At 47.5% G+C, this 121,896-nt stretch overlaps 5 protein-coding genes across 12 annotated transcripts in view; 2 read left to right on the top strand and 3 right to left on the bottom strand.

Moving 5' to 3' along the window:
- Window positions 1-8,471, bottom strand: part of LOC105858041 (uncharacterized) — a 9,148-nt gene extending 677 nt beyond the window's left edge. The window contains exons 1-4 of the mRNA XM_075996224.1: window positions 8,434-8,471; window positions 3,436-3,562; window positions 3,068-3,194; window positions 1-1,881 (exon numbers count right to left, since the gene is read on the bottom strand). The exon at window positions 1-1,881 is cut by the window's left edge and continues 677 nt beyond it. Of these exons, the coding sequence (XP_075852339.1) occupies window positions 351-1,881; window positions 3,068-3,194; window positions 3,436-3,562; window positions 8,434-8,448 (1,800 nt within the window). The 5' untranslated portion in view covers window positions 8,449-8,471 and the 3' untranslated portion in view covers window positions 1-350. The remainder of the gene's footprint in view (window positions 1,882-3,067; window positions 3,195-3,435; window positions 3,563-8,433) is intronic.
- A 7,013-nt stretch (window positions 8,472-15,484) lies between these two features.
- Window positions 15,485-17,023, bottom strand: LOC105858022 (uncharacterized). The gene has a single exon (XM_020283642.2). It carries the CDS (start codon window positions 16,944-16,946, stop codon window positions 15,639-15,641), a length of 1,308 nt encoding a protein of 435 aa, XP_020139231.2. The 5' UTR covers window positions 16,947-17,023; the 3' UTR covers window positions 15,485-15,638.
- Window positions 17,024-23,364: 6,341 nt separating this feature from the next.
- Window positions 23,365-37,616, top strand: LOC105858042 (uncharacterized). Of its 4 annotated transcripts, XM_075996227.1 has the most exons (6): window positions 23,365-23,479; window positions 24,932-25,074; window positions 25,433-25,477; window positions 26,257-26,383; window positions 27,031-27,126; window positions 35,547-37,616. In XM_075996227.1, the coding sequence occupies exons 3-6, from the start codon at window positions 25,463-25,465 to the stop codon at window positions 36,458-36,460; spliced, it is 1,152 nt and encodes a 383-aa protein (XP_075852342.1). In that variant the 5' UTR covers window positions 23,365-23,479; window positions 24,932-25,074; window positions 25,433-25,462; the 3' UTR covers window positions 36,461-37,616. The 4 variants fall into 4 exon arrangements, with proteins under 4 accessions (XP_075852342.1, XP_075852340.1, XP_075852343.1 ...); XM_075996225.1 differs by having other exon boundaries at window positions 25,433-26,383; XM_075996228.1 differs by lacking the exons at window positions 23,365-23,479; window positions 24,932-25,074 and having other exon boundaries at window positions 25,085-25,477.
- Window positions 37,617-58,739: 21,123 nt separating this feature from the next.
- GPX3 (glutathione peroxidase 3) lies at window positions 58,740-67,104 on the top strand. Its single transcript, XM_012740872.2, has 5 exons — window positions 58,740-58,922; window positions 63,521-63,674; window positions 65,078-65,195; window positions 65,601-65,700; window positions 66,082-67,104. The coding sequence occupies exons 1-5, from the start codon at window positions 58,836-58,838 to the stop codon at window positions 66,292-66,294; spliced, it is 672 nt and encodes a 223-aa protein (XP_012596326.1). The 5' UTR covers window positions 58,740-58,835; the 3' UTR covers window positions 66,295-67,104.
- Window positions 67,105-67,648: 544 nt separating this feature from the next.
- Window positions 67,649-118,409, bottom strand: TNIP1 (TNFAIP3 interacting protein 1). Of its 5 annotated transcripts, none has more exons than XM_012740868.3 (18): window positions 118,311-118,399; window positions 96,382-96,553; window positions 95,038-95,172; window positions 93,124-93,209; window positions 91,317-91,397; window positions 88,311-88,502; window positions 85,484-85,578; window positions 84,457-84,580; window positions 80,244-80,333; window positions 79,065-79,130; window positions 78,766-78,897; window positions 76,248-76,376; window positions 74,635-74,766; window positions 73,039-73,164; window positions 72,445-72,510; window positions 71,907-72,098; window positions 70,340-70,430; window positions 67,649-68,453 (listed from the first exon to the last, which is right to left on the bottom strand). In XM_012740868.3, the coding sequence occupies exons 2-18, from the start codon at window positions 96,515-96,517 to the stop codon at window positions 68,419-68,421; spliced, it is 1,908 nt and encodes a 635-aa protein (XP_012596322.1). In that variant the 5' UTR covers window positions 96,518-96,553; window positions 118,311-118,399; the 3' UTR covers window positions 67,649-68,418. The 5 variants fall into 5 exon arrangements, with proteins under 5 accessions (XP_012596322.1, XP_012596323.1, XP_012596321.1 ...); XM_012740869.2 differs by lacking the exon at window positions 118,311-118,399 and adding an exon at window positions 111,466-111,607 and having other exon boundaries at window positions 70,340-70,441; XM_012740867.2 differs by lacking the exon at window positions 118,311-118,399 and adding an exon at window positions 111,466-111,606.
- Between the last annotated feature and the right edge of the window lie 3,487 nt (window positions 118,410-121,896).

The raw sequence follows: 121,896 nt of genomic DNA on the forward strand, positions 1-121,896 counted from the left end.
ATTCCTTTATGTCCATAATTATGTCAAGCTAATATTAGTAACTTCACATCTGATTGTTATGTAGTATAATAATATGTAACTTGACAATATTCTGTATACATAACTTGTTCTACTAATCATTCAATTCATAATTTTAAAAGCTTTACATGTCATGTTAAAATGCCTTTCACTTACATAATTATTTTCCATCATCATTTCTGAAAAAGTTAGGCAGTACCACACCAGAAACATAAACTCCTTTGCTAAATTTGATCTGTAGAGCAGTTTTTCCCAAGTTTACCAAATTAATTAGGTTTCTGGTAATTATTAAGGCTCGAGCTAATACTGAAAGATTTTCTGTGGTAAGTTCATTACAATTTTACCACTGTATGAATTCTCTGGTGTACAGTGAGTTGTGACTTCTGGATGAAGGCTTTCCCACATACAGCACACTGATAGGGTCTTTCCCCAGTATGAATTCTGTGGTGTAAAACAAGGTCTGACTTCTGGGAAAAGGCCTTTCCACATTCAAGACATATATAAGGTTTCTCTCCTGTATGAATTCGCTGGTGTCCTGGGAGGTGGGACTTCTGAGAGAAGGCTTTCCCACATTCAGAACATACATAAGGTTTTTCTCCTGTGTGAATTCTCTGATGTCCAATGAGATGTGATTTCTGACAGAAGGCTTTTCCACATTCATTGCATTTATAGGGTTTCTCTCCAGTGTGTGTTCTCTGATGTATAATGAGCTGTGACTTCCGGGAAAATGTCTTCCCACATTCAGTACATTCATAAGGCTTCTCCCCAGTATGAATTAACTGATGTGTAATGAGTTCTGTCTTCCTACTGAAGGCTTCCTCACACTGAGCACATTTGTAGGGTTTCTCACCAGTGTGAATTCTTTTATGTATGATGAGGTGGGACTTCTCACAGAAAGCTTTCCCACATTCAGTACACTCATATGGCTTCTCTCCAGTATGAGCTCTATGATGTATAATAAGTTGTGACTTCTGAGAGAAGGCCTTCCCACACTCTCTACATTCATAGGGTTTTTCCCCAGTGTGTATTCTCTGATGTATAATGAGAGGTGATTTCTGAGAGAAGGCTTTCCCACATTCACTACATTCATATGGTTTTTCACCAGTGTGAACTCTCTGATGTATAATGAGGGATGATTTCTGAGAGAAGGCTTTTCCACATTCAGAACAATCATAAGGTTTCTCCCCGGTATGAGTTCTCTGATGTACAACAAGATGAAACTTCTCACTGAAGGCTTTTCCACATGCACCACAATCATATGGTTTCTTTCCAGTATGAATTCTTTGATGCACAATAAGCTGTGACTTCTTAGCAAAGGCTTTTCCACATGTACTACACACACAGGTTTTCTCCCTAGTTTCAACATTCTGATATTGAATAAGGGATTGTTTACTTTTAAAAATGTTTCCACACTGATAATCATTACAGGGTATTAATCCATTGTGAATTTTCTCAAGATTAGAATTGGATTCACTGTGGGTAGATGATTTTCCACATCCAAAACTGTGATCAAGGTTTTTTCTTAAATTGTTCTTATTATAAGTAGGCAAGTCAATATTTGGTTTTAAGTTCTTTTTAAAAGCATCATATTTATGCAGTCTTTGTCTTGATGTATCTGGCTCTGTTTTTTCCAATGCAATATACTTATGTCCTGATGCCTCAGTTACTGTTTTGCTGCTGACAAATGTGACTTGCCTGAAAAGTTTGTCTTGATTTTCCTTACATTTCTGAAGCTGGCCATCACCTTGACAGACTTTTAAAATCGAGTAAAATGAACCATCCTTTGTGACTCCTTTCAATATTTTATTATGGAAGGAAACAGCACCCAAAATATATGACTGGGAGTTGTGAAGGTTACTCTTCCTACCTAAAAGGAGAAAAGATAAAAATCAAAAGAGTCATCATAAGAGTCAATTAACAGAGGGAAGAGAAGTGGAACAAATGGATGATCCAACATAGTTGAAAAACTCAGAAAACAGGGATAGAAACAGGACATCTCAAAAGACAGTAAAACATACTGTTGAATAGGTAGACAAGGATGTGAAACAAATAGTCATGTAAAGATTAAACCTGAAGGAGATAGAAAAGTGTCTGAGCTCTTATCATTCTAATCTTGAATTATTCCCAGAATCTTCCATTTCTCCTACTTTCTAAATAGAAATCTTTTTCACCTTATGAATTCACTTATCTTATAAAATATTTGCTATATATACTTAACTACTATCCTGCCCCCACTCCAAAGAAATAAGACCTGTTCTGTACTCAAAATACTTTCACTCTTCTCACTCTATTTTCCTAATTAACAACTAACATAAATAACATAAAAATCCAAAATCCTGCTATGGATTCAGTATCAGAATCACACCAAGAATACACGCTTAAATTCCATTACCCTCAATAAACTACCTTCTACATGTGTCAGTAAAACCAGCAAAGTTCTCCCAGAAAAGCCATATCTTCCTGACTCTATGGTTTTGTTTATATACTCTCTCTCTCATACTGTTTGCTTGACTTCACCCTCTTCCTTCAGCCTTACCAGCACTTATGTCATTCAGAGCAGCTATAGCTGCATGCTCTGAAAAATGCCTTCTCAATTTCTGCCACATTTCTTTAGACTCTATTTTCTGTGAGCTCCTAAAACAGTAACTGTATTTGACATTTAATTCTATACAGACATGTATATGGGCAACTTACTTCCTAAAATAAAAACTATGTTCTTGGAAGGACTTTGCCTTCTATTGCCTTTAAAACCCTTTCATTAAAAAAAAACACCTAAATATATACGTTTGTAAGAGAGAGAGAGAGAGAGAGAGAGAGAGAGAGAGAGAGAGAGAGAAAGAGAATCAACAAAAAACAATACTCCTCTGAAAAAGCTCACAATTATTTTCAATTATTTGTTGAATGCCTACTAAATGCCTGTGACAATTATTTGTTGAATACCTACTAAATTCTCAGTACAGAAGCAGATAATAGATTTCAATAAGGATAAAAACATGAGCCTCAGGCTCCAGTCAACTAAAAAAACAAAACACACAAACTGATATTTCACTTCCCTTGTCTCCCATCTGCCTGATTTTCATCTGGATACATCCAATTTGATATGTCTCTCTTTATGATACATGGATCTTCTCCTTGTTCCAACTTGGAGATGATGTCTGGTTTGGAAACTGGATACCCTATTAAATGGAATCACAGAGAAATTGGGATTGACTGTACTGAAGGAATAAGTGAAAGTGCAGTTTCAGGTGGTATACAATGAAGTTGTCCATTTAGCCCTTGGCAAAGTGATGACCTCCATTTGGGAAGGTACAAAAGTCATAAAGTCATTACATATGTCGAGAACCACCCACTCATAGCAACTGATAAGGAAAGGCACTTGCCTGGACAACTCCGAGTTATGTGGGAAATGATTCTTACCCATTGAGACCAAGTGGTTGTAGTTTTCCAGCATCACATCCTTGTACAGGGTCCTCTGAGCAGGGTCCAGTTGCTGCCACTCCTCCTGGGTGAAGTCCACAGCCACATCCTTGAATGATACTAACCCCTGTAACAGTACATTCCTATTCAATTTGAAGTGATCATTCTCATCATTTCTACTATCATATGCAAAACTATACCCACATCTAGTTTTGTATCATAGTTTTTGGGAAAAACAATGTAGTAAAATCCTGTCTTTGGCAAGAAGAGCCAAACAGACAAGAAGAGGTAAACCATAAAATGCCTACATAATACACATGGTAATTTTATAAATTATAAAGGCAGCACACAAATAACTGGAAGGAAGATGAATTATTGATGAATAACATTGAAACAGTTGGATACTCAACAGGAAAGGAATAATACTGAAGCCACATGTCATGGGTTGAATTATATCTCCTAAAAATTTATATAAGTCCTAACCTCCCATACCTTAGAATGTGATACAACTTGGAAACAGGGTCATTGCAGATATACTAGTTATGTGAGGTTGTTAGGGTAGACCCTAATCCAATATGATTGGTATCCTTATCAAAAGGGGAAATTTGAACACAGACATAGACACTCATAGAGGGAAAATGATATGAAGAGACTTAAGAAGAAAATGGCTATCAACAAGCCAAGGAGAGAGGTCTGGAACAGATCTCTCCCTCACAGCCCTCAGAAAGACCCAACCCTATAGATACCTCGATTATGAACCTCTAGCCCCCAAAAGTTGAAACAATAAATTTATGTTGTTTAAGCCACCCAGTTTGTAGTAATTTTTATGGCAGCCCTAGCAAATCAAAACACTATACATTATACCTCAGAAGAAAGAATAAATAAATTCTGATGGAACAAAAATTTAAATTCTAAAAAGGATTAGAGATTATAAGAGTAACAAAATAAAACATAAGAGAATTTTTATTAAAATTATAGAGCAGAGAAGGCCTTTTAAAATATATTTTAAAATATTTTCTTAAAAAAGAAAAACCACATTAAGAGAATCACAGAATGCCAGAGTTCTTGAAGATTATTAATCTAATATCCTCATTTCATAGGAAAAAAAATCTTAGCTTCCCTTAAACTTAATAGCAATTTTATATATGTGCAATAGCTAGTCATATAATGAAATATACCAACTACAGTAGAAATAAAAAATTAAAAAATCCCAGATAATACATTTAATAAGAAATGTGCAGGAAACATTCATGAAGAAAAGCACAACAAATTAGTGATATGGCATCAATAAAGAACTTGGGTAAGAATAGAGCTATTAAAATGTCTTTGGACGGAAAATTGACTATTTTACTTATGTCACAATTACTTTCACAATAATTGTCATCTACCAGCAGAAACTAATCTAATAGTGGAGTGATTAAAATTAAACACTTTTTCAGGTTTTTTCCTAAATGTTCCATTATTACCAAACGTTGTCTTCAGAATGAAAGCAAATTATTGTTTCAAATATCAACAGTGCCCACTTAAAACACTCCTTTGTCTTCCTCCTTGCATATACAGTCTCACCCAGTCATCTCAATTCCAGTTCCAGAAACACATCATCTAGCTATTAATATTTCGTTTGTCCATGACAGCCCTATTAATTTTCCTATTTTATGTATGAGAAAACTGAGGAGTACAGTGGTTAAGTAACTAATTACCAAAGGTTAAACAATCATCTGACTGATTAACTCTCAGATTTGCAAGATTTACTTTTACTCCATAGCCTAGGTTCTTGATTACGGTACCCCAAATTGCCTCCTTGTAAACATTCATGATCTTTTTTATTTTATCACTTCAATACCACCCTTAGTCAACCTTTCTATAAAGCACTCTCCACTTTTGTTTTCCTAAAATTCTGAGCCTTTCTAAAAATCACTCTGCTCTTTCTAATTGTACAAATGCTGCTTCCCATCCTCACCCTACTTTCATCCTGAGCCAAAGTTTAAGCCTATTCCTTACTTCCTTTTCCCCTGTCTGCTGTAACAGTACCTTCTCCCTTATGTGCTATAGAGCTTTTATGTGCCATTGTTGGTTTCTACATCTCTTTGCCCCTTTGTTCTCTGCAGTCCTCCTAGAAGAAAACTATGCAAACCATGCCTACGTCCTCTTGAGATATTCAACAGTTAGCCGGTGCACATGACATGTGTTGGGTACTCAACACACATCTGCTAAAAAGGAATGGATGAAGATTATAGAGAATAAAATAAATTAAAACTCAGGTTTAGTTAGGAATAGTTTAGTGTATTTGTCAATTATATTCCTTTGATCTGAAGAACAGTAACATAAGGAAAATAACAAATGTGAAATTTAGAGGAAATCCATTCTGAGAGGAAAATTTATAGATGTTGTAATACTAACATTCTAATATTGCTTTATTAATGATACTCAAATGTATTAAATAGGTATAAATTTGTTTTGAGTATATTTGGCTTCACTATATTAAATAGGTATAAATTTTGTTAATTTTAAGAAAATATAGTACATAATCAATGAAAATTATATTTTTATAAACTATAAACAATTTTTATAGCTTGGTTAGTTGGAGGAATAGAAGTGCCATTAAAAGATGAAAGAAAAGGAAGTGGAGTAGGTGTCAGAGGGATAAAGGAAGGATATGTGTGAAAATTATGACTTCACTTCTAGATGGTATAGAAAAACCATAAAGCCCTCTTACTGAAGGAATAAGCATTTAATCAGTTAATTAACCATGGTAGTTGGATTTATTGGGCTAATAAAAAAGATCTATTTTTATTCTCTAAAGCAGTGCTGTCTGACAGAAATATAAAGCTAACCAGACAGGTAATTTTAAATTTTCTAGGAGCCACATTCAAAAAATTATTTTCAATAATATATATGTATGTCAATATGTTACTCAAAATATCATTTCAACATGTAATCAATACTTAAAAACTATTAGTGAGTCATTTACAACTATATCTTCAAAGTCCAGTATGTACTTAACACTTACAACATATTTCAATCCAGACCATGCAATTTCAAGTGGCCTGGCTATTATATTGGACAGCATAGCTCTAAAACTACTGATATGTAAAAAGAAAAAAAAAGAAAAAAAAACTATCTTTTTTTGCAATAGAACTCAGTTGTTAAGCTCCACTATAAAATATACATAAGACTCCTAATGTAAAAGCTGATTTCAAAATTTGACAATGACAATGATAATGATAAAGTAATTATAGTTCTAAGCACAACTTTTATTTACTTAATTCTCACAAGAACCCTATGAGGATTAGAATTTCCATTTTACAGATGAAGACACAATCCCAGGCCACCAGGACACAAGGAAATATTATGCATCTCATGAAATAATAAAGGAGAATCCTATATACTGATATGGGAAGATATTCAAACTGTATAAAAAAACATTTATATGCGACAGTAAGTTAAAAATCAGGTTGTGGAACCAAATGTTTACCATAACATTATTTTTCTAAAGGAATAGTACAAGAAAATAAGAGACATTCTCACATATCTGTACTTTCACATAAAACACTTAATTGCAATTCTACTTATATCGAAAAAGGTTTGGAAGGTTAGAAACAAACAGTTAACATTGATTATCCCAGGACGAGGGGAGGTTAAGTTAAAAGGTCTCTTTTAAAAATTTTTTTTATCTTTTTACATAGTTTTAAATCATGCATATAATGAATGTTGGTAGGGAGAAAAAATACGGATACGGCAGGCTTTTAAAAATAGTAGCACAAAAGAGAAACAGCCTTGAACTGGACAGTAATCCTAAAAATTCTGAAACCACAGCAAAGGATATGGAGCATCAGAGAGCTTGGCCCTCCAAAATTTTACCAGGTATATATAATTTAAGAACTTCTTTTTGAGAGAAATATATATTTTAGAAAACTATTCAAAATGTGCCTATCCTATATGATCTAGACTTTATCTCTAGATAAACCTAGACTATAGGAAGCATCTGTAATCATCTTGCTCCTCTAAAGAAGGGGTCAACAAAGTTTTTTGGTAAAGTATATATTTTCAGCATTGCAGGCCATATGGTCTCTGTCATAACTATGTCAACTCTGCCATGGTAGCTGAAAAATAGGTAAACAAATGGTACAGCTGTGCGCCAATAAAATGTTCTTTTTTTTTTTTTAGACAGAGTCTCGCTCTGTTGCCCAGGCTAGAGTGCCATGGCGTCAGCCTAGCTCACAGCAACCTCAAACTCCTGGGCTCAAGCGATCCTGCCTCGGCCTCCCAAGTAGCTGGGACTATAGGCATGCGCCACCATGCCCGGTTAATTTTTTCTATATATTTTTAGTTGGCCAATTAATTTCTTTCTATTTTTTAGTGGAGACGGGGTCTCGCTCTTGCTCAGGCTGGTTTCGAACTCCTGACCTTGAGCAATCCACTCACCTCGGCTTCCCAGAGTGCTAGGATTACAGGCATGAGCCACCGCACCTAGCCAAAATATTCTTTATAAAAACACTAGATTGGGTCCATGGGTAATAGTTTGTCAACCCCTGCCCCAAAGAATAATGTTCAAGGAGTCTGGTTATGACATTACGATACCTTCCCGCTAAAAAAGAAAAAATTAAGACAGAGCTACTAGAAATCTTCTGTGGCATTTAGCAAAGGAGTGTTGGTGAGGAAACCATGTACCCCATCTCCTAGGAAACTCCCCTTCAAAACATTTTTTTTTAAGTTTTATATGGCAAGAAACATTTTCTTACCATGGGAAATTTATCTTTCTCTTTAGGGGAATGAAAATCATGTAACTGATGATGTCTGTAAGAAAGATCAGAAAAATTGGTACATTAATTTATAAAACTGGTTTCAAGCCAGGTTTTCTAATATTATCTAGCAACTCTTTCTAGGTCTTGATCTTTATTCTTGCTACTTTCTCCCTAATCTGAATTTTAGCTATCTTTACTTTCTATTTGATTGTCCTGAAAACTAAGGGGGAAATTTTTTTAAAAAGCAACTCACCTGTGACTTCATCATATTCTGCTCTCTTCCAAAAGGGCAGATGCCTAGAAAAGCAAAACTGGTGATCAGAATGAAGTTTTCACAGCCCGAGCCAAGACTGTAGCTTCCACATTCACCAGTCCAAAAACAAGCACCACTGGAAGTCAGGTGGATAAAAACTACCCTGTGGGAGAAGGTTTAAGCCTCACAGGAGGACCAGCAAGCACCAAATGAAAGAGGCATTAACTTTTATTCCTCTTCTGCCTATGTGATCATATTGAGCTTGGACTGTTTTTTTAATTGGATAGATATGAAGATATGTTTCCAGCTGATTTACTAACTTATTTTTCCCCCCTAGAAACCAGAAATTCTATTTGTAGAACATTATAGCAAGGCAATAACCATGAACTGATACATAAAAAGAATTTAGCTGCAGATGTAGCTCCCTGGCAGTAAGAATGGGAATGACCAAAAGGAAAACTGAGGAATGCATTTTTTTATTTCCCAGAAAGAACTAGCAGCTGAATTCCAGTCACCTCCCAAAGGCCCTCTTAGATTTCTTCCCAACTCAGCAAACTCTCCAGCCAAAACAATATTCATGGACTAAAATATTAATTTTAAGGTGTTTTCTATTTAAATTGTTATTGCTGATTTTCAACAGTCCTACTGTCTACATACAGAAATGGAGATAGGTTTGAACCATTGATAAAAGAGAATACACCACCATGCAGGAAGGTACATACGGGTAAATTTTTCTCAGTCCCAGGATGAGTCTCGTGAACAGGGCTGAACCGGTTCAGAGGAAGCGGGGGCTCCCATGACAGGAAGACTGTTTTATATGGGGTACCCCCAGCTGTATCAAAACAGATCTGGAAGGAAACAAAAGAAATAGTCATATTCATCTTTGGAACCCCAGCAGATGCTCGATAAATGTTTCTTAAATAAAATATAAAATGATTTCAATAAACTTAGAAAGACAAGGACTAAAATCACACTTTTCAAAAGAATCCTATCTTTTGATTTGTTTGATTTTGTTGTAAAACGATCATTTCTGGGGTGGGCACCAGAAAAGACTGAGAAAAGATGAGAGAAGGCTGTTTGTTGACCTTAAGAACTCAACAATTGCCTAGGACCTGTGGAAATTTAATGTTCTCAGTAAGTAAAAGCCTTTCCCAGTAAATTGCGCCTGACCGTCATGACACACTGACCCCATTATTGTCTCCTCCAATGTTCGCAATCCTCGGGTCTGGCAACCACAATACCCTACCGAATTCCCCACGTCCATCACGGCACTGACCTCACGGACGGCCCCATCGTTGAGTCCACACCTCCTCAACCACCGCCAATCACTGATTCCCCAGAGCTCCCTAAATCGCTGACCCGAGTCATCCGCGTCAATCAGTCCACCTGCACTCCATTCCCGAGCCCACAGACACCCCATCATCTCAGCACTCCCTAGTTACCAATCACACAGCTCACTCCGCCCCTGATCCCAACACTGATCCCACATACATCCCCCACCAGTAACTTCATAAACCTTCCATCGCTGACCTCACAGACCCCTCCCCGGCCATGACCAATCCCGCGGACTCACTCATCACCGCACATATGCCCCTCCTCACCCCCAGCTCGACTTTCAGGTCCCGAAATGCCCATCACAGCTTAACGGGGACGGCTGTCACATCCATATTGGGGAAACCCCCCACTTCCTGTTGGCGAGCCAAGCGCCGGGCTCCCGAGGCTGCGCTGTTCCGTACCGGGCGGTTCTGCCCATTCCGCTGCTTGGACGGCTTTGTTCAGGAGGCAATATGGCTGCCCCCCTGGCGCGGTTTCTGTAGAGAGCCGCCATCTTGAAAACCCGCTCGATTCCGTACAGGAAGAAGGATGCCCCAGGTTCCGAGCCCCAGACTGGGCTGTACCACCGTGGCAGCGAAGGAAGGGGAAGATGGTGGGAAGGTGAACGCTTTTGCAGAGAGATTTTACAGGGGGATTGGAGAAGTTGCAGTGATATAGTCCTCTATTGGAAGGATGCATTTTGTTAAAGAGAAAGGATTTGAAATGGCACAATATTTTCATTAGTGATTCTACACCAATGTGTTTGTAAATGGTACAGCCCTATACCGGGAGTTTCGACTTGGTGAGAGCAGGTGAAAATGTGGAATGGTAGAGACATCTCCTTGGGGCTTCCAAGGGAGGGGGAAATATGAAGTTTATGCTAATAACAATGATAAGGAATTCTTTTAATGGAAATTGCAAATCCAGTAATAAACCGAAAGGGCAGACTGAAGGAAAAAGAAGAAAACTGAGAGACAAGGAGGAGTAGTACACTGAGGAACATAAAGCGGGACAGTAAGAAGCAGAGAATCAGAGGCTAAGAAAACAGGGATATGGGGGCAAAGGAGAGACCTTGAAGGAGCAGAGATGGGACACTGCCGGGCAAAACATGGGAGACATAGGAACAGAAGTGGGGAGCAAAGGGGCAGAGCGCGAGAGACAGAGATTGAGATACAGAGAGATTTAAAAACAGGGAACGGACTTTAAGGAAGAGATTGAGGTTAGAGTTCAGAAAGTTAAAGATGCAATCATGTGATTAAAATAAAAATAAGCAACCAAACAAAACACTTGCTGCAGAAAGAGAATATTAATACTATCTTAACCTTTAGACCTTATATTAAGCTTTTATACTATTGGGAAATAAATGCATATTAACAAACTCATGCTTCGTGTGTGTTTATGGATAAAATTTTGGAACCTTAATTTTCCCAAGGGCCATGATTTTTAATATTTTTCTATTTTTAGTAGAGATGGGGTCTCGCTCTTGCTCATGCTGGTCTCGAAGTCCTGAGCTCAAGTGATCCTCCTGCCTTGGCCTCCCAGAGTGCTAGGATTACCCGTGTGAGCCACTACACCCGGTCCCATGATTTTTGACATATAATTAAATAAGCAGCATTTTTCCATTTAGGAATTTTGTTTCTTGTGTCAAAACAAGTCCAGACTTAGATAAAGAGAGACTTTATTCAGAAAGACTATTGCAACAGGAAGAACACTCCAATCTCAGAAATCTGCAAGCATCTCAAAATGAAACAGAAAAAGGCTTTTTTATATGGAGGAGTAAGAAGAGTTAGTGGGAACTTTGTGGGGAAGGAGGACATGAAGTGGGGTGTGCAGGTGGGAAAACGAGAGCATATCCACGGGAATTGTTTCTGTGAGGTTCTGAGAATGAGGTGCTAAGCAGGGATGTCCTTCATCTTAGAGCTTTAGTGTAGTATTTCACCTTAGGGGCCAGAGAAAATTTAGGGGTCTGTGGGGAGGAAAGAAGCTTGACTAAAGTTTGGTCAAGACAAAACAGAGGGCAAAATAATGGCTGATTGTGAGCACTTGGCCACTCACATCTAACTTCTATACCGACTAAGTGAGGACATACAGAGAAAAAACACAAAACAGAAGCTACAGTCTTTTTATAACCTAAATTGGAAGTGACATACAATTACTTCTTCTATATTCTATTTGCTGAAAGTGAGTCACTAAAACCAGCCCACAATCAGAGGAATGGGAATTGAGCTTCCTTTAAGGGGAGGGTTTTCAAAGAATGTATGAACATATTCCTGAAACCATAATGCTACAGAGCTTCTATCCTATGATTCAGAAACCCCACTTGCAGAATATATCCCAAAGATATACCAGCAGAAAAAAAAAGACAAAAATCTTCAGTCAAAACATTATTTATTATAGGACTATTTTTAATACCAAAAGACAACCCAAACATGTGCTAACAGGGGCTGGTTGTGTAAACTATAGTATACACACAAAACACTACTACTAAGCTGTGTGTGGTGGGGATAAGGAAGTGAGGGAGGGAGGCAGAAATATCTTTATGTACTAACATGGCGAACTTCAGGATATAATATTATGTAAAAAGCACAAAGTGAGAAATTGAAAATAGTTCACAGTGTCTCATGCCTGTAATTCTAGCACTCTGGGAGGCTGAGGTGGGTGGATCCATTCGAGCTCAGGAGTTCAAGACCAGCCTGAGCAAGAACAAGACCCTGTCTCTACTAAAAATAGAAAGAAATTAGTTGGACAACTAAAAATATATATAGAAAATTAGCTGGGCATGGTGGAACATGCCTGTAGTCCTAGCTTACTCAGGAGACTGAAGTAGGAGGATCGCTTAAGCCCAGGAGTTTGAGGTTGCTGTGAGCTAGGCTGATGCCATGGCACTCTAGCCCAGACAACAGAGTAAGACTCTGTCTCAAAAAAAAAAAAAAAAAAAAAGCAATAGTGATATAACACCTCTTGTATTATCCTTGAAAGAGCTAGAACCCATTCTACTAAGTGAAGTATCCCAAGAATGGGAAAAGAAGCACCACATATACTCACCATCAAATTGGCATTAACTGATCAACACTTAAGTGCATATATAACAGTAACATTCATCTGGTGTCAGGCAGATGGGAGGGGGGAGAAGGGAGTATATAGACACCTAATGAATACGGTGTGGACTTTCTAGGGGATGGTCATGCTTGTAACTCTGACTTGGGTGGGGCAAAGGCAATATATGTAACTTAAACATTTGTATCCCTATAATGTGCTGAAATAAAAAAAAAAAAAAGAATACTGAAATCCAAAGTTAAGGTACAAACCATCACCTCCTCCCCTAGTTATTTCCCAGATCACTTCAGATCAATAACCACCCAGGAAGACTGGATGGGGAATGTGAGGCCATACTGTGAATGTTGATACCTGCATGTAAGTGTCCAGGTTTGAGGATGAGATATTGAGCAGAAGCAGCAGTCGTTGGGTGATTGCTGTCATGGGCACCAGTGTCAAAACAATGTATAGACATATTCCCTTCACTTCTCTTACAGGAAAAGTAAAATTTTCTCTCCTTCTCCAGTTAGGTTCTAAGAGGCTCCTTATATAGTAGCTGGTTATTGAGCCAAGTTTCACTAGCTCAATATAGTTTTATGCTATATTGCTCAATATAGTATATACTATACTAGCTCAATAACTACCTTCAGCTCAGTGTCCTGAATTCTTTAACTCTCTGCAGCTTGAACAAGGCTCTGAGAAGTACTACTATACGAGGGAACAAAGCCTATAGTTTCCCTTGGGGAGAGTCATTTTTCAGAAATATATTGTTTCCATGGTTTGAGATTCCTAGTCCTGAATACTGTGGGGGAGAATACATTTCCACCTGTAGTCCCAAATTCTTCTCAAATTAACAAGATTATTGTGATAATTATGTTACATGATGACTGTTAAGGGCTTTGCACACAGTTCCTTCCTTGCATATAGGAAATTCTCAATAAATGATAGTGATTACTACTATTGTTTTTCCTGTATCTTAGTTGGAAGAAGCATTATGTACCTCATGTACCTATGTGCCTCAATGCAAAAGTAATTGAAAATAAGAATTAAAAGTTGCAAGGAGGCTGTTATAGGTTAAATGTGTCCTCCAAAAAAGATATATTGAATTTCTAACACTTCGTACCTCAGAATGTGGCCTGATTTGGAAATAGGGAGTTAAAAATTTCTTAAGTTAAAATGAGGTCATTAAGGCCGGGCACGGTGGCTCACGCCTGTAATCCTAGCACTCTGGGAGGCCGAGGCGGATGGATTGCTCAAGGTCAGGAGTTCGAAACTAGCCTGAACAAGAGTGAGACCCCGTCTCTACTATAAATAGAAAGAAATTAATTGGCCAACTAATATATATAGAAAAAATTAGCCGGGCATGGTGGCACATGCCTGTAGTCCCAGCTACTCAGGAGGCTGAGGCAGGAGGATTGCTTGAGCCCAGGAGTTTGAGGTTGCTGTGAGCTAGGCTGATGCCATGGCACTCACTCTAGCCTGGGCAACAAAGTGAGACTCTGTCTCAAAAAAAAAAAAAATGAGGTCATTAGGATAACCCAATATGACTGATGTCATTGCAATAAGAAATAATTTGGACACACAGAAAGACACAGAGGGAAGATGATGTGAAGACATACAAGGATAAGGCTGGTCTCTATAAGCCAAGGAACACCTGAGACTTCTAGAAGCTAGGAAGAAGGCCTGGAAAAGATCCTTCCCTAGTGCCTTGAAAGGGAGCAGGCCCTGCTAACACCTTCATTTTAGACTTACAGAGTCCAGAACTGTGATACTTTTCTGTTGTCCTAAGCCACCTAGTTCATGGTACTTTGTTGCAGAATCCATAGGAAAGAAATACAGAGGGAAATTAAGGGACCCAAGATTAAAACCCATGGCCATCTGATTTTAGAACCAAAGTCTTTCCACTACACCAAGCTCCTAGTGTTTGGGGTAAACTGGAGAAATCACTAAGAATTCCAAGAACCTGCATCCATCCACAGAAAGGTCAATTTACATTCTTGAAATGGAAAAACACAAAAAGCCACAATTATTGAATTTAATCAATCCAACTTCCCATCTTTCTACAAGAAGAATTTTACATATAACTTTAGAAATACATGTTAAATCCCTCAAGTATATTTTCTAAATCTCAACATTTTCTAAGGTGGGCTTTCTTAACATCCTCTACAGGAAATAATTGCATGGCTAAAATTACGTTAGGCCAACATTAACAATATTGTATGTCTGATTCTTGTATGGGGTATAATCAGGTGCATGCAGCTTAAAAACAGACTATGTGGCCGGGTGCGGTGGCCCACGCCTGTAATCCTAGGACTCTGGGAGGCCGAGGCTGGTGGATTGCTCAAGTTCAGGAGTTCAAGGTTAGCCGGAGCAAGAGCAAGACCCCACCTCTAGTATAAACAGAAAGAAATTAATTGGCCAACTAATATATATAGAAAAAATTAGCTGGGCATGGTGGCTCATGCCTGTAGTCCTAGCTACTCAGGAGGCTGAGGCAGGAGGATTGCTTGAGCCCAGGAGTTTGAGGTTGCTGTGAGCTAGGCTGATGCCATGGCACTCACTCTAGCCTGGGCAACAAAGTGAGACTCTGTCTCAAAAAAAAAAAATGACTATATATGTCATTTGTTCTGTTAGGCTAATCATTTATTTCATAATTTTAAGATTTACATGCCATAGTGAAAATGCCCACCATTTATATATTAAGACTTTCCTATTATCTTTAATAAAAAATTAAATACTACATTAGAAACATGATTTTACCTGTAAAATTTTATCACAGAGATGTAGCCCCCAAACTCATCAAATCTATGATTTGTGCAGTATCTATTAAGGCTTGAACTGATATTGGACCATTCTTAGGATTTCACTACAGTATGAATTCTCTGGTGTACAGTGAGTTGTGACTTCTGGATGAAGGCTTTCCCACATACAGCACATTGATAGGGTTTCTCCCCAGTGTGAATTCTCTGATGTACCACAAGGTCTGACTTCTGGGAAAAGGCCTTTCCACATTTAGCACATATGTAAGGTTTCTCTCCTGTATGAATTCGCTGATGTCCTGGGAGGTGGGACTTCTGAGAGAAGGCTTTCACACATTCAGAACATACATAAGGTTTTTCTCCTGTGTGAATTCTCTGATGTCCAATGAGATGTAACTGCTGACAGAAGGCTTTTCCACATTCAATGCATTTATAGGGTTTCTCTCCAGTGTGTGTTCTCTGATGTATGATGAGCTGTGACTTCCGGGAAAATGTCTTCCCACATTCAGTACATTCACAGGGCTTCTCCCCAGTATGAATTATCTGATTTATAATGAGTTCTGACTTCCTGCTGAAGGCTTCCTCACACTGAGCACATTTGTAGGGTTTCTCACCAGTGTGAATTCTTTTATGTATGATGAGGTGGGACTTCTCACAGAATGCTTTCCCACATTCAGTACATTCATATGGCTTCTCTCCAGTATGAGCTCTATGATGTACAGTAAGCTGTGATTTCTGGGAAAAGGCCTTCGCACATTGATCACATTCATAGGGTTTTTCCCCAGTATGTATTCTCTGATGTATAATGAGGGGTGATTTCTGGGAGAAGGCTTTCCCACATTCACTACATTCATATGGTCTTTCACCAGTGTGAACTCTCTGATGTATAATGAGGGATGATTTCTGAGAGAAGGCTTTTCCACATTCAGAACAATCATAAGGTTTCTCCCCTGTATGAGTTCTCTGGTGTACAATGAGGTGTGACTTCTCGATGAAGGCTTTCCCACATGTACCGCAATCATAAGGTTTCTCTCCAGTATGAATTCTTTGATGTATAAAAAACTGTGACTTCTTGAGAAAGGAGTTTCCACATTCAATATATAAACAGGTTTTCTCCCCAGTTTCAACATTTTCATATTGAGCAAGAGATTGCTTATTGCTGAGAATCTTTCCACACTGAGTACCTCCACAGTGTTTCACTCCATTATGAATTTTCTCATGCTTAGAGTGGGAATAACTGTAGTTAACTGTTCTCCCACACCCAAAATTCTCATCAATGTTTTTTCTTACATAACTCCTGTGCCAAGTGAGTAGGTTCATATTAGGTTTCAACCTCTTTTCAAAAGAATCACACTTATCCAGTCTTTGTTTTGAGGTATTTAGCTCTCTGGAGTCATGAAGCATTTTTCCAAATGTATTATATGGGTGGCTTGAATCTTCAGTAATTGTTTTGTTGTTGATGACGGTGACTTGCCTGACAAATTTGTCTTGGTTTTTCTGATCTCTCTCCCACTGGTCCTCACCTTGCCAGACTTTTATAATAGAGTGCCATGAATGATCCACTGTGACACATTCCAGTATGTCCTTATGAAAGAAAACATCTCTAAATATATCCAGTTGAGGGATGCCATGTCTGCTCTCCCTATCTGAAAAATAAAGAGATAAAATAAAACAGATATTTAAAAAGGACTTAATAGAAGACACAAAATGTAGAACAAATGAATGATCTAGTATAGTCCAGGAAGACAATAAATTGGGAGGGGGGTCAGGTTATTGAAAACCTAATAAAACATGTAAGTTTATCAAGTGAATAAATAAAGATTAATGTTACTTCTAATATTCATGACATGAGGTCATCACAGAATTCTACTCCTTAGAAAACAAGTAGGAAAACTACAAGGCAGGCCACAAGTTAAAAAGTGTTTACTCATTAACTACTGTTATTTCATTGGGTAAGAAAGTGGAGTTTATTCTTTCCTAGGGTTTTCCCACTTCCCACTACTACTGGCATTAATACACAGAGGTGGAAAACTCAGTTTGACACTGATGGTAGAGCAGCTAAATATTTAAAAAGGAGAATTTGAAAGCAAAAAAGTCATAAAAGAACTGAGATAATAATAAATTCTATATGTCCCCACATGTATGCTAAAATGTTTGTGCAAGGAGGCCCTAGAGAGCCTAGCAATAATTGAAACCTTAGGGAAACTTCCAGACTTGCTTAAATCGTAACCGACACAAAACTTAGGCATCAATGTATGGGAGCTTTACTCACTTTAACCTCTGGCCAAATCATTACTTCACCTCTACTTTTTGCAGATGTAGGGAAGTTCCTTAGGGGCCAGGATTTAAAATATGAAATATATATATATCACAGATATCAGCAACTGCACACTATGGGAGAAAGAGATATCATGGTTTGACTGCAAGTAAATTAATTTTCTCTAAAATAAAAAAGAGCTACTGTCAGAAGAACAAGAAAAATCCAGAGGCACTACAACATACTATCTAAAGGTACAGTTTTCAACCAAAAATTACTATATATGTAAAGAAACAGGAAAATGTAACAAAATCAAATCAATCAATAGAAATGCTTCAAGTAGGTGCAGATGTTGGATTTAGCAAACAAAGTCTTCAAAGAAGCCACCGTAAACATATTAAAATAATTAAATAAAAATATGCTAAGGAATGAGTAAATAACGAGGCAATATCAAAAGAGAAAAAATAAAACAAAACAAAGAGGTGGTAAAGAAGAAATTTTGAGAGTAATGGAATTGTCCTATATCATGATTGTGAGAGTAGTTAAATGACTCTAAGCCATGGTCAAAATTTTAAAAAAGAGTAAACTTTATTCTATGTAAACTTCAATTTAAAAAAATAAAAGAACCAAATAGAAATTCTAAAGTTGAAATAAAAACTTATTTCACCAGACAGGCTCAGTAGTAGATTTGAAAGGGCAGAAGACAAAATCAGAATCAGTAAACTTGAAGATCTATCACCAGAAATCATCTAATCCAAAGAACAAAAAGAAAAAATATTTAAGAAAAATAAGCAAAACACCAGAGATCTGTGGAACAATATTAAGTATTCCAGCATATGTGTAATTGGAGTGTCAGAAAGATGTGAAAGGGGTAGAAAAGGTATTCAAAGAAATAATGTCTGAAATATTACCAAATTTGGTAGAAAACATTAATATACAGATCCAAGAACTTAACAAACTACAGGTAGTAGACACTGAAATACAACATAGTTAAGCTGCTGAAAAATAAAGACAAAGAAACTCTTGAAAGCATCAAGAGAAAAATAGAATTGGAGAATAATAGAATTGTCAGTTGACTTTTCAACAACAAAAAAATGGAGGCCAGGAAACATCAGAATAACATATTGTGTCAAAAGAAAATACTTGACCAAGAATTCTGCATTCAGTGAAACTTTCCCTTAAAAATGATGACAAAATGAAGACATTTCCACATAAACAAAAATATGTTGCTAGAAGAACAGACCTACCATCTGGCTAAAGATCAATCATAACTCAAATATACAGGCTATAATATTTTTTAAAGTATGTGAGTGCTATACTTTGAATGTCTTCCAAAGTTAATTGGAAGTTAATTGGATTAGTTATTGGAAACTTAATCCCCAATGCAACAGTGTTGAGAGGTGGAAACTTTAAGAGGTGATTAAGTCATTAGGGCTCTACCCTCATGAATGGATTAATGCTGTTATTGCATGAGTGGATTGGTTGTCATGAAGGGGGGGTTCCTGATAAAAGGATGAGTGTGGCCCCATCTCTTCCCTCTCTCTCATGCATTCTGTTGCTCTTCTGCCTTCTCCCATGGGATGATGCAGCATCATGGCCCTTGCCATATGCTAGATCAATGCTCTTGGACTTCCCAGCCTCCAGAATAGTGGGTCAAATAAATTTCTGTTCATTTATAAATTACCCAGTCTATTATAATGGCAGAAAATGAACTAAGATAGTGGGTAAATATCACATATTTGAATATGTATATTTATTCCTCTTCCCATGTAGTATCTTTAAGAGACTTTTTAAAGCATATATAATAACATCATATTACCAAATTTATGACAAATATATGTGACTACAAAAGAATAAAACAGCACAAGATGGTTGGAAAGGGTGGAAAATGGAGCTATGCTACTGTAAAGTTTCTATATTTTGCCGGGGGAGAAAAGCAGTATTAACCTGAAATAGGCTGTAGGAAGTTAATGATCATATTGTAATTCCTAAAGAAACATTCCCCTCTCTCTCTCTCACACACACACACAAAGGCAATTCCAGATAAACACATACAAAGAACAACAGTTAAAAAGTCAGCAGAATAATTAAAATGATATACTAAAAAATATTCTTATAACACAAAAGAGGATTCCATTTATATGAAATGTCCACCAGAACAAGCAAATCTACAGAGACAGAAAGCAGATTAGTGGCTGCTAAGGGTTGTGGGGAAAATGAAAAAAGGGGTGATAGCAAAAGGGTACAGGGTTTCTTCTTGAGGTGATGAAAATATTCTAAAATTGACTATGGTGATGGTTACACATATCTATGAACATACTAAAAACCTAGTAAACACTACATAGTGTTTACTCATATGGCATGTGAGTTATAGCTCAAAACTGTTAAAAAAAATAACAACAGAAAATGTCAGAGTATGGCTAATAAAACATTAACTGTCCGCATCCACACTGTGTATCGAAGCTTATCTTCCACTATCTCCCAATAATTATCTCTTACTGAAGTCAAGTGAGCCTAGCAAATTTCTGCTAGAAAAGCCACGTTGAGTCCCGCTTTCGGGTGCAATGTCTCTGCCTCTGCACGGACTCTACGCAGCTCCCCATCAGTCCCGGGGTCTGCAGTGGGGGAGGGAGCCCCCCTCACAGCTGGGGCCACAGCGCCTGCAGGGGAAGCGTGGAGCCCGCAGGCTCCATCCTCCTGACCTCCCCCGAGTGTGTATGCCTCCCCACAGAGCCCTTCCGTCTTGTGAATGAACCACCCCATCACCTTCTCCTTCACTCTGAATGTCCCCATCACTTCTCCAGAGTTTTACAATCTTCCTTCCAAGAGGAGTCATCTCTAGGTAACCATCCACCTGCGACTTTCGACCCTCTCCTTGAAAGCAGTGCACTCAGTCTGCTTCTAGTCTGCTATCTTCCCACAAGTTAGAGAAAAGGAACTCTTACACGCCGTGGGTGGGGGTGTAAGTTTGCCATTATAAATGGAGGTTTCTTGATCCAGCAATGCCACTACTGGTTATTTATCCAAAGGAAAGGAAATCAGTGTATCAAAGGGATACCTGCACCCCCATGTTTACTGCAGCACTATTCACAATACACAGATTTGGAATCGTCCTAAGTGTCCATCAAATGAGTAGATAAAGAAAATGTGGGGACCGTGTGGTGGCTCATGCCGGTAATCCTAGCACTCCGGGAGGTGGAGGCAGGAGGATTGCTTGAGCTCAGGAGTTCCACATCAGCCTCTGCAAGACCCCATCTCTACTAAAAATAGAAAGAAATTAGCCAGTCAACTAAAAACAGAAAAAAACTAGCCAGGCCTGGTGGTGCAAAGCTAGCCAGGCATGGTGGCATACGCCTGTAGTCCCAGTTACTCAGGAGGCTGAGGCAGAAGGACTGCTTGAGCCCAGGAGTTTGAGGTGCTGTGAGCTAGGCTGAAGCCACAGCACTCTAGCCTGGGCAACAGAGCGAGACTCTATCTCAAGAAAAAAAAGAAAGAAAGAAAATGTGGTATATATACATGGTGGAATACTATTCAGCCATAAAAAATGAAATCTTTTACAGCAACATGAATGGAACTGGAGGTCATTGTGTTAAGTGAAATAAGCCATGAATAGAAAGACAAATATCTCATGTTCTCACTCATATGTGGGAGCTAAAAAAGTCAGTTTCATGGAGGTAGAAAGTAGAATGATAGTCAACCAGACGCTGGGAAGGGTATGGGGAGGAATGAAGAGAGGTTGGTTAATGGGTACTAAGATACGTTAGATAGAAAAGAGTAAGTTCCAGTGTCCGATAGCACAGTAGGATGACTATAGTTAAAAGCAATATATTATATATTTCAAAATAGCTGGAAGAGAATATTTCAAATGTTTTCAATACAAAGAAATCATAAATTTTCAAGGTGATGGATATTCTAAATACCCTGATTCGGTCATTGCATATTGTATGCACGTATCAAAATATCAAATGTAGCCCATAAATATGTACACATGTTATGCATTGATTTAAAAAAATATTAAAGACCTGAGAAAGTCCTAAACTCTCAAAGCTTAGCTTTAAATATTTGATACATAACCTCTATATTGTTAAAAAATATTTTTATAATTTTACGTGTTCATTTTTATGCAGTACATCATAGAGATTAAGGGCATTTACTATAGAGCAGGAATTGGCAAACATTGCTTTTAGGAAAAGATCAGATAAAAATATTTGAGCTTTGCAGGCCATATAGCCTGTGTTCACAACAACTCAGCTCCACTGTCGTAGGGTAACCGCAGCCACAGACAATAGTAAATAAATGAGTGTGGCTGTGTTCTCATAACATTTTATTTTATATATACTGAAATTATAATTTCATATAAGCTTCATGTGTCAAGAGGTATTATTCTGTATCAATTATATTTTTTGTTTTCTATATGTTGTGATATTTTGAAATGTTGGGCAGGAGGCTTTGCTGGCTGGGAAAGACTGCCCCTCTCGGAGCTAGCTAACATGGTAACTTTCCGGAAAGCACTCCTCTCCTATGCAAACCAACCAATCCCAAATCCATGCCCCCAACCACTTCTTTTTATCTAACTCTCACACACCAAGCGAATATTTCCCCCCTTCCCTAAGTCAACCTCGGGCCACGTACCCGTCAACTAAAGACAACCCTATGCCCCAAAGCCCTTCTGAATTATTCAAATGAGCCAATCGTGACATGTTTACCCTGCCCACCTGGCCTTTCCCAAAGAAATCACAATAAACGCTGCGTCTTAAGCTTTCCCCTCCCTTCCTTCTGCCTCCTGACTGACAGGGTACACGGCACGCCCTGCCCCTGATTTCTATGGGAACGTTGAGCAACGTTAAGCATTTATTTCAATGGCATTGACCTCTCCATGCCAACAGTCACCTTTATAAATTAAGACCAGAGCACAAATCATATTCTTCTTTTAAATTTTTTTCCAGCCAGTTACAAATGTAAAAAACATTCTTAGGCCCTAGGCAGCCCAAAAACAGGCTGCTGGCTGATTTGGCCTGAGAGTGGCAGTTTACTAATCAAATCTGCCTTGCCCTCCCACTAAGTAGCTGTTTGTCCTCAGGCAAGTTGATCAATCCCTATGTGTCTTTATTTCCTATGTGTCAATGAGATTACTAACGGAACCAAGTTCATAGAGTTGTTACTATATTCGAAGCACCTAGAACAGTGCATGGTACGCAGTCACAATGACTTGTGACATCTCATAGGTGGAGTCGGGCCAGACTGCACAGGTTAAGAGCGAGTAGTGCTCCAGAAGACTGGCCCAGCGTGCCTGTGCGTCGCTCCTTCTGCGTCGTTTTCTGACAGGGGTGGGGCGCGCAGTGCGGCAATGAGGTGGACGGCGCCGGGGAGAGCCGCGCGCCCGCCCGTGGCCGCGCGTGTGCACCGCCGCCGCGCGGGCATCCTGGACGCCGCAGTTTGCGGTCCGAGGGCGCGCGCTCCGGCGAGCCCCGCAGGCGGAGCCCTCTTCTGCGCATGTGCGCAACCCCCCTCCCCCCCCACACACACCCCAGCCCCCTTCCCCCCGACTCCCCGCCAGCGGTCCTCACTGCGCTGCCCAGGGGCCGGGGTGAGTCCCGAGGGGCCGTGCCCTTCATCCCGCCGGCCTCGGTGCGCGCCGGGGATGCGGCAAGCGGAGGAAGAGGATGCGGGCTCGGAAGAGGTGGGGAAAGAACAACGGGGCTCAGCGGGACTTTGGGGTAGGCGGGGCCCGGCGTGTGTCAAAAGCGGTGGTTTCGGGGGTCTGCGTTCCTGCCAGCCTGGGGACGTGACGCAGCACGCTGGCACTGCAGGTGTCGCGCTCCGAAGCGCATCCAGCGGTCCTTGTGCGCACGCGTGGCGGGCGGAAAGGCGAGGCGCGCCCTCCCGGCTGCGGGGAGTGAACCAAGCTTTCCCGCAGCTCGGAGACGTACCTGCTTTTCCGGAGGTGTCTAACCCCAACAGCGACCTGTAAGTCAGTGTTTTTCTAACGGCGGAGCGGACTGCAACCCGTTAGTAGCATGGGCCGTGAAACCTAGTGAGTCAAGCTTTGTATCTTTATTTACCAGTGCCCCTGCTGAACATTAGAGTATGATTTACGTAGAATGAAATGCACAGAATTTACAGGGAATAAAAGTGTCATATCTGTTGTATACACCTGTGTGACTCCTGCCTCCATCAAAATATATAACATTTCAATCCCCCACAAAGTTCTACCCCTTTGGAATCAACGCCTCCCTACACCTAGCCAAGAAACAGTTTCTCAGTTTCTATCGCTATAGGTTACTCTTGCCATTCTAAAACATCATATAAATGGAATGTCATAGTGTGCACTCTTGTACGAGTGGCATTTCAAACACTTAAGTAAAATACTCTAAAATATCACCTAACAGCTAGGTATTCACCTAACAAGGATTGTTTTATTAAACTTACTGCAGCTATATATATATTTTTTTTTCAGTGACTATTTATTAAGCATCTATGAGCCAGGCACAGTTCCTGGTGCTGGGGCTAAAACCCTGAATCAGACAAAAATCCTATCCTCATGACATTTTTGTTTTAGTAAATACATACAGTCGATAAGCATAAGAAAGGAAGAAATTATGTAATATGTTAGAAGATAATCGTGTTACATACCAAAAAAAGTAGATCAGGGTAAGGGAGATGGGGGGGGTTAAATGTAAATTAAGTAGACAGAGGGAGGTCTCCTTGGTGACATTTGAGCAAAGATTTGAAATAGTGAAAGAATGTGCCGAACAGAGGGAACAGCCAGCATGGATCTACATACACACATAAATTAACACTGGGTAGTTTTGTAAAATAAACTTACCTTAATCCAAAAAATAAAAACTAAAAAGCTCTTGGTATGATACAGGTATTATTTCCAATTTTACTGAGGCTCAGAAAGATGAAGTGACTTGCTGCAGGTCAAACAGCCAGCAGGTAAATTCAAACCCAAATGCTTGTCCCCTGCTGGCTGTTAGTACCTGTCTGATTACGTCTCCCAACCTAAAACACAGCATTTACTCTTCTTCTCTTTAACTTAAAGCATAGGGACCTGTCCCTCATCTCCCCTGGGGAAGATTTCAGAGGCACTGTTGAATGACTCTCATCTTGTGAATGTTATGTTTTCCAGGGTCTGTTGGTGTCTCTGCCTAGTCCCTGGATCCTACTGAAAAACCAATCCTGGTACATCCTATCTTCAGACTCCAGCATGTCCCTGCCTGCTGTGGCCCTGGTTAAAGTCTACAGAAGGCATGACTGAAGGGTCAGAGAACAGTATGTACCCAACTACCCTTTACATAATGATAAATATTTAGCAATATTATATTTGATGACTGTAAGTTACTTTATCTTTGGGGCATATAATCATATTTGTTTAACCAGTTTTTAATTTGTTTCCAACTTTTCTGTATATTAAAAAGTGCTACAACAGATATCTTTGTAGCTAAAATCTTAGTACAACTCTATAATTTTCTTACAGTGAATTCTGGAAGGCCCAGGGGGCATTCCCCCTCAGGTTGGCTTTGTTGATTTACCTGCTGTGGGGAGCTTAGTTAGGCCAGTGATTCTGGGATCTTCTGCTCATACCTGGTCCCTCATGGCTCTCTCTCTTACCCTACCTCTGCCTTCATAGATATCTGCCTTTACTCAACTGCTACAGAAAATGACCAAGTACCTGGTGAGTTTGCATGTTTCACTATACACAGGTCCACTAGTGCAGGACTGTAAAAATAGCCATGCGAGCCGAAATTATACAAAGCAATCTCTGTCGTCAATGGTATTTTCCCACTGGTGACAATTGTTCTGTGACTTTAAAAATGTTTTGTTGAAACATTAAACACTTTCTTACTGTTGGTTATACATGTATAGGGAAATGAAAAAGAATAAAACAAATATTTCTTACACTGTGGTTAAAACATTAGAAACCTTAAGAATTAAAGTGTTTTCCTTGTTTAAAAAAAAAGGATCAATCAACAGTAGTTTAAACAGTGCCTTCTTCTCATTGTATAACTTTCAATACAGAGACAGCATCATTTCTGTGCCTTGGCAAATTGAATCAGCTTCCAAAATATTTGATCCTTTGCACTTAGGACAGTCAGGTCTGAACTTGTAGTGGATGCTCAGTAAATGTTTGTGTAATGACTTGATAAATGCATGGCCTGATGAATAAGTATAAAGTATGTCAAATATAGTTTTATATTAGCCACAAAATGGAACATAAAACTAGACAAATGAGCATTGTGTGTAATTTAGCAGAGCGCTAAAGAGGCAGAATGAGATCAACTTTTAGTGTAATGTCACCCAAAATAAAATGGAGCTAAATTTCAATGCCTACCCAACTACCATTTACATAATAATAAACATGCTTAGAATAAGTTGCCAGGAATGTTGGTTTTCTTTCCTTCCATTTTACGTGATACTAACCGCTTTAGTTGTAGAAGTAATATGTTGTTACAGGTACCAGTATCCTTCAAGGATGTGGCCGTGAATTTCACCCAGGAGGAGTGGCAGTGTTTGGACTCTCCCCAGAGGGACTTATACAAGGGCGTGATGCTGGAGAACTACTTCAACCTCATCTCAGTGGGTGAGGACCACTTCCCAGTGTTGACTGGATCGTGCCTGGTGGACTACTTTTCCTTTCTCATTTACACCAAATTGCCAACTCTTTGAAGTACTTTTACAAGTGCACATACTTGAGTTTCAGGACATTAAGATCGGCAATCTTTGGGAAGGTATGGCTTTTTGGAGAGTTTCTTTAAAGACCTCTATTTTTGGCTGGGCGCAGTGGCTCAAGCCTGTAATCCTAGCACTCTGGGAGGCCGAGGCGGGCGGATTGCTCGAGGTCAGGAGTTCAAAACCAGCCTGAGCAAGAGCAAGACCCCGTCTCTACTATAAATAGAAATTAATTGGTCAACTAATATATATATATATATATAAATTAGCCCGGCATGGTGGTGCATGCCTGTAGTCCCAGCTACTCGGGAGGCTGAGGCAGTAGGATTGCTTGAGCCCAGGAGTTTGAGGTTGGTGTGAGCTAGGCTGACGCCACGGCACTCACTCTAGCCTGGGCAACAAGCGAGACTCTGTCTCAAAAAAAAAAAAAAAAAAAAAAAAAGACCTCTATTTTCTAGGGCACCTTCATCAGACAGTCTCTGATGAAGTTCACTATTCAAAGGACTGAAGCCCAAGCATGATAGCTAGGCCCAAATCCCATATTACTTCCCATTACAGGATACAAAATCAACAAGCCAGCTGTGATCCACAAGTTGGAACAAGGAGAAGAACCATGGATAAGAGAGAGAAAAAGCCCAAGGCGGAGGTCTCCAGGTGAGTTAGGTAAAGAGTTGTGTGGATGGAAGTGAGTGAAAGTAAGATCACAGTTGGTCAGTGAAGGTTGGGATTTTTGAGAAGTATGCTACAGGCCTCTCTTAAAGGCCTTGGACCTTTGGAAATAACTGTGGACATCTGACATAAGCTTCATATCTATCTGAACACCATTTCCACGTGTCATCTCTCTGCATCAATTCTTGCGTGGCTTTTGGAGAGCAACATTTTCCCCTTCAGGTGTATTCTGCCCATGATTCCTATTAATTTCATTTAGGACTTTGACGGGATTCTTTTTTCTCTTTCATTCTTTTGTAATTGTGGCAAAATATATGTAACATAAACTTTACCATGTTAACCATTTGTAAGTGGCATTAAATGCATTCACGTCACATCACTGTACAGTCATTACCTCCATCCATCTCCAGAACTCTTTCATCATTACAAACTGAAACTCTGTACCCCTGAAACAATAACTCCCTATTCACCTCACCCCTAGCCACTGGTGACCACTATTCTGCTTTGTCTCCCTATGAATTTGACTATTGCAGATACCTCTTATAATTGGAATCAAAACAAATCATCATTTGTTTTTTTGTTTTTCCCTTATATCATTTAGCATAATGTCTTCAAGGCTCATCAATGTTGTAGGATGTAACAGAATTTCATTTTTTTATGGCTTGATAATATTCAGCTTTATGTATATGCCACATTTTATTTATTTGTTCACCCATTGATGGATACTTGAGTTGTTCCCACTCCTTGGCTATTGTGAATAATGCCGTTATAAATATTGGTGTACAAATATCTGTTTGAGTTGCTGCTTTCACTTCTTTAGGATATATAACTGGAAGTAAAATTGCTGGATCCTATGGTAATTCTATGTTTATGTTTTTGAGGAATCACCATATTGTCTTCCACAGCTACTGAATGATTTTACATTCCCACCAGCAATGCACAAGGGGTCCAGTTGCTCCACATCCTCACCAACACTTGTTATTTTCTGGGGTTTTTAAATAACAGCCATTCTAATGGCTGTGAAGTGATATCTCATTGTGGTTTTGATTTGCATTTCCCTGATGATTAGTGACATTGAGTATGTTTTCATGTGCTTATTGGCCATTTGCATATCTTCCTTGGAAAAATGTCTATCAACTTCTTTGCCCATTTTTAATTGCATTGTTTGTCTTTTTGCTGCTGAGCTGTAGGAGTTTAATATATCCTAGATATTAATCCCTTACAAAATACAGGCATACCTCATTTTATTTCAAGCACTTTGCTTTATTGCGTTCACAGACAATATGTTTTTTATTGAAGGTTTGTGGCACCCCTGCATTGAGCAAGTCTGTTGGTACCATTTTTCCTATAGCATGTGCTCACTTTGTTTCTCTGTGTCACGTTTTGGCAATTGTCACAATATTTCAAATTTTTTCATTTTTATATTTATTATGGTGATCTATGATTAGTGATCTTTGATATTAGTATCATAACATAATACTATAAGACAGTGAACTTAATTGATCAATGTTGTATGTGTTCTCACTTCTCCACTGACCTCTCTCCCTCTTCCTATAACCTGAGACACAGCGTTATTAAAATTAGGCCAATTAATAATCCTAAAATGACTCCTAAGTGTTCAAATGAAAAGAAGAGTTGCATGTCTTTCACTTTAACTCAAAAGCTAGAAATAAGGCCCGGCGTGGTGGCTCACGCCTGTAATCCTAGCACTCTGGGAGGCCGAGGCGGGCAGATCTCTCAAGGTCAGGAGTTTGAAGCCAGCCTGAGCAAGATCGAGACCCCCGTCTCTAATAAAAATAGAAAGAAATTAATTGCCCAACTAAAAATATGTAGAAAAAAATTAGCCGGGCATGGTGGCGCATGCCTGTATTCCCAGCTACTCGGGAGGCTGAGGCAGTAAGATTGCTTGAACCCAGGAGATTGAGGTTGCTGTGAGCTAGGCTGACGCCACGGCACTCTAGTCTGGGCAACAGAGTGAGACTCTGTCTCAAAAAAAAGAAGAAAAGCTAGAAATAATTAAGTTTAGTGGGGAAGGCATATCAAAAGCCAAGATAGGCCAAAAGCTAGACCTCTTACACTAAACAGCCAAGTTAAAAATGCAAAGGAAAAGTTCTTGAAGGAAATTGAAAGTGTTACTCCAGTGAACACACAGTGATAAGAAAGAGAAACAGCCTTACTGCTGATGCAGGAAAAGTTTGGTCTGGAGAGAAGATCAAACTAGACATAGACACAACATCCCCATAAGCCAAAGCCTCATGCAGAACAAGGTCCTAACTATATTCCATTCTGTGAAGCCTGGCAGAGGGGAGGAAGCTGCAGAAGAAAAATTTGAAGCTAGGAGAGGTTGGTTCATGAGGTTTAAGAAAAGAAGCTATCTCCATAACTTAAAAGTGCAAGGTGAGATGGAATCAACTCCTGGTGAAGATGCTGTGAACATTGTTGAAAAGAAAACAAAAGATTTAGAATATTATGTAAATTTAGTTGACAAAACAGCAGCAGGGCTTGAGAGGACTGACTCCAATTTTGAAAGAAGTTCTACTGTGGGTAAAATGCTACCAAATAGCATTGCATGCTACAGAGAAATCTTTGTTTGAAAGGAAAAGCCAATTAATGTGGCAGACTTCATCATTGTCTTATTTTAAGAAATTGCCACAGCCACCCCAAACTTCAGCAACCACCACCCTGATCAGTCAGCAGCCATCAACATTGAGGGCAAGACCCTCCATCAGCAAAAATGTCATGACTCCCTGAAGACTCAGATGATCTTTAGCAATTTTTAGCAATAAAGTACTTTTAAAATAAGGTATGTAAATTTTTTAGACATAATGCTAATGCACACTTAATAGACTATGATAAGGTATAAACATAATTTTTATGTACACTGGGAAACCAAAAAATTTATGTACTTACCTTATTGTGATACTTACTTTATTGCAGTGGTCTCAAACCAAACCTGCAGTTATCTCCAAGGTATGCCTGTCTATGATTTGTAAATATTTTCTACCATTCTGTGAGTTGCCTTTTCACTCTCTTGATGGTGTCTTCTGATGTAAAAATGATTTTCATTTTGATGAAGTCTAATTTATCTGTTTTTTTGTTTTGTTGCCTGTGCTTTTGGTATCATATCCAAAAAAAAAAAAAAAAATCATTGCCAAATCCAATGCCGTGAAGCTTCCCCCAGTGTTTTCTTTTAAGTGTTTTATAGTTTTAACTCTTATGTTTAGGAGTTTGATCCATTTTGAGTTAATTTTTGCATATGGTATAAGGTAAGGACCCAACTCCATTCTTTTGTATGTGGGTATGCACTTTCTCCAGTACCTTTTATTCAAACGACTCTCCTTTCCCCATTGAATAGTTTTGGCACCCTTGTCAAAAATCATTTGACTGTAGATATAAGAGTTTGTTTCTGGGCTCCCTATTCCATTCCATTGATTAGAAGTCTGTATTTATGCCAATATCACACCATTTTGATTAGAGTAGCTTTGTACTGAATTTTGAAATCGTGGAGTGTCAGTTCTCCCACTGTGTTATTCTTTTTTCAAGATTGTTTTGATGATTTGGGGTCCTTTGAGATTCCATTGAATTTGAGGATAGATTTTTCTGTTTCTTAAAAAAATGTGTTTAGGATTGGACTTAGAGTGTTTTTATCTTCATTTTTCTAGCATTGTAGCCTCACCACTACCACCCTTGCATTGTCACAGGGTCTTCTTGCTTTTTAACATTGTGATAGTTTCCTATGGCTGTCATAAAAGATTACCACAAACTGGGTGGCTCAAAACAATAGAAATATATTGTCTCCCTGTTCTGGAGTCCAGAAGTTCAAAAGCAAGGAGCTGACAGGGCCGGGCTTTCTAGGAAAGCTCTAAGGAAGAATCCTCTTTTCCTCTTCCAGCTTCTGGTGGCCCCAGGCATTCCTTAGCTTGTAGCTGCACAATTCCTGCCTCTGCCTCGGTCTGCTTATGGCCATCTTCTCTGTGTCTCTATGTCCTCCGTTCTTCTTAAAAGGACACCAGTCATTGGATTTAGGACCCATCCTAAATCCAGGATGATTTCATCTCAAAATCCTTTGCTAGTTACATCTGCAAAGACCCTGTTTTCTAACATCCTGAGGTTTTGAATGGACATGAATATTTGGGAGAGGTTATTCAGACTACTACAGACGTAGAGAATTTCAAACATATACCAAAGTCTATAAAGTAATATGACAAACCCAATGTACCCATTATCCCACTTCTACAATTATCAACCTAAGGCCAATATTTCATCTGTACTACATTCGCTCACCCTCTTGTCACATCATTTTGAAGCAAATTCCCAAGACCATATTTCATCAATAAATACTGGTTTATATCTCTAATAGGTAATGGTATTTTTTTTAAAAAAATAGAGTACTTATACCCAATAAATAACATCATTATTTAATAGATCTAAGTATACGATAAACATATTTCCAACTCTTAGACTCGTTTAATATTTATTGAAGCCTTTATCTTTTCATTCTAGTTAGTTATCCTCTATTTTATTTTATTTATTATAAAATGCTTCAGATCAGTAACTTCTCACAATCACATTTCCCATTCTCTCCTTCATCCCTGCAGAAAGGGTTCTGTCCTTCCCTCCGGTTCCCACTGATACTGACAAAAACAAGCCTCCACACACTTCTGAGTACTCACCCTCCTTCTGTGTGCTTTTCTGCTCATTAGACTAGTGTATTATGTAGTGGTTAAGAGCACAGACTAAACCAGACTGCCTGGTTGAAATCTCAGCTCCACTTCTTAATAGATACACGAATTTGTACAGGTTGCTAAACTTTTTACCCTAATTTCGTCATCTACAAAATGAGAATAATAACACTATCTAACTCATAAGGTTGTAATGAGATCTAAAAGAGTTCACATGTGTAAAATATTTATGCGCCTAACACATAATTAATACCATATAAGTATTAGCAATCATTATTACATTTTTTTTTTTTTTTTTTTTTTTTGAGACAGAGTCTCGCTTTGTTGCCCAGGCTAGAGTGAGTGCCGTGGCGTCAGCCTAGCTCACAGCAACCTCAAACTCCTGGGCTCAAGCGATCCTTCTGTCTCAGCCTCCCGAGTAGCTGGGACTACAGGCATGCGCCACCATGCCCGGCTAATTTTTTATATATATATCAGTTGGCCAATTAGTTTCTTTCTATTTATAGTAGAGACAGGGTCTCGCTCTTGCTCAGGCTGGTTTTGAACTCCTGACCTTGAGCAATCCGCCCGCCTCGGCCTCCCAGAGAGCTAGGATTACAGGCGTGAGCCACGGCGCCCGGCCCATTATTACATTTTTTTATAATCCTTCCCCAAATTTTCCCCCACCTGACTTTAGGCAACTTCACATTCACATGGTCTCATTTAATTACTTCATCAATTTATTATTTATTTTTTATTGTCTCATTTCCCTCTGAGAGTATTCTACTCTCTGATTTTTTTCAGTATTGAACAAGTCCCTCAAAAGGTTCATTCAGCAAGCTGCTTACAAGGGAGTTCTCAATAACATACCCTAGATATGACCATTGTTCACTTCTATATCTTCCACCTAGTCCAAGTCATCATAAACTCTTTTTTTTTTTTTTGAGACAGAGTCTCACTTTGTTGCTCAGGCTAGAGTGAGTGCCGTGGTGTCAGCCTAGCTCACAGCAACCTCAATCTCCTAGGCTCAAGTGATCCTATTGCCTCAGCCTCCCGAGCAGCTGGGACTACAGGCATGTGCCACCATGCCCGGCTGACTTTTTGTATATATATTTTTTAGTTGGTCAATTAGTTTCTTTCTATTTTTAGTAGAGGCAGGGTCTCGCTCAGGCTGGTTTCGAACTCCTGACCTTGAGCAATCCACCCGTCTCGGCCTCCCAGAGTGCTAGCATTACAGGCATCATAAACTCTTGTATGAATGAGTGCAACAGATTTCTAACAGGTCTCCTTGCTTCAAAACCTGTTCTTTAACAGTCTGTTTCCCACAAAGCAGCTAGAGGGATCCTGTCAAATTTTAAGTTAGGTCATGTCATTTCCCTAAGTAAAAGAAATTCTTAAAAATCTTCCAATGGCTTATTTCTTCCTAGTTTGTTCTTTCTTAACATTTGAAAAATGTCTTTTTCTCTGTTCCCACTGATATTAACCAAAGCCATGCCAACACTATCTCTTTCTTTCTTATTTCAGTTGGATTTATTGACTTGGTTTTTCAAATTGTCTTAAATGTTCCTGGAATTTATTTACCTAAAGTATACTGTTTATCCATAGCCTGACAAAACAAATCTTTAGTTGTTCTGTGTTTCCTAAAACATTTAAATTCTTGTTAAGTTCTCCAGCTATCTAACTTCTCTAATGTTATTTCTCTCTCTTCCCCAAACTTAGCTTTGCTGCTTTAGAAAATCAATTATTGTCCTAACTGGGACACAAGTTAGGTGATGAGGACTCTGGGGAACCAACATTGGATACAGAATGTAAATCTATTCATGTATTTTCTTTGCAGACTTGTGATTTAAATGTTATGAAATGGACTCGGAAGCTTGGTATAATTGTAGAATTCTGAACCAAGGAGTGACTTTATTGCTCTGGATGTAGGTGGTACAGTGTAACAGTAGTCAGGTACAGTCCCAGGTGAAAATAGAAAAAATTAGGGTTGATAGGAATTTAGATCCACATTAAGAAATCTGCTACTTAAGGCCTCCATGTTCATGGTATCCAGAGGTTTGGAAATCATGATATAAAGCAGAATTGAGCAAGTGGCAAGCACATAGATGTCTGAGGATCAGTAATAATATGTATAATAATAACACAACTTTATTGAAAACTTGTAATGTGCCAGGCAGTATTCTGAATGCTTTATATCTAACTGACTCATTCAATCCTCACAACACTACAAGGTAGGCACTGTTATTATCCTTTTTCATAGAAGAGAAAGTTGAGGCCCAAAGAGATCAAGCAGCTTGTGCCTGGCCACATATCTAATTAGTGACTGAGCTAGGATTCAAACTGTGCTAACCTGGATTCAGAGCCTGAGTACTTAATCACAATGCATCTTCCATATGTGCTAGGTAGGGAACAGGATGGGGCAGATTTTAATAGACAGGATTGATGTGGTATCCATGAACAAGTATAGAATGAGATGATAAACTCAAAGGTCAGAATTTAATAGTGAATCTAATCCTGATTTGGCTTATCCTGTGGCCTGTTTTCCTCTTGTTGGACATATGAATTCCTGGGCCTTCACAGTCATACAAGAACGAATATTATAATTTTAAAATTATAATTAAAATCAGTGCTTTTCGAAGCACTGGTTACATAGGTGTTCCTGTTTGCAAGTAGAACTGATGGTTTTATAAAATCAGTTTAATGTCAGTGGGTGAATAGAGAAGAACTGAGAGACACTAGAAGCAAAGAGACAAACCTAAACATTTGTATCCCTGTAATATGCTGAAATAAAAAAATAAAACTTACTAGAAAATAAAACTGTATACTGATTTAATCTTTACAAATTATATGAATATGTTAAATTATCACATGTCCCCAAACTATGTACATCTACTCTGCATCAATTAAAATAAATAAATAAAGTGCTGTACTTGTAAAAAAAAAAAAAAAAAAGAGAGAGAGAGAGACAGAGAGAGGCTTCAGCTAAGATCTCCCTGTTCTATATCCTATCTTTTCTTTATTTCCTCTAATTATCATTGCCACCCCAGCCACTTTTAATCTGCTAGATAAAGTCTCCCCATTGACCCTGTAGTAACAGCTTTCCTCCTTTATTCCTTTTTTTTTTTTCAATAGACAGAGTCTTGCTCTGTCACCCAGGCTGGTGTGTAGTGGCGCAATTACAGCTCACTGTAACCTCGAACTCCTGGCCCCAAGCAGTCCTTCTGCCTCAGCCTCCTGAGTAGCTAGGACCACAAGAACATGCCACCATGCCCAGCTAAGTTTGTTTTGTGTTTTGTTTTGTTTTTTTGTAGAGACAGAGTCTCTCCATGTTGCCCAGGCTGGTCTTGAACTCCTTTGCTCAAGCAATCCTTCTGTCTCAGCCTCCCAAAGCACTGGGATTATAGGTGTGAGCCACTGTGCTCAGCCCTTTGCTCCTTTTTACCAGTCCTCAGGATTATTCCAGTTTTTCTCCCTAGTTTTCAAAGTCCTATTTGTATATATTCAGATATATTCGTGTTGATTGTCATATTTTTTCTCTGTTTCTACATTTCAAAAAAAATTATGGTTTTCTGTCTTATGAAGCTCAGGGGAATAGATTCCATTTAGTCTTGCTATTTCTTTTAGGTATGGATATTAGGCCTGAAAGTAAAGATTTAATATCATAATACGGCAAAAATTTATGAGCCATAATTCATCAGGAGATGTATTCACCAGGATATGGTTTATTGTGCTTCTTTCCAGTAGAAGTCCAGCAAGCTGATGGCCACATGGAGAGGCACCAGGAGTGCCAAGAAACACTTTCAAGGCATGTTGAATGTGTTAATCAGAGAACTGTGACTGAGGAAAAGGGTCACAAGTGTGATGCACTTGAAAATATAGTTCATCTGAGCACAGACTTTGTTTCTTCAAAACAACGATTCCAAAAATGTGACTCTAATGGTAGGAATTTGAGCTATTTAGATTTATTCAGTGGCAACAGAAGATCTGCAAAAAAGAATGGATGTGGTGAATGTGGGAAAGCCTTCTTCCAGAAGTCAGACCTTGTTATGCATAACCGAATTCACACAGGGGAAAAGCCCTTTGTATGTACTGAATGTGGGAAAGCCTTCAGCAAGAGATCAAATCTCATTATACATCTGAGAGTCCATACTCAAGAGAAACCCTATGAGTGCACTGAATGTAGAAAAGGTTTCTCCCATAAGTCACACCTCAATGAACATCAGAGAATTCACACTGGGGAGAAACCGTATGAATGTAATGAATGTGGGAAAGCCTTTTTCCAGAAATCACACCTCAACATTCATCAGAGAACTCATACTGGGGAAAAACCCTATGCATGTGATGAATGTGGGAGAGCCTTCCGTGTGAGGTCACACCTCTTTGTACATCAGAGAATACACACAGGAGAGAAGCCTTATGTATGTACTGAGTGTGACAGAGCTTTCACTGAAGTGTCATGCCTTATTAGACACCAGAAAATCCATACTGGTGAGAAACCTTATGTATGTAGTGAGTGTAAAAAAGCCTTTTCTGAAAAGTCTGACCTCGTTATACATCACAGAACTCATACAGGGGAAAAACCCTATAAATGCAGTCAGTGTGGGAAAGCCTTCAGACATAGCTCAGGTCTCTGTCGACATAAGAGGATTCATAAATGAAAAATCGCTAAAAGAGAAATTAATGTGGATATACCTTAACTAGAATTTGTAGTTATAAAAAGCCTTCAATAGAAGTAAAACCTTATTATGTATCAAAAAACCTTACTAAGGATAAATCTATTGATTTATTTAGAAAAATATGTAGCTATGCTTCTATGTAAACCATATTCCAGATGTGATTCCAAAGTATTTCTAGAAGATATTACAGAAATTATACCTGCTTATTAAAGGACAGATGTTCACTGTGGACCACAAAGGCTTTAAAAATATTAATAAGTAGGGTAGTCAGAACAAAATTGGAAAACCATATGTGGATAATCAATAAGTTCTGAAAGCATTACTATAAGTGCTATTATTACTGTAAGTCCTGGTTACACTACATTATGTTATGCCCCATATAACATAAGTCATCTATATGCTGGAATTGCATATGTGAATCTATCATAATTGTGAATATAAAATATATATATAATGTCATCTACCAAGATTTTCCACATTAAATCATGCCATTTTTCTCCTATCTTCAGAAAATATGAATTATAAGCAAAACTACAGTGTTCAATAAGAATTCTAAAGTGTAATATAACAGTTTTTTTCCTGTTGCTTGCTGATATATATAAAAGACACCTGCTGCTTCTTGATTAGTGATATAGTATCTAAAGGTGTTATTTACATAAAATATATAAACATGAGATAGCTGTCATATGAGACAATGAGCAAAAGAAAATAGTCATGGCCTCTTATAAGACTCACTATAATTTAAAAAGTAGTTCTAGGTGGGTAGATTACCCCCTTCTTGCATATTGTTATGGGCTGAATTTTGCCTGCTCACCAGATTTATATGTTGAAGTCCTAACCCCCAGTACCTCAGAATGTGACTTTATTTGGACATAGATCCTCTAAAGAATAAGTTAAAATGAAGCTGTTAGAATGTGCCCTAATCCGGCGGGGCGCGGTGGCTCACGCCTGTAATCCTAGCTCTCTGGGAGGCCGAGGAGGGCGGATTGCTCGAGGTCAGGAGTTCGAAACCAGCCTGAGCAAGAGCGAGACCCCGTCTCTACTATAAATAGAAAGAAATTAATTGGCCAACTAATATATATACAAAAAATTAGCCCGGCATGGTGGCGAATGCCTGTAGTCCCAGCTACTTGGGAGGCTGAGGCAGGAGGATTGCTTGAGCCAGGAGTTTGAGGTTGCTGTGAGCTAGGCTGACGCCATGGCACTCACTCTAGCCTGGGCAACAAAGCGAGACTCTGTCTCAAAAAAAAAAAAAAAAAAAAAAGAATGTGCCCTAATCCAATCTGACTGGTGTCCTTGGAAAATTGAAGACTAGGACACACAAGGAGAAGACAGGATCAGATGTGCACAGAGGGACCACTGTGTGAAGAAGGAGCAAGAGGGTGGCCATCCACCAGCCAAGCAGAGAGTCCTCAGAAGAAACTGACCCTCCTGCACCTTGATCTTGGACTCCTAGCCTTCAGAACTGTGAGAAAATAAACTTCTGTTGTTTAAGCCACCCAATCTGTGGTATTTTGTTATTGCAGTACTAGCAGACAGATACACATACTACTGCTCTTTTTCACTAGAGTACTTCATCAGCTTGAGTATACAAATTATAAGTGCTACCTAAGCCAACAGTATGATAAAGGGCTTGCTATCCTACATACCAGTTCTATCTATTTGGCATTTGCTAATTAACCTTGTGACAGATTAGTAAGAGAAATACTTTCATAAGGATTTTACAATTCAGAAATGTCATTAGAGACTTTTTGCAAAGAGAATTGTTCACTAAAATAAATACCATTTAATGGGTAGGGGTGGTGATAGGTATTCTGTAAATTTCCATGTGAATATCCATACCATTTGAAATAAATTTTTCCTTATTTATGAATTAAAAGTGGAACCCCATTCTAAATGGACTGGATAAGAGGGTATAGATGCTTCTAAAGTGAGTTATGACAGAATTAGAGTTACAGGGAAGAAATGTACAAAAGATGGTACAAGAGTTCTCATTCTGGAGCTAGATAGATCCAGATACTGGATCTGCTTTCAGCTTCATTTTCTCCTTTGTGAAGAAGAGATAATAGCACCTAATTTGTGATATTATTTCAAGAAATTATGCAAGATAATGTATGGTGTTCATAAAATATTAGCTATTTTTATATTATTCAAGGATATAATTGGAGCTCCCATTCTAGTTAGGAAGACAAACAAGGAAACTGTTCACTCTCTTTAAGCCTGAACTAGAGAGAGATGGGGAGGACTGTAGGGGATCACAGGCATCACTCTGTTTCATTCTCACAATGATGTACATCTTTCTGACCCACGTGTAGACCTGGAACCACTGCCCTGCATGCCCTCTATATCTAGCCTCTAATTGTTTTCTCAGAACCAATGTCATATGCTGACACTCCAAACTCTTGTCATTAGCCCATCTACTGATGGGCTGGTGAGTGCTAATGTGTCAGACTCTTCCAGGTAGCTGTGAGTTTGAGAACACATTGTTACGTAGGGGGGTAGGATACGTTATCCTACCCCCTACCCTTATCCTATCCCCACACAGGCACCACATAGGCAAGAGGATCCGCTACCAAATCCCAGACCCTTGTCCCCTAACCTGGACCATGCAGGCGCATTTGTTTTCTAAAAGGCATTGTAACTTTACTTTGGGTGCCAAATTTGTTAAGCACTAGTGCAAGGCCAAGGCCTGAAAGATTTGACTGGCAAAGTGACAGTGAACCCCTTTCAGATTCAGAATTTATTACTTGCAAAGAGCAAGAGGAAAAGTAGCCAAAGGTGCCAGCTCCCCCTGGTCCTCGCACTATGTGATACCAAAAGTGGCTATATGACTGAAACACAAATGGTGGGACACCCTGTTGCTGAGGAGCCAAAATTCTAGTGAAGCTGTTTTATAGCCTGCAGCTGTACCCCAAGGGCAAAGCAGAAAGCCTCACACTTCATCAGAACCTGGGAGATAATAAGAAAATTGTCTCATGATAGCTACATTGGTAGATAGGGAAGCGAGAAGTAGATTTGTAGCAGCTCCTCACAAGATTAGCATGTGCTCATGTTCTGGGATGATCACAATTCTTCTGCCAAGACTCATACCAGTTGCCATTTAAGGTGGCCTGTAGGGATGTGTGCAAGGCCGCCAGTACTGGCATGGAGCTGTTCTCCTACAGCAAGTCTGCATAGCCTTGTGCATTCGTTCCTTTCTGCCTGTGAAGGTCCAGAGAGTAATAGTCCTGTTCTCTGGAGGCATGTCAATCCCTTTCCTCCTTTGAAAGGAAAGAGCATAATGGAAGGAAGAACCGGTGTGGGGAATTCTCTAGGGCAGTGGTTCTCAATGGGGAATGATTTTGTCTTCTAGGGTACATTTGGCAATGTCTGGGGACATTTTTAGTGTGACACTGGGGAGATGCTACTGGCATCTAGTGGACAGAGGGTATAGGCGCTGCAGTGCACCGCCTTGCCCCTCAACAAAGAATTATCTGGCCCAAAATGTCAGTAGTGCCAAGGTTGGAAAACCTTGCTCCTATGAAAGAAAGACTGAGACTGGTCTCGAAAAGAGCTCCATGTATGACTGAATTATTATTCGAATAGAAGCGAGACTGCGGGATCATATGGCCATTCTATGTTTAATATTTTGAGGAACCTCCATAATATTTTCCACAGTGTCTGATGACCTACAGTTTTAAGCTCATACTTTCTAATATAGCAAAAAGAAAGGAAAGAAAACAACTAGAAGCAGAACAGACCTGTCCCTCATTGAGCCAGATACGTTAATACATACCCTGATTAAAGACTGAAAACAATTATCATCCCCCTAACCACTGTGAGAGTATTTTTTATGATTTAAATTTTGCTTTAAGCAGTAATTAATAAAAACCTTAAAATGTACAGTCTTCATACACACTGGATGGCCCTTGGGTGCTACATCTTTGAGAAAGGCTGAGAAGACACTGAACACATGTGTATCCAACTTACTTGCCACCTCCTCCAAAGACATTCCCAACCCCCAGACCCAAGAGGTTCCTTCTGTCCCCTGAGCTCCAGTGGTGCCCCTAGCCTCCAACACTTACCCCATTTGGGCTCTTCACTCCCATGCCACTCTCCCAGTCTAGACTGCGAGCCCTGGATGGTAGAGACTGGTTTTCCCCATTCGGTTTTCCTGTTAGGCCTGTGATGGTCCTAGGATTATGGCTAAGCTGTGAGTCCAAAAGGGTTGGATTCAGGACTCAGATCAGCCTGGCCAAGAACGGTGGATACACTGCTGCCATCAGCCCACCTCTCGCGTGCTCCCAGAGCTCCAGCTGGGGATCCTTCCCTCTCGGTGCACACCACCGCTCCCTCCCTGCACGCGGCTGTCTGCGCAGAGCGGTCACAAGGAGCCAACGATGAATGATGGCTGAGGCTGCCTCTTCACTCAGATCAGCCTGTTGCAGAAGCTAACTCATGAGTTTCTTGTTTTATTGATGGGTTCTCCCCAAAATTAAAGGAGCCGCTAAATTTTTCTAGTAGCAATAATACATGCTCCTTGTTAAAAACTCAGATATACAACTATAAAGAAGGAAGTGAAAATTAACTGAATTTCACCATGCAACATAAACACTATTAACAGTGTATGATCCTTTCACATTTGTATAGATACTTAGAAAAAATGGGATGTGGTTTATATATTTATAACTAGGTTTTTGCTTATGAGTGTTGCATAGACATCTATTTCATTCTATTCAAATGACTCAATAACATTCCCCCAGGTGAATGTATCACAGTCTATTTAGCCAAGCTTCTGTTTGGAATCTGGTTTGTTTTCAATCTTTTGGTAATATAAACAATGCTGAGATAAACTGGCTACTAGCTTATGTATTTTGACTGATTTTAATACATGATTTTAATTTTAACCACAAGGGGGAAGCAGGCAACCGTGGGAACACAGGCTAAGGTTTGTCGGGGGTTTTTGTTTTTTTGCGTGTTTTTTTTTAAAGAAAAGCATTTAGAAAGCCCATTCACATACATAAGCTTTCCCCAACTTTGTGGGTGAGAATTAGCAGCAGCATTATCTCTGCTGTATGAAGGAGGAAACTGGGCGTGGGGAGAGTAAGTGATGTGTACAGATTCTCACCAGCCAGTGAACCCCACTCTGGAACGCAAAGCCGCCCACTGATCCCATCCCGCGGGTGCTCTGCCCTTTACATGCTTCCAAATAAGCCGACAGCAGTGCCACTTTCCGCCACGTCCAACTCAGTTCTAGGCGCTGTGCTGGGGACGCCAGGAGGCATGCCCAGATAAAGAAGGATCCCTGCCCCTTTTGGGGCACACTCATACATAAATTACCGACTGACTCAATGCTCACACCCACCGTAATAGAGAGGAGAGCCCAGGAAGACAGGAAACTAATGCAGTTTGACAGCGAGGCTGGGCACGGCTTTATGAAGGAGGTACAATAACAAAACAGAGCAAGGGTGTATTTAGTGGTTTTTTGTTTTTGTTTTTGTTTTTTGAGACAGAGTCTCTCCTTGTTGCCCAGGCTAGAGTGAGTGCCGTGGCGTCAGCCTAGCTCACAGCAACCTCAAACTCCTGGGCTCAAGCGATCCTCCTGCCTCAGCCTCCCGAGTAGCTGGGACTACAGGCATGCGCCACCATGCCGGGCTAATTTTTTCTATATATATTAGTTGGCCAATTAATTTCTTTCTATTTACAGTAGAGATGGGGGTCTCACTCTCGCTCAGGCTGGTTTCGAACTCCTGACCTTGAGCAATCCGCCCGCCTCGGCCTCCCAGAGTGCTAGGATTACAGGCGTGAGCCACCGCGCCCGGCCTGTACTTCGTGTTTACTATATGAGAGGCACTGTGCTAATCTCATAAGCTTATTAAAAGCTTGCTTGTACACCTGGATGGTAGCATACCATTTTTTACAGAGAAGGAAAAGGATGGTTAGAGAGGTCAGGAAATTGGCTACTTGTGGCAGAACCCTGGGACCCACATCCTCAGTGTGCACGCAGCAGGGCCTAGACGGGTTGGTGGACCTTCGCCAGGCAGAGCCAGGAGAGGCGCTTCTAAGAGAGGACACACAGAAACAAAACCCTGTAGGCAAGACATCCAGGCATACTTGGGAATGGCAAGGAGATCGGTGTGCCCGGAGTGTGAAAGAGGAGGAATCTGAACAGAGAAGAGCTAGAGGAAGAAAACTGAGCCAGACTGGAGAAGTCTGTGACTAGCGCGCCAAGGAGACCCTCCTGTGTTTTGCATTCAGGAGGGAACCAGCCAAAGAGGATGACATCACGTGTGCTTTATGAGCATTAGTTGGGTGCATTCCATAAGGTAACAGGTAAACTAGTTTGGGGCTTGTTAACGTAGCAGGCAAAGATAACCAGAGAAGGAATAAGGACCGAAAGACATTACCGAGATAAAATCCACAAGATTTGGCATCTAATTAGATGTTGATGGGAGAGAGGAGAGAACTGTGACTAAGGTTCCACGTTTCTGGGAGAATGTGAGAGTGTCCACCAGGGGAGGGGCTGGGGCAGGGGACAGGTGAGTCTTCTCAGTCTTCTTACCAGGTTGAGGAACCCGAGGGACTCCTGGGTGCAGATGTTCAGTGGGAAGTTAGGAATAGGAAGCTGGTGATTTAGACATGGTACCTGAGAACCAGAAGAAACGACCCAGGGAGCTGGCCAGGGGATATTGAGACCCTGATAACCTGAAATTCCATAGCCAGGTTTCTGTCCTAGAGAGAAAAAATCACACGTGCACAAGAAAACGCTTGAAGGGTGTTCATAGCAGCGTTATCTGTAGCAGGGAAAGGCTGGGGGAGGGGAGGAGCAGGCAAATGAGCCATTAAACATCCACATTGTGCAGTGGCTACAAAGTGAGTAGAGCAAAGGGCCTAAGATGGACAGATTATAATACTATTAATACTTATGAAAAAGGAAGGAGAAAAGCCAAACAGAAAAATGCTGTGACATATGTATTTTAAATGGTGTGTGTATGTGTAGGCATAGTGAAAATTCCAGAAGGATAAACATACTGCTCATTGTGCTAGAGGAGAGAAGATGTGACAAAGATGGAGAACAGAAAGGGTTAAGTGGGATTTTAGCGGTAGTGTCAGGTTTTAATTTGACAAGAGGAATATAATCATCTACTATACATGTGAATAAATATTCTCAAGCTATTAAAAAAAGATAGATTCAGTGGGAGGAAGAAAGAATGGAAGAGGCAGGGACATATTTGGGACTCTGGGCTGGGCAATATCATTGGGAACATAGGAAAAGTTTCTGGAATGCGAGGGGGAGGGAGGCCCGCTGCACTCAGCAGCCCTGCAGAGACAGCAGCGGCCAGCAGGATGGGCCCTGCAATCTCTGCTGCTTTTCAACGCCTTTCAATTACAGCCACAAGCTCCCGTGTCCTTGAAAGGTCACCATGGCTCACCACTTGCCTTGAGATGGTGTTTGTTCCGCTCTTTTCTGAGTTGTAAATATCCTGAGACTTTTCATCGAACTCCTGCGTTTGGACATTCACTCCCTTTCCCAGAAAATGGGCAGTGATATTCTTACTATTCTCATTCCAGTCCTTCAAGCTGCCTGTGAAATCCGCTTCCTCCTATTCCAGCTGCAGCACCTTCCTGCCTCCTCTCTTGTCCCCCATCCAGAACACTTCCCATTCCGGGTCACCTTTAAGAAGAGCATTACTGTGGGGGCTTTTTAGCGTATTTCTCAAGGGACACCCAACACGGACGTAGCTAACACTGATTGAGCACACAGAGGTGCCAGGCACTGTGCTGACTTCACGGAAACTATCTCAGTTAACCCTTCCAGCCGCCCCGGCAGGTCAGTACTGTCACAACCCCCATTTCACAGCTGAGACTTGGTGTGGTCGAGTGACCTGAGGTCACACAAACCGGCAAGTGGTGGGTAAGCATGTGATGGGTGATCATGTGTGGGTCTCGCTGTGCCAGCTTGTCCTAAGTGTTTGACGGGGACCGGGAGGGTGGTGAGGGCTATACCAGGGGACTGCGTCTCAGGTGTGCAGAGGGTTCAGTTTACCAAGGGCCTCCATAACCATTATTTCATTTGATTTCACCACGGTGCTCTAATGATGGGGGCCATTAGGGAAATAATGGGATGAGTCAAGCTTTGCAATTCTCTTAAAGTGGCCACCTCTAGGTGAAGGGCTTTTAGGGCCCATTAACCCACTCTGCGACCTTGAGCAAGCCGAGGGCGGTGGGAGCGGACAGAGCGCGTGCTCTGGGGTGGGCGCGGCTGGGAGGCAGCTTTTGGCCCAGCTCGCTAAGGATCACCGAGTTCCTAGCAGCCGCTCTGGAAAGTCTTGGCCAGGCAGCCCTGCGGTCCAAACCCGCCCATCCCAGGAGATCCCTAAGTGACGGAGGAGCCAGGTCCTGGGGTTAATGAACAGGCTGTTTATAGCCTGGAGCAGTCACAGGACAGGAACCAGCCAGCTGAGAGGTCACGGACCTTCTGAAGGTTGAGGTTTCTCATAAACACATCCCCCACGAACTTGCTGGGAGGCAAGGACAGCTCTGGGCCCATCGTCCTGGCTGGGGCAGAGCCAGGGTCCCTTCCTCACTTCCTTCTCCTTCCTCCCCACTCGGGCTCTCCTCCTCTTTCCTTCCTCTGTGCCCGCTCCCCGGTCACTGCTTCCCTTTCTTCTCTGGCAGAAAGAGGATGCTGTTTTCATAGTAGACACCCCTGCTAACCCACCCTCTCAGCCTCAGCTTCCTCCTTTGTAAAATGGGGCAGTAGTAACGCCCTCCTGGCAGGACGCACGGGAAAGTGCCCGGCGCTGTGTCTGGCACACACGGTGGACATTTAAGAAGTTTGGTCTTCCCTGTTTCCCTCTCCCCTATCCTTTCTCCCTCATCTGGGGGCTGTTCCCTTTTTATTTTCCTGCTCCAGCGCTGCCCCTCTTCCACCCCGGTGCTTCTGCCCCCTGACTGTGCTGCTGCTGTCTGGGAGGGTGGAAGAAAGAGCCGGGCTGGATTCTGAAGAGGGTGGACTACAGTGGCCCTGGCTGGCCTTGGCACTTCCCCACAAGGCCACCCCCTAGGCCTCTCTGCTTTCCGTAAATAGCCCACAGCACCTGGGGCTGCACAGAGGAGGTAGAATGGAAGGAGCCATGATGCCTTCACCTTCGGTCTATTTTGCTCTCAATCTGGCTCTTACAATGGCTTAAACGTCAGAGATCATTGTGTAATTGCTGTGTGACTCTGGGCAAGTCCCCTTCACTCTCTGGGCTTCAGTGAAGTGATCCTGGAGCCAGACTGAGACAGAACCCCAGCTCCATCTCTCACTAGCTTGGATGAGGCAACCTCTCTGTGCCTCCGTTTCCTCAACTGTAAAATGGAATTTATAGTATGCCTACTTAACAGGGCTGTCATGAGGATTAAATAAACGAGCCTGTTTAAAGCATTTAGAATAGAGCCTAGCCCATAGTCACTACTAAATGAATCTTAGATATTCTATGTAAATAGAGAGGTAGAACAGGCGTATGTATGATTGTGAATATTCTCTAAGGATATTCTAAAGTCCTGAGATCTCACATTCCCCCTCTTTGTTGACTCGTGGGTGAGAACAGGGCAGAATCTTTTTTTTTTTTTTTTTTTTTGAGACAGAGTCTCGCTTTGTTGCCCAGGCTAGAGTGAGTGCCGTGGCGTCCTAGCTCACAGCAACCTCAAACCCCTGGGCTCGAGTGATCCTTCTGCCTCAGCCTCCCGGGTAGCTGGGACTACAGGCATGCGCCACCATGCCCGGCTAATTTTTTATATATATATCAGTTGGCCAATTAATTTCTTTCTATTTATAGTAGAGACGGGGTCTCGCTCTTGCTCAGGCTGGTTTTGAACTCCTGACCTTGAGCAATCCGCCCGCCTCGGCCTCCCAAGAGCTAGGATTACAGGCGTGAGCCACAGCGCCCGGCCAGGGCAGAATCTTGAACACAAAGTATTTGACTGTCCCAGGGAGACCACAGGAAACTTGTCAAGGACTTTCAAAGCCAAATGGAGCCCTTAGAGGTCATCTGGTCCAACTTCTCATGGTGCAGAAAGAGCAAGGAGGATCAGAGAGATGACAAGGACTTATCTGAGATCACAGAGCTTTGATGAGTTGCAGAATTACAGGTGGCGATATGCAAGGCAGAGAGGGATTTGAAGGTCGACAATGGGAAAGATGTCCAGAGAGCTGGTAGGAGCCTGAGGGTCAGAGCCCCAGGCTCCGTGTCCTCTGGGATTCTTAGTTCAGACACTCACCCATGGCTAAGATACCGGGGTCACCACTGGCATATTTAATAATAAGAACCATGTGGTGGGGAGGGACTATATACCAAGCACTCTACTAAATACTTCCACATGCATTATTTCAGTCCATACAAAATCCCCTTTGTACAGATGAGGAAAGATTCCTGGCCCAAAGGGAAACAACTAGAAAGGGGCAGAGATAACATTTGAATCCAGATTTCTCTGATGCCCAAACCAGGGTTCTCATGCAACACTCTTTTACTATTTCCCAGTGCCTACCTTGAGGCTTGAGCCCACAGCTCAGACAATGAGAATCTCTTACCTGCCTGACTGAGCTGGCCAAGCAGACAATACCAGCGGGGCAGCCTGGGCTCCCGGTCATCTTTCCCGCCCTTTCCACCCTGCCCCGAGAGCCGCAGTGAGAGACCAGACCTTGTGTGGGAGAGCAGGTCCTTTCCTCCAGCGCCCCTGCCCTGCGCCACCTGTCCCCAGGGAGAAGCAGCGGCTGTTGTGGAAGAGTCAGGGGAGGGCTTAGAGCCTGAGGCGAAGCTTTTGGCTGACGTGGCCAAGGCCTGATTACAGTCAGTGCTCAATAAATATATTTAAAAAGGAATGAAAAAATGGGCGGCTAAAAGGAAAAGCACTGACACCTGGGTCAGACAACCTGCATTACAGGTTTTAGCTCCATGGTTCTCCTCGACCCTTTGGCAACTTTGGCTCCACAAGCCTCAGTTTCCACATCTGCAAAATGGATACCCTGGTAAATCATAAAGCTCAAGAGGAGTAATGGTCACTTAAACACTGAATGTCAAGCTGACAATTGTACTCCTCCAGAGAAGGGCTGGAGGCCCCTATTCAAGGGGCCTTGCTAAACGAGGACCAGAACAAGGCTGGAGGTGTGGTTCCAGGAATGGGGATTAAACATGAGAGAAATTGTATAAGTGCTTGGAAGAATCTAGCAATAAGAAGGGTACCATAAACCAGACAAGCAAAAACAGGTGCTCCCTGCCCTAGGGAGCCCAACTTTGCCCACACAGGGGATTAGTTAGCATTAGCTGAAGCCCAGATGGGCTTAAGTCAGATGTTCTAGATCATCTGCTCCACACTCCTTTCCTGCTACAGATAAGAAGACAATAGCCCAGTGAGGGAGTTAGGGGCTAAGTGACAAGGACCAGGTAGGTATTCCAAGTCCCAGCCCAATGCTATTCCTCCCACACAAGCATCAAAAGGGAGGGTGGATAAAGGGGGATTCTAAGATAATAAAGAACGCCTGCCTCCTCATAGCAACCACTTAAAAAGGGCTTCACAAGGCCGGGCATGGTGGCTCACGCCTGTAATCCTAGCTCTCTAGGAGGCCGAGGTGGGAAGATCACTCAAGGTTAGGAGTTCAAAACCAGCCTGAGCAAGAGCAAGACCCGGTCTCTACTAAAAAACAAATTAATTGGCCAACTGAAAATATATAGAAAAAATTAGCCAGGCATGGTGGCACATGCCTATTGTCCCAGCTACTCAGGAGGCTGAGGCAGAAGGATCGCTTAAGCCCAGGAGTTTGAGGTTGCTGTGAGCCAGGCTGATGCCACGGCACTCTAGCCCAGGCAACAGAGACTCTGTCTCAAAAAAAAAAGAAAAAAAAAAAAAAGGCTTCACAATAGGAGACATCTTGTTAAAGACAAGGAACAGGAGGAAGAAAAGGTGAAAAGTAATTTCCTGCCCCTGTATAGGCTATGTTTCAAAGCTGTGTCATGTGGTGTAGCTTGTTACTAGTGTAGGTGTTAGGTGGAGAGTTACTGATGGGGCATCAGAAAGCCCATTTTCATCCCCTAGCTCTGCCGTGTACACGATCTGTGACCTCAGGCAAATCCTCTCTCTGATCCTCAAATTATCATGGGAAGTGTGAAGGCAGTAGCGCCTACCCCGCAGAGCTGATCCTGGGGACCAGATTAGGAAATGGTTGTGGAGGGAGGTTGTATGCTCTGTAGAGCGACCTACAAATGGGCAACATGGCAAGGTGGTCATGAGTGAGGTCACGAGTGGGTGATTTAGACAATTCACTTAAGCTCTCTGTGCTTCTGTCTCCTTATCTGCAAAACAGACGTGGTAGGAATGAAATACAATGCCTTCGCAGTGTTTGGCACGGTCCCTGGCACATACTAAGCATGCGACATCCTATTAGTTACAATTACTAGTTGAGTGTGATGGATTTTCTCATTTAAATCCTCACAATAATTCTATGAGGTAGGATTATTATTGGCCTCATCTTGCAGATGAGGAAACCAAGACATAAAGAGAAGAATTGCTTATAAGATTAATAACTAATTAATAGGTAGCAAAACTAGGACTAGAACCCAAATGCCCTATTTCACCAGGCATGCAAAGATCCAGTTACAGAGCACAAAGGGCAGCCACGGGCATGCCTGTCAGTGAAGCCCGGGGAATGATGCGGTCACAGAGCCCACGTCCTGGTAGCTGCAGAAGCATTTCCAACTTCCAACAGCAGAGTCAGCCTGGAGCTCCATCAGAATGAGCCTTGTTTCATCTATGACTTAAGGAGCTTAGAAAATTAAGCCCTGGAAAGAGAACAAGGATCCCTGGGTTCCAGAACCACTGGTGTTATTTATTCCCTGTATATCCTTAGGCTAATCCCCTTCCTTCTGTGGGCCTCTGTTTCCCCGGCTGCATATTGAAAGGTTGAGCTAGATCGATGCTTCTCAAACTTGAATGAGGCTCTGAATCACCTAAGGATCTTGTTAAAACGCAGACTCTGATCCTCAGTAGGTCTGGGCAGGGGCCTGAGAGTCTGCATTTCTGACAAGCTCCCAGCCCACACCAGTGCCACAGGTCAAAGGATCACACTCTGAGTAGCAAGGAACTAGATCAGCTCTAAGGATACTTCCAGGCTGATAGCCTCTGTGAGAGTGATACTTCAAAGACCAAGAAGTAGAAAAAGAACTGATTCTGCCCCAGATGCCCAAAAGTATTTTGGGAGTCAGTATTTTGGGGGTCAGGTTATTTCCCATGGACCACAGACCCTAAAAAAAGGAATTTAATGTCTAGTGCTTGGTCAGGCAATTAGCCTCAATTAGCCTCACCTAGACTCTTCTTCCCAGCCCATTTCTCACCCTCACCTGCATTTCACTTCCTAAAGGGAAAAGACAAAACTTTCTGAGCTAATACCCTCCCCTATGAGGAGTGGGGAGGGGAAGGCTTGTTCCTAATTAAAGACAAAGGAGAAGGCATAAGGGACACTCCATAATCTTTGTCCCTCCTTCCTTTTTCTCATTCATCCCTTCATTAGTTACTATTCAACAAGTATTTATTGAGTACCCTCTGTGTGTCTGGTACTCTACTAGGGGCTGGGGTTACAGCAGAGAATAAGACAAACATAGTCTCTGATCTTATGGTGCTTATATTCTAATTGGGAGAAGAATGGGATAGGCCATATATGGGCAGATAAATAAGTGGATGAGATCATTTAGAAGCATGAAAAGCAATAAAAGAATAATAAAATGAAGTGATGGGATGGTGGGGGCTTTCTCTGTTCACTATCTTCAGGATAAAGCCCAAGGCCATCAGAACCATTGTCTTGGTTCGTTTGTGTTGCTATAAAGAAATATCTGAGACTGGGCACTTTATAAAGAAAAAGGTTTATTTGGCCCATAATTCTGCTAGCTGGAAGACTGGGCGTCTGTTGAAAGCCTCAGGCTGCTCCACTCATGGTGGAAAGTGAAGGGGAGAAGGCATGTGCAGAGATCACATGGTGAGAGAGGAAGCCAGCGAGTGAGAAGGGAGGTGCCAAGCTCTTTGTAACAACCAGCTCTCTCAGGAACTGATAGAGTGAGAGGGCATTAACCTGTTCATAGAGGGATCCACCCCCATGGCCCAAACACCTCCCATCAGGCCTCACCTCCAACATTAGGGATCAAATTTCACCATGAGATTTGAGGGGCTAAACATCCAATCTATAGCCAAAGCCCACCTCCATCTGCCTTTGTTTCTCCAGCTTTAACTCTTGCCACTTTTCACCTTGAACTTTCTGTTTCAGGCGTGCAAAACATGAAGTAGCAAAGCTGGAAGGGGCCAACCAGCCTTTGACCCAGTGGTTCTGTTGGCCCCATAGCTCTTTTTCTTTTTCCCTAATTTGTTCATCTTTCTCACTCAACTAACTCCTGCTCCTTCCCAGATTACTTGTCACTTTCACCTGGAGGCTGGCCCTGCTGCCACTGTCCTGGGTTAGGCAACCCTCTGTGCCACCATGTGCAGCCAGTTTGCTCTTGTCCCTCACCGGCCTGTAAGCACCTCAAGGACAGGAGTCCTGTCTTGTTGGCTGAATCACTGAGTCCTCAGCAGTTGGCATAGGGCACAATGCATAATAGATGAGTAATGAACACCTGTTGACTTAATAAACACCAAGTTCAGTACATTTAAGAGGTCAGTGATATGAGGAAAAGGCACTGACAAGACACAGCTTTGGAGACAAAGAACGAATTGGAAGGGGGAAAAAATTCTTCAGTCCTTTCTGGGATTCACATTCCAGTGAGTTTCAGCTCCAACGTCTATCAGAGCCTCCTAAAGGGCTCCCTGGGCAGGCTGGGCGGAGAAATTGACCCCATTCACTGAACATCTGGGGAAGGTCATGCCTCAGAGAGGTGAAGCTGCTTCAGCTGACATTGGCCAGCCAGGTGGAGGCAAAGTGTGTCTGAATAAAGTTAGGGACCAGAGACATCACATCCAACCTCTTCCTCTTACAGGAATAGGAGGTGGAGGGTGGTAACATGCAGACTCTGAGCTAAGTGTCCTAACTCATTTCAAACTCAAAGGAGCCATTTGTGGGCTACAGCAGCCGTTGAAAGAGGAGGAGACACGTGATTTATCCACAGAGCACCCTCACCTTCTAACCCAATTGCTAGCAGGCAGACTCTCCAGGGCACCACTCCATTCGCCCTCAGGGACTCCTCCCCTGGGTCAGTTCATGAGAAACTGTGTATACTCATAGACTGACCAGAACAGACAAAACCCTGGAATTCTAAGTTCCTCATTTCACAGCTGGGGGGAATCCAAGGCTTAGAGAGAAGGGACTCATCTATGGCACATGCTGAGATAGGGTCAGGACTCTGGACTCTCTGTCCAGAACCTTCTCAAGTATACCTCACACGTCCCCTTGACATGAGCCTTCTGAGCTGGGGAAGGGGTAAGAATGATGGGGAGCTGATCTGGTCATTTGTTAGCTGCAGTCAGATTGGGAGGAGAGAGGCAGGAGGTATGATAAGTTATCCACCCCTCTGGTTTTCTACTCTAGAGTTTATTAGTTCTTTCTAGTCTTCATTGGTTTGCGCATTGGTAGGTAACCCACAGGAAGTAGGATGTGGGTTGTTTATAGCTTAGTGACTGTTAATGAAGGTTGTTATTGCTATGACAGCACAATAGTCGCCCAGCTCAACAATTACCTAGAAAGGTTGGAGGGTAAGTGGAGTGAGGTTAGCAGAGACACAGGTAGGGCTAAGAAATGGAAAAAAGATTTAGATTCCAGCAACATATAAGGAAATCCAAGGGAAGGGAAGGGAATTTTGGTGGAAACATGGAATCATATCTAACCTAGGTGTGATTCTCATAGATGCCTGTACTTGCTGGGGGACCCTGGATCACTCAACGTCTTGAAGTTTTTAGCCTCTCAGATGAAAGGGCTGAATGAGATAGTCTCTAGGGACTCTTTCCCTTTTTTTATAACTCTCCCTCTGACTATGTGGGATTTGGAAGGAGTGGGAGTCATTAACTCCTGCTAAAGGCTGAACATCTGTGTCCTTCCCCCACCAATATTCATATTCTGAAATCCTAACCCCCCCAAGGGATGGTATTAGGAGGTGGGGCCTTTGGGAAGTGATTATGTCATTGGGGTGGAGACCTGATGAATGGAACAAGTGCCCTTATGAAAGAAGCCTAAAGGAGACCCCTCACCCTTTCCACCATGTGAGGTTACAGTGAGAAGATAGCTATATATAGGAGGAAACAGGCTCTCACCAGCCCCCAGATCTGCTGACACCTTGATCTTGGACTTCCCAGCCTCCAGAACTGTGAGAAATAAATTTCTGTTGTTTATTACACACCACCCAGTTTATGGTATTTTGTTATAGCAGCCTGGGAAGACTAAGACAACTCCATTTCAGGAAAACTCAACAAACTTAGTCTTTTCCAGGACAGGTCCTGCTGGGGTTTCATTGGGAGATCTGCAGAAAAGAGTTAGCATAGCAGGCCTAAGACTGCGATCCTTAGAAAGACCTGCTACGTTTGGCCTGTAATTTTGGCATATAGGAACTTCTATTTCAGGAGGATTTCCACCATTCCCAGAACTAACAAGAGCAGCTCACTGTTCCGAAACTGTACAAACAATACAGTTTATGTTGAACACCTACTTTCTTTCTGGGAGTCTGGGATTTTGGTATGTACTAGACAGAGGATGCCTGTGTGACCAGCCCTCAATAAAAACCTGGGGTATTGAGTCTAATGAGCTGCCCTGGTAAACAACGTTTTGCATGTGCTGTTACAGTTCATTGCTAGAGGAATTAGGCACATCCTGTGTGACTCAACTGGGAGAGGATTCTTGGAAGCTTGTGCCTATTTTCCTCCAGACTTTGTCCCATGTACTTTTCCCTTTGCTGATTTTGTAACCTTTTACTGCAACAAAGCATAGCGTCAGTATAATTATATGCTGAGTTCTGTGAATCCTCTTAGCAAATCACTGAACCTAAGGGTGGTCTTGGAGACCCCCAACAGGAGATATGGCTAGATTTCACAGAGTCAACCATAATCCTATACCAATCCATTATGAGCATACAGCTTAAACCAGTGCTGTCTACTCGAAATATAACGTGAGAAACAAATGCAATTTAAAATTTTCTATTTTAAATTTTAAAATAATCTAATATAAATTTTAAAAAGTAAAAAGAAACAGGTAAAATTAATTTTAAGTATGTTTTCTTTAACTTGATATATTTAAAATATTATCATTTCAACATGTAATGATATAAAAATTATGGAAATATTTTATATCTTTTTTCATACTAAGTCTTCAAAAAACAGTGTGTATTTTACACTCACAGCACGTATCAATTTTGACGGGCCCCATTCTAAGCATTCAGTAGCCACACATGGCCAGTGGCTGCCATGTTGGACAGCACAGGCTTAGAGGCTAATGGCAAGGGCTTTGGAGACAGTGTATTTGGGTTCGAATCCTGGGTCTGCCACTTACCAACCACAGAACCTTAAGCAAAGTTACCTAACCTCTCTATGTATTCCTTTCTTCATCTGTAAAATGGAAATAATAATGTTGGCTACCTTAGGAAGTTGCAGGAGTTTTTCAAAAAGTTAATAAATCTAAGGCAGTGCCTGGAATGTATAGCATGTTGCTTGAATGATAGCTGCTACTCTTATTATCCTAAAACTCAGAGATCAACTTGTCTGACTCCTTGATCCATAGTCAAGAAAACCAGAGTTTGGAAGCCACTGGTTTCAGAAACACAGACTCCAGCCACCCACCTCTCCTCTCAATGAACTCCCTGCCTCCTAGCTGGTCCTGAGATTGGATCTAGCAATTATGTAGGAAGCCAGCGGCCGTAGGGCCCCACCTGGGTTCTGCAATGGCTTCTTGATTGCAAAACTGGCCTACTGTTTGAAGTTGGCACTGAAGTGACGGGGGCTGGGCCTCACTGCTGCTCCCTCCACCTGGACCCATCAGTTGGGGTGGCTGACCCCATCTTCCAGCCCAGAACCTGAAGCGCTTACTCAGCAATGATAGGGCTGGCTTTTACTGTTTGGGCTTTTTAACAGACCTTCTTATTTATTAACTTGTGTTCTATCTTCCTTCAGGACACTGCACACCAGCACCTTTTGTTAACCCTCCTTTCCAATCATCTTCAGTCCCTGTTCACCCACCAAGTAGGTAAGTAGTGAGATCCCTGTAAATGTCTCAAAAAAAAAAAAAAAAAGAGAGAGAGAGAGTGAAAAGGTACTGGGCATCCATGGTCTGGAATGCAGAAGAGTGCATTCGCAGACTGGAAGCAAAACTAGCTTATGATTTCCCTGCAGGGTGTTTCCATCCCTCCCTTCCCAAAGCCCAATGCAAATCATCTACTCTACTCCGACCAGTTTACTCAGTTTCATTCACGCGTCTGGACTCTTACTAGCAGATGAAATCAGACCAGTCTTGTGGGCTCAAAATTGTTAACATATGTCGCACCTGAAGCTCTAATTATTCTGTATGCCAACAAGTGTTTTATTTGACATCTATTTATTTGATAGATATCTATCAAACATCTAATATGTATTAAGCCCCGGGGAAAGAGCTGGTGCCTTTTTGCATCTTCTTAGTGCAGAAAGCAAACAAAAAATGATGATAAAGTACAACAAAGAGTTGATGAAGAAAGTGCCAAATACCATAGGAACTATAGTAAAGCCAGGGGACCACACAAAACTCTTTCCTTAAGAAGTGACACTGTAGAGGTATTGAAAATGAGTGGGAATGAGCCAGTTAAAGAGAGAACATCAAGTGCTCCAGGCAGAGCGAACAGCATAGACAAACCCTGGCGTATGGGAAGAACTCAAAAATGTCCACCACAGCTGCAGCGGAGAGAACAATAGGAGTGTGGCAAAAGGTGACAAAGTGAATGGATTTTGAGGACGTTGTCTGAAGCACTAAGGAATTTGGACTTTAACCTGAGGGCAGCTGGAAGCAGCCTGGTGGAGAACAACATCTTTCAAAACACAGGGTCCCTGAGTACACCTCAAACAAATGTGCTTAGAAGGCTGCCGATAAAGAGATTGGGAAGTATTGTTCTCGTTCTCATCTTCATGCTCTTTGTGCCACGATGGGTAGATCTTTGAAAGTGGACTTCAGCATGAAGGCCCTCCTTACCGCCGGGGCATGCTCCCACCCTTGCCAACATCCTGTCTGAGTTGTCAGTACTCCTAAGTTTTGCATGGCCCAGGCTTTCCTTAGACCCTTGTAACTGAAAAGCCACAAACACCACCACTAAGAGATTGTCAAAGACCCTTGTTTAATAGATGGGCCAACTGAGACCCAGAGAAGGAAAAGAACTTGTCTGTGACCCCATAGCAATCCAGGGGTAGGTAGCACTTTAAGCCTCTGGCTCCTTCTTGTCACCCCCAAAGAAATTGAACACCAGGGCTGGGACTATGGTGAGAAAAGTGAGATGTATAGGGTGCAAAATTTAAGGAGGTGTCACTCTCGTGTGCCAGCCCTGTACCTGCATGACCCTTGGGTACCTCTCTTCCTTCACCCCAGTTGGCTCTGCTGCACACACCTTTGAGGGCCAGGATTGCAGCTTCTGGAAAACTCTTTGACATCTTTCATGATGTTAACATGTTGCTAAGCACCTATTTTGAGGGTCACTAGATGCCTACTGATGCTCATCAACAATGGATTTCTGACAGACTAATATGAATATGTTTATATTATTGGGTAGTTTTATTGTATTGTATTGTATTGGGTAGTTGTATATTATTGGGATGTTTATATTATTTGGGTAGATATGAACCTCAAAACACAACACAAAAATGCTGGGTGCGGTGGCTCACACCTTTAATCCTAGCACGCTGGGAGGCTGAGGAAGGAGGATTGTTTGAGCTCAGGAGTTCAAGGCCAGCCTGAGCAAAAGCGAGGCCCCATCTCTACTAAAAATAGAAGAATTAGCTGGGCATGGTGGCACAGGCCTGTAGTCCCAGCTACTTGGGAGACTGAGGTGGGAGAATCACTTGAGCTCAGCAATTTGAGGTTGCAGTGAGCTAATGCCGATGCCACTGCTCTGTAGCCCACGCTACAGAGCAAGACTCTATCTGGAAAAAAAAAAACAAAAAAACAGAAAACAAAAACAACAACACAAAAACACACAACAACATGGAGAGGGCCCGAGACTGGAGTCTAAAGACCTGGATTTTGACCCCCTCTCTGCCACCAGTTTGCTATGTGATCTTGAGTAAATTATTCCCTGTTTCTAGACTTCAGCGAAATAAAGTGGTTAAATAAATAACATTTATTGAGTACATACTGTATCAGCGACTGATCATATGATTCTGTACTTTAACTCATTTAAAAGACTTTGTGGCCTCCAAAGTTCCTTCCATTTCAGTCGGCTGTGGTTTGAGATAGAGAAGGCTTGGTGGAGAATACAGGACTTGAGACAGGCCTTTCAGAGTCCCATGGGGATGTTAATGTTTTTAATCATAGTAAAGGCATGGTATCTCAAGGCATTTCTTGGTCAAAAGAGACCAAGAGACCATTTCTAGAAGGCACCTAATCCTGGGACTCATACCGCCAAGGCTACAGCAAGGCCAGCTGCCTCAGAATCACCCTTGGAACATATCTGAAGGCAGATTCTCAGCCTCTGCCTCTAGTGATTCTAATGCAGTGATTTCGAAGTAGGGCCCCAGACTCAGTATTAAGCGTCCCACTCGCCACTGGTAGTCAGACTGATTTTGGAAGCACTGATTCCAGCACATTCCCCTATCTGGGGACAGGATCATACTTAGACAGCTAAAACCTAGGGTCAGCTGGCCTGATGCTAAGTAACTCCTAGCAAAGAAACAAATTCAATGGTTGATTAATTCAGCAAATATTAAACATCTGTTGCGTGTGCTTGGTCCTGTGCCAGGGGGTGATCATGGGTCCTACTCTCAAGGGACTCCTGGTCTAGGTCTGTCACTTACTTTAGAAGTAAATCATCTAGTCAGAGCAGAAGGGTGTTAGAGATCATTAACAATTCCCATCATTATACAGTTGAGGAAACTGAGGGCCAGAGAGGGAAAGCAACATGTTCAAGACTATGCAGCCAGCAAATGTGTTTTCTACTCCCAAACCAGCTGGAACTGGTTTGGCCACAGTGAGACCAAGAAGAACCTACACAGGGCTTGTTGGGTCTCCCCACTCAGTCTATCGCCATGAGATCATTCCCTTTTTGTCCAATCACATTTCTACATGGCTGTCCGCTCTTCATCAAATCTCAGCATAGAGGCCGGGCGCTGTGGCTCACGCCTGTAATCCTAGCTCTTGGGAGGCCGAGGCGGGCGGATTGCTCAAGGTCAGGAGTTCAAAACCAGCCTGAGCAAGAGCGAGACCCCGTCTCTACTATAAAAATAGAAAGAAATTAATTGGCCAACTGATATATATATAAAAAATTAGCCGGGCATGGTGGCGCATGCCTGTAGTCCCAGCTACTCAGGAGGCTGAGGCAGGAGGATCGCTTGAGCCCAGGAGTTTGAGGTTGCTGTGAGCTAGGTTGACACCATGGCACTCTAGCCTGGGCAACAAAGCGGAGACTCTGTCTCAAAAAAAAAAAAAAACAAAAAAAAATCTCAGCATAGAAATGGACAGTTTCCCTTGAGTCTTTGGGTTTTCATCTCTGAAGGCCCTGTGTCACGTAAAACATCGATTAAATAAATCCGCATGCTTTTCTCTTGTCTTTTGTTTTGGAGTGTCGGTGGTGACCCTTCCTATGGGGAGGAAAGGGACCCCACCCGTTCGAGTCCTGCAGCCCCAGTGCCCTACCCAGGAGGGGGGCCGCATTCAAAAGCCTGGAACACTCACAGTTTGCTTCTTAAGCACTAAACCCACATGCAGTAAATGTCCCTGGAAGTCTAACTTTCGGGTCTTGCTGAAACTTTTAAATCCTCAACACCCAGAGGACCATCGCGAGGTGTCTTTGAAGCCTAGGAATCAGAAACGCTCCCCAGCACTGAGCCTTCCATCAGTTCTTGGGTGCTGTTTAGCGACCTTGCCCTGGCTGGAAAGGAGAACGCTGCGCCTGCCTCCTCCCGCACTTTGGAGCCAAAGGAGGAAGGGGCCGCCTCCCGCGTCCGCAGGGACCTGACTCCCACCCTGCCCAGGCTTGCTTATGTCACCGCCGCCCCGGGCCGGGGAGGTGGGAGCGGAGGGCAAGTCGCTCCCGCCCCTGAAGCCCCAGCCGCCCTGTGATTGGCTGCAAGGATTCCGGCCTGGCCGCCGATTGGTCATGTCTGAAGGCTTGAAAGGTGTCTGGGAGCGTCGGACACCTCAGACGGACGGTGGCCCGGGATCAGACAGCGTCCGAGCGAGCCTGCGACGCGCCCGCAGCCAGCCATGGCCCGGCTGCTCCGGGCGTCCTGCCTGCTGTCCCTGCTCCTGGCCGGCTTCGTCCCGCCGGGCCGGGGCCAAGAGAAGTCGAAGGTGAGTGAGCCCCGGGGCGGGGACCGAGTGAACGCTCCTAGCCCCTAGCTGCCCGGCGCGGCGGCGGCGAGGCAGCCCCTTTCCCAGGCTCCCCTCCAGAAGGGCGGTATCCAGGTGGGAGGGACGCCCTGAACTCCGTTTGCGCCACCTCTGCCGCCGGAACCCCCACGAACCCCCACCCCACCTGTCTCTTCGCAATCCATCTGTTGGTGCGCCAGGTGGGGAGAATGGGCAGGGCAGGAAGGACTCTCTCCCCACCTTCGAACTTTCTCCCCACTGCTACCTCGGAGTTCGCCATGCTACATCCGTGTCACCTCCGTCCCTGAGCTGCCCCCCTCTAGTAAGGGCCTGGGGCAGGAGGGGAGGACACAGAAAAAGGCCTAGAGACTTGGCATCTGTGTGGCAAGGAGAAAGGGAAGGAGGCAGCTGGGTGGTCCTGGTCTTGAAGAATTGCGGTGGGGGCTCTTCTAGCCCAGGAATAATAAATGCAGGTAGAAATGCCCACTTGGATTCCAGGGCACGCGTAGAATGCCCAGAGATCTGTCTGGACAGGCAGTGTAGGACACTCAGGATCCTGAGTCCCTGCCCCCTACTGGGCCTCAGTTTCTCCACCTGCAAGAGGCTAGGGGTCGGGGGTGGGTAGGGAGAGCAGGACACAATGAAGCTGATCACTTCAGAGGCGATGCTTCGAGAAGCTGAAAAATCCACAGCTGTTTTCTGAAGAGCTTTCTGCTGTGGAGCAGCCTCACTACCCAGGACCCAGCGTCTGCATTGGCCTGAGCAAACCTGGTAGCTGGAGAAAGCTGGGGACCGCCAACTCAGAAGAGGCAGAATTCTCCTGAGCCCCAGTCTGTCCCCAGCAGGGGTGGGGTGGGGGAGACAGAAACCAGGCATAGGGATAGACCAAGTGAGAGATTTCTGTCTCCAGCCTCCCAACACAGACACACACACACACACACACTACTGTAAGCTCTAGCTTTGAGCTTCTGTGTTTTTAAAATCCTCTGGGTCTTTAACATCTTATGAGTTCATGATTCTGTTTCAAAATTTCTATCCACTTCTCAGGAAGCCTGTTGCAAGCACAGGGTTTCTTCTGTCTGTTTTTAACCCCCTTTTTGTCCTCAGCCTAAAAGCCCATTAGTCAGCTCCTTCTTGGGGTCAGCCTAGAGACTAGATGGATATGAAGCCAGTTTGTCGAAGCCTCCTCCTTTTCATACAGCCCTGTTCATAATCCCCAACTCAGAAGGCATTTTCCAGGGCAGGGATGGGACTGAATTTCAAGACCAGGGTGAGGGGTAGAGGTGGGGTGGGAGGAACCATAGGCAGGCTAGCACCATGGAGTCAGTCCCAACCTCTCAGTCTGGGGAGAGCCTGAGGAGGTACAATTGAGCCCTGCCTCAAGAAGGCTAGATGTAAAAATGTGAACCTTGTAAATAACTCTGCAGAACTCTGGGGAGGGATAAATGGATTCAGAAATAACAGGATGGGTATTGTCTAGAGAAGTTTTAGGGTGAGGTGTGATCATATCAGATACAACCAGCCAGGACTTGCTGGCTAGTGACAGCCTGGGCATGCCCATCTCTCCCAGGTTCTTAGAGATGTCAAAGCTCTGGGTTTAGGACTCAACCACTTACCTTACCCCCAACTCCAGGGCAAAGGGATGGGGAGATATGTGGGATGGACCACAGGTGACTTAGCCCCAGATAGATGCTTGCCTTTTCCTAATTCAAAGGAAGGGGCTAGGGAACAAAGGGAATCCTCCTTTTCTTGCAGCTTAAGGCTGCCCAGCCTCCCTGTCCTTGTTCCACAAAAGGACTTTACAGAAGCTGGAAAGAGTAATAGCTGCTGACGTGCCTGGGATCCTAGTAACCGCTGGTTTCTAGGTGACAAACCAGGCAGAGAGGATCATGGAACCACAGGCCGACAGAATTGAAGGGCCCTTAAGACAGCCTTGAACCTGACTCCATCTTACAACGGAGGAGCCAGAGCCCCAGAGAAGAGAAAGGAGCAGTCACACAGCATCAGAGGCGCAGCAGGCCCAGAACTCAGGCGTCCTGCCGCCCCGGCCAGTTCTTTTACAGCATCACGTTAATGGGAGTGATTACATGGAAGAGGAGGAAGACACAGGACCAGCTGCCCAAGCCAGCCAAGGTCCTGGCTGAGTCCCACCATCCATCTCTCAAGCTATGAGCACTCTCCTCTCTTGTCCAGCTATGAGCGGACTGGGGCACCCTCACTAAGCCCCTCCGTCTCCTCTGGCCCTTCTGTTTCAGATGCAGGGCTCTGGGATCCAACGGGCCCAGAGGAGAAAAGGGGCTCACGTGAGGACTGAGTTGCAGTGCTCAGTGGTGCACGCAGGCCCTGGCTTCCCCAAGCATGAGCCACCCCTCTGACCTCCACCACTGGCCTCACTGGCCCCAGTAGAAAGCGTAGGGGCTTTGTCAGTCATCATCCTCCTGGAGACACCCTGCCCAGTGTGTCATCTTCTTCATCCTGGGTGGGCACATCAAAGACCTCTTCACAATAATGTAGGACCCTCAGTGCCCTTTGCTCTAGCTGCAGGCAGAGTAATCACTATCCCTTGATATGGGATTTCTTTCCAAGAGACTTTCAAGCCTGTTTGATCTGCCAATAGATTCCCACAACCGTTCCGGGGAGCAGCATGCTTATCTCCTTGGACAGTGCCAAGGCGTGCCAAGACAGTGAAAGTGACTTGCCCAGGGCCACATAGCCAGCAAAGAATAGAACCTAATGAGAGAGGATACCTCTGGCCTCACCCCACCCTGAAACTATGTCCAGAAGCTGATCATCCTGCTGTGTACAAGCTCCGATTACTTGGACGATCTCTCGTCTATTTTTCTTCCCATGTCCCAGAGCTCATTTTTTGGATCAGGGTGTAGTGAAGGAAGTGAAGAGGCCATGGACATGCCTCACTTTCTGGCTGCCAGACCTCTGCGGTCTGCTGGGGTGTGATGGTTGTGTCCTGGCTTGTTTGCATTTTAAGGTGGAACTGACCCCAGCTAGGAACAAGGAGGCCCAGGGGCAGGAGGAATGTTGAGCTTAGGTCTTGAGCCTGCCGCCAGCACCCACCAAAAGTCACGGGGTGTGGAATATTAGACTCATGTAAAGCAGGGAATTTGCACCAGAGCCAAGAAGAGAGTTTGCAGCTGCCAGGGAATGGCCTGGTGCGGGGAGCCCAGCCTCAGCCCAGCCTCAGCCGGCTAGGCAGGCCTGCTTCATGACAGAGACGGCTCTTCTGCACCCTGCTGGGGCCACGCCCTGCCAGTCTGGTCACTCCTTCCACCTAGTCTGGCCCAGACCTTGCATCAACAACAGCTTTTCCAGAACTGATGGGAAGAGAGGGAGAGAATGTGCTTCTCTAACTCCCACCACCCGTCTCTGCCCTCTCCTGGTCTATAATGCTAGTTTGCACTCCGTTTGTTTATTGCCTTTCTGCTGCTCATGGGATGTCAGGGCCAGAAAGGACCTTAGAGATCACCTTGGACAGGCTTTACCCTTTCTCCTTTCCCATCACGATTGGCCCAGCTGCTGAGTCGTGCCAGTGATGCAATGACACCCTTTCAAGAGTAGACCCAGAGTTCTGTGGTCTGTGTCAGGGACAAAGTAGGGTGGGGGGAGGGTCCTGGGTCCTAGCAGTAACCCGTCTCTTCCTCTTCCTCCAATCACCATGCTGTCAAGCCATCAAAGTTGACGTGCTTACATAGCTGGTCCAGGTCAAGGTTCTCATTTTATAAATGAGGAAACTAAGACCCGAAGAAAAGAGAGGGCCAGTCCAAGACCACACAGGGAGTCAGTGGCATACCTGGACGTGGAAGCCAGGTCGCCCAGCCCACAGTCCACTGCACTGTAGCCCTCTTCGTCCTGGAGGTTGACTGCGAGCAGCAGCTGGGCAGAGAGGAAGGTATAGTGGTCGTCATCACCACTGCTCGCTCATATGCAGCATCTAGGATATGCGGGCACTGTTGCTGTACCTGTACCCTCACATTTAATTCTCACAAGGGGGCTGTCCCCATTCCTGGCTCCCACCCCTACCTCCCTATTTGATAACAGCACCCTCATCTTTCCGATCCTCCAGATTTGGGACCTCTGAACCACCACTCCCCATACTGACATACGCTTGCTCCTTTCTGTTCAGTTTCCCCTTCCCTATGGCCTAGTTCAGGCTCTCAGCAGCACTTGTCTGGATATTGCAACAGCCACCCGACCAGTCTCCATCGGTCCAGCCAGTGAGTCAGCCCCCAGAGTCAGGGCAGTCTCCCTCGGAGCCTGGTGCGTGTTCTTCAGTTGACATGTCATGTCGAAGTAATGATCACAATAAATCATTCTCCAGGGTCCCATAGCACTCACTTATTAAGTGCTTAAGTGCTTAATATTAAGCTCTTAAGTGCTTTCATAATCATTACCTTATACAAGGAGTTAGCAGATCTCAGTCCTAGTCCAGTTCCCATTCTCGGTGTCGCTCTTGAGCAAGTCACTCTCCCTCCCTCCGATGGGATCTTTCCTTATTTTGAAAATAGAGATGTCCAAGTCTCCTTCCCGCTCTAACCGCTCCCTGGCGCTGGCCTCCTCTGTTCCAGACGGACTGCCATGGCGGCGTGAGCGGCACCATCTACGAGTACGGAGCCCTCACTATCGATGGGGACGAGTACATCCCCTTCAAGCAGTACGCTGGCAAATACGTCCTCTTCGTCAACGTGGCCAGCTTCTGAGGCCTGACGGGCCAGTACGTTGGTAAGAGCCCGCCCTTCCTCCCTGCCGTCGCTGGGGCTGTGTGCACATTGCAGTTGCAGGAGCTGCTCTGCTGTGTTGGGGAGGAACGGCAGGGCCCGTGACATTCCAAGCCCCGTGTCCCAGCTCCACCGTGGTCCATGGGCCTGTGAAGGTGACTGTATTATATAAGCCTGGGGTCTGATGGCCCCTGGCTAATTCTTCATCCCTGGGTACCTCAGCTGCCCTAAAAGCAGAGGGATGGCGGAGATTGGGTTTGTGCCTGGAGCTCCTTTTGACCGGATTAAGAACTGGCAGGTGGAGCTCAATCTTCCTGGGAATGCCTGGTTTTCCCTCAGCCGCATCCGCCTGGGTGCTTCTCCTGGCCCATCTCTGGACAGCGGGCGGGTGGCCTGAGGCCCAAGAGTATGTGCGTGGTGGCAGTGCGGGGCTCGGGGGACAGGCTACACTTCTGAGGTCCGTTGTAAAACAAACTTTGAAGGTGATCCAGTTCAGCCTTCCCCTTTCCTCAGTTTGCAGGTAGGAAACCAAGGATCGGAGTGAAGACACAATTTAACCCGGGTCACAGGGCTGTTAGTGGAAGAACCGGGCATTCGGCCCCGGTTTCATGACCCGCTAATATCCTCACCCCTTTCTTCTTAGCTGGGTCAGAGGAAGGAGCCTGAGGGAACAGGCAGGCCAAAGGCGTGTGACAGGGAACATGCTTTGGGGCGGTGCGCAGTCTGCTGGCAGGGGCTGGGGGCAGTCAAGGGCAATCTGATCCCGAATGTTCTGCCTGACAGTCACAGGCAAATTTCTGGAAGGGGAATGATGGTGGGCTGCAAGGCCCAGTGGCAGTGAGCACTCTGTCCAGAATGCTTGTCTAGCCTGTGGAACAGAGCACGGTGCGCTTGTGCAAGACCCGGACTGGGTGTTGGCACTGCACGAGAGGCCGGGGAAACTGAGGAAACTGGGGCGCTGGGCCAGGGCCTCCCTTGGATTCCTAAGTTCCCAAAGAGTATGGCAAGATGGGGACCCCACCCCAGACCCAAGGAAGTCCTCGCCCTTCGGCCCAGGGATGCATCCATCCTTCTTGCTCTGAGAAGCTCAATCCTGAGCACCCTGAATGAGCACTCAGCTGACTGGCCCAGGCAGTGGCCTTAGCACTGGGCAGGTGACTGAATGGTGATTTAAGGGAGGGTATTTCTCTCTTTTCCCCAAAACCTCCAATCTACCCAGATTAGAGTCAGGAGGAAAGGACCTGAGTCCCAGCATTGCCACGAACCCATTGGTGATCTTGGGCAAGGTCCTTCTCTTCTCAGGAGGCCTCGGTGGTTTCAGCTCTACAATGGGATGCGGGCAGGGACAGTGGTGTGGCTAAGGCTCTCCGTCAGGCTGCCCTCTTGTCTGCTCTCTCCCTGGCCCAGAACTGAATGCACTACAGGAAGAACTTGCACCATTTGGTCTGGTCATTCTGGGCTTCCCCTGCAACCAATTTGGAAAACAGGAACCAGGAGATAACTCGGAGATCCTCCCCACCATCAAGTGAGTGCTCACTCAGCATCCTGAGACAGCTCCTCTGGTGTGGCCCACGCGTCTTGTTTCAGCCCCAGTGCAGGGCGGACATTTATCAGCCACCAAGAACCACTGTCCTCTGTTAGGAACCCCACTGAGTGAAATGAGGGGAAGGATGGGGACAGGAGAGGGAGGACAGGGATGACTGCTTGTGATGTGCATGAGGAATACCGCTGGGGGGTGGGGGAGACACTGGGAAGGGACCAAGCTGGAAAAGACCGCAGACCTGCATCATGCCTACGCCCATTCCACGTTCACCTGCTCCCACTATAGAAGAAATCGACTCCCAACACCCCCTTCCCTGTTCTGTCCCTTCCCTTCATGTCTGAGCCCTGTGCCATTGTCTTGGGACCCACCTAAGAACATTCCCCATAGGTATGTCCGCCCCGGAGGGGGCTTTGTCCCCAATTTCCAGCTCTTTGAGAAAGGAGATGTGAATGGGGAGAAAGAGCAGAAGTTCTACACGTTCCTGAAGGTGAGTGAGCAGCCGCCCGTATGGCCAGGGCTGCAGCTGCTCCTGGCTCCAGCCCCCAGCCCAGGCCATCCCCCTGTTCTTGGGCTCTTGGGGAGTGCTTTGGCATCTCTTGTTCCAACTAGCTGGCTCTGCAGACCCTGGGATCTCATCAGCCCATGTTACTGGTAAGGCCCAGATGGGAGGACCCAGAGGAACATGCTAAGGATCTCACAATCTTCTAGAACCACAGCTGGGACTGGCAGTCAGTCCAAAAACTCCCAAACTGGTGCTTTTTTTCTTAGTGCCAGGCCGTTCTCCCATCCTAGGAAGGCCTGGGAGGAGGGGACAGGAGGGGCCGGGACCCCAAGCAAGGCTGATGCTACTCTCTCATCCCTGCTCCAGAACTCCTGTCCACCCACCTCGGAGCTCCTAGGCTCGCCTGGCCGCCTCTTCTGGGAACCCATGAAAATCCACGACATCCGCTGGAACTTTGAGAAGTTCCTGGTGGGGCCAGATGGCATCCCCGTCATGCGCTGGCACCACCGGACCACGATCAGCAACGTCAAGATAGACATCCTGTCCTACATGAGGCGGCAGGCAGCCAAGGGGAAGTAGCCGATGCCCGCCCCACCCCACGCCCACCTCACAGGCGCTGGGGGAGGGACTCCGTTCAGGAAGGAATCGCATCTGCAACCACACTATACACCTGCCACAGACCCCATCCCCGTTACACAAGACCCCGGCCTGACACAGACGTGTGCATGCGATTGTGTGCCTGTACCGCTGGGCATGTGGGTGTCTGCACATGTGTGACTGTGCCCAGGTGTCCAGCCACACGTGTCCACCTGTGTGAATATCCGGGAATAGGTACCATCTGGGTGCCCACAGTTGTGTGCTGTGTGGTACTAGAGAACACTGCCCCTTTCTTTCCAGTTCTCCGTTCCAATAACAACTCACTTAGATCTGAGCCCAGAGGAAAAAACCAGCTCTGGGTCCAATCGTCCTGCTCTGACCAGGACCTCAGCCTTGGGGCCAGCATCTCCCACTGCCTCCAAATACGACCACTGAGTCCCCAGAAGTTTCGGAGTCTGCCACACTGCCCAACTCTCTCCTCCTTCCTGAAGGGCCCTCCCAAAGCTCCTGCCCCACCCCACGGTTCCCCCCTGAGATCAGCCAAGGCAGGGGTGAGAGCAAGGGTCACGTACCGAATCAGGGGTGGCGTCTCCATGAGGGAGGGGCCCGAAGCCCTCGTGGGCGGGCCTCCCCGGAGCCTGTCTGTGGGGCCGGCCCTTAGTGCATTCAGGCCGAGGCCCCTGGGCAGGGATGCCGCCCCTGCTCCTTCAGGGGACGTGCCCTCCCCCTCCCCCTGGTCCACTGGCATTAGACTCACACCCCTGTCTGCCCAGTAAAGGCATTTCTGCAGCAGCTGAGCCTCCTGTGGTGCTTCCTCAGTGGTGGCCACCCCGGCCGGGGCAGGGGGTGGGGAAGACAGGGTGGGAGGGTAAAGAAGGGAGGATGAGAAAAGAAATGAGGGAACACTCCTGCTTTTTGGCCTCTTCCTAGGCCTAATCTGCTTCTCTTACTCAGCATTCAGTTTATAGAATCGGTTCACCTCTACTCTCATTCCCTCCCACGGTTCTTCAAGGCGGTGAAGGTTAAGTTGAGGTGTTTCATTTAACAGATGAGGAAACTGAGGCTCAGAGAGAGCCAGGCCTTACCTCCAGTCTCCTGATGAGTGAGGGGCACGACAGGAAATTAAACCCAAGTCTCCCAACCCCCAGCCCAGGCTCCTTCCACTGTCTCCATGTTGGGGATGTCCCCAGCCCCCACCCAGGGGGGCTCTGAGCAGGCCCCAGGGGCCACCAGCCACGGGTAAGGGTGACACGCACTCAGGGAAATGGGAAGGGAGGGCACTCTGACTGGCCGAGAGGGGAACATTAGGGCATAAATGAACACAAGTCATGGAGTGTTGATCTTCAACTTGGATTTATGTCCAAGATTCGTGCAAACAGCTGCCTAGGGATGGAAGGTCACCCCAATCCCGGTCTTCTGGCTCCACGACCTTCCAGCTGTGGGGCCGAAGGCTTGAACTTCAGGGCCTGGCAGCTTCAGGCTGGGGCCCCTCAGTGGGCGTGGCTGGCGTGGCTTCATTCCAGAGGCGAGGCTCTGGCGGGGCTGCTGCGAGCAGAGGTGGAGAGGGCCCCAGAGCCGGGACGCGCCGTGGCCGCCCTCCGCTCTGGAGAAAACCGCTCTTCCCGCAGCTCCTCACAGAGGGGAAGGATGGGCATCATGCAGGGCCTGCTACGGAGCTTGAAGCGGACACCAAACACACACGTGAACTGGGTGTGGCGCTTGCGGAGCGGCTGGAACCACTTCTGGGAGGTTCTGAAGGAAGGAGGGGGTCTCAGCTGCACCCCACTCTTAAGACTGAAGTCTCCCAGAGGCTTCGGCAAAGGATGGCAGGTCTAAGCCGCACGAGGCCTCTCTCCACTCAGCGGAGGGGTAGTGAGTTCTTCCTGCAAACTCCCAGAGGAGGAGCCCGAGTGGGAGCCTTCCGGGTGGAGCCCCCTTAGTCTTGTAAACAGTGCAGGTCGGGCCGGGGTGCGAGCTGGCCGCCCATCTCGGCCTCCCGCCCAGCTGAGGCTCTGCCGCACACAGCACACGGCCTCTAGTTTTTCGGTAATCTGAGGTCAGCTGGCTTTGCAAGGCGAAGGTGGAGCCAAATGCCGTGCTCTGGTCTCACTGAGGCCCCTCTCGGTCATTTTTTGCAGAGTCTAAACAAACAAAAATTTTGTTTCAAAGTCAGTAAGTTTCAAAGTCTTCTATAGCAATTAATACAGTAAGAGTGGAGAAAACGTGTAGGGTTATCGAGTGCTGCTGTGTGCCAGGCCCTAGGCCGAGCGCCTTGGATCTGCTGTCCCCAACCTCTGGCCGTAGACCAGCACCAATCTGTGGCCTGTCAGGAACAGGGCCGCACAGCAGGAGGTGAGCAGCAGGCAAGTGAGCGAAGCTTCCTCTGTATTTACAGCCACTCCCCATCACTGGCATCACCCACCATCCCTTTGTGGAGAAGAGACCGGGATGCTGAGAGTATTTAAAAAGACTTGCCCCAGGCCATTCGAGGTGGCTCACGCCTGTAATCCTAGCACCCTGGGAGGCCGAGGCGGGTGGATTGCTCGAGGTCAGGAGTTCGAAACCAGCCTGAACAAGAGCCAGACCCCATCTCTACTATAAATAGAAAGAAATTAATTGGCCAACTAATATAGACAGAAAAAATTAGCCAGGCATGGTGGTGCATGCCTGTAGTCCCAACTACTCGGGAGGCTGAGGCAGTAGGATTGCTTGAGCCCAGGAGTTTGAGGTTGCTGTGAGCTAGGCTGACGCCACGGCACTCATTCTAGCCTGGGCAACACAGCGAGACTCTGTCTCAAAAAAAAAAAGACTTGCTCCAAGTCCCAAATCTAGGAAGCAGTGGAGCCAGGATTTAAACACAGTCAGTCTGGGTCCAGACCCCAGATGCAGGGCCATGTTGGGGGAGAGGACAGCCCTGCCTACTAGGCACTCTCTGTCACTCACTGAAGTGACCTGCAAGGAGCCCCACAGAACCTCTAGGTCTCTGCAGGGAACCATTACAAAATGACCAGTCCAGTCCCTTCTTCCAATCACTAAATCCTCACTACCTCCCGACAGGGCTGGCTCTCTTTCTGCACAGTTGTGACCCTTAGGAAGTCCTTCTTTGTGCTGAGATGGACTTGGCCTCCCTATTGTTCCTACCCACTCGTCGTGATTCTATTCCCAGAAGTCCCACAGGGCAGGGGGTGCCTTCCGCCCAGGAGAGCCCGCAGGGAGCTAAAGGACCGGAGCCGTCTTCTGCCTCACGGATGCAGCTCCAGGCCTTTCAACCTTCCATGGCAGACACCATGGCCAGAGGGAGCTTTTCAAAGCCAAATCTGGTCATGCCACTCTGCTTTAAAAATGTCCAGTGGCTCCATGTCATCCTGAGGATCGGACCAGCCCTCTCACCATGCTCTGCAGACCCTGCAGGGTCTGGACCTGCCTCGTCCCTACCCTGGCCTTGCCCCCTGCTCTCTCCCCACCTTGACCTTGGCTCCAGCCACCCTCCTCTCCTTCACTCCCTCCCACCAAGGCCTTTGCATTTGTCATTTTCTCTGCAAGAACATCCTCCGCCCCTACCTCTTCACCTAGTTAATGCCACTCATTCTGCGGGTCTCAACTCAAATGTTACCACCTATGTCCCCAGGCTAGGCCAGCTTCCTCCGCTATCTGCTCTCACAGAACCTGCTCTTCGTCCTTCAGGGCACTAGGCGCAGCCCATCCGTGTGACTTGTTCGTTTGCTCATTTCTGCCTTCCTCACTAGGTAATAGGCTCTGTAAGCATAGGGACCGTATCTGCTCCTGCTCCCGTGACATCCCTGGTACCTGGCATGTAGACAATGCTCCAGGATGAATGATAAGTGGGTTCGGTCCCCTCACCCTGCAGTCGCCATCACTCTCCCTTCTACGCTATTTCAGAAAGCCAGGCCCTCTCCCTCACCAAGATGAGAAAGTAACATCGTCCCCAAACTCAGGCAGTCCTGGCAGATGGGCAGTTATCTCCACCAGGGAAAGACAAGGCCCGGCGCCAGGGGCTCAGGCTCACCTGGTTCTGCAGGCCTGGCTGTGGGCGGGTCCATCACTTGGGAGCTCTGATTTCGAATCCCTCCGAAGGGTGGACGCCAGGTGTATTCGGCCTGTGACAAAACTGGTGCTTAATAATCAATAACTGCACTCGAAAATTACAATAGCAGCTACCATGTCAGAACAGTACTAAATATATATTAGTCAAGTATTAATCTTTACAACAACCCAGACTGTCATTCCCATTTTACAGGTGAAGAAATAGGCTTGGGGGTTAAGTAACTTTGTGAAGGTCATCTAAGTAGGAAAGTGGCTAAGCTTGGACTTGAATCCAGGCCTTTATAACTCCAGAACCATGAACCACACTACGCTCCAGTTCTGAAAGATATGCATAAAGAATGGTCACATGGCCGGGCACGGTGGCTCATGCCTGCAATCCTAGTTCTCTGGGAGGTCAAGGCTGGTGGATTGTTCAAGGTCAGGAGTTCGAGACCAGCCTGAGCAAGAGTGAGACCCTGTCTCTACTATAAATAGAAAGAAATTAATTGGCTAACTAAATATATATATGCATATAAAAAAAATTAGCCGTGCATGGTGGCACATGCCTGTAGTCCCAGCTACTCAGGAGGCTGAGGCAGGAGGATTGCTTGAGCCCAGGAGTTTGAGGTTGCTATGCGCTAGGCTGACGCCATGGCACTCTAGCCCAGGCAATACAGTGAAACTGTCTCTCAAAATAAATAAATAAATAAATAATAAAATAAATAAGAATAGTCACATGGGCAGAGGCTGGATGAGAGGCTGCCCAGGAGGCTTCTGCACTCGTCCAGGGGAAGGCTGGGGATACTTGAGGCAGAAAGTCTGGGGAAGGTGGGACAGGTGACAGCAGCTCTTTGAAGAAAGAAGGGAAGAGAAAGCAAAAAAAGACAAGAGAAAAGGAAAGGGAAGGGAAGGGAGAGAAGCATGGTAGGGCTCTGGGACCTGGTTACATGTAGAGGTTGTAAGAGTCAAACCCAGGCCAGGCGCCATGGCTCATGCCAGTAATCTTAAATACTCTGGGAAGCCTAAGTGGGAGGATCGTTTGAGCTCAGGAGTTAGAGACCAGACTGAGCAAGAGTGAGACCCCGTCTCTACTAAAAATAGAAAAATTAGCCGGGCACAGTGGCATACACCTGTAGTTCCAGATACTCAGGAGGCTGAGGCAGGAGGATCGCTTGAGCCCAGGAGTTTGAGGTTGCTGTGAGCTAGGCTGACACCACAGCACTCTAGCCTGGGCAACGGAGCAAGACTCTGTCTCAAAAAAGAGTCAACCTGAAATTCTGACATCCCTGGCCTGGGGCTTGCAAAGAGTCCTCCTTCCCGCCCTGCACTTGTATCCGGCCTCGTCTGTCCCACAGCAGAGGCGCTGAATAGCCGTGGGCTGCAGGGTCCTCGCCCCTGGGGTAGCAGGCCCTGGACACCTGCCTGCCACCACAGTGCTGCCCAGGAAGAGCTGAAGACACAGTTTCTGATCCTCTCACTTATGCTTCCTCTCTGGGAAGCATGTGGGGCGGCCTCTGCACAGGGCCGGCGCTCCGGGGGCCATCACTCACCATGTGGAAGAGGCGTGAGTTGGGGAGTGGGGCTGGGTGCTCCATGGCCATGGGGGGCGGTGGGTAGCGGATCTGGGACCAGTCCTCAAAGCCGTGGTGTGGCATCATGGGGGGCACGGGCGGGTAGGCATAGGGGTAGACCCCGCAGACGTGCTCCCGGTGCGGCTCCCCGTGGTAGCGCTCCCCCGACGCCTGCAAGAAAGGGTCACGTCTGGCTCTGCCCGCGGGAGGCTGCACGGCCCGTCCCAGGGACGCCGTCTCAGCGCCTCTCCCCACGCAGGGCGCCAGCTCTCTGAAGGCTGGCGCGTGGGCACCAGGGGTGGTCCGTGGGGACCGAACATCAACAGTGATGACCGCTGACGTGTCCCGAGCACTGACTGCGCCCAGTGACCGCGCTGAGGCTTTGTCTGTACCCCCTCCCAGGCCGCTGGCAGAGTGGCAGTCACCTGAGCACACACTGTCTCTGCCACCAGCCTGTAGCAGCTCCCTGAGGAAGGTAAGACAGGGGAAGTGCCACCTCCTCCCTCCCGCCCCTCACCTTTGCTTTCCTCTTCTGCTGTTTGAGGGCTTCTCTTGCCTTCTCCTCATCTTTCAAGGCTTTTAGCTGAGAGAGGGAGGGAGAGAGGACTGTCGGCACGGGTGGCTCCCGGCCAGGCCCGGATCCAGGGCCTGACCTGCCCAGAGGGGTGACCGGCTGGTGCACAGGGCCCCCTCGGGCTGCTGGGCCTGGGTCGGCCGGGGGAAAGTGCCTGACGGGGAGAGCACAGCCCAGGCTGCCGTCTGCGGTGGGCCCTGCTGTCACGGTGTCTGAGCACCGTGCTCAGGAGGGGCCACGTGAGCCTCGCTGCTTCTGCGCTAGCTACGCCTTTGGTTCCATTCCTGAGAGTGGGCGGCTCAGGGCAGCCCTAAATTTGTTCCCCTAGGGCATCAGAGCTGAGGGTGGAAAGTCAGAGTTGGAGTGATCTCACGGTTAAGCCTTATTGTACAACAAAAAGTCAGAGAAATTCGGTAGCAGAGTCGGAAGGAGAACCAGTGAGTGTCCTGACATCTGGTCTCACCGGGCCCCGCTAAGCCATGCCCCTCTCCCCATGAGGACAGGCCAGTCGCCCCTCCCTCCGTCCACCGCTCTCACCTGGGTGTTGGACAGGGTGACCTGGGCCTGCAGCCGCTCCACCTGCTTCTTCAGCTCTTCCTTCTCCTCGTTCATGCGCTCTCGGTCGCTGCGCTCCCGCTGGAAGTCCTCCTCGAAGATCTTCACCTGGAGTGGACGGGAGGGGTGGGGTGTGGGAAAGGAGCGGTTCTGAATGGAGGCTCCCCCTTGCGGAGGCCCAGCCCCCATGCCTCCTGCTGGGGGACACAGGGGGAAGAGCTGGCTTCACCTCATCTTGGGGGTCACTATGGGGAGTGGGATGGGTACATATCCAGCCTCCACCCCAACTTCAAACAGAGCAGTCCTGCATCCCTTGATCTCACATTCTGGGCTTTGAGGTAGGGCTTTATTTGAACAAAAGATCCATAGCTTAAAAAAAAACAAAACAGGCCAGGCACGGTGGCTCACGCCTGTAATCCTAGCACTCTGGGAGGCCCATGCAGGCGGATTGCTCGAGGTCAGGAGTTTGAAACCAGCCTGAGCAAGAGCGAGACCCCGTCTCTACTATAAATATAAAGAAATTAATTGACCAACTAATATATATAGAAAAAATTAGTCGGGAATGGTGGCGCATGCCTGTAGTCCCAGCTACTGGGGAGACTGAGGCAGTAGGATCACCTGAGCCCAGGAGTTTGAGGTTGCTGTGAGCTAGGCTGACGCCACGGCACTCACTCTAGCCTGGGCAACAAGGGAGACTCTGTCTCAAAAAAAAAAAAACCAACAAAGGTTGAAAGCTATCAACCAGTGCGATCCTGTCATTCTGGCCCCCACAGAGGCGGGGGCCACAGAATCGGGGGTGTAGTGGACAGCTGGCATTTGGGTCGGCCGGCTATGAGAGCAGAGGACCCACAAACTGTCCCAGGGCTGCGGGGTGCCCGGGCAGAGAGCAGGCTGGGTGGGAATCTGCCTCTTAGCCTGTAGTTTCTCATCCTCACTACAGACCCGTGAGACACTGGGTTCGAGATGATCCAGATCAGCAGTGTAGCATTACATAGCACAGAAACACACGGGACAGCCGTAACCTCTCAACTGCCTTTCAGCCCTTCTGTGTCCCCAAGGAAAAAGTCTCTGTTTTATGCTAGTAAGTCTTTACCCACAGCTAGTAGGTTTTTCTAGCAGTTGCCAGTCACCTTTAAATGAAGGGAAAAAGACTTCGAAAGTTCAGAGTTTTCATCAGTCAACAGTATCTGGCTAGAATTTAACAACATTGTTTTATTTCTATTGTATTTATTGTTTATGGTTACTCTCTATTTATGTCAATAATTAATAGGTGTTTCCATTTATATTAGTGATGTCAAGTTCCCTTTTAAATACATGCATTTGGAACTTATTTTTTATATATTAGGTTAATACTGGCACAGGTGTGGCGGAGAGACGGTTAAATCATAGAGGTGGCCGAGGACTGACTTAAGCTGGGGATACACTGCTGGGAGGATAAACCTACAACCAGGCAGGGGTCCTGGCCAACGACCAGGAAGTGGCCTATTCGTTACAGGTTCCATGTGAGTCCAAGCCCGTCTTGGGCCCTGAGGACGCGCCAGTTCCCCAGCACCTCCTGCCTGTCCGCCCGAGCCTCACCTGCTGTTTCAGCAGCTCGTTCTGCGTGACCAGCTCCTGCTTCCTTAGGAGGCCCCCTGCTCCTTCCGGGTTCCCAAATGCCGTGGGTGGAGATGACGGCGGGGCCTGGATGCTCAGTGCCTCCTCCAGGGCCTGGGACCAGGGAGACAGGAGACACAGCCATCGGCAGGAGCCCCTGGAAGTCAGGTCCCTATGGAGGGTGACCTCAGGGCTCTCCTTCCCGGCAGTAACGATAATGACACTAACCAGCACCACCAGTACTACTTAACAAACGTTGCCCTGTTTATAAGCACTCTATCTACACACATCACGTCGCTGAATCTCTACACAGTCGTATGAAGGAAATACTGTGACTACCATCCCCGTTTTACAGATGTAAACACTGAGGCTTAGAGCCCTAAAGTGACTTGTCCAAGGTCACACAGCTAGTAAGTGGCAAAGCAGATTCGGACCCAGCATGTGCTCTGAATCAGCGGGCTAAACTGGGGTCCTCATGTAGAAGGGGAAACCCCCACCCAGAAGAGGCATGGCATGCAGACCTAAAAAGAATATCAAGTCTTTACAACCTGCGGTGTGGACAACAAATATTCTGCCTGGGTTTAAACCCCGAGTCTCCCAGCTCAGGACAGATCTTTTCTCCCTCTGGGAACAGGTCCCAAGGGCCCCAGACTCAGCACGGTCGATGCTCCCAAAACACCAGAACCAAACAGAAGGGGCTGCCCCAGCAGAGCCCGCCGTGACCGGGGTCAGGAGGCAGCGGGAAAGGAAATGAGGTCGGCACAGAGGGAAGAGTCAGGCCACGGATATCATTGGGGCCTTCTCAGAGCGTGTCCTTTCAACGCTCCCTCCTGTCAGCTCGCTCCCTTTCACCCTGGGCTGGCAGGTGGGTAGGGCCAGAGCGATCCAATCAGGGCTCAGATGGTGAAACTGAGGCCTAGAGAGGCTGGGGCTAAGCCGGGACTAGATCCAGCCCAGACCTGCCCGGCCCGCTACCACTCTGCCTTGGCTCGGGGCAGAGCTTTGCTTCCCCAGCCGCACCCGGGTGGGCTCCGTGGATCCCAGTCCAGAGGGGCGGGGGCCCACAGCCGCTGCTCACCCGCTCCCTTGGGCGGGTGCTTCCTGAGCACGTGCTTGGTGCCAGGCGCCCTGCGAGGTGCCCGGGGCACACACCCCGGTGAGGGTACGCACCTCTCCCCACCGCATGGAAGACAGAGAATTAAATAGGCCGTCAGGGGAAGCGTGAGCAGGGGCGTGCAAGAAGTACTTTCGGAGCACAGAGGGGACAAGCTGAAGGAGACTCGGGGCAGGTTTCACTGGGGGCGTGGCGGTAAAGCTGACCCCCCCACGAGCCGCAGTGTGGCCAGGCAAGTGGTGCGGGGAAGCGCATGCAAAGGCACGTGGAAGGCCTGCAGGGCGCAGCGCACAGGCTCATCCCGGGCTGGCTCACTCGAGGTGTGTGGCGGGGAGCAGAGGAGGCGGAACCGTGAGGCTGACTTGCTGACCCGGAGTCCCCCTTCCTGAGCTGCAGCGTGGGGGTCACCAGCAACACAGCGGGTGCTGCAGCTGGGCTCAGGGAGGCCCTGCCCATGCAAGGACCAGACCACGGGGCCCACCTTGTTGAGCCGCTGGATCTCCTTTTCCTGGTACTCGCGCTGCCGCGTGAGCGGGCTCAGCTGATCCTGCAGGTACCTGACCTTCTGGCGCAGCTCCTTGGCCTCTGCGGACAGCTGCTCCTTGTCGGTCTGCAGAGAGCAGGGGCCTGGTGAGCAGGGAGCCTCTCCAGGCGGCAAACACCTGCCCTGCCTGCCCAGCCCTCACCTGCGCATGCCACAAGGCTCCCGTGCAAGGCCTCTGGGGTCATTGCAGCAATGCTGATACGGACCTGCCCTCAATTATTATCTCTCAATTTAAAATAACAACTAAAAAAAACCCAGGCTGCTCGGCTGAGCGACCAGCCCTGGACTCTGACGCTGGCTCCTCCACCAGCCGCTGCGAGCCAGCACTGCCACAGCCCTTTCCCCGCCAAGCTTACCCACCTGCCATGGGTATGCCATTCCTTGCGTGAGTTACCATGCGGGGGCCTCAGGAGGGCTGTGAGCCCCAAAACTAAAACCAAATCTTTGTCTGTGTGCAATTTTCGAAGGAGAAAAGCCATAGTTTCCAGCAGATTCGAACGGGGGGGGGCGCGGGGGGGGGTCTTCCATGATCCACAAAAAGTGATAAACTACCGATAATCCCTAAAGGACCTTTCAGGACTTACAGTCCCTGAGCCTAGAGGGCAGATGACATTCAAAGATATAAATGTAGCATAAGGTAGAAAGTATTCCCCCAAGGAGAAACAAATAAAATACTAGGATTATAGGATTCAAAGAAAGATCTCACAGCTGAGAAGAAACCAGGGAAGGCTTCAAGGTGGAGGCACCACTCCATACCCATTATGGAACCATCAGGGCTTCCTCACAGCTGGAATGGCCTTTAGAGAGCACCAAGTCCTACCCCTTTATACAATGGGAAAACGAATATCCAGAGAGGGGAGGGGACTTACCCAAGGCCACACGGTAAGCTGGGTCTAGGACCCGGGCTCCCTAATTCCATATCTCTCTCCCCTTCCACATGGAAGGAAGTGTTTAAACTCGGGGAGGGCAGCACAGTGCCGTGGAAAGAGCGGGCACACCCCAAATGAACTGCATATTCCTACGTGCACAGATGGGGGGAAAGGTCTGGAAACAGATACGCCAAAATGGCAGCAGTGGATACCCTGGCGAGGGCCTGAGTTCGGGTGGGGGAGGTGGTCCAGGGAAACTTGAACTGCATTGTGCGAACCTTTTACAGCTATGTAGTCACACCATGTGAGTAGGACATAGGCCCCAGGGGTTAGTTTTCATCCAGCCCGTGTGACCTTTAGTCAGTCTTCCACAAGCCAGCCGGTGAGCTGTCTGCAGCCAGAGACGGCCGAGGACGGCCTTGGTCAGGTCTCGCAGGAGCCATTCAGGCCTCCTAGCTCGAGAGGCCCCCAGATGAGGCCTGGCCTCTGTCCTGTGCCCTTATCTACAGGGCCACGCATAGTCTCCAAGTGCCCCGCCTTCCCTCTGGGCGACAGGGAAGAGCGGTCACATTCCAGAGATTTGTCTCACCTCTCAATGAGAGGGAGGACCAAAGAGTGGCGTGTCTGGCTGGGAGTCAGCAGATGTGACTATGCGCTCACGAGAAGAGACAGGCGATGTCCCCCCCAGCCACAGCAGCAGGCTGACTGCCCAGATAAGGCCCCAGTGCCCCATGCTGGGGGGGGGGACTCTGAAAGGCAATCTCTGCTGGAGATGTCTGTTTTTAAGCTAGGCAAAAGCAGCCCGTGCCCAGTGTCCCTGCACAGGCACTGTGCAGGGGAAGACGTGGCGACATAAACATAATCTGAGAGTCTGGGAGTCCAGCGGCCTCTCCTGCCGCTCCAGGATCCTGGAGGACCTCGGCTGGTCTCAGACACACACACACACAGCAGATGCCGCTGCTTCAGAAGACTTGTTCCTGCTCCCACCAGACTGAATCTGGTCCCCTTATGCCTGCTCTCTGACCCCTGCAACTTCCTCTTTGTAGTAACCGAACACGCTTTTACTTATCTGCTGCAGTTTTGGTTGTTTAGCATGTTCCCCAGCAAGGGCGGGGTTGGACTGTCCATGCGAGTCTCTGTGCCCAGCACAGTGCTCTGATGACAACTGCCGCCTGCAAGACTACATGAATCTGTCTCACGTTTCAGCTCCTTCCCCACAAATTGCCATCCCTACTCTGAACCCCAGCGCCACCAAGTGCCCCAGAGCAAGCCTCCTTGTCCCTCCAGCATAGTGCCTGCCTCCTTGGCCAGTCCCCCAGGCCCTAAGATTTTAATTGAACAAAATGTTCTTCTGAATGAAAACAAGAAAATGTGAAAAGCACTAGGAAATCCAACCTCCTCCATCTGCAGATGGGAAACTGAGGCACGGGGCTCACATGCCTGAGCCTTTGGTCACACAGTTGTTTGGCACTAGAGCTAGAACCCCGGGTCTCCGACTCCTGCCCCCGCCTTGTTTCCTCCCCTGAACTCGCCACTGGCGAGCGGGGCAGGGAGCTGACTCTGCAGAGGCCAGCGGTCACACTCGCCTCTTCCATTTCAATCTTGGACTTGGCCAGGAGGAGCTTTCGGTCAAAGTCACGCTGCTTCTGTTCCCGCTCATTCTCCAGCTCGGTCACCTGCTTCTGCAGGTCCCCCAGCTTCTGGCGCAGCTCAGTGATCTGGGTTCAGAGGCAGAGAGAGGAAGCGTGAGGGCTGGGTGCAGGCCGCGCCGGGACGCAGGCAGGGCTGGGCACGGCCACCCTCCAAGGTGCAAAGCTGCTAAGGAGGAGGGAGCGAGATGAAGACTGGGCACGCCCCGAGAGCACGGCCAGGGACCCTGTGTTACCTTCTGCTCATACTGCTGCTTCATGGACCGGAAATGCTGGTCCCACTGCTTGTTCACTTCCAGCAGCTGCGGGGAGGGACGGGGGTTAGCGGGATACAAGCGTTGAAGGAACAGGGAGCGCCAGCTCCCGCCCCACGTACACCGGCACCCCAGGGTGCTCATGGTGCTGGTGAACGGTGGCCACAGACACTGCCTGCCTGCGTCCCTGACCTCTCAAACACTCAACGCTGCTCAAAGCCATTCACCTCTATTAACTGCCGCGTGTCACCCTTGCCCAGAGAGCAAGATTAACACTAAGACAAGGAAACAATGTATTATTTTGGTGTACAATTTCTTATGGAACACACACCTATTCAGAGGGCAATTTGGGACTATGTATTAAAATTTCACATTTTCATCATCTTTAACCTGATAGTTGCACTCTGAAAAATTTAACCAACAGAGAAACACTTATGCAAGTGCACAAGAATACATATACAAAGCTGGTCATCTCGGCAATGTCTGTATTACAAAAACATCCAAAGAACAAACTAAGCATCGGAAATAGGTTACGTAAATTATAGTAAACCGATAATGTGCAGCTATTAAGAAAATAAGACATCAGGCTGGGTGTGGAGGCTAATGCCTATGATCCCAGCACTTTGGGAGGCCAAGGTAAGGATTGTCAAGGCCAGGACCAGCCTGGGCAACATAAAGAGAGAAAGAAAAAAAGAAGAAAACAAGGCATCTATTGCATTTACTCAGTTCTAAGATGATACTAATTTAATTATTTGCCATACTCTTAAGATAACAATTCCTCAGGGAAGAAAAACAACACTACATCATTAAATAAATAAAACAATATTATATGGTACATCAATGTTGGGGCTCAGAAAATGATACTCCAAAAGTGAAGGCCTCAGCCGCAGATTTTCTCTGACCCTCTCTTGTTCCCCATCTCTCACCCCTCAGTCTCCCGCAAGGCCAGAATTCCTCTTCCCCAAGGAGGGTCATAGAAACCAGAACCCCTGTCCCCCAACGTCAGCCATAAAACCTAAAATATGACTCCACCCTTCCCCTGCCTTTCTGTCCAGGAGCTGGCCATATAGACATTCTCTGACCTACCCTTGTGTGGTTGGACTCAAGTCCCTCATTCCCAGAAGGGTCTTCCCTGACCACCCCCGCCCCCACCCCACCTACCTCGGTGCGCTGCTGCTCTAGCATCTTCACCTTCTTCTCGGCTGCGCCCAAGGCCCCCACCTCTGGGCCCTTGCCCGTCGCCACACTGGCCTGGGGAGAAACACGAAGTTGCCTTCATCACAGCCTCAAACACAAATCCTCTTACCCACTCCCTGCTCCTCTGAGGCCCATAACCCGCCGTGGCCCCAGCTCTCGTCTCCCATCTCCCTAGTCCTCCCACCCACCAGGACACCCCTACCATCCCGGCCACCACTACGTTCCCCTTCTGGAAGTCCATCGAGACGATCATTCCCCCCACCTGACTCACGGCAGCTGCCACACCCCCTCCCCTCCCCTCCCCTCACCACAGCCACCCTCCCTGCTCTGGCGCAGTCTCTAAGGTACCACCAGCCACTGTCCCCTCCCGGGTACACGTACATCAGCCAAAACCCTCTGGCCTGGAAGGAAAAAGTTACATACATTTTTAAATTTTATGAAATTTTTTTTTTTGAGACAGTGTCTCGCTTTGTTGCCCAGGCTAGAGTGAGTCCCGTGGTGTCAGCCTGGCTCACAGCAACCTCAAACTCCTGGGCTCAAGTGATCCTCCTGCCTCAGCCTCCCGAGTAGCTGGGGCTATAGGCATGCGCCACCATGCCCGGCTAATTTTTTCTATATATATTAGTTGGCTAATTAGTTGCTTTCTATTTATAGTAGAGACGGGGTCTTGCTCTTGCTCAGGCTCTTCTTGCTCTTGAACTCCTGACCAGCAATCCGCCTGCCTGGGCCTCCCAGAGTGCTAGGATTATAGGCGTGAGCCACTGCGCCCGACCAAAACTTTTATAAAAGTTAAAGTTTTATAAAATGCTTACTTAAGAAAGATTTTCGGAAAGATGCAGAAATAAATATAGATGTGTGTGTATGCATGATTAGTCTCAAACTCCTGGCCTCATGCAATCCTCCCACCTCAGCCTCCCAAAGTGCTGGGATTATAGGTGTGAGCCACCATGCCTGGCCAACATGATTAGTATACATATGTATACTTCCTAGCTCTGTCCTCTAGAAGGGTCTAAGGCAGTTGACACCTCAACAGCAATGAGCACACCTAGAGCACAGAGCTTGGTTTCTAAATACCACTTTCTAATAAAAATAAATAGGCCTCCTTGGAGATATGGTTAATTCCAGGGCTGGGACAGAGAAAACATTTGTTTGGGGAGCTTGGAGCAATCTTAAAGTGTCAGAAGTCAAGGAAATGCTCAAAATAATAATAATAATAATAGAGGCATGTCAAAGGACACAGAGACAACTTGAAAAAGCTTCTATAGCCAAAGCTGGAACAATTTAAACAGCAAAATAAGTCGCATTATTGGATGATAAGCCAAAGTATAAATGTCCTTGAGTTCATATTGATAGAAATAGCTGAATAAATAAATGGGGGAGAAGGGACAGCTCTTCCTTACAAAGAATTCCAGTGTAGAAAAGAAGAAAACAGGAAATCACCATTATAATCCTACAGTAATATTTGCTGCAGAAGAGACCGTCAACAGACACTAAATTAGTGAGTGAAAGTGTAAAAAGAAATAGGATAATTGCATAGTCTCAGAAAGTTTCTCCTCAAAAATAAATGGGTCCCTTTATTATGGAAAAACCCGACCGAGACCACCGTAAGCAGGTGATGGTCACCAGTAATAAGATACAGTGACATCACGTGCCCCTGACACGATGTACTGAGAAGCTCTGCACACCCTGATGGGCACAGAACGTCCCTTCCATGCGGCTCTTGCCCAAACCTATAACCTCAACCTAATCATGAGGAAACATCAGATAACCTGCACTGAGACATAGTCTACAAAATAACTGGCTAGTGTAACTCAAAAGTGTCAAAGTTAGGAAATATAAGGAACAACTGCGAACTGTCACAGAGCAGGGGAATCTAAGGAGGTCACTTAATGCACTGTGGGACCCTGGACATGAGTGAAAACCTGGTGAAATGTGAGTAAAGTCTACACTGCAGTTAACAGTACTGTACCAGTGTTAATTCCTAGTTCTGATGACTGAACCACAGTTAGGTCAGACGTTACCATTAGGGGAAGCTAGGAGAAGGGGCCGTGGGAACTCTCTGGACTATTTTTACAACTTTTCTGTAAGCCTAAAGTTATCTCAAAATAAAAAGTTTTAAAGTTTTTTGGTTTGTTTTTTTTTAATGGCAAGTGTTGGCTAGGAGTCCAGAATTGAGCGTGGTAGCGTCTCGGTGACGCAGGCCAAGAATCTCACCCTCTCCGGGCTTCAATACAAGAAGATCAAACAGAAGCGGGTCTGTGCAGGCCCCATCTGGACCTGGACACGGAGTCTGCCACCTGGGGTCAAATTCTCTCCAACCCAGCCTTGCTGGCTCCTCCACGCTCCTCTGAGGCTTGGGGTGGGGTCTGGAGCAGAACTTTTGAGGCTCTGGCGCCCCCTGCAGGCACATGCCTGTAAGCACACCACAGACCAGGGAGCAAGGTGAAGGCCAGGGGGCGGGGCTGGAAAAGGCCCTCGGGTAAGACGGCTTCCTTTGATGAAGGGGAGGGATGGGCCTGCCCCCTTGACATCGGCTCCCCCTGGGCAGGAGCTGTGCTTAGCATAGAAGGTCAACAGGTTGTTGAGGAGGAAGGAAGTGGGGGGGTGTGAGCTCCTGGGTGGTGTACCCTGAACCTCCACCAGGAAGAGTAAGAAAGAGCCATGGAGTCAGCAGAGCTGGCCCCAAGCCCCAAATCTGCTAAACGTACTTTACAGGCATAGCATCACTCAATCCCCACAACAGCCGCTTGAGGTAGTCCCCATTTACATTTACTGTCCCCATTTTACAGAGGAGGAAACTGAGGCCCAGAGGGCTTATGTAAGTTGTCCAAGGTCGCAATGCTGGTAAGAGGTGGAGCCAGTATTCCATCCGCATGTGATGCCAGGGCAAGTGCTACACTCCTCCCTGTAACACACGCCTCCTGTGGGACAGGGGACCCTGGGGTGCCAGGGCCAGCCGTTCCCACTCTCGGACAGATAGAACAGTGAGAGTATCTGGCCTTCCGGGGAAGTCAAGGGAGATGAGCTGACATTCAAGGGCTTTGGAAGAGTAAAGAGCTTGCCCACGGACTCCCATACCCGAGGTGGTAGAGTCCAAAGTCACTTCCACAAGAGGACACACAAGGCATCAGGATCCAATTTGAGGGGTAAATGGAAGAAGAGAGGGTGTCCATGGGCTGGGATTCAGGAGACCAGGGAAGAGCAGACTTCAGCCACTTCCCAGAGTGTTTCCCTGGCCATACCCCAAGTCTGCCTGACAACAGGTGACACAGGAATCTTGATTACCTGATGTCACATGACCTCACCAAACCTACTGTCACAGCCACAAAGTGGAAAAGTAGTCCCAGCCCTGCCTGCCTTGCACATGGAATGGAGGCCCAATGCAATAATGATATGCCAGGCCTGCGTAAGCTCTCAACTGCCGCATGGTAATAAGGAATTAAGTTATTAGGATAATTACTTCTATTACCTAGGTGTGGGGTTTGTTAAAAGCTTTGAGCCCTACTGTGCAGCAATTAAATCCCCATTAAAGGAGAGAAAAAGACGCTGTTGGTTAAGAGCTGGGACTCAGCTCTGCAGCAAGGGAGGGGTAAAGACTGGCCAGGGGCACAGAGCCAGGTCCTGCCTGGGCACCACATGTGAGCCAGGGCTGGGGATGGAGGGAGGACAGGGAAGGTGGGCCTCCCTGCGACATCGCCAGATCACTCTGGCACTGGCCAACGCCCTCCCTCCCCATTTTAAAGGGTCTGGGGCCCAATCCCAGGAGCTTTAGCAGAACCCCAGAAGAGCTTGCTCAACTGAACACCCTAATTCTGCGAGGGCTATCGGAGATATTAAACTGACTCTGGGGAGCCACTCGTAAGACAGACCTTGACAAACTGGAATGTGTTCAGGCAATGTGCCCAGACTGAGCCAAGGCCTCAACACCACATTCTGTCGGCAACAGCTGAAGGAACGGGAGCCATGACCCCGGAGAGAAGAGGCTTGTGCAGAGCCTCGGTGACTGCCGGCAGCTTCCGTGCACCAGTGTCGGGTGAAGCTAATGAAAAAGCCACCTAAGAACTAGAACCAGTGGCACTGGCTGCAGGAGGGAGTAAGCTCACTGTCGCCAAGGGGATGAACAGGGGCTGGGAACTGGCAACCGAGGATATCAGAGAAGGAATTTCTAAGCACGCACCTGCTGCTGTCCAGCCACCTCCTTCTTGCCTGCACCTTCCGTCTTCAGTGAGACCGGCCACCCAGAGGCGGCCTCTTTGTTGCCACTGCTCATCAACAACTTCTTGAGCTCCATATTTTCCTCCCTAGGTTAGAGGCAAAAAGAGAAGTCACAATACTGGCCCTGGGACCCACCGTCATAGGAGCTGCAGCTGAGTCCTGGGGAGCCTGGCAAGATCCTGAGCCCTGCCCCTGGGGAAAACCAAAGGCAGCATGATTGTTAAGCCACCTTGCTGGCAATCTGTGGGCTCCCCTAGAATCTCTGACCCTCAACGGCAGGGTTTCCCCAGATGCAGGATGTCTATATGCACAAGATCTTCGGGATGTACTCAAACACTGCATTCAGTCACCCTGGACCACATTCTAGTGAGCAAGTTACACCTTTCCAAGTATCTTCAAATTTGCGGTGGCACACATGATCTCAAAGAGCCCTTTAAGCTTGCACAGCCAGGATCAGCGTTTCCCAAAGGATGATCCTGGGCCCACCTACATCATAATCACAGAGACCCTTGGTGGAATGCAGACTCAGACCTGCCAACTCGAAATCTTGCAGGTGGGGAGAGGCAGGAGTCCAGGCCCCCGGACCCTGGTTAAGCCTGGGCCCACTAGCCCAGAGAAGGGACCCAGATGTGCTCAGGAAGACAGCTCATGGTGACCAGCAGGGGGCAGCAAAGTCCCAATCCCTGTCACCCAGCCTAGTCCACACCCATCTGACAACAGGCCAGGAGGCATGTTCACAAAGTGCAATCTGTCCCACCTTCTTCTAGAGCTCTCAAGGTACTCCATACACAGACACCTCCCAAGGTATTAAAAGGGTCAGAAAGAAAATACCAAAGGAGCCAAGAAGGATCAAGAGACCTGATAGTCATACATGGCTCAGAGCACAAGGCCTCAGAGCCTCGGTCTTCCAAAAAATCAGTGCTGTGCATCACCCCTCCTCCCTCTGCCAGCCCTGCTCCTCCCCCCTGCTCCGAGGGGCCCGGACTTACCGCAGCCTCTCAGCAGCCTGGTCCCGCTGTTCCAGGCCCTTGTCCAGCTTGGCCTTCAGAGCCTCATTCTCCTTCCGAAGCTGCTCACACAGGGTCTGCAGGGCAGGTAGGTGGGCGGAGGTGAGGTGAGGAGGGGGCATCCCCAATGCAGGTTGCCCCTGGAGGACAGGGAGGGGCTGCAGCCACCCCACGTCCTAGCTCCTGGGACAGGTGGGAGCCGAGCCACTAGGCCCATCCCCACTAGGCCCATCCAGACTCCTCCACGTGTCCTCTCCCTTGGGAAGCAGCCACAGGGCCGCTGGTGCTCCAAGTCAGACAGTCCCCCCTTCTCCTCCTCCATCATGTTTCCACTGTCTCGAACCCTCTTCCCCTCTGGCCTGCCCCTGGCTGACTTCTACTCCTCCTTCAAGCCTTAGTTACCTTCTCAGGAAGTCCTCCATGACTTCCCCATGCAACTAACCTGGGTCACCTCCCCTGCCCTCGCTCACAGACCCTGCTCTCACCCTTCTCCGTACTGTGATAGATCGAGCTAAAGCCTGTGTGGTTATTTCTTAATATCCACCCCACTTAATATCGCCCTAAACTCCTGCCTGAGCTCCCAGAGAACTGGGACTGCTCCCCACACTCTTGTCACTACCTGATCCCCAGCCCTTGTTGAAGACTGAACAGCCAAATGGACGAATGAGCATATGAACAAGCAAGTCCTGGGGGGCCCGTGAGGCTCGCCAGTTTGCAGGGTGTGGCAGGCATCACGTCCAGAGCTGTCCAATGTGAAGCTAGAAGACAGTCAGGCCTCGCCAGGCTTGCACAGTGCGGCTCAGGCTTCCCCTCTAAGGCTCCGTTCCCTCTACAGAACAGGGACACTGTTTCCCCTCTGCCCCCTTTCTAGGGTTGCCATGACGGTCAAATAAGCCTGGGATGGTAGAAGTGCCTCGTGAGCGGTCACCACTTGATACTGTCTGAGGACCTGTGTTAGATGCACTGCCCGGTGGGGACATGGAAGAGGGGTCACCGGAGTGGCCTTGTGGGGGACAGGGAAGGGAAGTGTCAGCCAGCAATGCCGATGTCTAGTGTCAGTACGATGCTATGCAATCTCTGGACAAATGCTCACTGAGAACTTAACCTGTGCCAGGTACACAGCTGGGCGCTTTTGCACACACTGCCTCGTTGGCGCCTCACAACTCCCCCAAAGCTAAGTAATTCGTCTCTACTGCACAGGTCGGGAAGCTGGGGTAAAATGATGGGCATGAAGTGGCACAGCTGTCACGACTCGCCTCTGGGATTAAACTCCCTGAACTGCCGTCCCTCTCCCAAGTGAGGAAAGAGCAGAGAAGGGAGGGAGCCTGAGGCAGGGGCAGGGCCAAGGCATTCACCAAACATCCATGTGCTCCCTCCCAGCTTGCAGCAGGTGCAATCATGTGACTGGTTCTGGCCAATGGCAGAGGAGCGGAAGGGACACTGTGCGCAATTCGAAATTCTCAGTCTCCTTTTCCCTGCAGCAGGGGCTGATGTGCATGCCTAATACTCCAAAGGGCACTAGATGGTCGGGCCCCTGTCCCATTGGGCTCTAAGGAAGGAGGTGGAGCTGAAATAAACTTCACATGGAATAGGAAAGGAGACTTCACTATGTTATCCAGGGAGATTTCAGAGTTGTTTGTTTCCTTTCTGACAACACACAGCCTTGGCAAGGCTGCGTGGAGGAGACAGCTCTGAACTGGGGAGGGATCTGAGGCTGAGAAAACAGAATGATCGTTACTGGTCCCCCAATGCCTTGCCGATGGCCTTGTGCCACACGAGACCTTGGAAATGTTTGCTGAGTGAACCAAGAAACAAATCAATGAATGAAGGAGGAGGAACCAGATTAATTGACCTCCACCCACGGCAGATGCTGTGGCCGGGACGAGGCCTCCAGGGAACGGAATGTCCCCCATGCATGACCTTCATCATAAACAGTGACCCTCAACAGTGACCTCTTTCCTGGCACCGACTATGCTCCGGACTGTACTAGGTAACTTCATGTACACTGTCTCATCTAACACAGTGGTCCTTGTGAACAAAAGACTTCAGGTAAACACACACAAAGGAAATAAAAAGAAAAAGAAAACAAATAACACAGCAGTCCCACGAGGGAGGTGTTCCTAGCTTGTGTCACTGATAGGGACAGTGGGGGACAGGGAGGATAAGTGAGTTGTCCAAAGTCATATCCAACAAAAAGCGTCACTTATGGAACTAAAGGCCACATAATGCCAAGGTTTTGGCCTGGCCTAGCAAGGAAATCTGACCACCCCCATGACACAGGGGGCCTTTTAAAAGGCATCAAATCGGGGAGGCAGGTTGGGATGGTGGCTAAGAGCATGGGCTTTGGAATATGACAGGTCAAAGTTCCAATCCCAGCTCCACCATTTCCCAGCTGAGTGGCCTTGGGAAAAGACAGGGTCACCTGTGAAGTAGGGATAATGAGGGCTACCACCCTGGAGGCAGAGGGCATAAAATATAAAGAGCTGACCTTTGTTCCCTCCCTTCCCCCACCCTGCACATGAAAAACAAAGGCAGGATTGCACCCAACCTGCCCACACCCATGGGCCCTCAGGGTATCCCCAACCGAAATTCTCACCCCACATTTCCCCATTTCTTCCTCTTCCTCATCCCTCTCACAACTTCCTTATCCCGTTCACCGCCCTGAACAAGAAGCCCAAAGTCTGCCAGTAGCACAGCCCTCGGAAGTCTCCATGGAACCCCTGGGTCCCCAAGAGCTGGAGTAAAGGAGGAAATGAAGGGGGATGCACACCTGCCTGTTCCAGGCCACCCTCCCCTCGCCCCAGCTCACCTGCAGGATGGAGGTGCGCTGCTCGTTCTTGTGCACCTTGGAGGCCAGCCGGTTGAACTCGAGGGCCATGCGGCCCAGGTGGGTGAAGAGCTGGCTGTGGTCCGGCTCCTCCGCGCACACGCTCAGGGTGGTCTCCAGGCGCTGCAGGTGCAGCATCAGGTTGCTGTCCTCGCGGGGCAGGGCGCCCAGCTCCTGGGGAAGGGAAGGGGCCCCGGACCACTCGTCACCAAGGCCTGAGCAGGCGCCACCAACCCATTTCCCCTCTGCTTCCCCATTCTTCATGACTCAGTTTCCCATCCCCCGTGGTCCCAGCTCAGCCCAGGGAAATTCTCCAGTTACACAGGTTCCCTGTCTGGGGCTGACTCACAGGGCAGGACGCACGCCTCCCACACCACGGCCCGGCTGATAGCAGCAGAGCCACCGTCCTCCCACGCTGCGGGCCTTGCCGCGTGCCTGTGGGTGAATTGCTCGTCCACTGGGCCTCAGCACCCTCACCTGCTCCATGTAAACAAACCCCTCCCTCCCTCCACCTCACAGGGTTTGCATGAGGATGGAGCAGCCCATGAGAGCAATGACCCCAGGGAAGGGCATCACTGCACAGTCGGCCTCTGTCTCTGTGGGCTCCACATCCACAGATTCAACCAACCGTGGATTGAAAATAATTTGGGAAAAAAAGCTCTGTCTGTGCTGAACATGTACAGAGCTGTTTTTCTTGTCATTACTCCCTAAGCAATATGGTGCAATGATTACTTACGTAGCATTTACATTGTATCATTATTAGTAACCTGGAGATGATCTAAAGTATGCGGGAGGCTGTGTGTAGGTGGCATGCAAATACTATGTCATTTTATATCAGGGACTTGAGCACCCATGGATCTTGGCATCCATGGGAGGTCCTGGAGCCAACTCACCCATGGATACTGAGACAATGCATACACAGCAGCCCTGCTTCTTCAGCTCAGGGAGTCTTAATCAGGGAGCCAAGACCCATAATAGGTTAAGAATCACAGCTCTAGATATTTCAAAGAATCCCAAACTAGTACAGTATATAAAAAATGAAGCATACAATGGGTAAGATAGTCCAATCTCTTTCTATTCTATCTAGTAGACAAGGACACTGCCTTAGTTATGCCAACACCGTGCCTAAGGACTCACGGTGCTACCTCAATGCAGATGGCATCCAGCCCAGCTCCTCGGCCAGGCACCCGAGGCCGTACGGCAGCGGGTCCCACCTGTAGTGCCATCCAGCCAGGCTCCCCACTTTCCTTGCCCGAACCCACAAACCCCAGGTCCCATGCCTCTGCAGGCCGCACCCCCACAGTGTCCTCTCTGCCTCAGCAAGTCCTGCTCATCCTCCACGCCCTGCCCAGGGCTCGGGGCTCCAGCAGGCCTCCCGAACATTTATGGGAATCACATCAGAGATACAGGCAGCCTCAGGCTTCAGGCTGGGAAACCAGGGTATAGGGAGAAGGAACTTGCCCAAAGTCCCCCAGGGAGTCAGTGGCAGCGCCAGGACTGAGGTTTCCTGACTTGCAATCCAGTGCTCTACCACACCGACCTCCCGCTTCTCTGAACTCTGGAGCAACGGCAACGACTGTAACCGCAATGTGGCACTTGGCGGACGCCTGTTTAAATCTGTTAGCAGTGTATTCTAACAAGAGACAACGCTGCTGCTTCAACTCTGCATTCATCCCTCCACTGCCTCTCTCCGCAAAGGATCTGGCACGGCGCATGCTGCTCTATTTAAGGCTCAGCAAGTGCTTCGAAGGCCTCTGCTTTCTCCAGCTAGACCATAAGCTTCCAGAGGGCGGGAGGCTGTCTTGTCTTGGCTCGGCACAGACTAGGCACTCTGTAGGACTAAGGAGGAACTTATTAAATGAGCTAAAGTGACTGGTCCAAAGTCATAGAGTGAAACATTTTCTAAGCAGGGCATCGGGCCTCCTCGGCCAGCATCTCGGGACAAGGGAAGAGAAGGTCCCAGGAGACAAAATATAAAGAACCTTCCTAATCACTCAGAGCTGCCTGACTCAGTGATGAGCCTCCCATCACTGAAAGTATGCTAGTATAAGCTGGACCACCACTGACTGGGACCTTATACTAGTGACTGACAGACATACAAAGCAAGCAGTGGACAAAAGAGCAACATGTGCCACCAAATCCTTGTGAAATGAGGCAGTAGCAACCCAAGTATCAGGGAAGGGTTAAACCATTTACCGCTTGTATAACAACAATAAAAAAAAAAAAAACCTTCAAAGTGAGAAGGGAGAGAAGAAGGAGAAGGTAAAGAATTTAAGACCTTTGAAGAATCTTCCAGACCTCTCACAATCATTCTCCAATACGTCTGCCATTTTAGGAAAGAATGAAAGGAAGACAAAGTTAGGAAAAGGCAGCGAGTGTTATAAGGTACGGACTGAGGGTGCCAGGCAGACACCCCAGAGCTGGAAGACATTGTGTATGTGTGCGTGTGTGTGCGCGCACACACGCATGCACATGTGTTCACATGAGTGCGTGTAAGTGGAAAGTTGAACCTCCTACCCGTGTGCCCCAAAAGGGAGTCTGGGAGGAACAAGAACCTGCAGAAAGGGTAGATCACTGCCCTCGAAGCCCTAGGCCTTTCTCATCCCTCCTAGTCCCCCTGGGCCAGGAGCCCACAGACCCAAAGGGCTGAGTCACAGTGCTTGGAGTTGCCTGGCGAGAGAGAGAGAGAGAGAGAGAGAAAGAGAGAGAGAGAGAGACGCCTGCCAACCAGGCCGGTGAGGCTCTTGTGAGGCTCTCAGACTCTTTCAACGGTTGGGTGCCTGTGCACAGCAAGCCGGGGAAGTCACTGGCCCAGGGATTTGCATATGTGAGCGAGAAGCACCCCCTGCTCCAGCCCCTCATGTGTCCCCAAGTGAACTCCAGGGTGCCCGAGGGATGTGAGCAGGTCCTGTGCCTCTCACGTGGGGGCAGACGGCGGAGACGGAGAGGAAGCAGAAGGACTGCCCGGGGGCCTGCCCCTGCACTTACCACTGCGGGGGTGCGGCCGCCACTCTCCGGTGGAGAATGCTGTTCCTCAGCCGGGACCACTTCGAATTCAGAGGAGGTGCCCTGTGCAGAAAGGGAGTTAGGCACTGCCCAAGAGAAAACACCTCGGCCCTCCCTGGAGCCCTGCAGCTGAGAGCAGCAAGGAGGCAGAGAATGGAAAGACGAAACCTTTTCCCACTTCCAGGTCATAGGGGCAGCCCACTCTATGCAGAGGGGACCTGGCCCAGGCGGGGCTCACAGGGACAGTTACACATCATTTCACATGAAAGCACAAGGCAGGATTCCCAACAAGTCCGCCATGAGCCTCAATATGATGTGAAGCCACATCCCCTTGGTGGCCAATTTCCTCATCTGTAAAATATGGATGTTGGACTAGCTGACCTTTAGAACTGCATTTTTTCAAGGTCTTATACATTTAAAATGTTTTCATGAACTCCGTTACTTCTCAAAGCAACCCAGGGAGTGGCTCAGAAGGTTATATCCTCTTCGGACAGATGAGGACACTGAGTCGTAGAGTTAGTGCAAAAGCAGGGACTGAACAAAGACTGCAGATCCGGCATTCCTGCTACGGCACCAGAGCTGTCTCCCAGACCCAGGTGTCTCTGGCTGGTCCCCCGGATAACACAGACGGCCGTCATCATGGCCACTAGCAAGCACAGTCCTGTGCTAGCCTTGCCAGCCCAGTCACAGAGATCCCGGAGGAGTGAACTCATGCTGGGCAGACACCCGACAGCCGGAGAGCACAGTGTGTGTATATGCACACGCACACGCATGTAAGTGCAAAGGGTAGCCTCCCACCTGAAGGCTAAACTCCCACCTGCCCCAGAAGGAAGCCTAGGAGGGACCAAGAGCCTGCACAGAGGGTGCCTTATGGGGCCTTAGGCCTTTCTCACGCTTCCTCCTCCCTCTGGGCGGGTACCAGAAGTCATTAACAAATTTGGAAACTCTTTCAGGCTTCACCCAAATTCAGGGTAGCCAAGGAATCCCAGATTTTTTCCACATGTCCACATCCTTCATTCCTAGTAGAATTCACTAATTGCTCAACCAGCTGATAGGCTAGCGGTCCATCTGAACCAGCAGCTGGGTCTGGGATTCCCATTAAAACTGGTCTCAAAGACTGTTTCAGCCTTCCCTCACCCTAGGAAGGGGCAGGATGCACCTCTTTGCTCAGCTGTCAGCTGAGCCTCACAGCCACCAAGAACCCAACTCTGGGTCTCAGCCTCGCCTTAGAAAGTCCCCTTTCCCCCCTCTACATTTCCCCAGTTACATGTGTGACTTCAAAAAAGCCCCTTCTCCCCCAGACCTGATCTGTAGGATGAAGACGCTACACCACACAATCCCTTGTGGCCCTTGTGCCCTGGGATATCATGCAAAACTTCGCCAGCCCACTCTGTAGCAGATGGTTTCTGAGCCCTGTATGAGAATATCAGCTCCATGTCTTATCCGTCTGTTTTCGTGGCACTGTGCACAGTCAGTGCATACCAACATTATGCAACTTTATAAATGAAAAGAATTCCCTGTACATACCAGGGTCTTCCTGGTAAGTTTTAACTATGATAGAAGAGTTGTGCTTTGGAAAAAGAAAAAAAAAAAAAAAAAAAAAAAAAAAAAAAGTTTTAACTATGACCTTCATTTCAAAAGGAAGAGGCAGAGAGCTTGAGATTGACTTGCCAACAGCAAGTCGGAACATGATTTCTTGACCCCAACTCTTTTTCATCATGTCCTTGTATCTGCCAGCAAGACTCTGAGGTCTAGACAACCTCCAGCCATGACTCCTACTGCAACTTACGCTGGATGGAGGCTTCTGGACTGGCACTGGCTTGTCGCTGGGGCAGGTGGGGGCAGCAGGAGTCGCTGGGACATTTGTGTCCATTCCTGAAGACACAAGAGAGCATGGATGACCAGACTGGGAAGGGCAGCCTGGGTACTGCCCCCTCAGGGACAGCCCTTGACTAAACGGTTCTCAGAGTTGCCACCTGAGTCTGGGAGAATAGGAGGTGGTCCCACCAGGGCCAGGTCGTCTGAGAAAACAACCTGCCCTGGAGTGACAGGGACAGAGCCTGAGCCGAGAGACTACCTTCTCTGGGCTCCCTGGGAAAATCCCAAGGTGGCTCCTGCTCCTCGCTACCCTGGACATGCTTCAGTGATGATGAGGAAAAGGGTGGAAAATCAAGCACCACATGTACACACTACTAAACTGGAGCTAACCGGTAAGCACTCAATGTGCACAGAGGGAAGTAAAACTTAACGGAAATCAAGCAGGGGGGAGGAGGGAGGAAGGGCTGGGTGAAAACCTACCTAATGGGTACAATGAACACTATCTGGGTGATGGGCACACTTATAACCATGACTCAAGCATTATATTTTTAGTTGTCCAGCTAATTTCTTTTTATTTTTAGTAGAGACAGGGTCTTGGTCTTGCTCAGGATGGTCTCGAACTCCTGACCTCAAGCAATCCTCCCGCCTCGGCCTCCCAGAGTGCTAGGATTACAGGTATGAGCCACCGCGCCCAGCCAATGACTCAAGCATTATAAAAGTGATCCATGTAACCAAAAATATTTGTACCCCTCTAATACTTTGAAATAAAATTTTTAAAAATAATGAAGACAATGATTTACAATTAACAGAGTGTTTTTATAGCTATTATTCCAGCCATTCCCATAACAGTCCTATAGCCCCATTTTAAAGGCATGGAAACTGAGGCTTGGGAAGGTTGCCAACTTGCCAGTAGTCACACAGCCAAACAGTTTCAAAACCAAGGCTGACGTGGCTCTCCCTCCGTGACCTCCTGGGGATCTTGCTACACTCGAAGGTAGCTCCACATCTCACTTGGGGATAGACCTGGCACCAATCAAGAATGCAGAAAACATTTCTGCATGGACAAGTAGAGGCTGGAATGCCCACTGACTGCAGCACAGTGGACCCTGAATGCATCACTTTCTTCCATTTGTGCGTTCAGCAAATGTAACCACCAGCCCAACAAAAGGCTGTCACGCTGGCCTGGGCCGAGAATATAAGATAGAGCTACAGCAGGAGCCAACTCAGTCCCACTGGGCGGGGGCAGGGGAATCTTTTCCTCCCTAGTCTCAGACCTTGACCCTAGACCTAGAGACATGCCAGAGTCATGCATGGTGACCATATATAGGACTTCGACCCCGAGTCACAGTCACCCTTTCCTTTAACAGGTGGCACGTGTAACCATACATCTGAAATACGCTGCAGCTGCATAACAGGCAGGTCCAGACTCCTCCCGGGGCCTCAGCTTCCCTAACTAAAAAATGGAAAGAGGTGGCCGGACCAGAGAGCTTTCAACTCGTACGCCAACTCCAAGCGACAGGAAGTAGCTGCTGCTTGGAGTGCTAGGCCTGGCACACAGCAGCTGCTCACTAAGTATTTGTTGAATAAATACGCTGATAAAGATCCTGGGGCCACAGGACCGCAGTGCAGTTGACAGTGATCTGTTACTAACGTCTGCCAGGACCTCAGGAGTGCTGAGTCACTGGCCATTTTTAATAACATTATTTTGAAGTCACTTCCAAATCTGACTTTCTGGGGGCTGCTGCAGCTACAACATGAATGGAGGGTGGGGTCACTAAGGATAAACGCAAGGGTGTGGGTTTCAGAGTAAGAAGGGAGCTCACTGTTAAGGGCTAAGCAGTTCGGAGGCTGGGGAAAGGCAGAGGTACCCAGATTCCTCCTGTACCTGTGAGCTCGGCCAGCGGGTCGAAGGAGCCCAAGGAGGGAGAAGGTGGTGGGAGCAGCTCATTGTCCTTGACTAGCTCCTCTGCCTTCTGCCGCAGCCTGGATGCTTCCATCTGGGACTCTTCCAAAAGCTCACCTAGAGAGGCAATGGGAAGAAGGAGCAAAAGCATTTACTCAGCTCAGTGCACTGGTTCTCCCTGCCCAAGCCCGAAAACTGCTTCTGCCTGGCTTCAAGGCTCCAGGTCCTACGCTTCACTCCTCCCGTCATCCTGCGGGCAGAGTGGGACAGAGCCTGTCTGTCCCACCACCAGAAACAGGCAGGAGGAAGGCGAGGGCCTGGTCATCAGGGGAAACAGGAGTGGAGGGGAATCTAGGAAAATCTCCTGCCCCGCGCCCACCCCTACCCCGGACCTGGGGGTGACACCTTCTTCCTGCCCCTTCACACCCGGCCTGGGCACTCCACAGAAAGCCAGGGGCTCTCTGGCCTAACCCCATAGCACCCAGGGGCTGCCCACAGCTTAAGCCCCCAGAGCCAGGCGCTGCCTGCAGGGCAGAGACCCTTCATGATACCAACCAGCCCCCTAGGCTTCAATTTTCCTTCTCCTACAAGTGGAGAAGGGAAACGTCACTCCTCCCTCGCCAGTCTGCCAGCCCAAGCAGGGCTCTGCCACGCAAGGAGAGAGCATTTTAAAAATCAGGGAGCTGGGCTCACCCCCGAAACCTGAGACCAGAGGAGGTGGCAGCAAGGGAAAGAAAGAGTTTTAAGAGTCTGTAGCAAACAGAGACCCCTTTTGACAGGGAAAGGAATGAAGGCCTTGCGTGGAGGCGGAGATGGCATCTGGGCTGGCTGCTGATGCACGGGACAATTCAGTCACATGGAGGAAGGTGGGGTTGTTCTTGGCAGTGGGGACAACTTGAGCAAAAGCCAGGAGGAGGGAAACTGAGGGAGCTACTCCCTCCTTGCTTTAAGCCAAGCTCTGCTCCCTACTCCAAGGTCTGGGGACCCGTGCCTTGAAAAGATGAGGCCATTCCGGTTCCATGTCCACAAACTGGGGCTTCTAGCTCCCTCTCCCCTGTCCCACATCTCTCTTGGTCCCTCAAGGTACCCTGAGTCCTGTCATCATGGTTTTGAGGCGCTGGGGAATCAGGGCTGGAAATCAGGACTGTCACCACGCTACAGAATAAAGACACCGCTGTGGGGCAGGAGACAATGCTGGGCCAGGAGGGACAGAGGGACGACTCGGGTGGAGGCATACGCCAGCTGCATTCTCCACCCCTGGGCAGAGGGGCCGGCACTGCAGGCTGCAGGACGGGGCCCGCAGGGAGGGGGCAGGGTCTGCTTTACCTAACATCTTTATCCCTTGCATTTTTTCCTTCAGCCGGGAGTTCTCCTCCACTAGGCGCTCAAAAGCTGCGGATGCCTCTCCCGGAGGCACGCTGCCCCCAGGGTCGTAGATCCGGTACGGTCCTCTCCCTTCCATGAGGGTAGCTCAGCCCGTGCCGCGGTGCCCGCCTGGCTGTAAGGACAACAGCAGTATATCAGCAGGCTGGCTGGGCCACTGGGGCATCCTTTATGGGGAAGCGCTAGTCTGTCAATGCCCCAGAAGGCAGTCCCCTTAACCCAGAATAGAACACAGCACTTCGGGCTGGTCTGATGATTGTACAACAGAGCAGAATGGTCACCTCCTTTGATATGGACACGCTGCCTCTATTAATGCAACCTAATAATGACATCAGTTTCTTTTAGTGGCCTCACTGCACTGCTGGTTCATTTGGAACAGCAGTCAACTGTTGGGTACAACAAAGAACCTGGAATTAGAATTTAAAAACCTAGGTTTCGTGTCCTGTCCATGAGGTCCAGAAGGATGGGGACCCTGTCTTGTCCATCACTGCACCTTCATTGCCCAGCTCAACATTAGCTATGTAGTGAACGCCCAACAAACCCCAAATGTACAGCCTAGTTATTCATTCACTGTGGGATCATGGGCAGTCCCTTCCCCTCTCTATGGAGGGGAAATGAAAGTCTTAAACTAAATTAGTAATCTTTAAAGTGAAATGTTTGTACCCAAAGCTATAAGCAAGCAAGTCAATCTAGTCCAAAGTTCCATTTATATGTATGTTACCATCTTTAAAAAAAAAAAAAAGATGAAGAAGAAGAAAAACCACCCTGACTAATATTTAATATACTGTCAGCCTCCTCTGTTAGTCTCACATCATGTGTGGCCTGTCCCTTCCAGTTCTAATGAACAGATGAATTCTCCATCAAACCACTATTTGTGCAGCAAGTTTTTGGTATTAATCCGTTCAATTTCATCTGCTTTATTTCATTTGAAACCACTCTGAGAAGTGATCTCAGAATCCTAGGCCTGTGACTTAGAGAAACTCTCCTTCCATTCATCCATCCATTCATTCAATAATTACTTATTGAGTATCTACTCTGTGCTGACTGCCAGTCTGGGTGCTGAGGAATTATCAGCAAACAAAACAAAAGTCCTTGAGGGAGCTTACATTCTAGTGGCGGACGCAGATGGGGGTGGTTGGGAACATAGCATTTCAGGTGACGAAAAAGTCTTTGGACAAAAATTAAGCAGAGAAGGACAGGGCAGGGGCTGTGATTTTACACGGAGCTGGCAGGAAAGGCCTCATGAAGAAGGAGCTATTTTAGCAAAGGCCTGAAGGAGGTGAAGATATGTGGGGGAAGGATATTCTAGGCAGAGAGGACAGTAAGAACAAAGGCCCTGAGTGAGCCTGGAAAGCTGAGTCAGTCTCCAGCTCTGCAAACAGCTCCAGCATGGGAGAGCTCCCAAGGCCTCCACCGGGGACCTCAGAAGGACGTGGGGGCCTGGAAACCTCCCTCCCAAGATCAACAGCCCGAAAGGCAAAAACTATTCCAGTCAGGAATCCTCAAAGGCCCCTTGAAGTCTACACAGTGCTCAACAAAAGAAAAAAGTGCAAAAGGAGTAACAGCAACACCACGATTCATTAATCATCTATCTGCCAGGAACTGCCTTCAAAGCCTCAGATACATTATCTCAGTTAAGCTGCACAACAACCCTAAGATACATAGGAATATCACCCCCATTTTATAGCGGAGAAACTGAGGCTCAGCGGGGTTACATGACTCAGCCCAGATTACATGGCTAGCAAGTGAGAGCTGAGATGCAAAGGCAGCTCCACCTGCTGCCTAAAAAGGCTCGGACTAACCCCCTGTTAATGCTCACACAGCCAGGACAGAGGCAGAGGGGCAAGAAGGGGGTTCAAGCCTGTTTGTAGGGCAGCACCAGGCTGTCAGGTAGCTCCTGGGCTGTTTCCAAGAGGGTCCATGGGATGGAATGGGCCAGAAAGAAAAACAAAGTTCTGTCAAGCAGGACCCCATCCCCCCAGAGAGTGACAAACTCAAGACCAACACACACTGCAGGGAGGCACCCAAGTCCTGCTGAGCCCCGCCAGGCAAAGGACAGCCGCCCACACGCCCATCATAGAAGTCACCACTCGGCTTGGGGGAGACTTGTGTTTAACTTGAAAGTTCCATGTTGCACAGCAGAGCAATAAAGCTCAGATGTCCCCACTGCGTTAAAAGAGACAGTGTGGGCAAAGCACTCAGCACAGTGACTGGCACATACTAAGGTACGCAGAGCTGCTGGCAGATGCGGGGTCCTTCCCCCGTCGCCTTTCTCCTCACAGGCCTTACCCCCCAGCATGGGATGCGCCTGGCTGCTCTGGGCATTGCCCACGTGGCTGGGAACTTCTTCCGGCGGGAGCACGCTGCACGCTCCTCCGTATTCCCGCCACCACGGAGAGCTGCCTGGAGTTCACAACCAGGAAAACCGAGGGCTGGGAGGGGCTCGCAGCCACCCTCAACAAAAAGGGCAACGGTGTCCTGGCTCCTGCCCACCACTCTGCACATGCTCTAGACGGAACCGACAATGACACTACGTGATGGTTTGGGGACTTTTTACTCCATGGCTGGCTTGCCCAGTGGATGGGAAGCTCCATGAGACTAGGGAGCGAGTTCACCCTGTGTGCCCAGGTATCTTCACGGCGGACCTAAGTAAAGCCTCCATAACTTTTTTTTTTTTTTGAGACTAGAGTCTCACTCTGTTACCTGGGCTAGAGTGCTGCGGCGTTAGCCTAGCTCACAGCAACCTCAAACTCCTGGGCTCAAGCGATCCTTCTGCCTTGGCCTCCCGAGTAGCTGGGACTACAGGCATGCACCACCATGCCCGGCTAATTTTTTCTATATATTTTTAGCTGTCCAAGTAATTTTCTTTCTATTTTTAGTAGAGACAGGGTCTCACTCTTGCTCAGGCTGGTCTCGAACTCCTGAGCTTGAGCAATCCTCCCACCTCGGCCTCCCAGAGTGCAAGGATTACAGGCGTGAGACACCGCGCCCGGCCCTCCATAAACTTCTAATTCAGTGCAGGAAGACTGAAAGGACCTGAGGAGCCCTTGACCCTGACCCTGCCTCCTGAAGCCACATCCAAACCTCCCAGAGAGCCCACCCATGGCCGGCTGGCCAGAGACACTCCACACAACCACACGCTGCTGGAACTAGGGCGGGCATGCTCCCTCAGGGGCCCAGCCGCAGGGCAAGGAACAGAGCAGGGTGCAGGACAAGGGAACTGAGACATATCTCCATGTCCTCCAGACCACGCAACGCCTGGTCCATCCCTTGAGTCTGGGGAGCCACCAGGGAAGCAGGGCGTGGGAAGCAGAAATGCAGGCAGCCGGGGCCACTCTCCCCACGCCAGCCCCAGTGGGCAGGGCTCGCGGGCAGAGAGAGGGAAACTCGGAAGAAACGGCCTATTGTGAGAAAACCCTCTCTGGACATCAGAGGAGCCGCCCAAGGCAGGGCCTGGACTTCTGGAGGAAAGAAAGACAAAGAGAGAAACGGGGAATTTCCAGGTCCTGCTGACCTCATGCCCAGATGGTCAGCGGCAGTCACCGGGTGACTGCTGGGAGGACGGGAACTCTCCTTCTGGTCAGAGAGGTTTTCATCAGCTCTCCCAGAGGGGGCAGTCAGCTCAGGGTGACAGAGCTGGAAGGGAATCTCCAAGGGCCGTGAGGCCAATCCCACACTGTCGGGTGGGAGAGAATCGTCCAGAAGCAGTGAGTAAGGGGCTGCGTCAGACAGGATAACAGCACGTGTGTCTTGTCCATCACAGACTGCAAGAGTGGGTGGAAAGGGGACCCCACCCCTCACATGGGGCAGTACCTACAGCTCAGAGCCCTGGAGTCCTCGGGCATGAACTCGTCTGGTTCTCCCACGTGGCACAAGCAGGGCAGCGAGTCAGGGCCTGAGCAGGGAAGGCCCAGGTCACAAAAAAGTCAGGATGGAGCTGGGACCAGATCTCGGCAATCCAGGCTGCCCACGGCCCACCCTCCATTTCCACTCCTGCCTTTTGATCTCACTGCAGTGAGATCTTCTGGTGGGGTCTGGCTCCAGACTCCATATTCACCTGGTTCCCGAAGCTACAAATCAGTGGGTGGCCCGCTGGCAGTGGGACCCCAAGCCCCTTGCCTAAACCAGAAACTGCTAGTGGGAAAGAGACAGCCAGCTCAGACTTTCTCCCAAAACAAGACTTCAGCAAGTGGGGAAGGGGGCCTCCATAGCCCACCCGGAGGGACCCTGGGGCTGCCCACCAGAACCAGAAAGGCGCAGTTTGGGGGCAGAAACGGGCCCAGACAGGCAGCAGGTCAGGCGGCGACCACAGAGCATGAAGATGGAAGTGACGCTGTTGAAACTGAAGGCACCACCAGGCAAGCAAGCTAGCAGGGCGGGAGAGGGGCAGGGGCGTGGGCCCAAATCCCAGACTCACCCCGGAAAGAGAGGGTTGGAAAACGCTAGATTCGGAATCAAATTTGCATTCCAGATTCTGCATAGAAATGCTTCAGCCTGTCTGAGACTGTCTTGCCATTAGCCATGTACTTATGGCTGGAGGTGAGGGTGGGGCTGGGAGGGCCCCCACCCTCCCCAAATGGTATTCACTTGCACAACCACTAACATTTGCAAAATAATTCATAGTTTCCGAAGCATTGTTTTTCCATCGGATTGTCACAATAACCCTGGGAAGAAGGTAGGGCTGATGTCTGTTAGACAGATGAGGAAACTAGAGCCCAGCTTGGGGACCTAGCCCAGTTTAATGCCTCTGGTCACCAGCTACAACCTGGGGCCAGCCATCCCCAGGAGGAGGTGATGTTCTCCCTAGCCCAGAGCCCAGGCAGATCTCTGGGACTGGGAGGCAGGAGGTCACGGTGGCAGACAGAGGCCAGGGCTGTGGACTGCTGGCAGTGGGGATGGCAAAGGAGTGAAGGGAAGGAGTCTCTGGGAAACAGCACATAGCAGAACATCAAAGAAGCCTGTCCTAGTGTCTATTCTGCTGCACACTGTCTGTGTATGGGACCATGGGCTCATTCCCTGCGTATGAGCGGAGGAGCCTGCTGGCCTAGGTAGAAAGTGGGTGATGTCTGAAAGCTGGCCCATCAAAGAAGACCCAAGCCTTGGGAGCTAGCAGCAAGTCAAGGAAAGAGAGGTGACCAGCACGCTAGAACTCACACAGCCTTGCAGTCAGGGTCCAAACAGGGTGGGCACTAGGGTGGGGCAAGCAAGGCATGGCTGGAATGAGTGAGCCCTCCTCAAATGCTGCCCCCTGGGGTCTCCTCTGCACTAGTCCCAGCTTTGTCCACCCCTGGACAGCTGCCTCATCTGTAGAATAGGAATAATGGGGTGAGGGGTGGGGAGGGAAAATAAAAAAAAAAAAAATAGAATAGGAATAATAATAGAATCTACTTGGTATAAAATCAAAGAAATTAAATGAAACAATATGTGCATAGTTGGGAGTTCTCACTTTCTATTTTAAACAATACTTCCTGGCTATTTGATTTATTGAATCAAGAAACATGTATTTCTTTTATAATAAAATCTCCAAAGTAATAAAAGTGTACAGTATCTTGCTGAGTGCTTGGCACACAGTAGGTGCTTAGTAAAAGGCTGCAGCAACCCCCTACAACTGTGCCCAGCAGTCAGTTGAGCAATAACGAGGTTGTAAGTACAGTGTCCAATATAAAGAGCTGGGGCCGAGGACTCATGAGGTCTAGTCAAGGTACACCAGGACAAGCCCCTTCCCCGCCCTGGGCCGCAGTTCCCTAAAAGGAAGGGGTTGCAACAATAGCAATACTATAACATCATGGGGTGGGGGGTGTGGTTGAACAGAATCCTTATGGCCAGGGCCATCAGATGGCTAAAAACACTGCAAGAGAGGACTGCAGAGCACAGAACCAAAGCCAGGAGGGAGGGTGACAGTTTGTTAAGCGCTACTCTATGCCAGGCACTAGGCTGCACCATTATGCACCTCATTTTCTTCTCACTTATAAGAGACAAAAATCTCTGCTTTCCAGCGAGAAAACCAATCCTCCCAGCTAGACAGCATTATCCCCATTTTTCAGATGAGGAAGCAGACTCAGGAAATTTTAAGTCACTCGCCTAAGGACACATAGCTGGTTAGTGGTAGAACAAATACTCCAGCCTTGATCTGTCAGACTCAGATATTTCCCCTGCCCTGCACTGCCTAAAGAGGCAGGAGGCTAAAGCCCAGGGGAAGAAAACCAGTCCTGCTGCCCAGCTCTCCAGAACATGTCTCAAGTTCCCAGTCCCTGCCTTTTCTTATCTCTAACTTTGGCCAGGCACTGTGGCTCACGCCTGTAATCCTAGCACTTATCTCTAACGTTGTATGCCACCAGATCCCAGTCTGCCCCTGGCCATCTGCTGTCACCAGGGCTTATTAAGAAACTCAGAATGGCCAGGCACGGTGGCTCACGCCTGTAATCCTAGCACTTTGGGAGGCCGAGGCAGGCGGATTGCTCAAGGTCAGGAGTTCAAAACCAGCCTGAGCGAGACCCCATCTCAACCAAAAATAGAAAGAAATTAATTGACCAACTAAAAATATAGATACAAAAAATTAGCCGGGCATGGTGCACATGCCTGTAGTCCCAGCTACTCGGGAGGCTGAGGCAGTAGGATCACTGAGCCCAGGAGATTGAGGTTGTTGTGAGCCAGGCTGATACCATGGCACTCACTCTAGCCTGGGCAACAAAGTGAGACTCTGTCTCAAAAAAAAAATAAAAAAAAAAAAGAATCTCAGAATGAAGGAAAGCTCACGGGAAATTCACACCTGTGCCTGTCCAGTCTGCAGAGGAGCCAGGGGACTCCGGCTGGCCAGCTTTAGCAACCTAGAACCTAGACCTCACCAACTTCCTCCTCAAGATGACGCCTGGGCAGCCAGCACTGGCTGTAGTTAGGCTACTCCCTGCTCTGCTTCCACTGGCCCTTGCTCTGTCCTCCGGGGTCCCCTGGAATAAGGAACAGACGCCTCTCTGCTCCATGTCAGCCTTGATCTGGAACCTGTAGCATTCTCTTGAAGCTGATCAGCCCTAGTTCCCTGCACTGCTCCCCACAGGCACTGGCTTCCACACCCCTCCCCAGCCCACCCCCTACCAACCCTCCATACCCACCCTATCGGCAGCTGGTCCTGGAACTGGACACAGTACTCCAGATGTGGTCTGCCTGACCGAACACAAAGAGCCTTTCACCTCTGCTCTTTGAGGTATTATGCTTTTATTGATATAGCGTTGGTGTATACTTGCTTTCCTTATAGCTGGTCCACCCACAGTAAAGAGTGTACTTTCTCAATGATGTCAACAACCTGCATGTATCCCTGATTGGCTGAGAACAAAGCTCTCCTGTAAAAAAAGTATGCTTGAGGAAGTGTCAATTACATAATGGGGCAAAAGTAACTTACTGATTCAGTAATCCCCTATCTAGAGTTCTAGATATCTAGAGATCTCTGTATCAGTACACACAGGGGCTGGGCAAAGATGTTCACTGCCACAGGTTTTGTAACAGCAAAAATACCCAGAGTGTTCATCAAGAAGAAACTGGTTAAATAAACTATGGTGCACTCATTCAATGGACTATGCTACAGCCATCAAAAAGAATTGGGTAGATTGCTTTGCAGTGACACAGAAAGAAAGATACTCATTAAATAAAAAGCAAAATACAGATATATATGTGTAATAGGACACTATTTTTTTTTTTTACAAAAAACCACACAATGTGTGTGTGTGTGTATGTGTGTGTGCATAAAACCTTAAACGTGCATACAAAAAGGTCTGGAAGGGTGCATACCAAACTGCTACTAGTAGACAGCTCTAGGAAAGGACCTGGGATAGGGGACGAGAATCAAAAAAGCTTTTATTTTACCTACAATATTTTAACTCTTTACATGGGAAATCTAGTCCTGTTCTTATTCAATTAAAAAAATAATTTTTAAATATGGTGGGGCCAGGGGAAGGGGAGAGAAAGAAGAAATAACACAATTTTCACTTTTTACTTTATAACTTTTGTATTGCTTGAGTTTGGGGGGTTTTTCCCAATGAGCATGTGTTATTCTGTATTTTTTAAAGGGAGATTTTACCATAATTTAAAATATATATATAAGCGGTTTTCAAGCTGAGAACAATAGGGAAGACCTTTTGTTCTGACACCAAATGAGGCCGAGGACTGTGGGCAGCGGGTGGGAACATCCTTACTATGCGCCTGCTTCATGTGGATTCCTTAAAAATAACGGGGAAGAGTCCAGGGGCGAGTTTTCTAGTTAAGGAATTTAGTGTTTGGAGAATTGGCAACTGCAGAGGACAGTTTCAATCTGGAACCCACTAGAAAGGATCTGGCCTCAGGAAGGTCAGAGCTGGGCCTGCAGGTGACCATGGCAGAACAGAAACACCAGACTGTGGATAACCACCGGGAGCCGCGAACAGGTGAGGGGCAAGTGTTCCCCGCCCACCGCCGGGGAGGCCTCACACCTGCATTACACCTGCTTGGCTGGTACGGAAGCCCAGGCAAGAGAGGTGCAGAGCTCGACTCCAGATCACACCATTCTCAAGGAACAAAGTGAAACCCAAATCTGATCATCACATCACTGATCCCAGTCTCATACTCTCCTGTCACCAACAACCCCTAAGAAAAGCTGGGAAGGCAGCCCAGGCAACCCCAGCCTACTCTCAGTCACCCCACGCAGGCCTCCTCCAGCTCCTGGGACCCACAGGCAGGACACATCATCTGCCTGGAAGCCTGGCTTCCCTCCTGGCAGCGGGGACCTCACTGAGCCCAGGAGGACCGGCCTCAACTATAAGCCATGGTGGCAAAGGGCACTAAGACCAACCCTAGGACAAGAGAGATAGGGAGACAGAAGGAGACTCTCCTTCTGTCTCTCAGCCCCCAGTATGCCCAAAGCTGGTTTATCCAATGAAGGGCTTATCCAACCCTGAAATTCCTCACCCCTCTCCAAAGGGGAAGAAGCCAATTTTTGAGAATTCCCCTTTATAGCAAATATGGTGGAAAGAGGGTTTAACAGATTCAAATCCTGGCTCTGCTCTCTCCCCAGGTGACCTTGGGCAGGCCTCAGTTTCCCTGTTTCTCCCTATGGAAATGTTGTGAGGGCCGAGAAGGAACCACAGAGTTCTCTGTAAACCTTAAAATGCTACCCAAACAGGAGTGGCAATGGCTATCAAAGGGCTAGGAAAAGAAAGGCTGGATAAGGGCTGAGATATTCAGATGAAGGCCAAAGATGGCTCGAATTAACAGCAAAAGGCTGGAAACTACCTAAATGAAGAGGAAAATAAATAACCATATCATGGCAGTTTCATATCAGGGAATACTATAAAGCCATGGAAAATGAATAAACCAGAGCTAGAGATAAAAACAAGTATGAATCTCACAATTCTAACATTAAGCGAAACAAGCAAGCTACAGAGGACTACAGACAGGGGGTAGGACATGGGCAATATACGTAACCTTCACATTTGTACCCCCATAATATGCTGGAAAAAAAATTAAATTAAAATTTAAAAAAAACCCTTCACATTTGTACCCCATAATATGCTGAAAAAATTAATTAAATTAAATTAAAACTTTAAAAAAGACTACAGCCGGGTGCGGTGGCTCACGCCTGTAATCCTAGCACTTTGGGAGTCCGAGGCGGGCGGATTGCTCAAGGTCAGGAGTTCGAAACCAGCCTGAGCGAGACCCCGTCTCTACCAAAAATAGAAATAAATTAATTGACCAACTAAAAATATATATAAAAAAATTAGCCGGGCATGGTGGCGCATGCCTGTAGTCCCAGCTACTCGGGAGGCTGAGGCAGAAGGATCGCTGAGCCCCGGAGATTGAGGTTGCTGTGAGCTAGGCTGACGCCACGGCACTCACGCTAGCCTGGGCAACAAAGTGAGACTCTGTCTCAAAAAAAAAAAAAGACTACAGACAGTATGACTGCATTGAAATAACATTTTAAACCGTACAAAACAACAATGTATACTGTTTAGGGATGCATACATTTATAATAAAACTATCAAGCAGTGCAAAAGAATAATAAACACTAAATTCAGAAAACTTGTTTCTTTGGGGAGATGATTTGGGAGAAATTTCGGGTGTATGGAAAATGTGTTATTTCTTAAACCGGATGAGTGGGTACCCAGGTGTCTGCATATGTTAGACTTTATGTCTGAGAAACTCCATAATATTTTCTAGAAGGCAATGTTGCAGACTCCCAGGAGTCAGGGTCAGCTGGGGGTGCATCTGCAGAGGCAGAAGTGGGCGTGTGGAGGGCCCAGGGCTCCCCAGCCCCCGGCTGAAGCTCACTGTGGCAAAGGTCTGAAGGCCGCGGAGACAGGGGCAAGGGCGCTGCAGAGTGGGAGGAGACCAGACCAAAGTGCTCCTGACTCATGGGGCAGCCCCACGGCCGCCGTGAAAATACCAGCTCTGGCCTCCAGGCCTGCCTACTTGGTGACTGTGACGTGAGTCCCATGGTGTGCGTGCACACACACACACGCACGTTTGCACATGCCTGGGCTGCCCGGTTTGTCCACCACACAGGTGCTCAGGGACACAGGGCTCCTGCCTCTCAAAGAACAGCCTCAGGGTGAGGGCCCTGGGAGAGAGGAGCTCAGCCCTGCCCAGGACAGCCCTCAGACAAAGAGCCAGCTGCTCCTCACCAGTCATCTGTTCCAATCTGAAGAGTGACTGTCCCGGGCCAGTCATGGGAAAATCATCAAGAATTTCCTGCAGTGGCCATAGTGGCTGCCAAGGTCTCTGGGGGTCGGGAGCTGTGGTTCCCTGCAGAACAAGGGGAGGTGCTCCCTGCTGCCCTGTGCCTCCCTACGGCAACTGTCCGGAGGGCACCCTCCCTGCACAGGTGGCCAGAGACTGGAGGGGCAGGCACCACGGGCAGAAGGGAGGCAGCTGCGAGAAGCTAGAAGGGTGGGCACGGAACGGCCTGGCCCAGATGGAGGAGACTGGGAGCCACTGGAGCCTGAGAGGGTGACCCAAACACTGAGCTGTCAGAGTGAAGAGCTGGAAGAGAATGCCCTGAGACATCAGTCAGCGCAACCCCTTCATTTTGCACCTGGGAAACTAAAGCCAGCAAAGGGAAGAGACCTGCCCAGAGCCACATGGACAGCAGTGGCACAGAAGGGACACAGACCCCATCTTCTTGTGGCCACCTATGTGTTCTCTTACCACACCAGGCTACTGCCTGACCTCTCTCCCTGCCTCAAAGTGCTCAGGTGAGCAATGAGGGGGAAAAGGAGAAGGTGAGAAAGGAAGAACCTGTACTGAGGTGGGCCCACAAAAGAAAGAAGTCTGTAACAACACCGGGAGGTGGACAGCTCCCTGGTCCTGGGCTGGGGTCAAGCAGAGGGGTCCTGTGTGCTGTTGAGGAAATTCAGGCCAAATGTCCTCTGAGCTCCTCCCACATCTGAGTTTCCAGTAGTCTAAACAGCAACAGACATTTGAAACAAAGCAAAGGCGGACCAGAGAGGACATAATATGGTCCATAGAGTGGCAGGTGTCTTAGTCTGTTTTCTGCCGCTATACCGGAATATCACAGACCAGGTAATTTACAAAGAACAGAAGTTTATTTGGCTCATGGGTCCAGAGGGTGGGAAGTCCAAGAGCATGGCACCAGCTTCTGGTGAGGGCCATCCCATGCTGGAAGGTGAAAGCGAGTAAATGAGACAGAGAGTATCAGCAGAACTCCCCCCTTTTATAACTAATCCATTCCCATGACAGTGACATTAATCCATTCATGAGGGCAGATCGTCATTAAGCCATTAATCCATTCACGTGGGCAGAGCTGACATTTATCCATTCGTAAGAGCGGAGGGATTAAGCTTCCAGCACATGGACTGCAGGGGGCCACATTCAAACCATAGCAGCGAATTATCCAGAGCACAGAAAATCTGACCATTCTCATCATCTCCTACTGAAATCCTTTCAATAGCCTCATTATTAGCATCATTAACAATAACAGCAGCTAGCATTTACTGAGCACTTATCACCTATCAGCCCTGCGCTGCCCCATGAATTCCAGTCACTCTAGGAGGGAACACTGATGTCATACGGAGCTTACAGATGAGGACGCAGAGGCCCAGAGTGGCAGAGGCAGCACCCACCCAGGTCTAGATCAGATGCTCTGGGGGTATAGCCCAGCAATCTGTTTAACAAGCCCCCAACCCAGGTGATTCTGATGTATGCTCAAGTTTGTAAACCAACTACTCTAACCATTTCCCACTGCTGCTAACAGGAACAAAAATGACACTTCTAAGCCTGGCATCAAGACCTTTTAGGGTCTTTCTCAGCTCACCTGGTCAACTCGTCAACCCAGTAGAGCCTTACTCAAAATCTTCTGCTCAGTCTACTAAGTTCCAGGAGAGGATCATCATCTTTCTAGGGTCTGGCCTTGAAGTCACTTACCCCCAGAAGCCCCCTAACCACCTAGCACCCCCAAATTACTCCATGCTCCAGTCATATTTATGCCAGTCAGACTCATTAGGCACTTCAGGCACAGGATGCCTTCTAGGGAGCACTCGCAGCACGTCTCTCCCCACTTGACTACGAGTTCCTGGAGGGCACAGCCAGTTCCTTATGCGCCTGCCTGTCACGAACACTGCACAGCACGGGGCACAGAGAGCCAGCAGGAAACGTTTGCTAACTATCAGAAGGGGGAAACATGCCATGGGAGAGCAGATTCTGGCTTTCATCCCACCTCCCATCTCTAGGCCTCAGTTTCCCCATCTGGAAAATTCTTCTATTTTACTCATTTATTGGACAAATCCAGCAAAGCCATACCCTAGACACTCTGCTCATCAAGAATATGTACATGAAGACTAAAGCGATCCCTGTTCACACCCTTATATCACAGGAAAAGAGAAAGATAATAAATAAATGCACATTAAAAATAACTCTATACCAGACACTAAGTTCTATACGTATACTTTCTCATTCGCAAATAAAGATTATTTCAGATCACAATGACTGTACGAAAAAAATAAAATAGTAATGTGACAGAAAGTGAAAAAAGGGGCTACTTTGCATAGAAAGATCAGGGAAGGCCCCTCTGAGGAGGTGACATTTGAGCTGAGACTTGACGGATAAGGAAAAACTAGCCATGGGAAGAGCGGGGGAAAGGTTTTCTAGGCAGAGGGAAGAGCACATATGAAGGCCTCAGGGTGAGAACAAGCTTGACGTGTTGGAGGGGAAAAAGCAGGCTGTGTGGCGTAACTAAATCACGGTGAGTGCGGGAGTAAAACAGTAACCAGTTGGAGAGGGAGGCAGAAAAACAACCTCCTACAATGATGCCCTGCTCAAATCAGGTCGGCCTGCCCCAATCAGGACATCCGGGCCCCAGGTCACAGGCAGCACTGGGGGTAAGGGTATGAGTCAGACCCCCAGCTTCCTGGGGCCCCAAAAAACCTGGTATGGGCATTGAGGGGCAGGCACCAAGCCTCAGCATGAGTGCCATGCCACGGCACGGGGCATCCATGGGTGGGAGATAACATGGAGACGTAAGTATGTAGAACATAGTACACTCCCAGCTGCAGCTTCCAGAGAGACATGATCAAGTGCTTCCATGAAGTGCCAGTCCCTGATCACATTACTTTCCCAGGACACAACCAGGACAGCAGCCTTGGTCAGTGGAATGGGAACAGGGCCCAGGGTTCAAATTTAATAGTCCTGAGCAAGTCTTAACCTTTTGGGGCCTCAGTTTCCTCACTTGCAAATTGAGGATACTAATAGGGTCACTAGAAAGATGAAATGAGATATAGAATGGAAAGCACTGTGCCTGGCATATAGCAAGTGTTCATAAACATAAGCTATTAGTATCATCATTATTAGTTTTTTTCACTGCCTCAGTTTTCTCTGCTGCAAAACAAGGGTAGGAATACAACACTACAGAGTTGCTATGAGTTTGCACTAATAAATATTCCACCCTCCTAATACAACATCCATTGTCAGGGATTTAAAAAAATTCTGAGAGTGCCCCTTTCTGACCTCTCATCAGATGTCAAATTCCCCTTTATCACACCCCATTGTTTGGAGAATGAGTAAGTGCTGATTTAATCCCATTTTGACGGTACTGTGAAAAGAAAAATGATGCATTAGGAATCCACACATTTCCCTGCACTGTCATTCCGCAAGGGGGGGCGGATGGACGTCCGCTCTTCTGCATCATTCACAAAAGTCCCTCCCTCCCCTTACCAAAACACAACCTCTCCCCCAGTCACACAAAATTCCCACCCACTCCTGTACATACAGTTTAATGACTGTATAACGCAATCACTCCCATAACACCACACAATACTCACACACACGAATGTCCTACAGTGGAAAACTCATTCATAGTAGAAACTCCATCCCCAAAATCACTCCCGGAAGCTCACATGCACACGAATGTCTCCAACAATGTTCATGCAAAATACGTTCAACAGAAAGAGAACAGCAGGGACTCTGGAGCGAAATGCCTGAGCTCGAACCCGACTTCGCAACTCACAAGTTGTGTAACCCCTATTTCCAAGTGCCTAGGTTTCCCAAACTGTAAAACGGGTTTAATAATATGCACGTTTGGGATGAACATGACAACTCAATGACTTTAATACACGTAAGGCGTTTGGAACCGCACTGGGAAAGGGCCCAGTAGGAGTTGTTATGCCCCTCATCGCTACACGTGCACCCCGCTTCCAGAACTTCACACGAAGGCACCGACGCGGCGCAGGCAACCCGCCCCCACACGGTAAACAGCCCGCGGCGGCTCCGCCAGCACCGGGGCCCGCACGCGCGCGCGCCGCCTCCGCGCCGTTCCCAGGCGCCCCCCGCGCAGTGCGCACGCGCCCCGCCACCCCGGCGCCGGCCAGGGAGTCCCCGCGCAGCCCGGCCCCGGCCGCCGGGGCAGCCGCCCCGCGACCTCGCGCCGCAGTCCCGGGCCCAGGCCACCCGGCCCGGCCTCCCCCTCACGCCCGGTCACTGCCGGGGCTCGGAACGACCCGGGTCCCCGCCCCCACCTCCCCGTCCATCCCCTCTCCGGCCCGGCCGGGTTACCTGAGGGCTGGGGTTTGGGGGGACAGCGCCCCGGTCGCCACGTCCAGCCTCGGGTCCAGGGACGGGGCAGCGGCTCGGCCCGGCGCCGGCCCCGCAGCGTTCCTCAGGCTCCCGGGCCGGGCTGGGGGACGGGGCCACAGACTAGGAAGTGCCGGGAGCCGGGCCGCCCCACCCCTGGGAAAGTCCCCCGCGACTGGCAGGCCGCTCGCCCAATCGCGCCGCGCGGCCGGTTGGAGCGAGGTAAACACCGGGGACCCGAGAGCCGGCTCGCCAGGCCCACCGCGGCCTTCCCCTCCGGCAGCGACCGCCCCGGCGCCGCCGGCCCTGCCCGCGCAGCCCCTCGCCGGAAACCCCGCGCCGAGGCCGCCTGGGGCCACCTTGGCAGCCGGAATGTCAGAGCGGAGGGGAGCTGCTGAGACCACCCAGCCCCTTCCGTGTACCGAGAAGGACAGAGGCCGGAGCTGGGAGGGGACTTGGCCAAAGGCACGTAAGCATTTGGAGCTAAGCCAGAGCTGGAGCTCAGGGCCCCAGAGTTCCGCCCAGGGCGCTCCTGGACTCTTTTTACAAGGCTACAGAAATTCCAAGCTGAAAGGACCCTTAAAGACTCTATTGTTCCTGCTGACATTTTTTGCTCACTGACGCTCCAGGCAGTGTAAGCACTTGGGGTGCATTATTTTGTTCGCACAATTACCCTAGTGAGATAGGTTGTATCACACCCCGCCCTTTTTTTTTTTTTTTTTTTTACCATAAATAACATATGTGGCACGGAGCGGTTAGATGACCTCCTTAAGGGGTTGAGCCAAATTTCAAACCTAGGTGATTAAATCCAGAGGCTGTCTTCCACCCTACCTCGCTGTGGGATTTCTTAGGTAAGGAGCAGTAACTGGGTTTAAGGTTAGGAACACTTTTTTTTAAGCCCATAATTATATTTAATTTAATTAATTAATTTTTTTTTATTTTTGAGACAGGGTCTTGCTCTGTCGCCCCAGCTAGAATGTAGTGGAATCATCATAGCTCACAGCAACCTCAAACTCCTGGGCTCAAGCAATCCTCCAGCTTCAGCCTCCCAAGTAGCCGGGACTACAGGTGGAGACTACAGACAAGCGCCACAATAACCGGCTAATTTTTCTTTTCTTTATGTTGAGACGTGCGTGGTCTTGTTCTTGCTCAGGCTGGTCTTTAACTCCTGACCTCAGACAGTCCTCTCACCATGGCATCTTCCCAAAGTGCTAGAATTACAGGCATCAGCCACCTTGCCCAGCCTAGGACAGCTCTTTATGAAAATAGCTTTATGAACAACCTATTGCAAAAGACTCATTACACTGGAACTGTTGAAAACTTAATTATTGACAGGCCCACATCCTCAAAAAGAATTGGGGGAAACGATTTGGGGAACTATTTCATATACACACCTTCATTTTACAGAAGGGGAGGCCTGTCAATCAATTGTGTGAAAACACACAGACACCCAAGGAAATGCCCAATCCAGGGATTCTCCTTTCAGGCCTTGAGACATCCTGGGGGGGTCTTCAGCCACTTCAAAAGTGCTATCAGATTTTCAAGATACTAAATCTAGTTCACTTTAGTTATGAAAATGAGTTACACATATACTTGATTCTGAAGGGGGTGGGAGGGACTGCAAACACTGAGCAAAGCACAGCTGAGTGTTACCTTTGGGGAAGCCCTACAGAGAAATCACCATCAAGGACCTGATTCATGTAGCTGCCCCCATGGGTCATCTCCACCCATTAGGCCCCCAGGTGCCAGTTTTCTTCCTGCTCTTTGCCTGCACTTCCCAGTTCTCCTCTTCCTGGAATGCTCTCTCCCTAATCCCGGCCCAGGCCTTCCTCATCCAGCACCCCCTACCCACTAAACACTGAAATTTACTTAACAAAGGATCTATAATGACTTGCATTTTGTTTCCACAGTTTCAGCTGTTTTTGTAAAATGTCTCAGAGAGTTGGGCAAACAGCTTCATTTCCCAGAGTTTTGGGTGACACCTAGGTGGGTTTGTTGGAGAATGCTCGGCTTGCCATAAAACGGTTACCCAGCCATCTTTTTGCCTAACTTCCTAGTTCTGGGTAGTTTTCCTTAACGGTTACAATTTGTGAACAAACTCGCCTCTTCAAAGTCATGACAGCTCCCACCCCTCCCATCCTTTTAAGCCTTGGTTTGACTTCAGAGTATTCCTTCATGGATCATGGAGACTACTGATCACAATCCCTGATTTCTGCAGTCCCCAACCTCCAGGCTGTGGACCAGTAATGTCTGCTGTCTGTTAGGAACTGGGCCACACAGCAGGAGGTGAGTGGTGGAGGGAGGGAAGCTTCATCTGTATTTACAGCTGCTTCCCATCACTCTAATCACTGCCTGAGCTCTGCCTCTTGTCATATTGGCAGTGGCATTAGATTAGATTCTGCATTATGGTCAGTTGTATCATTATTTCATGATATACTACAAGGTAATACTACAAATAAAGTGCACAATGTATGCAATTTGCTTGGATCATCCTATCCTTACCCCTACCCTGCCAATCCATGGAAAAATTGTCTTCCATGAAACTGGTCTCTGGTGCCAAAAAGTTTGGGGACCACTGCCCTATTTGACAGGTAGGTAAATTCAGGCCTCTGTGTAGAAAAGGACTTGCTCAAGGCTACACACTTTGAGTAACCTTGGCTCCTAGTCCTGTGTGCTCTGTCACTCTACCATGTCACCTTTACAATGACATGATTTTTCTCATTTTTTTTACAGCATCTCAACACTGTCATATAATACAGGCTATGGATCTAATTAATGGGGTTCCAATCCTTAGCCACTTACTACTTGGGTAGCTTCTCTAAGCCTCAGACTTCTCTCTGAAGAGTGGGGATAATTTACCTACCCATCAGGCAATCATGAGGGTAAATAAGATAATGCAAATAAAGCCCAAGCTTGGCACACAGTAGGCATTCAAGAAATGATAGTGGTGCCTAGACGTGGGTTGCATGCATTGGGTAGAACTTTGCTGTTAAACCCAGCAGTGCAACCTTGTCAGGTTCCATCCCACCATCCACATCCTCTCTGGGAGCCTAGATGTTGGGGGTCATGGCAGGCATGGGAGACAGCCCCCTAGCCTGGCACCCCCACCACCCTTTGGCCTAGAGGGGATTTCCAAGTCAGGAAGCTGGGCCTGACGCAGGGAGCTGAGTGATTCAGGCAGGTGGCAACCTCTTGTTCTTCCAGAGTGACAACAAGCACCTGCACAGTGCCCCACCTAGGAGGAGAATCAAACTGCCTGTGTTTCGTTTTAAAGCACACAGACTTCCTAATCTCCTTTATGCATACTTCTACCAAGGTGGCTCTGAAGTCAGACCCAAATATACATTTGAAGGAACTAAAAAACATACCAAGACCGGCGCAGTGGCTCACACCTGTAATCCTAGCACTCTGGGAGGCCAAGGCGGGCTGATTGCTCGAGGTCAGAAGTTCGAAACCAGCCTGAACAAGAGTAAGACACCCCCCCCATCTCTACTATAAATAGAAAGAAATTAATTGGCCAACTAATATATATAGAAAAAATTAGCCGGGCATGGTGGCGCATGCCTGTAGTCCCAGCTACTCGGGAGGCTGAGGCAGGAGGATTGCTTGAGCCCAGGAGTCTGAGGTTGCTGTGAGCTAGGCTGACGCCACGGCACTAACTCTACCCTGGGCAACAAAGTGAGACTCTGTCTCAAAAAAACCGAACAAAACATACCAAAAAAACCCACCTACAACCGATTTAGCTCTAAATCAAGTGCCAGAAAAGGAGCAGAGGCTGTATAATAAAAGCATTTAAAGATAACATTTATGGAGTATTTGCTGTGTGCTAGGCCCACACCTTTATATAATTTATCTCCCCACCAGCCTATGAGGTTGGTAACATTGTCCTCCCCATTTCACACATGAAACTGGGGTTTTGAGGTGTTAAATGACTTGCCCACGGTCTTACAGAGCAGCAAGTAACCCAAACATGAAGATCCAGGCTCTTGAACCATTAACGCTCACTCTTTTTTTTTTTTTTTTTTTTTTTTTTTTGAGACAGAGTCTCACTTTGTTGCCCAGGCTAGAGTGAGTGCCGTGGCGTCAGCCTGGCTCACAGCAACCTCAATCTCCGGGGCTCAGCGATCCTTCTGCCTCAGCCTCCCGAGTAGCTGGGACTACAGGCATGTGCCACCATGCCCGGCTAATTTTTTGTATATATATTTTTAGTTGGTCAATTAATTTATTTCTATTTTTGGTAGAGACGGGGTCTCGCTCAGGCTGGTTTTGAACTCCTGACCTTGAGCAATCCGCCCGCCTCGGCCTCCCAAAGTGCTAGGATTACAGGCGTGAGCCACCACGCCCGGCCATTAACGCTCACTCTTAAGCATCATAGTGCAAAGTCTTGGCAGCTAGCAAGACATAAAACACAAAATGCCAGCCTTGAGAAAGGATCAAACCCAGCCTTTTCCTTGTAGGGCTGGAGCTACACCAAGGGCCAGAGAGGGGCAGGGACTTGTAGGAGATCTGACAATGGAGTTTGTGATTAATACTCGAGTCTGGAACCCAAGTCTTCTGCTCCCAGCACAGTGCTATGTCCACGCATCCCACTAGTGGGAAATGGAGCTTCTAAATCAACCAAGCACATACTTCATTCCATTAGCAGAGCGAGTGAGCTGGGGCCTTGGCTGGGGGGTGAATGGAACTCAGGACAACCGGGGAATGAACTTGTGAAAAGAGCAGTCCTGGGTCCTAGTCTTAGACGCATAGCCTCAGGCAATCTCAGGCATGTAAAACCCTCCAGTGGATTCTAGGTACTTTTGGTGCTGGGTGTGTATGTTTCTGTTAAAAGATTTTGTTGATAGTTAAATAAGATAACGCATGTCAAGCACATGACATTAACTGAAATTATACCAGGCAATTGTGGCAGTTTTTTTTGTAAGAAGTAAGTAAATAAGCAGAGTCTGTGGTCCCAGCATCCCTCCCTCAGCCTAGGAAGACACTTTTTATTCTCTCTAACCACCTCCCAAATAACTGCGTGAGGGCATGGTAAGATGACCGTAACTTTTCTCGTTCATTCAGCACCTTAAGGTGAATGGACCGTTTCATACCTACCACTTGCTCACTTCCCACGAAATGCAACTTGCAGGGGGTAGGGGGAGGCTCTGGAGTCAGACTGTCCTGGGCTTCAGTCACAGCCCTGCCCCACTTAGAGCTGTGTCTCCTTATCAAATGACACGAAGCCTGTAACTATGTGATTCACAGGGTAGTAAAAATTAAATGCCACATGGCTTGGCCTCAGTGAAAGGTAGCAATGATAATTATGGTCATCAACCTTATGAGGCAGCAGGGCCTGTTTATCTCCTTTTCCCAAGGAGGACCCGGGGCCCAGAGCCAGGAGCAACTTGCCCTGGACGCGGCAGTGTTCTCTGGGGAGCCGGGCCTAGAAGGCATTGCTGCTGACTTTTCCTCCAGCCTCTCTCCTGTGTCCCTCTTTCTCCATCCCAGCTGTTTCCCCGGTGTCCCTGGGCCTGCCTGTTACTCTTCAGTTTCTAGGGCACCACTGGAGGAGAAGAAAGGGCACAGTGACACTGGGGGAAATTCCCGGCCTCTTCACATACGTGGCCTGGCCAGGCCCCTCCCACAGTTCCCAGGAGCCCTGGGTCTCCCCACTCCAGCTTCTCTCCCTCTGGCCTCCCTGTCTCCGGGTCAGGGTGTCAGGCCCGGTCAGGGCTTGCATCCAAGCTTGCCCCCTGTCATCTCCTGGAAGTGGGAGGAGGTCAGCAGGGCCCAGGTCATCCCCTCGGGGAGGCAGACCCACAGAACAGGAGCATTTCCTAATCCTGGAAGCCCTCACAGGGCCCTGAGAGCAATCCTCTTTCAGTCCCGCCCACCTGCCCCCCACCCCCGTGTCCACTCCCACACTCCTTCTTCTAGGGCCTCTCCCCGTTCTCCCTCCATTCCTCTGTGGTCCAGAAGCCGCTGTCAGACTTGGCCTCTGATCCTTGCTTCTCCTAGCCAGGGACTTCCCTGCGCTGGGCCTCTGACCAGCTTTGGAAAATCTGGACTGTTTGTGATCAAAAGGAGGCTGCATCACCACTGTATGCCTGCCTTGGCCCACGCCCAGTGCCTCGGGCTCTCTGTTAAAGGTTCCAGGGCAGAAGGGGCCAGTGGTCCAGGAGCAAAGCACGTAGGAGAGAGGAGAGAGATCCTTTTGCTCCAGTGTTAGGGCGTCCCAGCCTCCATCGTGCTTCTTCGGGTAGGCAGGCTTGACTCCTTCCTATCTAGCTTTAGACTTCTAAAGTGCCCAGCAGACACCTGTACCCTCACCCTCAAAAACTAACACACACAGATTGTACCCACAGACACGCTGTCGCACACAAATATGCAGACACACAAACTTACACAGACATACACCTATACACCTTGTGGATCTGACACACATGTACAGCATAGGCCCGTGTTCTCACGTACACAGACACACACATCCATGTTCTCCCTTGCACACACCTACTCCCTTTGCTTGAGGGAAGGAGAAGACAAAAACAGGCCTTTCTTTTCTTTCCCTTCGGAAAAGCTAGTGACAGCCGGAGAGAAAAAGACCAGCCCAGAGGCAGGACAGGAAGAGGAAACAGAGAAGACAGAGGAGGCGGCTGGGCGAGGAGCAGAGACCCAGAGGCCAAGACCAGGATGGGCAGAGCAGGCCAGGCTGGGGAGCAGCAGACCCCAGCTGGCAGGAGTGGGGAGGCGGGCGGTTCTCAGCACAGAGCTGGGAGAGTCTGGTGGCACCCTGGTGTGGCAGGCCCTCTCCCCTGTCCAGGCCCCCCCGCCTCCACCTGGTCACTCACCTGGGCACGGGCAGGAAAATGCGAGGGTGTGTGTCCCGGGCCACCGTCCCTGTGGAGGCTCTGAGAGTCACTGTGCGGCAGGAAGGAGGGCTGGGCCGGCGACTTTTAGGCAGGAGGGGAATTCCCCAGTCGGAGGAGCCGCCGCCAGGCAGCCCCGCGAGGCCCCAGCCTGCCCACTGGCAGGGCACAGGGCCCTCCTTTGTGGGCCTCCACCTGTCACTCCCCAGACTGGCTGTCCCCTGCCGTGAATTCCAGGGAGGGGAGGGGGCTCTGGGGAAGAGCAGGAAGCCTGAGGGCTGCACTGGAAACAGGCTCAGGCACAGGGGCGACCTGGCCTGGCCTGCCCGGGTTCTCGGGAGAGCCTCTGTTTCCCCCTTGGCCTGAGGTGGGGGATTCCAGTGGAAGTCGCCGGATGCCCAGCCCCCATCCTCCTGCCCCATTGCTATCCCATCTGTGTCCACTCACTCTGCGGGTTCTCCACAGTGAGGGGACAGCCCACGCTCCTTCCTTCGTGCATGCGGGTCTCATTCGGATACCATGGGAGGCCTCAGAGACCCACAGCGCAAGACGCTCTGCCCATCCCAGCTGCCGACCCCCCACCCCCACCCCACCTGAGCCTCACGGCCGCCTGCTATGAAATGGGAATGATGAGTGGGGCTTTGCTGATTCCTGCGATGGTGATTAAAATAAAATCATGCTCTGCAGACAGCCTTTGTAAGCTACTGACCACTTTCCAAACATAAGGTCTCTGTTCGCTCACTGAAAAGATGCTGGGGGAGGGGATGGCGAGGGCCATCCAGGTGAGTGGGCCTTTCTTGATCACTCCTGGATCCAGAGTTTCTTCATTCTTCCAGCAACATTTACAGACCAATGAGGACACAGGGATGGACAAGTCAGACCGGCTTCCTGCCTCCTCAGAGCTCACAGGCGCTGAGGAGCCACATGTGGGTGGCTATTTCAACATGAATTAATTAGAATTACGAGTTCAGGTCCTCAGTGGCACCAGCCACATTTCAGGTGCTTAACAGCCGCATGTGGCTAGCGCCTTGGACTGCACATATGCCCAACGTCTCCATCATCTCAAGAAGTTCTGCTGGATAGTATTCCTCTGGGGGCTGTGGGCAAATGAATAGGCAATTACAGCAGAGAGTCGTAGAGACGTGTGTTGGCAGGAGAAATGCAGGGGGTCAGGAGCCTGGACAAGGGAGTGTCTGGTCAGGATAGGGGAACTGGAAGTCTTCCTGGACGAAGTGACACTTACGCCGAGACCTGAGAGTAGCCAAGCAGGAGCAGAAAGAAGGGTGTTCTCAGCAGCAAAAGGAATAGAATATACAAAGAAAAGAGAGAGTATATTCGGGGAATCGAAAATCGATCGCTCTGAGCGGAGAGAGGGGTTTGGAGCAGGTGATGGGGAGTAACAGAGGTGGACCTGGGGAGATAAGCAGGTCCAGGCCACGGGAAGTCACAGGCAGCCCTTGGGAAAGGACACTCAGAGGTGGGGTTGGGGGAGACTCTGCTGAATCCAATTCTCAATTGCTCTGTGCTCTTCAGGTTCAGATGACATGGGGAATGTTAGAAAGACCTCCTAGCCCAATGGCCCCACTTTATAGATGAGGAAGTGAAGGCCAGACAGGGGAAGTGACTTTCCAAGTGAGTAAATGGAGGGACTTCCTGACTCCTGGTCTAGTGCTCTTTCCCACACCACACTCAGTCCCTCAGTGACACTGCCACTTTGCAAGGGCTCAATTTCGACATAAGATGGGCAAGTGGCTACCATATCAGACTGCACAGATATTTTCATCACCACAGAAAGTACAATTGGGCAAACGGCACCAACCCTTGAGCCAGACCAGGGGCAAAGGAATAATGTGTTGCCCTTGTATAGATCCTTTTTTCTGCAAGGAGTAAAAATACATGCATTGATAATTCATCCCTAATGTTCCTGGATTGGGATATTCTCTCCATGCACGATATTTTCTCTCTAGAGTCCACAATAATCATAGATCCTCTGTGAGTTCACAGAGCCTGGCTTGGACCAGCTCCTGCCCACAGAGTCTTGAAGGGCAGAGAGAGTCTTAAAGGACTAAGGAGATTCAAGGAGCTGGACCAACATGAGCTGGGATCTCCAGTTTGGAACATTTGGCTTGCACATCCCAGGGGAAGGTTAGCTCTGAGCTCTCCCTGCTGAAATGCTAAGAGCAATCAGCTTCTCCCACCGTCTTTCCCACCTCTTCCTCCTCTAGCCATGGATTCCCTGAAATTGCCTTCCCTGTTCAGGCCAGACACCAAGGAAGAAGAGGCCCTTGGACTGAGCATTAGTAGACCTGAGTTTGAGCCCAGGCCCTTGCCCTGGGCAAGTCCCTTCCCCTCTCTGTCCTCAGCTTCTCCTATAATGTGAAAGAATCAGACGGGATGATCGCTAAGGGATCTTCCATTCTGACACTATAAGGAAGTCCAAAAGTTCAAAGGAAGGAGAAATTGGGGCGGGTCAAGGTGGTTAGGAAATCGTAATGCGAATAGCTGGTATTTAAGCGTATCCTGTGCCAGGCACAGTACTCAGTGTTCTTGAATGATTTGTTCCATGCACTCCTCATAAAAACCCCAAGACTGGTGCTGCTTTTTACAAATGAGGAAACGGAGGCTCCTAGTGGTTTAAGCGTGCTGCTAATAAGTAGCGCAGCTAGGGTTCAAATTCAAGTAATGTCTCCAGTGCTCATGTGGAAGAGATGAGACCTACGCTGGACCTCCAAAGATAGGCGAGATTTGGATATATGCAGGGAAACTCTCACAGGACCACTCTCTTGATACTTAATTATCAAACCCCACCTCACCCATCCAGCCCTAAACTCCCAGGTGTGCCCCTGGTACTCAGTAGAGTTTAGGAAGCCCAAACTCCCTGAGCTGGGAGTGAGAATTATCTGCTCTCATGCAGGCAGCCAAGGAGAACTCATCGTCATGAATCAGTGGTGGGTATTGGGGATGCTTTTACTTCTCTGAGTCACCCAAGCATCAAATCCGTAACTTTGGCCAAGTTCTACTCAAGCCAGTGAAGTTACCGTCTTTTCTGAACTTTTAGGACAAGCAGCTGCCAAGAGGTCATAGAATTACAGATTTTCAGATGTTCACGGGCTCAATAGCCCACCCAGAGCCAGCGTGTCCTTCCCATCAGCAGGTGGCCACCCAGATTTGGCTGCTATACTTCCAAAGACAGGGAGCTCACGACCTCACAGGTAGCTTGTCACACGGTCAGTCGGCTCTCACTCTTATAAAGCCCAGATCTGCCTCCTTCTGATGGCTGCCCCGCAATGGCTGAGGAATTCCTACCAGGCCCTTTATGGTATGCTCTACTCACTATCCCTTCCCTTCCGGCTTCACTCCAATCGCACCTGGTGGTTTGGGGTTCATCAAATGTGCCGGCTTCTTTCTGCTGCCTTTTGGTTCCTTGCGTGTGCCTTGGTCCTTCCTTCCGCTGTGCCTTCCTCCCGGCCAGCGCCTTCTTATTTTTCCTGCCTGAACTGGAGTGTGCCTCCTCTGGGAAGTCCTCACGACCTTCCCCATCACGACAGCGCCCCTCCAGACAGCAGCA

Source organism: Microcebus murinus, chromosome 21, assembly GCF_040939455.1.
Source record: "Microcebus murinus isolate Inina chromosome 21, M.murinus_Inina_mat1.0, whole genome shotgun sequence".
In the NCBI taxonomy this organism is placed as follows: Eukaryota; Metazoa; Chordata; class Mammalia; order Primates; family Cheirogaleidae; genus Microcebus; species Microcebus murinus.

Excerpts from the sequence above, each read along its gene's own strand:
- LOC105858042 (XM_075996225.1), top strand. The coding sequence starts at position 26,185 with ATGTTGGTTTTCTTTCCTTCCATTTTACGTGATACTAACCGCTTTAGT. Across the intron at positions 26,384-27,030 it reads CTTCAACCTCATCTCAGTGG|GATACAAAATCAACAAGCCA; the intron begins GTGAGGACCACT and ends TTCCCATTACAG. Across the intron at positions 27,127-35,546 it reads CCCAAGGCGGAGGTCTCCAG|AAGTCCAGCAAGCTGATGGC; the intron begins GTGAGTTAGGTA and ends TCTTTCCAGTAG.
- TNIP1 (XM_012740868.3), bottom strand. The coding sequence starts at position 96,517 with ATGGAAGGGAGAGGACCGTACCGGATCTACGACCCTGGGGGCAGCGTG. Across the intron at positions 79,131-80,243 it reads TAGAGCAGCAGCGCACCGAG|CTGCTGGAAGTGAACAAGCA; the intron begins GTAGGTGGGGTG and ends CCCTCCCCGCAG. Across the intron at positions 74,767-76,247 it reads AGATCCAGCGGCTCAACAAG|GCCCTGGAGGAGGCACTGAG; the intron begins GTGGGCCCCGTG and ends CCCTGGTCCCAG.
- LOC105858022 (XM_020283642.2), bottom strand. The coding sequence starts at position 16,946 with ATGCTTCATGACTCCAGAGAGCTAAATACCTCAAAACAAAGACTGGAT.